Below are 144,179 nucleotides of genomic sequence, written 5' to 3' on the forward strand. Positions count from 1 at the left end.
CAGAATTATTTTTCCTATAAATAGCCAGTTTAAAGAGAGCTCGTCGGATTATAGTAAATATATAACACCAACTAGTAGCATTGAGCACCTTAACAATTTATTTAAAAGAAAATCAGAAGTAAGAAAAATGGCTAAAGTTGTGGCAAATCCAAGTGGTGTTTCTGAGTGCTGGAAATATTTTGGAGACGTGTTTCCTCAAGAATGGCATATTTTAGGAAAACATAAATTTTGTAAGCTATGCTTTGAGCAGGAGGATATGATTTTAAAAGGGTAAGTGAATTTTTGCTAATATAACAGTATTATCTGTAACTTAAACAGTCTTTTCTGATAAAGGAGAAGTTTTCAACCCGAGAGTTAGAATAGCTACTTACACAGATTTCGTTTAGAACTGACATTTTTATAAGTGGTGGTAAAATGTTTATGATCGGTGCGTTACATGTTTTCTATATTTAAGCCTTTATACATTATCAGGAAAAGTTCCTTCGGCTCAGAATATTTTAAACGAAATATCATTAAGATTTGGCAAGTCTACATCAACAGGCAACTATTTAAATCATTTACGTTCAGCACACAATATTGACGTAAAATCCTAACTACCAAAAAAATTATTATGACGGAAAATGCATTGGGCACTACAATCACAAAGACGGACAAGTTTCAAAATGCTTAGCGGAGATTTGCTGTATTGATCTACTCCCATTTACAGTAGTTGAACGCAGTGGATTTCAAAAATATGCCAAACATCTAAATCCAAAAATATGTTTCCAAGTGCAAGGAAATATTAAAGATATACTAAATAAATCTCCAAATTGTATATGTTTAGTATTAGATACGTGGTCCGACAAATACAAGCATTTGTCTTATATTAACATTAAAGTGAATTATTGCCAAAATTTTAAATTGGAGGTAATAACACTAAAAACAGAAATTTCCCCCGACCACACACAGCAAATGCCGTTGCAGATAAAATTGAGGAATCTATTCAGGAATTCAATTTGAATATAAACAAGTAAGAAAACTATATTCGGCTGTGCCGAATCTTTTATACCCTTCACCAAATTATACTTCAAAATAAAAATTTTAAATAAAGCATGTCTAACAGAATTATTGAAGATTTGGATCCCGAAGATATATGGGGTCTTCAGAAAATTGATTTCAGCACACAGATTGACAGACGGACATGGCTTAATCGACTCCGCTATCTATAAGGATCCAGAATATATATACTTTATAAGGTCGGAAATGAAAAATGTAGAAATTACAAACGGAATGACAAACTTATATATACCCTTCTCACGAAGGTGAAGGGTATTAAAATATATATACTGTAACTGATAGCGGAACAAATATTGTCGCAGCTTTAAAGTTATAAAAAATTCAACAGTTTGGTTGCTGAGCTCATGCTTTTTTTACACCGTTTTATCTCAAATGACGTATTAAATAATGATGCCTTTGATTATATTAATACTATATTAAGAAAGTTGACAAAATGTTTTCCGATGTTTAATGTACAGTTCGGAAGAACAGGAAAAAATTGAACAATATGAATGTGGCGACGACGAATTCTTCGAAAAATCCATCACAGTTCCAAAACTTTCAACGTTAAAAAACTCTGTGCCTACAAGATGGAATTCCCTTTTGGTAATGTTCAATAGTTTTGAACAAAAAATCGATGTGATAAATATTGCTATTTGTGATAAATATTGAAAGCTGGAAAATTTAATAATTCTAATTATTAAAGAAGTAGTGATATTTTTAAAAATATTTTAAAAAAGTCACTCAATACCTGCAAGGCCAACAATACCCCACTTTATCCACATGTATATACATATTTTTAAAAAAAATAATGATTTTACTTGAAAAGGCCCAAGAAGAATCCTTCTTCGAATTGACAATAAAATTGTGCCAATTTTCAATACAAAGTTTTGAAAAACGCTTTAAAATTTTGAAAATACACGTTGTAGCAGGTTTATTAGACCCTTGTCAGAAAATTTGGAACACACTTGAAAAATATTTAAAAAATTCCAAAAATGAAGAAGTTGATAATTCCTTCCCTTTGATCGATGACGTAGTGCACCATATACCAAAAGAAGAATTGTTATAGTAGTTAAAGTGGTAAAATGTATACATCTATTAATAAAAAAGTATTGTATTTAATAGAAAACTTCCGATATGAGACAAGAAATGTTATAATTTTTGTCCCAAGCTTCTATAAATAAAAACACAGATGTATTTTAAATAGAAATTAAAAAACATTTTTCTATGGAAGTGGAAGAATGTGAAAGCACTGATTGGTGGCAACAACACCAAATGGTAATTTATTTATAAAATATTGTAGATTTTTAAATGTTAAATAAATTTTTTTAATATACATATTTCAGATTTTCCCAAATGTGGCAAAGTTGGAAAAAGAAGTCGTTTAAAAAAGTATATAAATTAAACATTTATGACCAATAAAGTCGAATTTCGGGAGGACCTATAATGCACCGATTTCATCGACTCAGAAAATGATTTTGAGTCGATCGGTATACCCCACTATGGTGGTGTAGGGTATAAAAATATGTCACATTATTTTTAAAAGCTAACTTGATTAAAAAAAACAAGTAAGTAAGTATAGTCGGTATGATACCCTACACCGAGAATATGAGTATATTGGAGCTATGACTAATTACACTGTCCAACAAATTGAGACTTTTTGATTGGAACAGAATAGCGACCCTATAATTCTGAAAGGGCATGTTGAGTAGATCATTTTTGTAGAATAAAGTTATAGTCTACCTGTTCTGAATTTTTTTTTTAAAGTGGGTTAAAGTTTTCATTTTTTGATCGAAGGGAGCAGTATACTAACTGCAAAAATTATAAGTTAATGTCTAAGAGAATTCTTATTGTCAGAGTTATGTTGTGGAATTTTATGGAGATCATTTTTGTGGAAGATCTTAACCCTCTTTACATGTCCAAATTTTAAGAAAATTGTATAAAATAATTAACAAAAAAAAATGTTAGAGGATTTTGTATATTTATTTTAATAGAGAAATTAAAAAAATTACAATAAAATTTCCTTTTAAATTTATACCAAAAATGCTTGAATTTTAGACCTAAAAAAGTTGACAATTAAAAAGTCCCAATAAAATTTACACAAAAATATCTGAAAATAAACGTTAATTTATTTAAAATGCTCGTAACAATATTTTTACTTAAGTTAAGTATACATATGAGAACGACTATTAATGGTCATCAAAGAACATTTAAAACTGAAACTATTCTCCAAAGTAAACTCATTTATATTAATTTACTGTTGAAGATAAAAAGCTCTTTTGTTGTCTGAAATTCACCACTGGATGCTCATCGTTAAGTAAACAATTGAACATACGTACATATGTACTTCTAAAACTCCTGAATGCTACAAATGATAATGTACAAATTTCCGACGCGGATGTAGTGTCAATACAAATGTGAAAAAATAATAAAAACACTCACACAAAGAGTATTTAAATAATAAAATTCGATTTTGCGCAAAATGTTCGTTAGTTTGTTACAACTGAGAAAGAGGTTTTCCGAATTGTTTGTTACAACTGAGAAGGAGTTATACCGATGGCTGAGTCACTGCAGATTGAGAATGGAAGTTCTGACGAAAGATAATGCGCTTGTATTGTTTACATTTTATCAGCTGATAAGTATGCATTATTAATAATGATTATCCTTATGATATTTACAATAATATCTATATAAACATACATACATATACATATATTATGTTAAATATTCACACATGTGTCTTCATAAAATAAATAAACACACATATGATTACATTATTTGAGACATTTTATATAAACTTTTAATTGTAACTACATATATTCATATATATGTATTTATTTATTTATGTACATATGTACATATAGACAGATTTCTATATTGAATTTTGTTATTTGTAAAATAAATGATAAAATGTTGAACAAATTTGGTGTTTTGTTTTTTATTCATCGATAAATTTATTTAAAAGTGGAAAAATAGACTAAAAATAAATCTAGTTAGTATTGCACAGTGGCACAGTGTCAGATTTTTGCCAATTTAGAGGGGACTAAACTCAAAATTTTGTTTGTGTTTTTTGCTAACGTTTCAATTCAGTATGAGAGACAATTGTCCTAATAATAAATAAATGCATATCAGAGTGAAGAAATGTAAACCAAAACAAAGTAACGGTGCTCCGAATGTCGTTTTTATTACAGAAAATATAAATCCAATTTCTACCTGGTGCATGTTCACTAACTTTGAACAATTATAACTTTAAATAATTGTTTTTTCTCGAAAATCGCAAAATTTAAATCGCAGGTATGGAAAAACTATACGAGATATTGTCATACTTTTTTCATATTTTTATTCCTTATTATATTCTCAATAAATCCCAATGTGATGACCAAAAAACTCTGAAATTAGCTTAACAAAATTTTAAAAAAATTTAAAATGGAGTTTTGAAACTGCCGTTAATTAAATTTATTTTTTTTTGTCATACCTGGTTAACGGTATCCTACGAAGACAAAAGCTCATATACAAGTAAATATGGTTATATTTTAACTAAAAATGTGCTTTTATTTTAATATTTCATAAAGTATTTTAATTTTGCTTCTACATTTCTTGTTTTAGTGGCTTGAGACAAGTTAATGGCCTGGGGATTTTTTTAATAACTTTAACATTTTTTAACCAATTTTTTGTCTTTTATATCTCACACATTTCGATTCCTTTAAATTAAATTGCAAAAGTAATTACTTAATGGCTAAATTTTTACAAAAACTGAAAAAAAATATTTTTTTCCTCTGTAAATGCACCTCAAAACTTCAGCGTCGTTGCGCCACTAGTTAACGTTATCCTATCATCCTAATATTTTGCACAACGTGTTTCTACAATACAAAGAACAATTCTAGAGGGGGGGGGGGTCGTAAAATATTCGCAACGTAATTTTTTTGGAGCAATCTACTGGAACTGACGGTGTTCGTTCCAGTTGTCCGATTTCGCCCAATTTTTCAAAAAATATGCATATTTTCATAATAATAACTTGTGCAAAAATTCGTAGCTTTGCCTTTAATAGTTTTCAAAATACAGATTTTAGTCCCCCTAAAATGGCAAAATCTAACACTGTGAGTGGGGCAAAACAAAATAATTTTCAAATAAATCTGCCATTTATATTTGGATGATCCGATTGACATACAATATCAAATAGACAGACTAGAAGAGCATTGCAGAAGAGGCTTATAGATGAATTCAAGCGGCGTGATATTGACATCGGTGCTTTCGAATTTGAGTAAAAGAAGAAATGGAAGTTTCTACCCGTGCAACAACAAGCAGCATGGATTTAAGCACTATGTTTGCTGCAATGATGGAACAATTCAAAGAAACAAATGAGAAAAATGGACTATAATTATATTGAACAGGTTTTACTTAAAATTGATAAGAGTAAGGAAATTGGTCTTTTTCTCCAAAATATGGCCAAAAAAATTAGTTTTTCTCGAAAATCGCAAAATTTAAATCCCCATGTGATGATCCAAAAATTATGAAATTTGTTTAACAAAATTTTTAAAAATTTGAAAATGCAATGTCATACCTGCGAATAGCGGTTAACCTATCCTCATATACAAGAAAATATTAAATTAGTTTTTATTTAATAATTTCTCAAAATATGTTAATTTTGTTCCTCCATTTCTTGTTCTAGTTGCTTGTTATTAATGTTAATAGCCTAGCGAATTTTTAATAACTTTAACATTTTTAACCAATTTTTGTCGTTTATATCTCATTAGAACGAAAATTACATACACATTTCGATTCTTTTAAATTAAATTGCAAGGGTAATTATTTAGTGGCAAAATTATTAAAAAAAAAACTGAAAAATTGCATTTTTCCTCTTCTAAATAACGAAAAAAAACTCTTACATGAGTTATATTCAAGTCCAATAGAAAACTTTTATATTCAGTCCAATAGAAAAAAAATAGCGGATACCGTTTCAACATTTCCGACATTTTAATCTAAGGGGCACTCTAATATACATATATAAAAATGGATGTATTTATGTTTATTTGTTTTATGGTCGGGAAGGCCTACTATTGTTAATATTTTTAATATTTAACCCTCTGTCTATACTTGACAAATATTTATCATAACAATTAATGGCATTTGTTGTGAAGACAAAGTTGTTGATGTGTGATGGAATTCATGATTTATAAATCGGATCGAGAACAACAATTTGGCATCATTTTTATTTTTTCATATACCCGAGGTACCCTACATGTTTAAAACTTAAACTCAACTACACCATGGGTAATTTTATTAAAATCGGACTATCAATTTACAAGTTACTGATTTTGTTTCTTTTTCTTTGTTCCCAGACTGCACTATGGTCCCAAATCAATTCAAAATTTTTTTTTTAAAAATTATTAAAAATTAATTTATTTTCCTAAAAACAATACTCCAAGCAATCAAGAAAATATATTTAAAAAAACAGTTGACAACACTGCTGGTCTGCTAGGCTTTCAAAGTTGAAACTTTAAAGACGTATTCTTAAATAAGTGTTAAACAAGTGTTACAATTGTATAAAGAGCAAACCTTAAAAAATAAAGGTATAAACTTTATATTTATACTATAAAGTATTTGAAAAATGGCAAATGTAGCCCAAGTTAAGTAGTTTTATGGCATATTTTTGAATTTAATTTTTGTTGAGTCCTTGTCGTAATTCTTGATATTGTGATTGTGTAGTTTTATAGTCTTGCCATAACCTATAAGTTCCGTGGACCAAAATTTGTGTTTGGGCACGAACTTGCATGGAAATTTAAATGTGGAAGTGTTCGCCAAAGTGTGTATTTTGAGTGTATATTCATATCTCGCCAGCATTTTTCAGCAAATTGTCATTTTATTTTAGCACAATTTTTGATTACCCGTACCGGCCGGATTGGACAACTAACGGGCGCAAATATGATGTACTAATAGAGTGGTTTCTTTAAAAAAAATAAATAAAAATCTGAATATTAACAAAAAAAATCAAATAAAACAAATATATATGATTTTCTTTTACATATAAAAAAAGAGTTCAGTTTGGATACCTTCCCATCTAGTGGGCGTAGAGTGTGGGCGTGGTCCAATTGACTATTTTTTGTTTAAATTTATTTATATGCCATGGACATTAAATGTGCTGAAATTAAAAGCTCTGACATGATTATTTTAATTTATGCCGTAAAAACTGGATTTGTATGCGCTCCGGCAGTTTCACGAGTCCCTATCCCAAGGTTTGCTACCAATTCGAAAAAGTTAAAAAACGCTAATTTGGACTATTTCGGTAATGGTATTTTCTCGGTAACGGTATTTCCTGTTATTTCGGTAACGGCATTTTTATGATAATGACAATTTCATCCTGAATTAAACTATTAATACAATTTACAAAAATGTGTTGACAAAGTTGGTGGTATTTAATTATATTTAACACATTGACTGCCAAGTCGGACACATATGTGTGACACTGCACTATGCGGTTTACGCCACGTCGGACACATATCGATCCATAACCGCCAAAAAGACGTAAGCGCCATGATTATCAATTTTCGTTTTTTGATAAATATCGATAGTTCTCGATAATTCGCATCATCTCATAAAATACCATCGCTGTATAATGTACCGTTATGATTTTACAGCAAAAACAATTTAGACGTAAGTACAATTTATTGTTTTTTCTACATATTTTGTGAACAAGAAGTGGCGCTTACGTCTTTATTAGTTTTAACAAATTAATTAATATTAGTCTTTTAAGGTTAAAAACGTTAATTTGAATTTGTGTAAATAATATAATTTGAACAATATAAAACATTTAAACATTTTGGCCCATAATCATAGTCAAAAATAAAGTACATTTTAAGAGAATTAAACTCGACTTTACTTAAGTGTGGACTTTAGGTCTATCATAGACAAGTTAAAGTATACTTCTGACGCTGAAGTCGACTCTAAATTTAAAACTAGCTGAAGTTGTTTTTAACTCGTTTAACAACAGCATCAGCTGTTCTTCGCCGAATAATAAAGTTCGTCACAAAGTAAAAAATGTTTAAGTTACAAGATATTGGTAGAGATTTTGCAATTATTGAACAGTTATCAATAAAATTAGTACCAAAATACCGTAATTATGATATTAATCTTATCTTTTTCATTTTTTCACAACAAACAACTTTCTTTCTTTAGATGTCGCGGTTACTTTTATTGTTTACGTTTTTTGTTTTTTTTTTTTTAATTTTGTATGTCAGCTGTTCAGCGTTGCCACTTGTCTCTTTTTTGTTGTATATTGTATGAAAACATTTTCTACATTTGCGGTGGCACCCAGTTAAAGTCGGTTCAATTTAAAACATACTTTAATTTTGACTATGGTTGCAAATTAATAAAAAGCAAGTTTTTATTTTAAAGTTGTTTTTAAAAAGAACCGACTTTAGTGTTTGACTATGATTATGGGCCTTTGTTTTTAATAAAATTGGAAGGGTGTAACTGCCAGCGAAAATGAAGTAAGCGACATAAATACCCGTTATCTTGGAAATATATGAAATAAAATAAATGCAATATATAGTTAAGAAGTAACTGTGCATACTCAATTTCACGGTAATACTTAGACTTCAACCAAGGATATTAAAAAAAAACCTTCCCGTGTAAAATTTGGTTTTTGGCGCTTACGTCTTTTTTGCTGTTATGACTCGATATGTCCGACACGACTTTTATTCTCTCTAGCCATGTCAGACAATAGTGCTGGATTTTAAGAGTTTTTTCGATGTTGTCAGGAAGTTTCTCATCAAAACTGTAATCTTCACATTCTTCATCACTTTCTGAACTTGTACTGAGTATTTTTTTAACTCAGTATCCCATAAAAAATCCTTTTCGCTATTTCGTAAGACCCTCTTATTTATAAAAAAAATCAGTTTTTAAGCAGTAAATATTACTGACAGTAGTCTAATCTCCAATATTGACGTTTTCGAAGAGATTACGCAAAGAAAATGCTGTGGCCCCCAGCATCTTATTGTCTTGGCAGTCAATGTGTTAACATTTTGAAGATTTAAATAAACTCTATTCTTAAAATCACAAATTAGTATTTCTTTAATTCAAATTATATATTTACAGAATATCTGCAATGATATTTAGAGGTAATGGATTATACGATTATATCAGTAATTTTAGTTGAGCTGAATGAGTATTTTAGGGATAATGGTAGCTTTTCGATAACGGTAGCCAACCTTACACAAATTTGTTAAATGTCTGATGTAAGTATCTCGCTCTCCGTGTCCAGATAGATGTCAGATTGAACACATCACCTATAATAATTTTAGCGAATTTTTGTTTTTTTTTATTATATTCACTTTTGGAGATCTTTTATCTCTGTTGGAAATTTTCGGGTGGACCTATATCTATTGTAACATTTTATCAAAAATATAATACATGCTTTTTTAACAAACATGAAAGTGCACGTTATTGTTGTTCTTGTTAGAACAGAAGTGAATTCATTTTTGTTTTTTATTGGTTTATTGTTTTCATCAAAATCTATTGTTCTTTCCGAAATCTATATCCATCCAGCCATATATACATGCGAATACATACTCCTATATACATATATTAGGGATGCCAAATATGAATAAACTTTTAAAATACTGAGATTCCAAATTAAAAATAAAACATAATTTTAGGGATTATGATTTCATCTTTACATTGTGGGAATTCTATATCCGCCGTCGCATCTCAACGTGAATTGCGTTGAACCACCACAATGAGTCAAAATTTTCAAAAAAAAAGGAAGCCTTCAGAAAAATTATGATACCCGCAAATCAAATGAAGTGACCTGGTCACAAAAGAACTCTATTACATATGGGCAAGTCCCAGAAACAGTCTACCAACAAAAATTTAAATGAATAAAACTTGGAATTTTTAATTGTAATATTAGACTAGATATGTGTATTATATTTTATAGATAAACAAAATGTATTTCTATGGTCATTCACACAAAAATGATTACCAAATCAAACACTAGCTCAAATATCTTAACTTTATACAAAAAAAAATAATTTTTTAATGTGTTTTTATCATTGCTTAAGTGTTAACAAGATGGTTCGATGGATAGCTATATTTTTGACCATTCAATTTAAATACAAATTAATTTTGAGTAATTTCACTTTGAATGGAATTTTTTCACAAATTCTCACGGAAAAGGAGATAATTTTCAAGCATCTGGATAATTTGTAACGAGCGTCACGTAACGTGCGTCACACGTATGAAAACGGCAAATGTTTGTTTATGCAAATAAGTTATATTAGATTTCCCTTTCATTCATATTTCTTTAAGGAATAAGATTTTGTGTGCTTTATTATGAAAAATTCGCTAAAATTACGAAAAAAAAACGCGCGTCACAAAACTTTGCGATCAATTATTTCACAAGAAATGGCAATTAAAAAGTAAAAATTATGCCATTTGGAATTGCACTTAAATCTCACTATAGCGTATAGTATACGTTGGAGGTATCTTGTTTGAAAAACAAAAAAATTCATATGTATAATTGTTAATCGACCTTTTCTTTAATTTTTATAGATAGTTATATAGTTTCCTATATACAGGCTTTCAAGGTCAGTGATTTGATGTAAATATTTAAATATGAAAATGTGTACGAATGAAACGTTCAGCTAATTCGGATCATAAATGGATTTTTGGCGATTTTTAAAATAAATTTGAAACCCGAGGTAGCTTGTAGTAGAGCCGTTCATGTAAAAAAACATCAATGTTTATTGCCATTGGATGCAACATTAATTTACATCGATGTTTGCGATGCATAGTATTAATTCTAACTGGAACTAAACAAAATTAATTGAATAAATAAATAAAAGTTTAATTATTTTAACAAATAGAATATGGGAATTGTTTATTTCATGAGGCATTTTTTTAAGGCCCTAATTGTGTAAAACATCAAACATACAAAAATAACTAACATTACTGATTACTACCATAAAATACCAAGAGAATTTTGTTCACAATACAAATATATGATGACGCATTATGAAAATAAAGTATCTCTTTTACTGTGTTGTTACATTTTAAAACAAATTAAGGTTTTAAAAATAAGTTTTAGAAGTCGTTCTTGGAGGGTTTTTGTTTAAACACATCATCACTACATTAAATGAGTTGCAATCACCTACTTAAACAAAAGCTGCCGGATGCGTAAAATTTAAAATTCAGCTTTTCGATACATCGATACATCGAATAGAAACATCGTATGATACGATACATCGACATTTAAACGATGTATGGCAACCAAAACGTCGATGTTTACGATGTATCGATTAACATCGAGCAGGTCTAGCGTGTAGTTTTGCTAATTAAGCGTAAAGAGCTTTATTTTCAACTTTGGTGACCCCACTGAATTATTCCTGCAAAAATAGAATATTTTAATTTAAAACAACTGTAATGTTGTGTTTATTTGATAAAATGGATATCGATTTATTTTCAAAATATTGTTTAAGATTCATCGTGAGCATTTATAAAAACGAATGCAGCAAACGTTAAAGAGATCCAAAAATCGATAAGCCAGCTTCTTAAAATGATTTATAATAAAATAAATAAAAATTTCCTAAACTGGTTTCCAGGACATATTCCAAGTATGAAAATTTTGAATAAAAAATATCATATAGGAACTAGTTCAATAACCGTTCTTCAAAAGCTTTGTTAGTTATGTATCGATTACATAGAACTTGTTCCAAAGCTGACAACAATAAACTAGAATGTGTACTACCGATATGCACGCATTCTGAAACTAGTTGTGAAACTAATGCGTGGGTATTATTAATTTATAAACTACAAAATATGCACAATGTAATGATTTACAGAGGTGAGGCTTTTAATGTAATTCCTCTGAATAAAGCGTCGGACTTTTTCTCAAAGTTATTGTTGTTTTTGTTAAAACCCCCAACCATCAAAAAATAATGAAAGCAGAATTCAAAAATAATACTACTCGCTCTTTCCACCTTCTCATAACTTTATTTCTTAACATCAACACAATGCACTGCATATATAGGAGCATCCCCTGAGTGTTGGTTATACAAAAAAAATACTCGTTCTTGAATTGTCCAAAGTTTTGCATAATTTGTTTAATCTTTTTGAATTTTGACACTTTCCACTATTATCAAACATAAACACAAAACAGGGGTGAAAACATCTTATGATTAGCTTGGCTAACGAGTATACCTTGATAAAATTGTTCAGTATTTCTTTAATTTTTCACAATTCTAGATAACATGTTAACATGCTGTTTTGTATTGGTTTTGAAAATATTCTTATAGTTGTGAAATTTTGTCAGTGTTTACCCGGTTCAAATGTCTCAACTGTAATGGAATTTTCTTTTTTAAAAAATATTTGGACAAGCGAAAAAATTCAAATAAAGACAAAACCATTGCGTCAAATTTAACTACAAAATAAAATAATGAATAAAACTACAGAATTTAAAGAATATTTAAAACAAAATGAAAACTTTATAAAGCAATTTTATTCCTCTGAATAATATTATAACACAGTACAACATTTTTCAGTTCATTGCTTTGGGACTCAATTCTGATACTTGCATGTGAAAGTAGCCCCGAAAATAAAAACTTCTGCCTCATTAGTTTTGTCAAGTTGGCTGCCGTAATAATTTAATGGCCATACGATTTTTTTTTTTTCGCTCAAGGTGGATTTTTATCACTTTTTCTATATTTAACCCTTAATGATTGCGACTAACGCAATCATTTTCAATCGAGATTAGTCGCAATGTATCAAATTGATATCAATAAAAGAAAGGCGCGTTTGAAAATAATCTCATCACTTTTAATTTCGAAAATATAAAAATAATATTAAATTCAAAGTATTTAAAAGAATAATAAAAATAAAATTGCAGTAAAAATATATTTTTATCAAAAAATAGCTTAAAACTTAGGGTGTTTAAAAAAATTTACAATAAAAAAATAATGCATGTATCAACTAGAGCAGGAGCCAAATCACCGCATTCGAAATCGAGTACTTTTTCATTGAAATGTAGTTATCGAAACGTATTTACTCGAAGTTGTACTCGATTGGTTATCGAAAACAAACAAACACTGCCGTTTTGTGTTAAAAGTAAACAAATCAACCAACACAATGAAGTAAAATAATAAATAAACAAAAATATACGTATTTTTCTGCGAGTAACGAAGGGTTAATATTGTTATATCTCGGTATACGTACGGAATATCTCTGCAGGAAGCAATGACTAATTATGGACCGATCAAAATAAAATTTGTTATATATAACTTGTTCGGCCCAAAGACGAAGCTTATTAAAATTGGCTGAATTTTATTTTAATACACTTTTATTTTATTTTATACAAATTAATTTTAAGTTTAATTAATAATAAATTATTATATTTAGGGCCATTATTACAACTTGCCTTTATGTTCGTAATAGCAATAGAGCAATAGAAAAAGGGTAAAATTAACTTTTACTATTAAGAACATAAAGGCAAGTTGTAATAATGGCCCTTACAATAATTAATAGATACACTACCGGTTAAAATATTGTTTGCATGAAAACTATTACGATAAAAAACAAGTAAGAAAGTATAGTCGGCCAAGCCCGACGATATAATAACAACACATTAAGAAAATGCTTAATTAATTTGCTTAAAAATGTGGTCATAATAATATTTTATATAAAAATCTTGTGTTTAACAGTATTTAAAAAAATCAGTACTTACAACAGTTCTATTACAACCTTTCTGTAAAAAATATTGTGTATTTTTTTAATTTTGATATTTTTTAGAAAATAATATAATTTTATAGAAGATTTTAAAATTTTAAATTTTATCACTCTGAAGTTGAAAAAAGTACTATTGGAATATTATTTTGACTAGTATAACCCGTTGCACTTCGCTACCCCTACCCTAGTAAAATTAAAAAATGTGAATGATTTCTGATACAAACTAATTACGTACAATGGTACGAAAATAACACATGCAAAATATAACTAACTAATTTGGTATGGGAGATACCACTCCACTGTTCTGATCCCACCCATTTTTAAATCTTTTGTGTAAAAAATAACTCATATCAAGCTTTACTTTAACTTTCCTTTATAAGGGAGGGGTCATTCCTACTACGCCGATCACGCTTAGCTAAACTTCGTACAGGGATCAGGAATAAATTCCGTTTTAGCTAACATCTGTAGAATAATAATAAATTGATTGATACAGAGTTTAAATACTTTTAGAATTATAGTTCTCGAGATATTCAAAATTAATTTTTTACATTGTGCCACGACAACTACTGCAATCCCGACCATTTTCAGACAATCTCTGTAAAATGGTAAGAGAGCTATACGGACAAAGTTTGAATAACCTTGCAATTATTACTTTGTATGGAAGGTGACTCACCTCCTTTTCCGACACCTCCCATTTTGGTTCCCCAGATATTCGAAATCAATATTTACTCTGTATGGGAGGCGCTACGCCCTTTAATCTAATTCCGTCCATATTCAGCTAAACTCCACACAGTAATAAGAAATTAATTCGTAAAAACTTTAAACACTTTTACAATTATAGTTCTACAGATATTCGAAATTAATTATTTACTTTGTATAGGGCCACGCCCACTATTCCAATCCCGAACAATTTCAGCGAAACTATGCAAAATTATAAAAGAGCCATTCAGACTAAGTTTGGAGAATTTTGCAATTATAGTTCACAAAATATTTATAAATAGCTATTTAATTTGTATGGGAGGTGACTCACCATTTGTTCCAACCCCTCCCATATGCATAAACAGTTTTTAAATTTGTCAAAGGTTTATAAAACAAATTTTGAATGGAAATTTTGTTTTATAAACCTTTGATAAATTTAATAATTGTTTATGCATATGGGAGTTAGAAAAAAAAACACCTTCAAAATATAGTTTTTTAATTGACTTTGAATTACTAAAGTCTTCTTCTTTGTTTTCTATAACAACTCTTACTTAAAACAGAGCGAAATCAATACTGTTTATTTGTTCCTCTTATTTATTTACAACAACAAATTGGACAAACACACATTGCTTTGTTTACATTTTAGCTTAAGGTTCACATGTACACGTTTTTGCATATGTGTTAGTAACATCTTTAAACGCTTATAACTTCTAAAAAACTGAACCGATTTCAATAAAATATATATTCTGCACTTCTGTGAATAAATCCCTTTAAAATGGTTTATTTCTTGCCCAAATTGAATGTATAATGTGAGCGTAAAAGGGGTCTAAAGAAATCGACTTGCCTATTAATATTATGATGATACCGAACAAAATTTTCATTTTCTTTCCCTACATAGTTATATTAGCATAGGGTAACATAACAACAAAATACATGTTAGGCAATTTGTTTTTTTTTGGTTTTTTCGAAAATGAAAAGTACAATGGTACAGCAATGACACATTTCGTACAATTTTAAAATAATTTCTAAATTAAAAGAAAATTTTAAAAGTTATCTTTCGATTTATTAAATTAATTAAATGAAGAATATAATGTATTCTAAACTAAGAATTACGTATGAAACTATATATTATCTTGAGCAGAGTTCAATTAAACTGAGGATAATTCATTGTTCAATTAGATTATGTGTACTAAGTTTCATCAAATTACATTTTTAATTGCAACCTGTGATCTCATTACATAATTTACATTAGCGGACATTGCACTATGATTTACAAAATGATTTTGAGACGAAACTGATTATAAAACATATTCATTACTAAAGGTTGACCAAAAATTATGAAACATGCTTCATTAATACCCAACTTTAGAGATGAGCGATCCCGTGATTTTTGAAGAACTTGTTCTTAGGTAACGTGATTTATAAATAACTGTTCTTTTAAACAGTGACCGTGATCACGTTTTGTCTATGATAAGCAAAATAACAATTATGTTAAGAAGAATACATTATGTATTATTTTCATACTTAAATCTGTTCTTATGTTAACCAAAAACTAATGCCCAGTTTTTGACTTCGTATTTAAATACGTATTTAGTTAATTTTTACTTAAATTTAAGTGGTATTTAAATACGGTTTGTGTTTTTAGGTGCTGTATAATTTTTCTTATTTAAATAAGATAAAAGTATGGTAGCACTACTAAATATCAAAAATTTATAGATAGTTTTGCTTAAAACAGCTGTTCAACCAAAACAAAAATTGATACATTTTGCCCAATTAGAAAAAAAGTTTATTAAGCAATAAAATGATTGGTAAGAAAATGCACAAAAGAAGCTCCAATTGCCCCGCATCGGAATTGTAGGTTTTGCAAAACGCTGTAAAAAAAATACATCGCTACAATAGAGTGAACAAAACAAACAACAAAAGTCAGCTGTCAAAAACATATGGTAGTTTATGAAACTTAAATAGAATTTAAATGGACAACGTTGCCCATTTAAGTATCATTTAAAAAAGCACTGAGAAACTAATTTTCGTATTTAAATAGAACTTAAAAATAATTCATATTTTTAAATACGATCTCAAAAAATGGCCCTAATATTTGCTGATTTAAAAACGTCTGTTAAAAAAAAACAAGTAAGAAAGTATGGTCGGTCAAGCCCGACCATATAATACCCTACACTAAGTAAAAGAGCAAAAACATGTTTCTTTTAAAATTTCAATAATTTATATTTTTGAGTGATTTTCGGAAGTGGGCCTTATGTGGGAGCTATGATCAATTATGGACAGATCCCCATGAAATTAGGTCGTGTGATTTATGTCTATATTAAAGTTAACTAGGTTGAATTTTGTGTGTATACCAACTAGCGTTGCCAAATGTCCCGATTTCCGCGGGATTGTGCCGCTTTTAGTCACTTAATCCCGAGTCCCGCGCGTGATTCATAATTCCCGCTTTTTATGTTTTCCGATTTTAATACTTACTTGGCATCAAGTTATTAAAGAACAGAAATATAAAATAAGTGAAACATAAAAAGTATTCTCAAAAATACGGAAAGTAAACGAATGAAATCCAACTCCAACCAATAAGGCAATGAAGAAAATATGCAATTTCAGAAACGATAAAATCACTGTTACTTGTTGATGTTTTGTCTAAGATTTGATTTTTTATTAATAAAGTGTGTGTTTGTGTTTTGTATAATATCATTAGTTTACCTAAAATCTTTTTGGAAAAGTTTTATTGATGATCTGGCCTAAGCAACCAGTTAAATGCGCATTGCAATTAGCATATTCACCAACAAGAAATTTAAGTGAATTTATCAATTATTAAATGGGGAATTTGGCACATAAAAACTAAATCTTACTAAAAAAAACATTTTTAATTTCACTATTTTTTACTATGATAATCAGTAAAGTAGAAACATATTTTCTCTTGAAATTCCTGCTAGATTTTACTATATTTGTGAAAATGCGAATTTGAAAAAACTAGTAAAACAGTAAAATAAGTAAATAATATTGAGTAGACGAAACACACTTGATATGTACACAGAAAAAAGTTTCAACATAAATATTATGATTTGATTTCATTGATTTCAATTCATAACATTTATAAATAATTTCTTAAATATTAAGATTTTGTTCATATTTTATGTTTTCAAATTAAATCTAGAAGGCTTGAAAAATATAATTTCAATTTCATTTATATTTTTATGTTGTTGAAAAATGTTTGAAATTTTTCTTGGAAAATTTTTTATTTATTTTTATGATTTTCAGCTACAAAATGAGCCGATATGAGCGAAAATGATTAATTTTTTTTAAGGGAATGATATGCTTTATGTTTATTTATATTTTATTATGTTTAATGATATTTTTAATTTTCAGATATTGTTGATTCATCTTAAAATATTGGCTAGTATATGGCTATTATGCAAATAGTTTTGAATTAATTCATTAGATAATGCAATTATAATTCAATTTATTATAAAATATTATTAAATTTATGCAAAAAAAGCAAAAATTTCCATCATGTACAAATTAATAATATTTATGAACATGTTCTTATTCTGAATGAAAAAAGTTTGGGAAAAAAAATCAAGTTCTATTAATAATATTTATTACAAAATTCATTCCAATTATGAATTTCTTTTTTCTGTGTAGTATGTATTTTCTGTATAAATATTAAAAAAAGTTCTTGTCCCGCAGTTACTTTCCAACCGATGTTAAACACAGCATTCTGCTGATGTTTGTATCGCTCAAAAATATGGATCAATCGACTCAGAAAGTTATTAAAACTTTGATGTATTGGCTGTCCATATGCTGGCTGGTTTCCCATTATGTTATTATTTTGGAACAAGATAATGAAAAGTTCATTATTTCATCTAACGGATACGGTTTTTTACCCATAAGTCATGATTTTGGAAGTGTTTGGCAAATACCAGAAAAACAATATCACTTCGCAGGTATTTCTACTTCATTCTTAGCTGTATCACTGTGTAAACAATTTGGGAAAAATATAAATGCAACAAAATTCTAGGAGAACTAACTGATAAGTTACTTAACATATTATTTTATACACTGTCCCCCAGTAACACGAAGTCTGGTTATGTTTTAACAAATAGTTATACTGACAGTTTTCATACAAAAATAATTTTAACCGACAGTATAACTATTAGTTAAGGCATAATCAGACTTCGTGTTAATGGGGGTGTGTTGGAAATATAGCTATGGAGCGGATTTTCATGCATTTAAGTATAAATAAAATTATACGCCTAAAAATATGCAGTAACTGTCGTTACCAGTGAATGTTGAAAAATATAAAATAATTTAACAGTTTGCTGAAATCAGAGTATGAAAACAAACAAAACATTTCGCAAACGTTTGCAAAATGTACAAAACAAATCAAAAATTTTAAATAGTATTGTACATGAGCAAAAACAAAACAAAAACTTTTCAAGTGACAAAGAGAGAAAACGAAACGATTGGCTTTTCACTCATCTCATTATTTAATTTACCCTTATAATCGTACATTTGAGTACAAAACAGATAGAGAAACGTATTTTTTATTCGTTTTGTTTTTTTTTGTACTATAAAGAGTAAATCAATTACCAAACGTTTTTTATCAGAATGTTTCAATATTGTTCTTACTCTTTTCTATTCTAGCTGCGTACGTTTATATTAATGTACAGTTTGCGCTCACGAGCAAAAACAATACAAAACAAAATGGCACAATCATTCTCATTGTTTATGTTTGGTTTATGTTTTACTCACTGAAAAGAATAAAACAAAACGATAGCAGACGTTTCGATTTGTTTATTTCCGTACTCTGGCTGAAATACATACGACACACAGTGGGGGATCTGAGAAAAAAAAAGTGGAAATAAATCTATAACTTCTAAACAAATAGACCGATTTTAATAAAAATTCCCATGGCTATAGAGGACTTGTTGATAAGTTTAAGTTTTGAATTTGGACACCTAGGGGCCGCCGAGCCACAATGCCCAAAAGTGGGGCACCTCGGGTATATCAAAAATAAAATATGATGCCAAATTTTTGTTTGCGATCCGATTTAAAAGATTGATGACCCACTTTGGGGCATTGTGACTCGGCGCCCCCTAAGTATTATAAGCCCAAATTCATTTGTTACCAGTGAATTTTTAAATACGTTACCAGTGAATGTTGAAAAATATGTATGTATAAAAGAACGACATTTAACAGTATGTTGAAAAATGTGAAAGTAAAAATATTAAGGAACAACATTTAACAGTGTGTTGAAAAATATGAAAGAACGACTTAAATGTACCTGTTACTTGCTATATTCAGTAACTGTTGTTACCAGTGATTTTTCAATCACAGTGATTAAATCACAGGTATGGAAATAACGCTCATCTCTACCCAACATATTGAGGCAAAATAACTAAAATTGACTATAACTCGAAAATGATTGATGCTATGCAAAAATTATCTTTAACCAAATTGTGCAATAACTTACATATGCGTAATATGAAAAATAAGCCAGATTTATCAAATAAATCGATTTTTGAGACCTTTACCTACAATATTTCTCGTAATGTAAACTCGATTGTCCGTAGCCTTTATCATCATATTTAGAAAGTAAAATGAAATGTTAAGTAACATATCAGTTCGCTTACAATTTTTTGGTATTCACGTTCACTGAGATCGACGTTCTTTAAAAATCGCGGTTAGCTCATCTCTAGTATGCAGAGCTAGCAATAGGCTACCATGATCATCTCCAGAGATTGCGAGCACTCGTAGGGAGCAAAATTTTTAAATAACTATATATTTAGCTGTTGGGAAATTCAAGATTACAATACCTAAAAATTTCGAGATTTTAGCAATTGGCATCTCTAATGCATATGTTCATCCTATGCTTTTTGAAATTTATTAAACCTGAGTTTGATAAGATATACAGGCCCATACACAAACTCACTAAAACATACATACAGAGTACTATGTGCATTGATAGGTAGATGCTGCAGGAATATCACTCCTTTTTTATGTATTCACAAAATCATACACACACACATAGTTCAATTAAACACAATATGTATGGTTTTTTGAAACTCGTACACTTTTTTTCTCATACATTTTATGTCAAAGCATCCAATGGTCGACCTATATATTTAACCTTAATCCGATTATATACCTATACATATCTATATGCTGTATGCATATATAGTATATACAAAAATATATAGGTATATATGCATATGTATATGAAAATTGTGCATGAATGGAATCTACACACATATGTACATTAGGGTGCCCGTTTGTATGGAGGATATTCCGATGTTCCCAACTAAAATAAAAGTTTAGTTTGTCTAAACATTTGTCAAAATGTTTGTCCAGATGTCACTCAATGGGGAAACTGAAAAAAAATCCGCACAGTTGAGTTTAAGTTTTGAATTTGGAATTTAAGGATTAAGGGGGTCGGTCTCGGAACCTCTCTATCCCAAAGTGGGGTATCCGAAATTTATGTTCTCGATCCGATTTGAACGAATTTTGTACAGCTATGGACATCAAATTAGCACAAAACTTTGTCATAAAAACAGTCATATTTTTTATTATATTTTAGATCTATCTTATCATTAAGGCCTGAAACATATCATACCCCAGATTTTAGATGGACAATAAAATAGCACTTCTGGAATAAAAATAATTGGGGTATTCACAAGGTGTCCTATCAAGTCATATTATCATAAAGTACTAAAGTTTTACAATAGTTTTAAAAAATTGTTGTTGTGCTTCAAAGAAAAATGTCATAAAATAATGAGACCTTTTATACTGTGTTTATTGTTTTGTCATAACCAGGGAAACCAAAATATGCAAATGCATGTTTTTTCTGGTGAGTCTAATGAGCCAATGGATAAGATATTTACACGTTTCAGAACTATTTAAAAATTTTGGCATCGATTTGTTAGTGCATATTTTTGCATATTTTACCCTTAAATACATATTTTTGCATATATTTGTTTTAAGAGCATATTTATGTCATATTTTGCGTTTTTAGAGCACATTTTACTGTTTAATAGCATATTTTGAGTTTATCAAAAACAAATTTTGTCTTACTATTGTGTTACAGGTTTTTACTTCCTTTGTTTAAAATTCAAAATTGAAAAATAGATGGCTTTTCACCAAAAAAATTAAAAAAACAGAAATTTTTTTTTTAAAATTTAAAATAACAATTCGAAAAATTTTTTTATACAAAAAATGAAAAAACTGAAAAGAAATGTTCAACTAAAAAAGAAAAATTTTTTTTTCAAAAAAATTAAAAAACTGAAAAAAAAATTTTTGTTCACCTAAAAATATTTAAATTTTTTATTTTGAAGTATAATTAGGTGAAGGGTATATAAGATTCGGCACAGCCGAATATAGCTCTCTTACTTGTTTTAATATAAAATAAGCACTATTTTAATAATAGCTCCATCTAAATATCAAATTTTAGTTCTAATTCAAACTTAACCGTTCTAAGTGTTAAAGAAATATTGTCTTTTAAATTTGCTCCTGTAACATCAGTTGATGTCGAAAGAACATTTTCTATGTATAAAAATGTCTTCAGATCCAATAGACAACGATTTTTATTTGAAAATTTAAGTAAATTTTTTTTGGTTAAAAATTATGTAAAAGTTTGTTTTTTTAAGAGCATATTTGTTAAATTTTAAGAGCATATTTTAAAGTTTTTACTGCATATTTAAAGCGCCTAAAACGCTTTTTTTACAGCATCTTTCCGGTTTCCCTGGTCATAACTTAACAGTGTAAATCTAAGTCGAAAGGGAAAAACTCTTCATCGAGCCGGTGCACCGCGGTGATAATATTTAGAAGTAGCCGCATTGAGACATATAAAAAAATGTAAGAAAATGTTGTTTGTATACTTTAGCTGACTGTTAGTCACCGACAACAGCTGTTTATGTTTATGTACTTAAACAATTTATTTTGTGGCAAGAAATTTTTTAATATATTTTTTTAAAAATGGATGGTTTAGAAGATTCTCAGGTAAGATTTTATTTACTTTATTATTAAGTTTATTTAAATTAAATTGTTTTTGGTATTTTTTATTAAAAATATTTGTAATTGTTTATAATTGTTTTATTCTTTTATCAGCTGACTCAAATTTGAAATAGCACACTAACTTATGAGTGTTGCTCACAGCAGTCATATTTTTTCATGTTATTATTTTATGACATACGACTTTATGACTACCGTGTGAATACCCCAAATATAGGGTGAATTCCAAAATGTATGTATGCAATACAGTCATAACTTTATCAAGACAAAGCATGTAAACGCGTAGTTAAAATTTAAAAAAAACTTATCATACTGCCTGTTTTTACTTTTTCATACATTTTGCGATATGAAACATTATCAAAGTTTACACGGTTGCGACAAAAATCGCTCGACTTTCTAAGGTTGCATTGCATACATACATTTTGTAATTCACCCATATTTTAATAAATTGTAAAAATATTAATGTTTTTAGTTTACCTGATCAATATTTAGTAGAGTAGCCTTTAATTTCAAGCGCAGCCACTGTGGTTCCAAATCAAAATCTAGGTAGAAAAAATTATTTGGCGCTCTTTTTATATAGAATTGGTTTCTCCGATTCCAAAAAAAAATGTTTAAACGATCAATATAAACTTTTTTCAAGTTACAGTAGGGTCTAGATATATAAAAATCATTAATAAAAAAAAATTAAAAAAAAAAAATTAAAAAAATACGTTTTCATGTGTTTCTGAAACTAAATTTTTAAAAAGATCTGTATTTATATTTCAAGTTACTGTAGGGCAGTGATGTTATATACTTTTTTGAGAAGCCCGAAAAAATCCCTATTTTTCCCTACGCGCTCAAAAGATTGTCTCTACAAAAATCCCTACAACTTTTAAATGATAATTCGTATATCAATGCAAATAATACCCTTTGTGTTTGATGTATTTTATATATATGGGGGATTTCACGTCAAGTGAACCAACTTTTGAAACCAAGGTTAGTCCTATAGGATAGTAGTTTAGACACAATTTTTCAACAATATTGGTCAAGAACTCTCTGAAAATTTGACATTTTGGCCATACAGGTGTTATTTCTCATCCCTGTAACTTATTACCTATTGTTCATAGCAAAATTTAAAAAAAAAAATATTTTTGATTTTTTTTTTTTTTGCAAAATCGAAAACTTTTTTGACTTTTTTTCTCAAAAGAAAGCCTTGGTATTTTCCTCGAATAGCTTTTTGGTCGCTTAGTGGGATGCGAGTTGGATATCTATCAAAATAAATGTTTTGTAACTCAAAACATAGAAACGTACATACAGTGAGCCTCAAAAGTGATTAAACACCAAAAATTATTTGATTTTTTTTAAGATAATGAAAATCCTAAAATCTATCCATCGATTAAATTTTAAAAGTTTCGGTTTGATGGAGATTGAGTTGAATAATAGATTCAGTCCTGAAAAAAGAAGATTTAAGTCGGAATATAATGATTTTTATAATCTTAAAAAAATCAAAAAATTCACTGGTCTTTTTGTTTGTGGTACTTTTGGGTTTCCTCAAAGCGTGTCGAGGAGTCTGAAGAATACGAAGAGTTCATCCTGCTGAATATATGTATTATATAAATATAAATATAAAAAAACAATATTTTACAAATCTACTATAAAATCAAAGCTGAAATGGCGGCAAGCGATCATTCAAAGACATTTGATATTTTGTAATATTGTCGAATCAAGAATTTTATTAGTATGTAGTCACAGATAACAAAAGGGATGCGAAATTAATATATTTTTCCCACATTATTGAAAAGTCCCTACATTTTAATGATTTCAACAAATCTGTAATTATTTTCCCTACGGCCATTTTTTTAGCAGAAAATCCCGTATAACATCACTGCTGTAGGGTCTAGATATATAAAAATCAACAATAAAAAAAAATATTTCTAAAAATTCCATTCCATAAAAATTAAAAAAAAGTATTTCGGCGGGTGCTGGCGGCTACAATTTTTTTACAAAGACATTCCCTAGAAGTTTCTTTAAATGATGCATATAGTCATTGGACGGGCTTCGACGGTCTTTTTTTTTGGCAAGCTATATAATATTATTAGAAAAAAAAATATCAGTATATTTGAGACCCAAGTTTAAAGGACTATAACAGGAAAATGGAGAGGCCCATAAATATAAGATATACACTTAATAAAAGCCTATATCAATGTTTATCTATGTCTTGAAGAATGAATTTCTATATGGTAAAAAAATTGAGATACATATATGTAATTTAGTAAAGCAGTAAAATATTAAAAAAAAATTAACGAAAATATAATTCTGGCGCTTCTGTCGAGAAAACGAAATGTCCAATTGAAAAACCCATTTGTATTGGAGGAGAACAGATTGTAAGTATCCGAAAAAACTTCGTTTTTTCAAATTCTGAAGATACCGATTTTTATAATTTTGTCCACCTAAATTTTGATTTGGAACCACAGTGGCAGCGTGGCATCTACGGGACATGTTTCGAATGAAATTCTGGCAACGTTCATTGGGAATCGAGTCCAAGTGTCCCGTTTTCCAGTTCATCCAAGTTTTTGTACTTTTCTTGAGCAATTGCACATTTCATATCATTCCAGAGGTTTTCAATCCGGTTCAAGTCGGAAATTTTCGCCGGCCAGTCTAAAACGGAGATGTGTTCTTTAAAAAAAGAATCCTTTACTAGATTCGACGTTTGTTCGTCGTCATTGTCGTGAATGAATGTAAAATTTACATGTAAATGAAACTGGCATGTGTTCAAAAGTATGTGATTACATTTTATTATTTAGAATGTCCAAATACTGATAACGGTAAATTTTTCCATTAATTTTAACAATTGAATGTTAATTTCATTCGCAATATCGCGTGACGACATGAAAGGGTCCTTCGTCAACTTCCGGACAATAGCATGGTCTACGACTTCGGTTGTTTTCAGACAATAAAAAAATTTTCGCCAGCGATGCAAAATTTAGCCAATTTCAGCCAATTTTTCCCATCATTCCACGTATTGACGATAATGCACATGCGTGCAATCTTTTTCATGTCCCATTTTTTTGCAATAATTAAGTTAAATATTTTGCTAATTTGCTGTCCAACTCGAATTCAGATTTTTTGTTAATACAAAAAAATAGATGTTTTTGTGAAACAGTGCAGAACAAAACAATTGGTCTAATTAGGAAAAAAATTAGAAAAAATCAAAAATTTTAATTTTTCACTTACCATAATCTGGTTATTTGCTAATAGCGTATCCAAATCTGTCCCCATTTGTTTAAACATCGTCGTTAATTAAAAAATAGTTATTTATAAAATTATTTAAAAATGTGTATTACTGCGTGGTAGTCTTCAGAAGTAGACCAATATTAATAATTTGTGAGACAGTTCTTATTGTTAGAGTTATTTTATGGAATTTTATGAGGATAATTTTTGTGGAAGATCCTCTAGCTCCTCTCTTTAGGGGTCAATATGACCCTTTTTTCGAGAAAATCAAAAAAATCCTTTCAAAAAGGACATTTAAGGGCTTAATTAGCAAAACTACACGCCACCTTGAGTCTCACATTTTTTTAAAAAATCGCCAATGATCCATTTATGATCGGAATGATCGGAATCTAAAAAAAGTATTTCCCAGTTTTAGGAATTTTGGTTTTTGAAAATAAAAAATGCCAAAAATTATAATGCCATTTATCTAAGGGCCTATATTTAGTTGGAAACATCTACAATTTTTTTGGGGTCATTCTAATGTACATATGTATTTTGATGCATCGGGTATTTTTGGGTGAATTTGTGGTGATATGTAAAAGAAAAAGAAGAATGGTCGCTTAAAAATACTTTACTCTTTTGAATCCTTAGTAAACTACACCCTGCAGTTTTAATATTGTTTTGTTAAATAACAAGTACTTGCAATTCATTTCGCCGATGAATTATAATAATCACCTTTGTTCTGTATTTCGATTACGTTCCCGCATTCAGTCACGCATAAATCGTGAAAAAGGTATTCCAACCAAAAATTTAATCGAAAGAAAATGAAGACAAGAGTATGTTCAATCTCGCTGTTTTATTTTGAAACGCAGATATTTAAAATATCTATCATTAGATATCCATATTGTCTATATTAATGTCTTTGTAATCCAGATATAGGTCAAAAATCTAGGTTGTCCTGGTTGTTTCCTTATATCTCAGCCATTTGTGGACCGATTTGATCGATTTTAATAGGAATTCCGCAGATATTGATGTATGAATCGTGTATTTAAGTTATTTGGGGGCTTCGGAAAGTTAATTTCAACAGACAGACGGACATGGCTTAATCGACATCGCTATCTATAAGGATCCAGAATATATGTATATACTTTATAAGGTCGGAAAATTATATTGCGGAAATTGCAAAAGGAATGACAAACTTATATACCCTTCTAACGAATAATAAGACACATTTTTGTAAACATTTGGTAAATATATAATACTAAGTAATTAATAAAACAATTAAAACTATAATTCAATATCCTAATAAAGTACAAACTAGATAGTGCAATGTTTATAACTGCAGTTTTATAAACTGCTGGGTAGTTCAAAAAAATCATTTGATTTACACACAAACATTTTACTATGTATGTGAATAAAAATTTCATTTCATTAATTCTTCTGGCACCTGCATCACTAAACAAAAGCCTTCATTGTTTTAATGAAATAATGTATGTATGTTTTTATATACATATGGGTTAGAGTTGTAAAATGTGGGTACTTTTGACTATTCAATACTATATTCAATACATTTTTTTTTTGGTACTCGATACTACGCATTACTTTTTAAGGCTTTAGTTATTGTTTAAAAAATCTTAGTTCAAAAACTGAGTTGTGCTTTTTTGCTAAAAACAATTCAATTTTTTTTTCTCATTGTACTGGAAAATACATTAAGAAAGTAATGAGTAGAAAAATATATAGTACTGAGTACCCAAATACTTAATACATTTACAACTCTAATATTGGTTAACAATTTACAATTCAACGTATGAAACAGAATTGATACAGCTTTATGTAATGACCAAATTTTGTTCATTGTTCTTTTAACTTTTTTATTTTCCGAAATATTGTGTCATAAAAATCCAAAAAATTTAAACAAAAATGCGTTCATCTTCATAAATTTGATAGAACACATTTAAATGTCAATGAATTAACATTTAAATGTGTTCTTGTTTTTTTTTATTTCAAAGTTCAATGTATTTCAAAAAAAAACTGGGTCCTGGATCTAAGACGATATTTTTAAGGACCCAGTTTAGAAACACTAAATTGATTTATAACAAAACACCAAATATCTTGTTAACTTATAGATTACAAGATATTCGCACTTATAAATTAAAAAATATATTTTTGAGTTATTCAATAGTGCTTATAAAGTTTAAAGACTCCACAATTACAGTTCAGTCGATATTCGAAAATAACTATATACTTGGTATGGATGATACCATACCAATGTTGTGATCACACCCACTTTTATATCTTTTATTTACAATGGTAAGAAAATAACTCATTTAAAGCATTAGTTTAACTATAATATATCTATATATTCAATTATAACTATTCTATTTATAAGATCCCTTCCTATTCAGCCAAACATACTAAAATATAACAAAATTATTCAGACAAAGTAATGGAGGTCCTACACCAACTGCTCCGATCTCGTCCATTTTTATCTACACTTCTTACAGTGGTACTACTCTTAAAGACTTTCACAATTATTGTTCTCCAAATATTCGAAAATTACTAATAAATTTTCAGCCAACTACGTACCATGGTAACGATATAAATCCTTTAAAGTTTTACGGCTTTCTCTAATACAGTCCACCAGATATTTAATAATATCTATTTATTTTGTATATGAAGTTCGATGTCCACTCGCCCATTTTCAGACAAATAACGTAAAATTTCAATAAAATGTTTCAGACAAAGTTTGAAGAATCTCTCAAATTTAGATATTTAAAAATTACTATGTACTTTGTATGAGAGGGTCCACACCCATTGTTAGGATCCCGTCTATTTACTTTGCATGTGAAGTGCCACTCCCGCACATATTCAGCCAGACTATGTAAAATAATAAGTTATTCGGACAAAGTTTGAAAAATCTCGCAACTACAGTTCTCAAAAAATATTTAGAAATAATTATTTAAGTTGTATGGGATGTAACTCACCCCCTGTACTGATCCCTTGCATTTTTGGTTGAACTTCATGCAGTGATAAGAACTTGATTCATATGAAGATTGAAGACTTTCACAATTATAGTACTCCGGATATTAGAAAATAACAACTTACTTTGTATGAAAAGTACAACGTCCCACTAATAATATACCGCCAATTTTCAGCCATACTTCGTATTGTGATAAGAAATTAATGGCTACAAAGTTTAAATACTTTTGCAATTATAGTTCTTCAGATATTCGATATAAACAATTTACATTGTATGGGAGGTGCAACGCCCATGTTTACCCAAACTATGTTAAATGATAAGAGTGCTATTCGTACAAAGATTGAAGACTTCCACAATTATAGTTCTCCAGATATTCGAATATTACTTTGTATGAGTGGTGTCACGCCACTATATTCAGCGCACAATGGTACCGAAGTAAATTCCGTGAATTTTTGCTGCTTTCACAATCATAATTCACCAGATATTCCATAATAACTATTTACTTTGTATGGGAGGTGTCACGCCCACTTAAAATTTCAAAACAAAAAGTAACCTATTAGTTCTTTTAAATACAAAGGAATATACAGTAAAAATATCAAGAGGATCGGTCCAGTGGTTAAAACAAAAGTTCAATGCTTACCATTTTTTCCGTTTTCCTGCTTTATGGTCGAAGTTATAAAAAATATATATCCCATTGATGCTATCAAGTTAGGATCTATCTAAATTCCAAATTTCAATCAAATCGGTTTAGCCGATTTGTCTTGAACGTTTAAGAACTAAAGGTATGTGTTTGGATGTGTGTTTAGGGTCATTTTCATATTGAAATATGCATTGTTAAATGTCCAATCATCAACATGACACAGAAACAAGCAAATTTATTTTCCCTATAGAAATAATTTAGCAGGAATTTGTGTTCAATTTGTTTAGACCGACACTGTATATAAATATATTGATGACTAGAAACAGCAAAATTAATGTCTAAGCCGCAAATATGCAAGGTACGAGGTTATAGCTGAAAATGAGAGAAATATAGTCAGTGAAATAAAAGAGGCAGTTTTAGAAGCTTTAAATGAGAAGCAAGGTAAAGCTAAAATCAAATGCTATAACTTCGGAAAAACTGGTCATATTCAGCGAAACTGCAAAGCATCGAGAAAACGAACCAGAACTGTTTCACCATCAAGAAATAACCAGCTGGCGAATCATCAAGCATTACAGGAGCCACCTTTAAAAAGAGCTAGCACTGAGGCAGAGGATTTGGTTTAGGCCCGTGGGGAAGTGGAGGATTGTATAGACAATGGTTTTTTGGTGTTGGAGCCAGCGGATGTGAGAAGTGGCCATGTAACAATGGAGGACCTCGTTGAACAGTGCAACGACAGAATGGTTCCTGTTGGAATGCTTGGTCTGTCCCGCAGAGAAAATATCATCAGGCCGGGTTCCAAGATGTATGAAGGTGCTTCAGCAGAAAAAGAAATGCGTGAACTCGTTCGGAGACGAATTAAAATGACCAAATGAAAACCAGATATAGCTCACAACGTAATAAGGGTTTGTCATCCAAATTAAGGAATCACTGCAAAGGACCACATAGGGTAGTTAAGAAATTGGACGACATGGTTTATAGAATACGGAAATGTGGAAGATCGATATCGGGAATTGAGGTTGAACGTCTGGAACTACTAGCTACCTGTGGGAGAAGTGAATCTGTGCCTATTCGGGACGAACAGGCTTAAGCGGGGGGCCGCACTGTGGGAGAAATCAACAATTTAGTGGCGCAAAATAAATAAAAAAAACGTTCGCATATTTGATTTATTGTTATGTAGTTTCAATCTATAGTTGTTGCTGTACTTAAAAATATTTAACATTTATTAATAACTTGAGTGGTTTGGTATTGACAACTATTTAAATGTAAAAAATATTTCAGACATTTTTTTTATAAAGAATTGGTTTCAAAGTTGTTATTAAGCTGGATAGTACAAGGTTTTCTTTAAGTTGTATTTTTACTTTTTTTTTATGTAGATGGAATATGAGGCTTGGTAAATCAGAAAAATAAAAATATATTTTCCGCTATTTGTGATAACCAATGGCCATATTCTTATAGAATTTTATTTTTTTTACTTTTTGAATTTTCGGAAGGTTGCCAGTTACTAATGCTGTGAGATGCAGTCCTAATTTTTTACCAATATCAAGGCCATATTACAGACTACATATGGTAAAAAATTTAGCTGCGAATAAGTGCGAGGTGAATTTATATAATTTTTTTAAGAAATTATTTTCGTTGGGACGTTGTAAAATCTCGTACTAAATTTGTTCCTTATTTTTTTAAAGATTGTATATAAGAAGTGTTATTGGTAAATACATTATATAAAAATGAAATTTATGTAATTCTAACTACTTACAAGTTGCTAAAAACAAATGCCCATATACGAAATTTGCCTTGAAATTATGAGTCCTTTTAAATATGGTAGAGCTTTATTTAGATTAAAAATATACCATTTGCGTATTTCGCCTTTTATCCAATAAAAATCGTTATTGTTATTTGTTCTTATATAATGTACTCATGCAAGTATTTTAGCTTTTTGGTGTCTAATAAAAATTAATTGCTAAATAAAAAATTTTCTTTCAATTGTAAAGACATAATTATGTACGTTTTTTCTTATAATTTTCGGGATTTTAGATTTCCCGAAAATCCCGAAACCCCAGGTCGGGAAAATCCCGGGGTTCGGGATTTGGTAAAGAATCCCAGAACCCCGGGATTTTCAAAAATCAGTCCCGATTAGCATCTCTAGTTTCATCTGCAAGCTATAAAAAAGTGGAACCGTTATCGAAAGATGTTAGGCAACTTTTGTTGGATCCATTACTTCCTAGTGATTCATCAGACTCTGAAGTCGACTAATTTAAATAAATTTTAAAAATCTCATAATAAAAATTCACAAAATTGTAACAAGTGTTAGTTAGCTTAATTACTCTTTATTTCATTGTTTAATTATAACTAAATTATTTATAATAATAAAATAAAATCATTTCATGACTAATAATTGTTATTAGTTTTTAAAAATAAACTTATTAATAAAACTAAAAAAAGTTTAGTTTTATATGAATATTTCGACCTATGCCGGCAATAGGGTAAATGTCCAAAATCTATAGATTTAAATAGTTACTTGCTATAAATAAAATTACTTATATAATTTAAATTTTTTGAAAGATATATTAAAATAATTTCTTACAATTGAAAATAGTATAGAATTTCTTCCGAGGTAGTGTATTTTAGAAACCTCTCCCGCTCATTCTTAGGAGCTTACCTCCTTGCCTGCAATCTATATATATAAAAGAGTAACGTGACTGACTGACTGACTGACTGATTCATTCATCATCGCACAGCCCAAACCGCTAAAGCTAGAAACTTGAAATTCGGGTAATGGGTTCCTTTGTAGATCCACTAAGAAGGGATTTTTGGAAATTCGGTCGTTAAGGGGGACAAATGGGGCAAAAACGGGTAAAACCTGTACCTCTATATCTCCAAAACAAATAAACTTAGAAATAATATTTTAAATGCGTCCGCCTGTTATCAAAAAAAGAGCCGACAGGTGTTTGGTACTTTTTTGAAATTCAAAATTCAAGTGGCCATATGGGGTAAAAATAGTCCCCGTAGAACCCTCTGTTAACATGTATATCTCCTACATAAATAAACATAGAAATATTATATTGAATGTATCTGGCTCAGATCAATAAAAACTAGAAATCTTTTTGGTACTTTTTTGAAATTCGAATTCCTAAGGCCTCAAAATTGTTTTCTTTTTTGGTACTTTTTTATCAAAATGTATTTTCTCACTAACAATTCCATGAACTATTATTTTCAAATAGTACGTATTACTAGGTACTTTTTTGAAAATTATTTCTTCACGGGGGACAAAAAGGGGACAAAAAGGGGACAAAAAACGGGATAAAAACGGAGATTGGATATTATTTATTCAATTTAAAAATAAAAAAAAGATAAAATATTCTTCCAACCACACAAAAAAGAATCCACAACATGCTATTCGGAAGTCAAATACAAATGGGTAAAAAGGGCCAAATTTCAGTACACTTATATTGGTACTTTTTTGAAATTCATTTCTACTATTCTATTCAAGTAGTTTTATTTTTTTTTCAATAAAATTGTTTTGCCTCCACTGAGATTCGAACCGATGTAGTTCGGCTACAGTTCAGTAGTCTAAACCCTTAGCCTACACCAGAATGTTTATTTTCATGTTTAGAATACTAATTTTATTTTAAAATATATAGTTTTTCACCCTATTCACCATTAGTTGAATTCTAATGGTGTTGAATATTCCAATAGTACAGACACAAACCTTAACCATTTTTGTAAAAATTATTATTTTCACCTTATTCAATAAATTTAAAATTTATTCAACATACAGTTATATGAAATGTATATGGGAATTTATGAGGGAAAATATTAATAACAGTGTTGTAAATATAGTTGGTTTAATGCTATTTGAAATGTTATAGTTTTATTTGATAAAAAACTACAAAACAAATTATTTTGTTGAAATGTGAAACAAAACAAAAAATATTCATAAAATATATTCATTAAAGCATTTCTCAAAAAAAAATCACGTGTTTATTCCTATTCGCTAAAATAAGAATTTTGTTCTCGCAAAATTTAATAACAATTTCAGTAAATTAAGGTCCTCATTTTATAAAACAAAACGTTTGGAAGCGTAAGCAATTTGTATGAAGAATACTGGGAAAAAAGTTTAAAACTTATTTCCATAGAATTTTATTTTAACGTTTGTCGTTTCGTTTTATAAAATTAGACCCTAAAAAAATTAAAATGTAAAGCACTATGTGTATCTATGAGTAAATCATTATTTATACTCTATTTATCAAGTTTATAAAATCAACTTATATCTCACTCAAATGTAGTATTAGAAACTTTTTATAAATTTAAAAAACAGAATTTACGCATTATGTGTCTCTATGATTAAAACCTTATTCATATTCAATTTATCAAAAGATTATAAAACAAATTTAGGGCCTCATTTTATAAAACGCAACGACAAACGTTAAAATAAAATTCTATGGAAATAAGTTTTAAACTTTTTTCCCAGAATTCTTCATACAAATTGCTTACGCTTCCAAACGTTAAACAAATTGTGTATGAAAAAAATTCAAGTTTAAAACCTTATTACCAGTATTCTTCATACAAATTGCACGCTTTATAAAAAAAAACATTTTTTTAGATAATAACAAATAAATTTTCGCTTAAATAAAATCGTTTACACAAACATTTATTTAAATATTTTTATTTCGATGAATAGACAACACTATTTACATATAACCGTCAACTCATTTGAAAAAAAATAGTTGTGTAATAATAAGTGCTCAAATTTTATAAATTCAATTAAAAGAAAAAATTCTACGTTACTTAGAAATGTAAGTTTTTTAATTTCATATTCCATATATATATATTAATCTTCATTAAGTTTTATTACGTTTTTATCGTGTAAATAAAATGTATATGTACATACATTCACACCACAATTTTTAAAATTTTAAAAAATGATATGCTATTAGGTCATATTGTCATAATGTCCTTATTGTCATAATGTCCTAATATATTATGATAGTTTAAACAATTTTTGTTGTGTTTCAAACAATAATGTTCTAAACTAATAAGACTTTTTGAACTATGTTCATTGTTTTGTCATAAAATAACACTTTTTTTGAAGCACAACAACAATTTGTTTAAACTATCATAATATATTAGGACAATCAGACCGTTTGAATACCCCAAATATGTTGAAAGTGTGTTTAAAAAAATATTTTTACTGAAATTTGATTTCAACTATTGGGTATATGACTTAAAAATGTGGGATTTGCTATAGGTGGCGTATCTTTTGAACCCCTTTTTTAATTTTTAATAACTTTTATATCACTCTAAAGGGTATATATCTGTCATTCATCCTCGCTTAGTTATTGAACATTAAGTGTAAACAACAAAGTTTTTTTTGTCGAATTTTGTGCCAACAAAGCGTCATATGTGGAAAGTTTTGCTTTACTTCTTTCATTTGAAAAACGTGCCGCAGAAGTACACATAGATCACCAAAGCTTATGGTGAACGTGTTCCATCGGTTTCAACGTGCAAGAGATGGTGCATGTTCAGAAGTGATGATTTTGAAACGGAAGGCCCAGGACAACCAAACAATTTGAAGACCAAGATTTGGAGGCATTAATCCTGCTAAACTCCGTGATCTTTTTGCAATTATGTTGCTTAACTGTCAATTGTCTAATGCAGCTAATCTCTGGGAAAAACAATTTATCAGAGGATATAAAGCGAAGACTTGAGATTGAATTGCAAGTAGAATCAGTACTAATGATAGAAGAGGTCTATAGAAAATGCTTGATTGTGATTGAAGATACAGTTCTTTCTATAGGTGGCCAATCTTTAGAACAATATGGAATGCCCAAGTTTTCAAGATTGGATAATGTTGTGCCTAACAGAGAATATCTAGCTGAAACAAACTATAATGCAGACGACTTGGAACAAGAAGTAGTTTGTAGGCATGATACTCTAACAAATGAACAAAAATTAGTATATGATCAAGTCATTAACAGCGTTGAACGTGGTAATGGTCAAGTAATATTTCTTGACGCACCAGGCGGTACAGGGAAAACGTATCTTATTAACCTCCTTCTTACAAAAGTTAGAAGTCATGGAGATGTTGCGTTGGCTGTAGCATCTTCAGGTATAGCAGCTACATTGTTAAAAGGTGGTAAGACCGCACACTCTGCATTTAAAATTCCACTTGATGTACAATACCATGAGACCCCAATATGCAATATTTCAAAACAATGTAATTTAGCATATGTACTGAAAAAGTGTAAACTGATAGTCTGGGATGAAAGCACAATGGCACATAAAGGTGGCTTTGAAGCACTTAATAGATCACTAAAAGATATAAGGTCAAATAATGCTGTAATGGGAGGAATTACTGTACTATTAGCTGGAGATTTTCGACAAACACTTCCAGTTGTACCAAGAGGAACTAGAGCTGATGAGGTAAAAGCTTGCCTTAAGTCATCATATGGCAGCTTACGTTAAAACTTTCTCTTCAGATTAGTTCCCGTTTCAATCATTAGTGGTACATTAGGTTCAACCGTGTGGTTATTATTCCATTTTGAATACACTTTCCTTGATTTACAATGTTTAACGGTGTCATGTAAACTTTTAAACATAACTCGGTTTGTGTCTAGGGTTATAAATTTCGAAATTTAACTTCACACACATTATTAAATTAGTATATCTTTATCTATCTACTATTAATATTTGCAATTATTATTATGAATTTTCAATTACGCAAGCAGTTTTGAGATGCTTTAATACTTCAAAATATCATGGACTACAAACAATTGTAAGGTGTATTTACTTTACGCAATAATTAAAATTTCTATAATAAACATTTTAAAATAATTTACGTAGTTGTTTTGTTATTTCCACATTTTTTCGCTAACGAAGTAGCGGGTTGCATGCTAGTAATAACATATAAAAGAAAAAATTGGCTAAAAAATGTTAAAGTTATTAAAAAATCGCCAGGCCATTAACGTGACTCAGGCCACTAGAACAAGAAATGTAGGAACAAAATTAACATAGTTTGAGAAATATTAAAACAAAAGTTTATTCTTACTTAAAATATATCCATATTTACTTGTATATGAGTTTTTATCTTCATAGGATACAGTTAACCTTAAAATTAATAACAGTAAGGAAATTGGGCTCATTCGCCAAAATATGGTCAAAAAAATAGTTTTTCTCGAAAATCGCAAAATTTATATCGCAGGTACGGAAAAACTATAGGAGGTATTGACTAGGGTATTCAATTAATCGGCTTTCTGGTTTAATCGGTTAATCGAGCAAATAATTAATCGAGGTTTAGATTTATTCGGTTAATAATCGGTTAATTTAAAATTATTCGATTAACCGAATAATTTCTATTTTAATTTTAAATTGAAAATTCAACAACGAATTTTGTGTACAAAAACATAAAAAACAGCAAATAAGGCATTTGAGATCATTTTTGTAAACATATCGCTTATTTGCAACAACGTCATAACTCAAAATCCGTGTTTTTTGAAATTAGTAATACAAAATATAATCTTTCATATATTTTTATCAGTTTTCAAAAAAGTCAATTGTTTTTTTGTGTTAGAGTGTTTTTTAGTTGTAAACATCAAAATTAAAATTCATGTTTTCTCGTATAATTGATAAGTAAAAATTTGGGTTAAATACAGATTAGAAAGATATTAACATCTACTATTTATATTTCTGAAATCGCATGATTTGTTGAAAATTTATTTAAGAAATAATAAAATGTCATAAAAAATTCAAAGACGACTTTTTAGAATTATGACGTTGTTGCAGCAAATGGGCGATGTGTGAGTTTTTTAGGGTTTTAGTGAGATCTTCTGAAATAATGGTTTATAAAAATAATATAATTTAAACGATTTTTTTTCTTTTGATTTAATAAAACTTTTCTTGGAAAAAAACTCTCTCGCTGATTGTATATGTTTCAGAAATCAAAAGCATGATAAAGAATATTCCTTTTTGGATTGTTTTAGATTTTGATTAATTTAAGTTTCGTTTAGTTATGATAAAAGACTAATTTCAAAAAAAAATGTTGTCTATACATGTAAATACAAACAAAGTTTCAAAGACATGTAAATTAAATATGTCAGTTGTTATACATACTCACTAATCATGTTTATTGGATGTTCAAAAGTATCTAATTTTAATTTGAAATTTGTATTTGAATTGAAAGTGAAAAATAAATACAAAAAATAATTTTAAAGTGCAAAAAAAAAGGAATTTCGGTTAATCGGTTAATCGACACAAATTAATCGGTTTATTTGTTATTTGAAAATCGGCAATTTTAAATTATTCGAACAGTTAACCGTCCAAAATTAATCGGTTAACCGATTAACGGTTAATCGATTGAATACCCTAGTATTGACATACTTTTTTCACATTTTTATTCCCTATTATGTTGGCAATAAATCCCCATGTGATGATCAACAAATTCTGAAATTTGTTTGACAAAATTTTTAAAAATTTGAAATTGGTGTTTTGAAACTGCCATTAAAAAAAAATATTTTTTTTTGGTTATACCTGCGAATAGATTAATGAAGATAAAAACTCATATACATGTAAATATGGATATATTTTAAGTAAGAATAAACTTTTGTTTTAATATTTCTCAAAATATGTTATTTTTGTACCTAAAAAATTTTCCAAATTTTTAATAAAAATGTTTATAAAATACAGTATAAATTCGTTACAAATATTAAAATGACACGAAAAGAGATTCATGAGCATTAGAATGATTTTTGGACCTGAGGACCGATCCTCACAAAATTTGACAGGGGAATTTTATCTCAATACCAACATTTATAAGACATTTCAAAGATTATAACATTTATACATTATACTGATTTGCGAGAGTATCCGTTGTATGGGATCAATTGTATACAGATTTGAAACAAATTATGTAATATAATTCGTAGGGGTTTTGCCTGACTATTATTATTGAGCGATACAATCATCAGCAATAATGTATTTTTTAAAAATTTAGTTAGATCTAGAACTGTTCTATAAGTATAGATTTTTGAAAATCGAAAATAAACGGGAATATTGATTGCCCCCGTCCGGCGCTTTTTGACCAAAAGTGATTGAATGACTAAAAGCGAAAATCAGAACATTTGGCAACCAAAATGAAAAATGTTCAAGAAATATCCTACTTTATTAAATTAAATTTATTGGTTTATCCAAAAAATTGGAAAAGTATTAGTGTATTAATTGGACATACATATATAACTATAGTTGTTCAAGAGTTCATCTGGCTCACATTGGTCTATCCGATAGTATAATATGTAGCGCATGTGAAGGTGAGGATGAAACACATTACCGGTGCCAATGTTTAGAATTTATTCGTATCAAAATCAAACTTGGAAAATCTTAGGTAATCAAACTGTAAATTTACAATATATTGATGGAAATCTATATCGTATGTCTTTAGATGTATCTCATATGGGCAATTCCATATCATCGTACGTGACATTTGCACGCCTATAGAGTGGAATAGATTTTGCAAAAATAAGAATATCTGAAAAATAATTTGGTGTTTATATTTAAAAAAAATAAAAAGTTCTTTCGAAATATTGTTGTCCAAAATATTGAGCGAAATAAGGGTATATCATACGTGACATGAACCGGAAGTCATTTTGTGGTACATGTAGAAATATGCGAAAATATTTGAATCGTGAGAGGCGTTATGTTTTTTTTTAATTTCTTACACTAAACGAAATATTTTTACAATCCGTCATATTTAATTAAAAACAATAATAAATAAATTTTAATAATAAATAAAATTTAATATCGTACGTGACATACCATACGTGACAGATTTTTCTCTTATAATAAAACAATATACATATATTCTGTAAATATATGCACACAAAAACTAAAAACAATTTCATACTACAATCTAATTTGGAGCCTAGTTTTATCTAGTTTTTTAGCCTAAAACATACCTAAAACCATAGGGAAACATAGAGACGAGACGTAATTGTCAAGAACCTAAGTCTATTGTCAAAGACCTATCTCTTGCAACAACAAAATACATGTAATTCAATGTATTTTGTTGTTGTATCAAACATATGATTTGTTGTGTTTTTGTTTGACAAATCGGAGTGTCTCGTCTCTATGTATAATTCTCTATGCCTAAAACCATGATACAATAATTGTAGAAGGTAGAATCACTAAGTAGAGTTTTCAATATTTAGCCCTATAATGTCAAAATTTGATTTTGATTTTTTTTCATATTTTTTTATATTTTCTTTGACGTTACAAGAATTGTATAATTGAGAATTTGTTTTCTATTGGGTGTACCTTATATTATTGTATCATGCCTAAAACATTACAAAATTAAATATAATCAGTTTAAACTATTATTTTTGGGTTTAAAATGTTGTAATATGATCTAAACACTTTCACATAGTAACATTTTATTATATTCTTCTATTCAAATCATCTTGAAAAAAGTTTCAATTGTTTTTGTTTTTTCAGTCGTGGTAGCGATTCTCGTGGAATTGCCCATATACTTTATTTTGGATAAAATGAGGGAAAATTAAAAAGGTACGTTTTTTCGTTTTTAGCTTTTAGCTACATAGATCAGCGGATGGAGTTGAAACAAAAAATTTTCGAAACTATATTCAAAAATTAACTAAACTTTGTTTTGAGAGGCTGACTAATAAATAAAATTTAATTTCTATGAAAATCAAGCCGCTTTAATGTATGCATCTGATGCAGTAGTTCAAAAAAAAAAACAAATGTATAAATGTATACAAACATCCAAAACCCAAAAACTACATACATGAATTCATAGATAGATATTTCAGTAATTAAAAATATTTCTGTATATTTCTTGCTCCTTTATGCAACCGAAACACAAAACCCACACTCACACGCATAAAAACTATCGATTGATGATAGAAACAAAAAATGTTCACCAAAAAAAAAATGTTCAAATATTGAAATACATGGATGAAGAATGATTGTAAAAAATGCAATACATACATACATGCATAACACTCCAATTATGGATGACCCAGGGTAATACGAGCACATCCTGGCTGGTGCTCGTATAAGTTGCACAATATTCTAGTACTCATACAATAACTGAAAACTAAATGTCGAAACATGATGCAAAGGCAAAGAGACGAAGGGGCAAAATTGAGAAAGACTAGATGAAATGGTTCGTTAGAACAACATTCAGCCCAAAATTACTATTTTAAAGGGATTGAAAGATTGTATTAAATTTTTCAAGTTAATTTCTGTGGTTAATCAACATTTATGGAATCTTTAAAAATGCGGTGTCTATTTTGATAACTTGGTATACATTAGTGTTGCCCGATGTCCTGATATTTTCTTAACAGTTAACATTTGATTTTGAACCTCATTAAACAAATTTCCAACAGTTACTGCATATATCAAGTTACAGGTACAGGTAGGCCTCCATTTACGCGGTTTGTTGGGCCCAAAAAAGTAGCATGTAAATAAAATTCGCGTTAAACGAGGTTCTAATTTAGAACGAAATGCTTTTGTGGGGCCAATAATTTTTTATTTCGCGTAAAACAATACATCAGTCACATAACAAAAATGAAATTGGGACCTAAAAATCGCATACCTTCACCTTAAATGAAAGCGGACGTAACTACACAAAAATTCAAAATCGAGTTTTTTTTGATTGATTGAATAATTGCCAAGATATTCTATTATTTATTATTGACTTTATAACGTGTCCTGTAAAAACAATAAAAATGTAGTTACGTCAGCGACGATATATACTTTAAATAAACTTATTTTATTTGTACTTTTAAAAACTTACATAAAATAAAAGTAAAGTAAAAAAACTCAACTAAAGAAATTATTTCTTATCGAAAATTCATAAAAATTAACGAAGTTTTCAAAAAAGAAATCTGTTATTCGCTTCTGTTTTTTACGTTTCTTGGTGCTTGTTGCCGCGTTATATAAAAATCGTGTAAAAAAAGTCGCGTATTTGAAAAAATGGTTGCTAATTTGAGTTCGCGTTATATCGAATTCGCGTAAATAAATTTTGAACCTCATTAAACAAATTTCCAACAGTTACTGCATATATCAAGTTACAGGTACAGGTAGGCCTCCATTTACGCGGTTTGTTGGGCCCAAAAAAGTAGCATGTAAATAAAATTCGCGTTAAACGAGGTTCTAATTTAGAACGAAATGCTTTTGTGGGGCCAATAATTTTTTATTTCGCGTAAAACAATACATCAGTCACATAACAAAAATGAAATTGGGACCTAAAAATCGCATACCTTCACCTTAAATGAAAGCGGACGTAACTACACAAAAATTCAAAATCGAGTTTTTTTTGATTGATTGAATAATTGCCAAGATATTCTATTATTTATTATTGACTTTATAACGTGTCCTGTAAAAACAATAAAAATGTAGTTACGTCAGCGACGATATATACTTTAAATAAACTTATTTTATTTGTACTTTTAAAAACTTACATAAAATAAAAGTAAAGTAAAAAAACTCAACTAAAGAAATTATTTCTTATCGAAAATTCATAAAAATTAACGAAGTTTTCAAAAAAGAAATCTGTTATTCGCTTCTGTTTTTTACGTTTCTTGGTGCTTGTTGCCGCGTTATATAAAAATCGTGTAAAAAAAGTCGCGTATTTGAAAAAATGGTTGCTAATTTGAGTTCGCGTTATATCGAATTCGCGTAAATAAAGTACCGCGTAAATGGAGGCTTACCTGTACCTTTAAGTGAAAAACTATAAGAGTGAGCCAGAAAAAACATATATTTGTATTAAGTTAAATAAAACTTAAACAGTTCAATATAAAAATTCTCAAAAATACGGAAATTTATTGAAATATTGTACGAATTCATTAAACATTAAAATATTGGCATATTACTCGGTACTTATAAATTTATCTTTTTTTCCGGAAATCCTCCATTTAAAGAGTTTATAGTTGCTTTCGCTAACTTTTAGGAGGAGGTAGTTCACTTACGCTTAAAATCGGACATGTCCTGGGATACCTTTCCTGTGTTCTATAATTATTTTTTTACAAGAGCCCAATACCTATCGACAGGCTGAAGTTCTGAACAGTTGGGTGGACTTGCCTCCCGTGGTACAAGGACATTTTTTTCATAGTGACATGATGCAAAATCGGCCCAGAAATATGAATGTACTCTGTGATGTTTAACCCCTTGTGGACCAAGGCTATAAATCGTTGAAAAAGTACTTCAGGAAATTATTTACAAAATTTTAACTTTGTGGAAGACCTGCAAGGAACAGCCAACGGTTCCCAACAGCATCAGCCAAAAGATAAAAAACTCATAAATTATTGTTTAAATTTTATTAATATATTGATTAGTAGGAGCCGGATTTTCATGCATTTATTATTGGAAAATATGCGCCTAAAATATGCTTCAAAAAAATCAAAATATGACCTAAAAATTTAAAAAATATGCAATTATATTTTTGTGCAGAAACATAAAATAATTAAGTATGGATTTCGAAATGTTCAAAAAATACACAACATTTTTGCCAGCAGTTAGAACTCTTAAAATTATACCAGGAATTAAACAATTAACCTTATAGACGGAAATTGTTAATAATATCTGATCACTTGGCTGACTCCAATTTATATATGTTGGATCATTTGACATGCTATTTGTAATGCAGAGAGAAGACAATTGGTTTCTTTATACATCCCATGTAGCATGAAGACAATTGTCACTTAAGTGTCTCTATGTAATCTATAGTGTATGGACTTTAAACGGTAATTGTGTAGTTCATTTGTCTCTAAGTTATCCAAAATCACTAGTTTACGACAGTCTCGTAAAACTGCTTGGAAATTACTGTCAGGAGCGGTAACTGTGTATGTGAACTAGTATATCCCGGTGCACTTCGCTACCCCTATCCTAGTAAAATTAAACTACGTACAATGGTATGAAAATTACACATGCAAAATATTGAGAATCTATCAATTACTGTTTACTTGATATTCAAACATTAACTAATTTGGTATGGGAGATACTACCTCACTGTTCTGATCCCACCCATTTGTATGTATTTTATGTAAAAAAAATAACTCATATTAAGCTTCACTTTAACTTTCCTTTATATGGGAGGCGTCATTCCAACTAAGCCAATCATGTTTACCTAAACTTTGTAAAAGGATCAAAGTCTATTCCAATCCCGAAAATTTTCAGCGAAACTATGCAAAATATAAAAGAGCCATATAGACAAAGTTTGAAAAATCTTGAAATTATAGTTCAGAAAATATTTAAAAATAACTATTTACTTTGTTTGGGAGGTGACTCGCCACCTATTCCGATCCATCTCATTTTTGGTTAAACTTCATGCAGTGATAATAAATTGATTCGTATAAAGTTTAAAGCCCGTCACAATTATAGTTCTGCAGATATTATAAAATAACTATTTACTTACAATTACAATATTGAGAAAATAAAAAAAAAACATTCAAAATATTTCTTTCAAGCGACTTTAAATTATTAAAATATTCTTCTTCATTGTTTTCTATAACAACTCTCACTTAAAACAGAGCGAAATCAATACTGTTTAATTGTTTTTCTTATTTATTTACAACAACAACACTCATTGCTTTGTTTACTTTTTAGCTTAAGGTTCACATGTATACGTTTTTGCATATGTGTTAGTAACACCTTTAAACGCGTATAACTCCTAAAAACTAAACCGATTTCAATAGAATATTCAGCACTTCTGTGAATAAATCCCTTTAAAATGGTATATTTCTTTCCCAAATTGAATGTATAATGTGAGCGTAAAAGGGGTCTAAAGAAATCGACTTGCCTATTAATATTATGATTTGCAATGAAAACAAATATGAATGTTTTTCTATACATTTATTGAATTTTTGATACTTAAATAAACTAAACTTGTTTGAAGAAAAATGTTTTGAAATGACAATTTTCAATTACTGATAGAGCAATGAAGATCTTAACGCCAGTGTCGAAAGAAGTTAGTCGATAACATTTACTGCTATTTCTATAACAAATTGTTTTGTATTCTATGTATAACAATGTATTGCCCATTAACGACCAAAAATTATATTTTATTAAAAATTAGCATAATATGTATATAAACATGCATTTTGGAGTAAAATATAACAAAATATGCAAAAATATGCACTAACAAATCGATGCCATTTTGCAGCAAAATATGCGATTCGGATAGATAATTAGTCTACATTGTATTTGGACGTTCGAGAAAAAACATGCATTTGCATATAAATCCGCCCCCTATTGATTAGTATTGTAACTTTTATAACATTTTCAATTACAAGTCTATTTTATGGTATTTTACGAAACAATATTTTTTATCATTACAACATATGTAAATAAACACCACAATGAGAACATGAAATAATTCACCGTTATTCTGGGTTAGCGAGTTTGCCAATAGGCAAAAAAATATATTATTCCAAAGATGATAGTGTACTTCAAAGAACTTTTGGGCAAAAAGGGTCAAAATATGTTTTGTTTTCATTTTGTAAGCTTATTATTGTTAAGGTAAGACACTCCGTAATATATACATATTTCTGTGTGTATCGTCCTGATGTCACAAATGATTGGCTTCTTTTGACACAACTGCAAATGGTTTGCCACACAAGAAACTTCTTGGAGAATTTCTTTTTTTGCCCGATATTGTTCTTTAACATTACCTCGTCCATCAGCACATAAAAATCTTGAACCAGAACTTGTGAAAAGTCTGCCAGTACATAAGTTCCATCATCCATCACACAACAGGTGTTTTTTTTATAAAAGTTTACGTAATTTTTTCGCTTCTATGTTCATTACCGGAATTTTTTTAAATTTGATCCGAAATAAATTATTATTACTCGCAAACTATTATTGATAATTGGCTGCATTTTTTTGTTATGTTGGTAGGATAATAGTCTAAACGAATTTTAAAAAGTAACAGGTTCAGAACGAATTTCGCAAACATGGGTTGTTTATAGATTATCAAAAACAAAGATCAGGCAATACGACTGATGCGAACTCACCAAGAAGATTCTTTTCAGATCCCTAATATATTCAGGTATGTGATGAAAAACGATTTAGATGCAAAAATGATTTCAAAACGACAAAAGGTGTGATGTGTTTTTTTTTGAATCGTTTTGTCATATTAGTTTCAAATTCCAATTTGCTTCAAAAGGAATGTATAGAAATTAAATTTTCACATTAATTATGGTAAACAAATGGAGAGTTGCATATTTTGTTGTTTTTTGCTATAAAAATTATACGGAATCAACCAAAAATTCAATAAGAAATCAATCGAAATTCATCACACCTAAACCGTTTTTGAAATTGATTTCAGTTTTGAAAACGATCGTTTTTCATCACATGCCTGATTATGATAGTTTAAACATATTTTTGTTGTGCTTTAAACAAAAAACAAAACAATAAACATAGTTCAGAAACTCGTATTAGTTTAGTCTTAGTAGAAGTCGACATTTTAAATTTTTTTATTATGATTTTTCGTTACCCCCTGTCTATACTTGACAAATATTTATCATAACACATATTTATCATCTGAGCAAAAGCAGTAACAATTTTGTCATAACGAAGCAATAATACTAATAAATGGGGACTATACCAGATAATTTTTTATCTTGACAACCATTTTGAAGTTTATCATGATAAAAATTTATCAGGTATAGACTCATTTATTAAATTTGTTCAACAAAAAATCGAATACCAAATCGATTTTTTAGAAGAATCGAAAAATCGTTTTCCATAAAGTCACCATCTAAACAAAAATTATATTACATTTTCAAATAATACAAATGATTTTTAGACAATTCAAAAACTTTTTATTTGCTTATATTTTTTATTTATTATTTTTTCAACAACCTAGCTTATTGGCCATAATCGGTTATAAATTTCTACTTAATATATATACATAGACCAATAATATATTTATATAGATAATATAATATAAAATATATTTACATAGACCAATGAAACAAATAAAATGGTATTGAAATAAAATTTCAAATACATATCTTGAAATAATTTACATTGTCTCAAAAAGTAAATACGCATAATCTGAAGAGTGGAAATGCAAAATTCATTTGCTTCTTCTTGTTCTCAAAACAATTTATAAACAGATGAGTTTTAATGTTAGGCAACCTTTTCTTCATGCTGTGTATTAAGGTTCTTTTGCTGAAAATTATTTGAAAAGAATAAATTGTATGTTGAGTGTGAGTATTTTTGTATGTTGAAGTCCTTTTGAAAACAATTTTGTTGCATACGTATACAAACCAATAATAATAAGATAAAAAAAATGTTATTTCATAACCACAGTGTGCCTTTTTAGTACATTCAAGTTGAGAGGGTTGAAAATGCAATCTTAGGTTTGCATCTGCAATCAACACATTTATTGTTAATTTTTTTTTTTGTATTTAATCTTAAGAATTTTCAGGGATCTCTTCCCTTTATAAATATGTATTTATATTCATATGTTTTTATACCCTACACCACCATAGTGAGGAGGGTATTAAGCGTTTTTGTAGATGTTTGTAACGTTCAAAAATATTAGTCTAACACCCACCTTAAAGTATACCGCTCGATTCAGTTTTTGTCTTCAAAAAAACCGGTTAACCGGTTTATATTAAATTTTTATTTAGCATTTTTGAATTTTTAAAGCTCTATCTTTATGAAATTATTTTATATCATTTACGAAATATTGTCAAATGCTATAATAAATCAATATTTTTAAAAGTTATATCAAAGTTTTTCATAAATATGTTTATTGAGCTTTAGGAAATATATTTCATTAAAACCGGTTAACCGTCTTATAAAAACCGCTTCCGAAAAACACTTTAACGAGCATAAATCTCCTAAAAATGTTGGTATCCACATAAAATTCTACATAAATAACTTTCATATCAACATAAATCACACGACCGAATTTGATGACGATCGGTCCCTAATTGGTCATAGCCCCCATATAATTCCCATTTCGAAAATCACACACGAATATAAATTATTGAAATTTAAAAAAAAAACAAGTTAGAACGGTATATTCGGCTTTGCCGAATCTTAAATATCTTCCACCTGCATACACATTTTTTAGGTTGATATATATGGGAGCTATAACCAATTATAGGTCGATCATCATAGAATTAGGTAGAGCGATTTTGGTATATAAGGGGATTATTTATGACGAATTTCAACTTAATAGCGATATTTATAAGATATTTATGATAATTTAAGTGATTTTCGGAAGTGAACTTTATATGGGGGCTATGGTCAAATATGGGCCGATCCACAAAAAATTTAGTGTTGTGATTTCTTTTAGCACGAAACTTATTTTGCTGAATTTTGTATGGATACTGCAATTCTGAAGGCATTTATAGATCATAGAACCATATTTCGGGAAGAAATTTGTATGGGGGCTAGGAGAAATCATGAACCGATTTTTATAATTTTCACCAGAGTTAGTCCATTTATTATAAAAATAACGTGTGTAAAGTTTTATGGTATTATCTGCAATATATTTACATAAATAACCAAAAATATGTGAATATTGTAAATTTATATTAGGTTGTCTCACATTTTGGTTCATAGCTCTGGTTGTACTGAACCGATTTTACTGATTTTCAATAGCAAACTGCTTAGGACAACAATAAACATATTTTTTGCAAGTCTACCAATTTTGTTTGCGTATTTTGGACGTGAGCGTGTTTTACACAGACGGACATGGCACAATCGACTTAGAACTTCATAAGGACCAAGAAAATATATACTTTGTTGGGTCTCAGATGAATATTTCTCAATGTTACACACGGAATGGCAAACTTATATATACCCTCATTCACCACTTATGGCTGTTCGCATTCCTTTCGAATTTTCTCCTTAAGGGTTGCGATTGTCTGACACTTGTTGGCATTAACCCTCGACTTCAAGTAGCCCCAAAGAAAGAAGTCTGGGATGCTGGCCATGCCAAATCGCCAAAACGGGTGAATACGCGACCAGGAAATGCTTCCGTGCAGTTGCACCATCTTCTTGAAACCACATGTTCACCAAGACCCGCTCATTCAATTCTGACAATAAGAAGTTGTGGCCCAGTATCGTTCGCCAGTAAACATATTGCCGATGGCGTCCTAAGAAAAATACAGTCCACACAACATCCTTGAGTGAATATAGATTTTGAGTGACCCAGAAACGACATTTCTATTAACAAATAGAGGTTATGTCACATGAAAATCCATATGCATTGAATACATGTCCCAATACATATGGAATACATACCGTGTTACCCCAGTTTTAGTAAACAAGTATTTATGTAGATGCATGTATGTATGTGAGTAATATCCGTTGTTCACATAATGTATTATATAAACATATTAAAGGTGAACACTGCTGGGCAACATAAATATTCATTTATTTATTTAAAGACATATTCTATGTATGTACTACATTAGAATGTTACGCTTTTGGATGTACAAGAACATTTGTAATTATTATTGTAATAAAAGAAATATCATAAACCACAATAACGAAAAAGAGTAAAATAAATTTACACATAAAAGGAGTTGATGTTGCTCTGCATTAAATATTCCAAACCACAAATACATATTTATTAGTAGATTTGCCAAAAACATACGACGAACAGTAAAATGTCAGATTAATTAAGTTTAATTTTATGGATTAAATGAAAACAAATTTTAACAGAAAAGCATTATTTGCCATTTAAACTTTTACGAAAACTAATGCAACGTGGAAGATGAATTAATTTTATCTTCATATTTAATTTATATGAATATTGAAATTACAATTATAAAAACAAAGAATGTTTAGTCAGTAATAGAAAATATAAAACTGACCCAATGCGGGGAACCAGATAAATGTTTTATGTTTCAAAATGTTGTATTAATAATTTGTTTCACTACTTTATGGAGCCATTTGAAAATTTATATTTTTTATTAATATATAAAACTCTTAATTTTATTTAAGATAAACATTTTTGAACAAACCGAAAAATTATTATTTGAATGGGTTTTATTTTTTATTTAGTGACTAAAACTAACTTCTGTACAATTCGGGGACAATCGGCTAACACCATCCCGTGCCGGAAAACGATTGAAAGTTGTAAAATTGGGTAAATGTGTCTTTTTTTGTCTCCTCATCAAAATCATCAGTCCATATTCGACCATATATCTCATACTCAAAAATCTCTTATAAAAACCTCCATCAGGTTTAAATTCGCCACAACCGTATATATCAAAATTACAATTGGTCATATCTCCCATATAAGGACCTCTTCCGAAAAACACATTAACCTCTATAAATATTTGAAATGTCTCGATATCGAAATAAAATTGTATACAGGGGCCGAATTACCGCATTCGATATCGAGTAAAATCTATCGCAATTTTCTTATTTGAGATTACGGCATTTGATATCAAGCATGAAATTTAGTACATTTCGTTATAATTACGATATCGAAATTATTTTTCGATACGATAGTTTATTCGATCACGAATGCGGTATTTTTGTATTACTGAATTTTGTGAATATCGGTCCATATTTAACCATAGCGCATTCAGAGGGTGTGACATCATTTAAAAAAGAAAAAAAAGTTTTTTGTCGAATTGGTTATAGAAATAGCATTAAATGTTATCGACTGACATCAAGAAACTTCTTCTTCATTTCTCCTTCAGCAATTGAAAATTATCACATTTCAAAACATTTTGCTTCAAAAAAGTTTAGAGTTTTTTATGTATCAAAAATTCATTAAATGTATCGAATACATTCATAATTGTTTTTATTTCAATTTCGATTTATAAGAGATTTCGTTATCGAAAGATTTTGTAACTTCAGATACACAGTTATGGCTCCTGACAGTCAATTCCCAGTATTTCTAGGAGACTGTCCTGAGTTGAGCTATCATTTAGGATGACACTAGTTACATAACAAGTTTCGTGAGTAGGTATTTTAACATGTGCAAGTCCTAAGTAGAGGGTCAGTTGACCCTCTGCTTAGTTACAATTGTCTTTAAAGTAACCAATTGACTTCTCTCTGCATTACAAATATCAAATACGTGTCAAGTGGAGTCAGCCAAGTGATCAAATTATAGATATTTAATGTCTATAAGGGATACATTTACTCAATACTTGCTTATCTGCTGGGTAATTAGGAGATGATATACAGCACGATCAAAATATTGCCGATTTTAAAAGGCAAGTCGCAAGATACAGTAGCAAGATACAGAGCATAAAAAATGCAACGCCATGCAATGTGATTTTCAACAGCACTGATTTTGCTCAAAAAGATATCCAATTGATATCTTATTGATCATTGGAAATTATAGTATGACATTCTGTCCAATATTCTTTTACGTAAGGATAATTATAAAATTTTTAGTAAAAACAGTGGAGCAGAAAAAATGCAACTCTGCGGAAATTTACTTAATTTTTAAAATATATTTGATGCTACCCAAACGAACACATTTGAACATTTATGACTATTGCAACCTCCAAAAGAAAATTTAATGATGCAAATATAATAATGAGAAATCCATTCAATAAACATTATATTATTTACAAAAATAAATTAAACGCCTATGCTTTTCGAAGCAGGTCCTTTATGCTTAAAATGGTGCAGTCGTATGATATGGAAGTTCAATTAACGTAATTTTAATTTATTCGTGTTTTGATCTGTTACTCAAGACGTCTGGTCACAGATATTCCCTTAAATATTAAATTAAAATAGTAAAAAAATGCGATAGCTTAGTAATCACTTAAGCTAAATATATCATTCTATGAAATAGGAACAGTGTCAAATTTAATATTATTTACAGTTGTCTTCCGCTGTTTTGGAATTCGTTTACTTACCAAAATAAATGGATATTTGAATATGATTTCATTTTTTATAATTTTTAAAGACCACATGGTGACATATGATTGTGAAAATATTATTTTAGCATTAAATTTCAGCAACCTTCTAACATTAACTAGTCATATCCTTTTGATCTTGCGCTCTTATACACTCAGTTTTAGGCACACTACCACAATTATTTGATTTCCTTTTCATGGAGAATATCTGCAAGATTTTAAATTGGTAAAGAAATAAATAAAAATTCTTAAAATTTTCTTGGTTTTCGAAAAATTCAGCATATTGAACAGAAAATGCATCATTCGTTAATTCTGTTATCCTTTGTAGATTTCATATCCTTGAATTTATTAGTATTAACAGTAAATTACTGTATTGTAACAGTATTATAGTTTTTAGCAATTTTTTATAATTATTTTTTTCAAAATTTTAAAAATCCAGTCAATTTTCTTAGAGTTGCATTTTTTTTGCTCGCACAATTTTACCACTGTTTTTACTAAAAATTTTATAATTATCCTTACGTAAAAAAAAATCGGACAAAATGTCATAAAATAATTGCAATAAGAATATAAAAACAACAGATGTGCACAATTGGATAAATTTTTCAATAAAAATCAGTGCTGTTGAAAATCACATTGCATAGCGTTGCATTTTTTATGCTCGCTACTGTATCCATATATAATCAATATATCCATCGTTTTCTCAGAAGAACAATTATAATTTTAAAACTTTAACTATTTAATGCCTTGTTTAATTTAAAATGTCATAACTGCTGGGAACACTGTTGTGCATTTTTTGGACATTACGCTGTCCATAGTTAAATTATGTTATTTTATGTTTCTGCTCAAAAATATAATTGCATATTTTTTAAATTGTTAAGTCATATTTTGGATTCTTTGAAGCATATTTTAGGCGCATATTTTCCAATAATAAATGCATGAAAATCCGCCCTCTACTTATAAATCTCATATAACCATATACAAATATGAAAATATCTCATATAGTTTTTCCGTACCTGCGATTTAAATTTTGAAATTATCGAGAAAAACCAATTATAAGGCCTTTTTTGGCGAATGTGCTCTATTTCCTTACTGTTACGAATTTTAAGTAAAACCTATTCAGAATATTATAGCCCAAATAATTCTAAACAGACTGTGAAAGTTTTATTAAAATTGGAAAACGTTAAACCTTAAATCGTGAAGGTCAAAGGTCAAATCTTTAAATATTTGGAATTTCTAATTTAAAGATAGCGGAATGTTATTTATTTTTGGGCCGATTTTGATGAAACTTAAGAGAATTATGACATGAAGTCTGGGATTTATAATAACAGAACAAAAATGGAAATTAACCCTTAATGGCACTTGTGGTTAAATAACCCCACTATTGTAATTGACAAGGTTTTTTATGATTTTAAAAGTTTGGGGTCATTTTAACCCCAAGTGCCATTTAAGGATTAATTTCCATTCTTGTGCTGTTATTATAAACCCTAGAGTTTATGTTATATTTTTCTTAAGTTTCATCAAAATCAGCCCAAAAAAAGATAACATTTCTATATCTTTAAATTAGAAATTCCAAATATTGAAAAATTTGACATTTGACCTTCACGATTAAGGTTCAACGTTTTCCAATTTTAGTAAAACTTTCGGAGTATATTTAGAATTATCTGGACTATAATATTCTGAATAGGTTTTACTTAAAATACATAACAGTAAGGAAATAGAGCTCATTCGCCAAAAAATTGCCAAATAATTGGTTTTTCTCGAAAATTTCAAAATTTAAATCGCTGGTACGGAAAAACTATAAGAGATATTTTCATAATTTTTTCACATTTTTATTCCGTATTATATTCTTAATAAATCCCAATGAGATGATCAAAAACTTCTGAAATTTGTTTAAAAAAATTTTAAAAAATTGAAAATGGAGTTTTGAAACTGCCGTTAAATTTTTTTTATTTTTTTGGTGATACCTGCGAATAGGTTAACGCTATCCTACGAAGACAAAACCTCATATACAAGTAAATATGGACATATTTTAAGTAAAAATGAGCTTTTATTTTAATATTTATCAACATATTTTAATTTTGTTCCTACCTTTCTTGTTGTAGTTGTCTGAGAGACGTTAATGGCCTGGCGAATTTTTAATAACTTTAAAATTTTTCGACCAAATTCTGTTTTTTATGTCTTATTAGTACGATAATTGCGTACACATTTCTATTCTTTTAAATTAAATTGCAAAAGTAATTTTTTAATGGTAAAATTTTTACAAAAATTGAAAAAAATGCATTTTCCGCCTTGTAAATGCATCTCAAAACTTCAGAGGGCTTGCGGCACGTCTTAACCCCAACCGATTTACCTAAAATTTTTTCAGGATGATTTTTTTACTAATATTCACCAAACTGGGGGGTGAGAATGGCCAAAATCGAATTTTCGCTTATTAAGGGCCACCCTAATACTACATGTTAAATTAATCTGAACGAACAGTGAAATAGTTTAATTCAATTCTTGTATTTGGACAATAAATTATGACGTGTTTACTTAAAATTTCAAATAAAAAATTCCGTCTATTACTTTTAAAAATATTTTTATATGCTGTAAAACTTCTCTCTACATCAGCTGAATTTAGAGGTGCATATTAAACATTCTTGTAAGTTGTACTTTGCATTTGATTTAATTTTATATCCATATAGCTGACAACAAATATTTTGCATTGTTTCCAAACCTTTGTTTTTTTCAATAATTCGTTTAATTTTAGTTTAATCAATAAATTTGGTATCACAATTACGTACATTGCAATTAGGTATTTTAATTTTTTCATTGAGGGAAAGATCACAAGTTTGTAATTTTTTAATATTATTTGGAATAAATCCATAATTGGATCCTATAAAAACCAAATCTGTTTTTATTTCAGATTTTCATAGAGTTTCTTTCGCGATCTTAATCAATTGAGCTTCATCTTTTAAACTATCTAGTACTTCCACAATTTTTTTGTAATTATTGGCATTATAATTTACTGCCTCAATCCATGTTCCCCAATGAGTTATTATTGGTTCAGGATGGAGAGGATTAATTTCTCTAAATGTTTCTACTCTACATGGAGCTTTTAAAAACACTTTGTTTGTATTTCAAATTATTTTGTTCACATTTTCATATGAATCCCTAATAGTTTCACAAACTCGATGGAGAGCATGCGATAAACATATAACATGTGTTATTTTTGGATAAAAAGTGTCATTTGCTTTTGCTTCCAGCAGACCTAATCTAGAAGGAAGAATGCCAATTTAACCAAAACAACCATGAATAAAATTGTTACAAAAAGTAGTACTAATTCTTTATTAAAGTTGGGATCCAAAATTTTAATAGAATCGCCAAAAAGCCATTTTTTGCAGTTTCTTCATTTGGGGCTTAAAATACCAACCATGATATTTGCAATGTTTCTTCCTTTCTCATCGATATCCATATATATTGATGTTTGAATGATTTCTTCATATCTTCAATACAACTTCTTCTAAGTCTATCAACGTGCTCTGAACGCAGCGCGGATTCCGAAGGAACTTTGTAGTGTGAAAATTGTTCGAAAAATTGTTTAATGCATGCATTTCTGAGTTTGTATAAAAATTGTTATTTTTTGAGATGCCAAAGTTAACTACTAAGCTGTTCAATAGCGTACGTACTGACCCTAAGGTTGTAGCAGTTCAACAGCAACAATATAATAATACAAAAAAATATGCACTTTTGGATATAAAAAATTATATACATTTTTTCAAAATATTCTAATATAAAAATTATTGTAAAAAATTTCAGGAAAAATATGCAGTTATGAGTAAAATATCCTACAGAACACAAAATATGCAAAAATATGCACTAACAAATCGATTGCAAAAATCTTTAATTTACCTGAAACGGATAAATAACTAACTAGGGTTTGTGGTCCAGGAAATCCCGGGAATTCCGTAAAAATATAGTTAATTTTTTTCCCGGGGAAAACGGGAAATTTAAAATTAATTAAAAATACTTTAATATATATACACCTATGTTTGATGAATGGCTTGTTCCAAATATTAATGGAGGTTTTGAACCTCATTAAGGATAAAGTAGAAGCATTAAGCCGAAATTAAACAATTTTGCTGATAGGTGATGCTATAATGAACACTCTTTATGATCAGATGTTATCTAAAAATTCTACGATGTCTCAAAAAATGGTTCATACAATAAAATGTAAAGTTAATAAATAATATAACAGCAGACTTATGTAAATTACATATAAATTTCACAACATAATAAGCTACATTATAATTGGGGGATTCAAAGGGTAGTCATAAAGTCTTATTGCCTTAAAATAATAACACAAAAAAATATAACTGCTGTGAGCAACCATCATAAGTTAGTGTGCTATTTCAAAATTTTGACAACTGATAAGAAAATAAATTTATAAATATTTAATATCAAAATAGAAAATAAAATTTTTTTTTTTTTTTTCAAAATGCCAAAAAGCAGTGAAAAAACTAAATTAATAAACAGTTTGTGTGAAAACTATTGTTCAATTCACAACTGAAGTTGTACAGTCGTATGAGTTATAAGTCGTATGAATGTACAATAGTTGTACAAATGTTGTTGATAATTTCTATATAAATATTTTGTACAACATTTTTACATATGGTTTTCGAATGTTGTATGAAAATTTAAGTGTTACCAAAAGTTTATATTTATACATAAACAAAAAAATTTGTTAATTTTAGTGTAAAATAACAACCAAACGGTAACACTGATTTGTTTAAATATTTGTAAATTTTTTGCATTTTTACACAATTCAGACATTAGTTTGCTATTGTTCGCTGCACTATTAATTTTACATATTAATAGACTCTGGAATGTTTTGTTTTGATATGTTTCTTTTGGTATTTTCAAGGCTTGACAAGGTAAACATACGACTTTGCTAAATCTGTGTTCACAACCACAAAAGTTGTATCATACAACGTACAACATACAACTACGTTGTGAATTGGACATATATGTTGGACATCATAATGGCTGGCTCAATTAAGTATGAAAAAAATATGTATCCATTCAAATTTAAATTCATATGTTTATAGGTGACGAAGACGAGGAAGAACAAACTGATGAAAAGTTTTTAATAAACGTTGCTTGTTTGCTCGCTAACCGCAGAAGTGTCCAAATTTGGGGCCGATTTAATCAAATGGTTCGGGTTAAACCAGAGGAATTTGTATATACAGTGGCTCACAGCTTATTTCGTGCATATGATTTTTTATAAAAGATTTCGTTATATTTTTATAATTATCTGACATATTAAAAAAAGAACACAGACAAATATTTGAATATATGGTATTATTTATTGTATTAACAAAAAAAAAAATTAAAAACAATTCATTTATTAAAAATATTTAACATAAAAACGAAATTTCAAGAAAAATAACCTCATAGCTTATTTCGTGCACATATTAAATTACTAAATTAATTTATTACAAACAATAAATTAAAACAATTTTATTCATATTTTAAAGAAAACTAATATTTTGAGGGATATCCCTTTTGTTTTAAAACTGATTTAAGTCTAGATTGCATAGATTTAACCAGTTTTTGTGTATATTCCGTCATTATCTTCTGCCATTCATGTTGGAGTGCATTTTTTAAGTCCTGCTTATTATTTATCTAATGTTTTCCAATATTTATCTCAAGAAAACTCCACAAATTCTCAATAACATTGATATTTGGTGGTTAACCTGGAGTTTTAAAGATGTTGCGACAGTTAAAAATAAGCCATGTTCATAGAAGTTGCGACGTATGCTTTGAGTCATTGTCCTGTTAAATCCTAAAATCGTCTCATATACCCAATTTCTCAGTACTTTGCAATAAATTATTTTTCAATAAGTTAAAATATACATTTGTCATATACATAGTGTCAAAGATAAATACTAAATTCTTGACCCCGGTTGACGACATGCATCTCCATACTATAACATGGCCTCCATTGTGTTTACAGTGCAACGTAGGTATTCCAAGAATTTTTTAATTGTGAAAAGTTATATATATTTTAGAAAAATCCCCTTTCCGTTGATATATAACATGTCTACCTTATGGTTTTTACGTAGCAAATTTATTAGGAAAACTTAATATCTCGCAGAGAATTTACATAACATAGAAATTCATAAAAAAGTATGTTCGCCTACCTAACAACATTTTTATGAATAAAAGTAACAGTTAGACCCCTTTCACACTAGGCAATTTAGTTGCGCAAGTCTCTTGACCAACAACAAACAGCATGCAAAATTTTCTTCTCTCAACCCGACATTACCTCTGGCACCAACAAACACAAGAGACTTGCAACTAAATTGCCTAATGTGAAAGGGATCTTATTAAAAATTAATGTTTTCAAATGCATAAGTTATTAATAACTATTTAGATATATAAACAACAACACTTAATAAACAAAACTAACAGCAATTCATATATGGGGCATTTCATGTCAAGTGAACCAACTTTTGAAATCGATGTCTTCCGATCGGGATGAAATTTGCAGTGCAACTTATTACCTATTGTTCTTAGCAAAATGTGTCCCATAGTTTAGATAGCTCTTTCTTCAATCTTTCGAAAAAAAATATTTTATTTAACTCAAAACATACAATTTTTGACTTTTTTTTTAGTTCAAACAAAAGCTTAGATATTATCCTTGAAGACCCTTTTGGTCGCTTAGTGGGATGCGAGTGGGATATCTATCCAAATAAATATTTTTTAACTCAAGACTTACAATTTTTGACTTTATTTTTTGCAAATACGATTTTTTTTTTTCAAAATGGGCCATTTTTTAAAAATTTTTTTTTAGTCAAAAGAAAGCTTAGGGGCATTCCTTTAAGATTTTTAGTCCCTTAGTGGGATGCGAGTGGGATATCTATCAAAATAAATATTTTATAACTCAAGATATACAATTTTTGATTTTTTTTGGCAAAATCAAAAACTTTTTTGACTTTTTTTTAAAATGGGCCCTTTTTGTAATTTTTTTTTTGCTATAAAGAAAGCTCAAGCGAGTGGGATATATATCAAAATAAATGTTTTGTAACTCAAGACATAAAATTTTTGTGTTAAAACATTTATTTTGATAGATATCCCACTCGTATCCCACTATGCGACCAAATAAGTCTTAAAGGTAAAGAACTAAGCTTTGTTTTGAGCAAAAAAAAAATTTAAAAAAAGGGCCCATATTGGAGAAAAAATCGAGAGTTATAAAATATTTATTTTGATAGATATCCCACTCGCATCCCACTAAGCGACCAAAAGAGTCTTCAAGGATAATATCTAAGCTTTTGTTTGAGCTAAAAAAAAATTAAAAAAGGGTCCATTTTTAAAAAAAAAAGTAAACAAAGTTTTTGATTTTGCAAAAAAAGTCAAAAATTTTATGTTTTGAGTTACAAAATATTTATTTTGTTAGATATCCCATTCGCATCCCACTAAGCGACCAAAGAGGTGTTCAAGGAAAATATCTAAGCTTTATTTTAAGAAAAAAAATCAAAAAAGTTTTTGATTTCGGAAAAAAAATATTAAAATTTTTTTATTTTTTTTTTAAATATTTTTTTTCGAAAGATTGAAGAAAGAGCTATCTAAACTATTTGGGACACATTTTGCTAAGAACAATAGGTAATAAGTTACATGGATAAGAAAAAACCCCTGTTTGACCAAAATGTCAAAATTTGACCCCCTATAACTCAGATTGTTCTCGACCGATCTTGTTGAAAAATTGTGTCTGAGTTACTGTCCAATAGAACTAACCTTGGTGCAAATTTCATCATCGGAAGACATCGATTTCAAAAGTTGGTTCACTTGACATGAAATGCCCCATATATATAAACAATACAAAAACTAATATCTAATGAGTTTTTTATGTATTTAATTGTGTTTACAAATTTTTAATCATTAATAACTTATTTGTACTTCAGTTTTAGTTCATCCATTGCCAACCTATCTTTCATTTCTAGCTCCATAACTTTTAACTTTTCTGTACTAAGTATCTCCTTTTCGCGCAGCTCCAATTTTCTTTCCTTTAAGGCAAATTCTTTTTCTTTTAAGCTCAATTCTTTGTCAGCCTTTTCCTTTCTAAAGCTGAGCATTTCTGACTGTATTGCCATTATATCAGTAAGAGCGGTTCTCGAATATATACCTTTTCGGATGGTAGAAGGTATATTTTCACTTTCCTTATCTTAGTGTATGCGTTCTACTATGTATGCGTTTTCAACAAGCCGGCCACCAAATATGTCATCAAACTCGTAAAAAAATGTGCACATTTTTAATAAAGTCGAGCCCTTAGCGCCAAATTATCGTAAGCGACAAAACACAAATTTTACAGGAGAAGGTTTTTTCGATTATTTTGAAATTTATCCATAGAATTAAAAATTTTATGATGCAATATATTATAATTTCGTTCAAGCTATTTTTCAAAAATATTTATAACTTTTGACAATTAAAAATTCATGGAATACTTATTGAAAAATATGACAAAAAATATTTTTTATTGAATTTTTGGATAGATAAAAATTTTTCGAATTGAAATAAAATATTTACTTATGAATAGTTTTTAATGAAATTTCACAGTTATGTAAAATTTTCTATTTAAAATTGAAAAATAAAAAAGAATTTTGAAATTTATTATCAGCAATCCCGCAATTAATAAAAAAATATTGAAAAATCCCAAAAATGGAAATTTTTAGTTTTTTGGCTATAATATCCATACCAGGGTCGGACTTATCGGAATCCTTTACAAAATAATTAAAAGCATATTGGGCCATCTAAAATCGGTTATATTATTTTTATATCGAATATGCGATTTGAGAATTTTTGCCCTAAAGTTTAATTTTACATAAAAAATAGGTGTTTTTTGATTGGACCTGGTCCCCTCGGTAACAAACATTTTTAATTTTTTTTCATTTAAAATATTTTATGAAAACTTAGCTTTCAGAAAGTATAAATTCCTTATACATCCTCTTAGAAATTTTTTGCGATAACTTAGGAAGAAAAAAAGTTATTTTTTCCCAAAAAATTAGCGAAAAATAGGCTTTTCAAAATTTTTTAAATTCAAATGAATATAACTTTGGACTTAGTCATTATTTTTAAACAGTTATTTTCTTATTTGACACATACGTATGTTGTTAGTCCAATGAAGGAAAACTGGAGAAAATCGGAAAATATTTGGATACGCTGTTATCAAAAAACTGGAGTAGGTTGGGTAAAAATGTTGAAAATTTAATTTTCAAATGCGAATACCTAAGCTATAAGATACAATTGATTGCTACGACAAGGTCTTTTGTAGCACTTGATGAAAAGATTTTATGTGTGTAATTTTTTGGAAATCGGAACTCAAACGAAGAAATAGGATCATTTTAAAAATGTAATATAACCGAGGTGTCCTACTTTGAGGACCCTTGGTCGTGGCCCTAGTGGGCCCATGAGGTCCACGTTCAGAACTTAAACTCGAGAATACTTCTTCTTTGCGCATGTGAAATTTCATTCAAACCAATCTAACCATTTAGAAGTTACAGATTTATTTCCCTCTTTTTTTTCAATACCACTATGTGTCGCTTACGATAAAATTCGTTTACTGTAAAATGTAAACATTGACTTACGATAAAATCTTACCCCCTATAATTTTGAAGTTATTAACAATTTTGATATTCTGAGAATGCTAAAACATCAGTCAGTCCATAATATTTGAGCTAAGGGCTCGATTTGTTAAGGATTTGCGATCTAAGTATTTGTTAAATTATCTCCCGGTGGTGCCAGCTGTCCTAGTTCAATAAATATTTTCAATTCCTGTGGAATGTTCAAATAACTTGAACACACCCGTACTTACACGAAAAATCTGTACTAAAGATTTTTGTGTTAGTTTGTCGGCAAATAACGGTACATACGAACGTACAGTAACGGACATTTTAATTCAACGAGATAGAGAGTTGTGTTTGGCAAATGACAAGTGGATAACAGGAAGCTGGATGGTGAGGCTGATGATGGCATTGTATTGTATTGTAATCATTAATTATGCGTAACATGTGACAAAATTACGTTACTGCATACACGCATTTACGCATTCAAATACACACAGTGACCGCGTTATGTCACAAACATTAACCATTCATGAAAAAACAGCGGTGGTGTTGACTTGCCATGCATCACTTTTTAACAGGAAACATAATGATACTTTAGCTTATAACACCGTACGACACTCAATATTTCCAATATTTTTTTTAAAAATAGTGAGTTACAGATCCAAGTATTGCCCAAATTTCATCCTTCTATCTTAACTACTGTAAAAAAATATTTTAAATTCGAATTATTTGATTTTTTATATTTTATTTTAATATTTCATTAGAAAAAAATATAACAAAATCCGTTGTGAAAAGCAACGAAGAAGACTTTTTAATAAACAAGTAAAATGGTATAGTCGGACAAGCCCTACCTTATGATACCCTACACCGGGTATATGACTATAAAGAGTTTTCTTTTGATATGAAACTTATTTGTGTTGAATCTTATTTGAATACACACATTTTCGGTAGTGGGCCTTATATGGGAGCAATGACTAATTATGGACTAATAGGACACAAAATTTGGTGGGATAAATTGCGAATATATGAAACATATTTGTGTTGAAGTTTGTTTGGTTACTGACATATTTCAGAGATTTATGTATATTAATGATATTTTCGAGAATGTTGCTTATATGGGAGCTATGGAATATTGTTGACCGATCGTCACGAAATTTGGTCGTGAGAGTTCGGCTTACATAAAACTAAATTGTGCTGAATTTGGTTTGAATATGTTCATAATTAAGATATTTATGAGAGCTTAACTATTTTCAAATAGGCCAATTGTATGGGGGATAGGATAAATAATGGGCTGATTCTAACCAAATTCAATAGCCTTTGTCCTTGGGGCAATATAAAGGTTTGTGTCAAATTTTGTCGAATTATCTTTAAACCTGCGACCTGTAGTTTACAAGGTTTATTACAAGGTTTACATGGATGGACGGACAGACGGACGGACATCGCTTAGTCGACTCAGAAAGTGATCCTAAGCAGATTGGCATACTTTAAGGTGGGTGTTGGGACAATATTTTTGTATGTTGCAAACAACAGCCCTAAACCATTATACCTCCCCCACTATGGTGGTGTAGTTTATAAACATGCACTTTTCTTAATAAAACTTTTTTGTATACTAATAAATTTTTTTTTTATATTTTAATTTGACCTTTATATATATAAAGGATGAAATTTTGACATTTAGTATAGAATATTTGGGTCTTTAACGCACTAGTTTTTTAAAGGGAATTTATTGACAATCTTAAAGTATATTAAAGGATAAACATTTTAAAAGACATTTTGACATCTTTTGATCCTTACAGGATAAAATAAAGATAATACAAAATATTTTACAACTCTTCTTGTTCTTTTGACATACAATCTGTCATTTTTGGAATAGCAGGAGTATTTTTAAATATTTTTTTGAAAAATGTACTTCTTTGAAACTTTGTAGTCCTTAAAAAAGGACACAGGATCACGAAATGAAAAACTGAAAACACAGTTTTTCTCCATTAAATTTATAGTTTCAGACGTTTCCGGTTCGTGTCTAACGAATTTTTTCCCTATTTGTTGGACGGTGTAATCGCTATGTGAGGGGAATGCTCGTTAATATTTATTCATATTAAAACAAAATGCATTTATTTATTTTTATTCGTTTTAAAATCGTTTTAAATGACAAACAATCAAAAAACTTTAATTTCATTGCAAAAATGCCCTGACTAGTTTTCAAAAGATTAGGATATCCGTAGCGGATTGCAGATTTATCACATTTGATGCTGTTTAAATTTACTAACCCCCAGTAACACCAAGTCTGGTTATGTTTTTACTAATAGTTATTCTGACAGTTTTCATACAAAAATAATTTTAACCGACAGTATAACTATTAGTTGAGGCATAACCAGACTTTGTGTTAATGGGGATAAGTGATAAATAATAATTGACAAATTTGCAGCACTCTTAAAAAACACTCTCATGTGTCAATAAATTTAATACCTCTTGTGAATATATCAAGAGGAATACTGCAGAATTGTGAAAAATCATTTCATTTAGTCTTAGAAAATATATAAACTTTTCAAAGTTGTTAAATTTGAAAAAGCTAAATTCACATTAAAAATATTTTACACAAACCATACATTTATTAAAATTCAAATGACTGACATGTCAACAGTTACAATTTTGTTCATCGTAGAATTTTCTAACATTTTTTAAATTTTAGAGTGAAGGAATGTGAAAAAGGCGGAGGTTGGTGGTTGGTGGACAATTTATGTGTTTTAATTTTCTCGTGGAAATGATATTTTTGTTTTGTGAAGCATGTTAAGAACCGTTCGTAATGATGAAGCTCCGATGACTGACAACATAATAATGGTCATGTTTACAACATGGCTGAGAATCAAACTTAAAGCTTTTTTCGTCACTACCACTTGGTTTAAAACAAACTTTGCAGGCATCTGATGTGGTGAATTCTTTGCGGTGTATGTTGAGTTTGTGCACAATTTTTGTCTGCATGTTTATTTTTTCTCAATGAAAATATGCTTTTTTGTGTTTGCTTGTAATAAAATATACCAGAAAATAGCAAGCGTCGTCATCATCATAATTTTCTATAGAAAATATACGTTTTTTTCTCTACATTGTTTATAAAGTGTTAATGTTGTCAGCAGCGGTGATAAGATCACGTTAAACAAGAAGTCATTGAATTTTAAATTGAATCTTTTTAACTTTAACTTTTTTTCATTGCTTTTATTTTTTTGGCGTTCTCTTTTAAAATGTTTTTTTTTCGTTACCTTTGCTATTTTTATTTGCAAATCAAATTATGAAAAGTTTTATTTTTCATATGGAAATTATTGTACATACATACATACATATGTATTTACAGTATGTCAAGAATGAGTTTTCACATTGAAAAAAAATTATATTTTCGACTTTGATAGCAAGAAATATACAACTTATTATTACGATATTTAAACTTTTTTGGAATATTATGAATATACACAGTATATATAAATCGTATATATGGAAAAAGTTCAAGTCCAATGTAAAAGAAACGAACAGGAAGTGCAAATAAAATACTATTTAATTTTCTTAGTGTCAATTAATTCTTTTCACAAATTACAAGAAATGAGTTTTAAGTAATTAAATAACTAATCTATTTACTTATTTGGCATTTTTAATATTTGGTATGACAACGCTTAGGATATACCACGCAATGCAGATGATAAATATCTGTAAAGTACCATTGATCATTAAGTGTGTACCAAAAAACACAAATAAAATTGGTTGTGAAAAGAGTTAATTGACACTACCAAAATTAAATAATGTTTGTTATGTATATTCATAACAAACCAAAAAAATATATGTAATGAAAGAATAAGTGGTATTTTTATGTAATCAAATTCGAAAATATAAATTTATTTTCAATGTGTAAACTCATTTTTGACATACTGTATGTAATTGCAACATAAAAATCATCCAATGAATTAAATCTCAATTTTTTTTTCAAATAAATCTTGAATTCCAAACAGACTTGTCAAATTTAGGACTCATAACATTTATTAGTTTACTTTGTCTTGTATTACCGCTTTTGTAAAGATCTCTTAATAAACATGAATGGGACTTTTTTAGTTTTGTTTTAAAATTTTACATTATTTTTGTAATTTTTTCAATATTTATTCCCATTAAGTGCACATGCAGAGAAAGAATTTAGTTGAGCATGGTTACTGTAACCATTTCAATATTGTTACAAGTTTTTTAGCAATATTATAGTCACAGTAACTATTTACATGATTGTGATAACCATAATATGGTTAATTTATGATTCACATGATTGTATCAACCATATATATGGTTACAGTAAACAAATAAAAAAAAGGATAAAAAAGACCCATGCCTTGAGGATTTAGAAGGTTAACATATTCTACAAAAATATTCTCCGTAACATTTTACATAACTTTGCTGAACACATTTTATACCTAAAATGTAAGGATCATATGGTTTCTTATGAAGATTAACAATAAGAATGTGCCAGAGTTGGGAAACTTTAACCCGCCCTCAAATGATATTCAGAGGTAAACTTTCAAAACGCCGATACACATGTCTTTTTTTGTCTCCTCTACACAGAAAAAATTATGGGCCAATTTTTTTCAATTAAGTGGGTGATTGACAAAAAAAAATATTTAAATAATTTTTTAATTAATTCAACGTATTTTTTAATTGATTGTTCAGTTTTTTGTTGACAGTGCTATCAACATGTTTAAAACTAAAAAATCGTTAAATAGTAAACAATTACTCCGTATTCTACATATGTAAATAAAGAAGTTTTTTAGTATGTGCGTTTAATTTTTTACAGTAGGCAACATTTGATTCAAGAAAAATATTTCCAATTAAAATATTTAATTAATTCAAAAATTTTTTTGATTGACTTTGCTGATTTTTTATATACAAAAAAAGTTGGTGTTGCCGTGGTAGTTATTTATGCCCAAAGAATTGTTCGATGCAGACATTCGAATGTTTCCCTTTTTTGGGTTTAATTTTTTAAACCTCTTTTTGAATTTAATTATAAGTGATTTATATGTAAATACAGTAACTGAATTTTATGCTGCCTAATTGTATGGACTTAATTTATTTACAAAGCACAATAAAGTACCTTGCCTTCAGATTTTTTGTTTGATTTGACTATGGTTCTTATGATAAATATACTATTTTACAAATTAAATTTTTTTAATTTGTTGTTTTTGAGAAGTAGCATGTTGAAGTCGGAAAAAATATTTAAAGTGATAAAAATAATATAAAAAAGTTTAAAAAAGCCTTTTTGGAATACCTTATAAAGAACTATAAGGTTAATGAAAATAAGTGTTGTCGTCAAAAATTATTTTTGGACTCTATGTTGTAAACTGTGGAATTTTAGAATTTATTTTATTTAAACCAATTAAATATAAATAACTTAAACGGCAACACTGATTAATTTCAGCTGCATAGAAAATAAAAGAACAAAACAAGATCATCAGTTGTTCTTGTGAGTTTGTGGTGTCAACATCAGCAGTAAAGTGTGTGTGTATAAAAAAAAACTTAAGCATAAAAAAAACAAAAACTATTTTAACGGTAAATAAACAGGTTTTGTCTTGTAGAAATAATTTTGTGTACATAAAATAAAGAAGAACAAATTAAGGAAAATAAGTGTTTTATGTAGAAAATACTAAATATACTAAAACTCAACAATGGATACCTCTACCACCGAAATGGACTTAAGTGACCTCTTAAAAAAATGGAACTTACATCACCTGTATGCTAAATTAAAACGTAAGTATAAGTTTTTATTGTATTTTAATTTAAATACTTTTTACTAAAACTCTTTTTTTCATTACAGAACAAGATATTACTATTGATGTACTGAAAATATTAAAACCAGCCCATATCTCCAAATTATTCATCGATAATACCGTTGGTGATCAAGCACTGTTTGAAGACTGTTTGGAAAAGTGGAAAATAACATCTACCCCATTTAGAGGAAAAATAAATGCAATGAATATTTCTTCAGATAGTTCTCAGAAGTTAAAATTTGTTTCTGTAAATGAAATTTTAGCGAACACGTTTAATGGCAAGGAAATCCTTAAATTTTATGCGAAAAATGACATTTTACATGAGGAACAACGAAATATACTAATTACAACTATTGCTAAATATATGGAAGCTAATGGGATAGCTTGTTCCATTTCAGACTGTGCTGATATTGAAAGGCAGATATGCGTAATTTTTCCGTCCGAACAAATTGTTAGTTTTGCTATTTATTTCAATATACAAAATAATTTTGTAATATCTAAAATATTTCCAGGAATTTTACTCGAATCTATAACAAGCTAGCAAATTTGAAAAGGCTTTCCAAAGACATATTCAAAGAAAAATCATCACCAGAAGACGATGAAGTGATAGGTGAGAATAAAACCAAATTAACTCAGATTAAAAACTTAAGAAATTATAATAATTTTTTTCTCTTTCAGAAGAAAATATGGCCGTCGCATTGCAATATTTAAGGTTGCCTTCAATTACAGCAGACGAGTTTGACCTATACTGGCGAAAATGTGCTAATTATCGTTTTCAGCAAATTACGGAATCAAAAAATACTGCCGACATTTTTCAACTCTGGCCTGAATACAAAAAGCCGTCTGGTTCACTTCTGGTTAGTTATGTTTTATTTAAAAAAAAAATAACTTTTTCACAATTTAAAATCTTTCATTTCATTTAAAAGATCAATATAGATTTTGAACTTAAATTTCCTATTGCAAAAAAATTTAACGAAAGATGGTCAAACTATGGAGAAAAGGTTATCTATTTGCTTCAGACTAAAATTACCTGTTCAGCTATTTCAAAAAAAATGCAGCAAATAAATTCGTTAAATGAAGGTAGGTAAAAGTTTTATTTTTATTAAAAATATTTAAAATTTCTAATTCATTTTTTTAAATATCTTTTCAGAATCTAAAATTTTAACAACACTTTGGAATATTCATCATTTATTCCCCCCAACACAAAAAGTCACCTCAGACGAAAGTGGGGCCAAAGTACGAAAAAAGTTCTCTGTACCAGATTCGCAGCAAAGTTTTGCAATTTTGGCGGAAACTGAAGAAGAAATCAACATTAAATTGAAACTTCTCGTACTTCAAGGGCGTAGTATCCAGCCAAAGTTATTAATTTCAGGTTCTTTAGAAAATATTAAATCCATCTTTGTTTATTTCGATGGTATTAAGTCAACTTGTCAACTTTAAAACACGAAATTTTTAAACTACAGTATTAATTATTATATTTGACCTTAAATTAAAATTAAATTAAAATAGTTTTGTGAAATGTATTGTATTTGTTTTTGTTAATTAGAACTGTATTAATTTTGTGCCATATTATTAAATATTGTAACTATGTACATATATATTATCTAATAATATTAATTATCTATAAATTATACAATTGTATCATTATAATTATTTAAATTGAATTAAAATTTATTTTTTTTTAATTAAAAACATTTTATAAAATTCAAAGAAATTTTTTATGGGGGTATAAATAACCAAGTAAAATATTAATTAAATCCATTAAAATTTTAATTAATTGTTTACCTGCACCAATTAACTTATTAATTAAAACAATTAAATTAATAATTGGTTCCAAGAAGTATTTTTAATTAACGTTGATACTCAAATTAAACAAAAAATTAATTGGTAATTTTCAAACAAAATGTTAATTGACTCAATTAATTGTTTGTTTGAATTTTTTGTAGTACTTCAATTAAATATATTAATTAATATAATATTTTTTTAATTGGCAATGTTGCCTAATATTTCCAATTAAATTTGGTTACTTGAATTTGCGAATTTCTTAATAGGTTGTAATCTAAATATTTTTTTACTCAATTCAATGAATTTTGTAATTAAAGCGCATTTTCATTTTTATCTGTGTATCAAAATTTATTGGTCCACCTTGTAATTTTGGAAAAAATTTGATTTTGTTGTATAGTGTTATAAAGCCATTGATTTAAGAACTTTTGGATCTAAATTATTTCCAAATTTTGTTATAATATCTTTAACCATTAAAATGTTACATTAATTCAAATTTTATATTTTTGTTCATGGAAAATCCATATATTATAATTATTAGTTTCTACACAGAAAAAAAATAAAAATGAGTTTCAATTACAAAATTGATTATAATAATTAAAAAAATATTTTATTTTGCTCCAATCATCAAAATGATACTATTAATTAAATTGAAATTAAAAATTTTAATTGAAAAAAAAATCCAATTTAAATATTATTATATATAGTAATTGAATTCCAGGACAAAATTCAATTAAATTATTAATTGAATCAATTATGGTGAAGGGTATAAAAATAAATTTTCTTTATTGGAAGAGGAACAAATAATAGATTTTGTCAAAAATAATGAAATTCTATTTAATGTGAGACATTCAAAATTAAAAAATAATTTCGTTTCTGTTTTATGCCGCAACGCACCCAACTGAAACGAAAACAATTCAGAAACGAGATGGTGACGAACACCAACGTTTTTCAGTTTCAGTTTTCGTTATCGGCACCGATTACCGATGCGGAAACATAGCTTAAGTAGTGAAAAGTAAATATATTTGCATATGAATGAATTTGATATTTAAATTTATTCTACTTTCCACAACCACTTACAAATATGTCATTACTTTAATATCAGTGAAACTGGTTAAAAGTAATGACTTCAATAACACAGTGATATTTAGGGTTATTTGGAACCGTTATCAGTTAAAACAGGTTATGTTAGTTTACGCATGGTTTACCAGCATTTCTGTGTAGAAAGTAATACTTTACACTACTTTTACATTCTCGATATTATATCTCGTTGGAAAGATAATTTTTTATGGAAGATAAGATTAATTTCAAACGCTTAAAAAATAATGTTATCGGATTAGCCTGAAATTTTGAATTATTAGTTTTGCTACCAAAGAATTGAATAATTATAATTTTAAGCATAAAATTATAATTTCAATGAGTCTCAAATAACATCATAAAAAAGTGAAAAAATATCACAGCATAAAAAGAACAAAAAATAAAAAAAGAAGTAGATTGTAAAAATTGTCTAAAAACATATGTATATTTTATAAAACGTTATCGGCACTCGTAATATGAACCCTCAATGCCATAAAACATTCAAAAATACTATTTACTCAAATCATTAACCCAATATTGCAAACCACAATTAGGGTAGGCCCGTTTGTATGGAGGAAACATAAGGTGTCGGTGTTCCCAACTAAAATAAAAGTTTAGTTTGTCTAAGGATATCATTTCTCAAAATGTTTGTACTGACGTTTATAAGGTTTTTGTACTTGTTTTTTCCTTTTATTTCGTAAAGGAAACATGAAATATTTTGTATCATGTGAAACGTCTCCGAATATTTAATTTTTGACATTGAATTATTTAAAGTAATTGAATAAATTATAAAGCTTATATAAATTCGCCAAAACGGAGTTTTCAGTTTTACGAAATTCATTTAATTAGAATTTTAATTTCTAATTTTTGTGTTTTAAAAACCTCATGAAATATCGAAAACGGCAGAAATTGTTCAGGTTATGTAAATCTAAACTTTTCTAAGTTTATTTTAATAATATCGGACTAACGCTTTTTGAGTTATCATAAATTATTTTTTAAATTTAAAAAAATATTTTCCTTAGAATTTAAAATTTGGACCATATTTGTACTACTGGAACCACAATACATCAAAATTGTGTAGTGGTTTAGGTTTGCAAAAAATGAAATAAAACTCGAACTAGATTGAATTTCGAAATTATTGGAATTATTATTGGAACATTATTTGGAATAATTATATGAAAAACTCTAAAAAAAATTAAGATTTTGTAAAATAACACTGTCCAACTGCAGAACAGCGACCATATAATTCTGAAAGGGCATGTTGAGTATATAATTTTTGCAGAATAAACTTATAGTCCAGCTGGTCTGAGTTATTTTTTTACAGTGGGTTATTAATATTTTAGTGAAATGATATAATTTGAATTTTTCAGACGTCATTTACTACCCTTGAAACAAAAAATTATAATATGTGGTTTTCCATGAAAAAAATATAAACTAATATAGCTCTAAATGTGCTTAAATAAATGGCATTATAATTTTTGCCATTTTTTTGTTTCCAAATACTGAAATTCCTAAAACTGGGAAATCCAATAACTGATTTTTTTATAAAAGTGTGACGCTATTTACCGCAAGATAGTAAAATAACTTTGTACGTATTTAAGTAACATGGTTCTCTAGGATATGTGCTTTGCGTTTGTAAAATTTGTTACTCCAAACTAAAATTTTTTGAGATTATGTGAAGTGAGCCAATTTTACTTTGCACGCTTTTGCATTAAGTTCTCCTTCCGGGTCATATAAACATTTTATATAGTTCCGAAGAAAATTTGATTCTATAAAAACAAAAATATATGGACTATTTTACATGTTCCAACTTTGGATTAGTGTAACTTTTTATAGGGATATGTTATATGTTAGCAAGTCGCCTTTATTTTATTCAGAATTTTATCACAAATATATCTGGTATTTAAAAAAAAAAATCGCCAAAATAAAAAAAATAAATAAACCTAAATATCTTTCGAACTAAAATAGATAACTTACATATCGCACTCGTTCAACAATACTGTATTAACTCAAAATTTTTAAAATTTCACTTTTTGCAAGTAATCAACTAACAACATCAATATCTATCTACTGTAATTTCAACGTATTCCGATTACTCTTTCAACTCGTAAACCACATTTGAGACCATTTTCGTGATAATTAGTGACTACCTCGTATCAACAAAGAGGTAGAGTAACTTCGGGTAATGTGGACTACCGTTTTGTTTTTTCTAAATTTTGGCCACAATATATATGGATATTAAAAAAGTTGTGAAGCAATAAATTAGCTAATGTATTCTCTAATTGTTTTTGGAGTTGATAATTTTTTACGTCAAAGGATAAAAAATTTATATGAAAATATTGAAAGGAACCCAAAAACCAGCATTAAAAAAATTGGAGGGTAATATGGACCACTATATGAGGGTAATGTGGACTAGTATTTGATACATAAAATTCATGAATCAGCTGATCATGAATGATTAAAAAATTTAATTTTAATATATTATTATTAATACAAACTAAAAAGTCGCGTTCTTGGCTTAGATAGATGGCATACAAAGTACATAGTTATTGTCGGGTAATGTGGACCAGTAGTACATAATCAAGTAATTTAAGTGGTCCACATTACACGACCTTGGGCTACAGTGGTAAACAATTATTTTTACCTAATAATCTAAATGTGCTTAAATTCTTACCAAATATATGCAAAACTACGTGTCCACTTTAACTATATAAAACAACCAAACATTAAATTCTGCCAAGTAACTGTACCAAATTTTGTTTCTTACTTGAAAAAAAATGTTGAGCACGCGCATTAATTTCAATACAAGAATAAAAAGCCAATATATCAATTACTCATGAAAGCAGATGTGCAATTGTCGTTTCAAACAAATTGTAAAATGTACGACAAATCAGTTTTATCATACCTTCAATAGTTTCTGAAAAAAGACACTGGTCCACATTAGACGCATAGTCCACAATACCCGAAGTTACTCTATTATTTTGAGTTAATACAAAAATTTAAATAGAAATACATCGTATATTTTCATAAAAAAATGTATTATTTTGAATTTAGCCTTTATTCAAGTTAAAAATAATCAAATTGTTTTATTTAAATTTGGTTGTATTTTGAGTTGATACTGTTTTGTTGATAAAATAATACAAAAAAATATCGAGAAGTTTCAGAAAAATGGTATTAACTCAAAAACTAGATTTATTAATACAGTATTGTTGAACGAGTGCGATATGTATGCATATTTTTTGTAGATCTTCTCAAGGACTAATTATATTTTAAATTTCAGCTCATTCGGTTCATACATGAATTTTTGGCGATTTTTAAAAAAATGTGAGACCCGTTGGTGGTGTTTAATTTTGAAAATTAAGCAGAAAGAACTCTATGTACAACTTTGGTGTCTTTGCTGACCCCCACTGAAAATTTTCGAAAAAGTGTTCGTGGAATATTTTAATCCTTAAATGCCCTTTTTGAAAGGACTTTTTGGATTTTCTCGAAAAAAGGGTCAAATTGACCCCTAAAGAGAAGAGCAAGATCTTTTACATAAATTATCCCCATAAAATTCCACAATATTACTCTGACTATAAAAATTCTTTCAGACATTAACTTACAAATTTTTTTTCATATAGTATAATGTTCCCTTCGATCAAAAAATTAAAACTTTGACCTACTGCAAAAAAAACTCAGACCAGCTGAACTATAAGTTTATTCAACAAAAATAATCTACTCAAGATGCCCTTTCAGAATTATAGACTCGCTATTCTGTTTCAATCAAAAAGTATTAATTTGTTGGACAGTCAGTGTAATTACAAAATTTCGAATATTTTTGCACTTATACGATATGGCATAGAAAGCGTATTTCAAGGACGTTTTACTTGATACCATTTTTGCTTTTCGAGAAATATGAAAAAAATCACACAAGAATTAAAAAACTACTGAACCCAGGACACAACTATTTATTTGGGGCTACCCTAATATACATATGTATGTTACGAATATATGTAGTAGTGAAAACCACCATAAAACGAGTACCACATTGAGGAATGTGTTAACTACAAAAATTTCACTTTTAAATTTTTAAATCAGCAAGTATGTACTTGCAATCGCTCTAAGTACTTAACTAATATAGTTGGTGTTTTTTTATTCTATCACACACATAATCTACATTATGTGTATGATAGAATCGAACTAGCGATTTTGTTGATGAAAGGTAATACATAGGGAATCAATTATATAAGTTAGTGAAAATTTGATTATTGCTACGTTTAAAACTGCAGGGCATAGACTCTCCCACATATGTAGGTACTTAATGTAACCAAACCTACACACAATATTATTAACCATAAAAACTTTATGCGAAAATATATTTTTGTTGATTGTGTTCATCTTATTTTTGCTGTTGCTACTATTCACGTTGTTCTTTTTTTTAATAATTTCGGCAACATCACATGTGGGTACTTGCTCCCATGGAGAGCGGAAAGCATCAGCATACAACAAGGTTTCATACTGTGATGGGTTGGTTGACTGGGAAACAATTTGACTTCAAACCTTTATGACAGTAACATATACACACAAAACAGCTGACTGACTGGCTGGCAGAACACATAAGTGGATGAAAGACTCGTTGACTGACTGGTCGACTGACTCACTATCTTCGTAATAGTGAATATAAAATTTACTACTGAAACGGCAACGACACCGGTGACAATAAATATGCAGAGATAAGCAAACAGAGCAAGTATTTATACATCTACAGGATGACTATCATTAATTCTTACAGAGTTCAGATTCATAGGAAAAATCGTCTCTTTATTTTAAAGAGATTCTTGGTTCTTTTTTGAAATCAGAAGTAAAGCGCTGACATCGCGATGTCAGAAAATTTTATCTTATGTGTACTATATAAAATAATAGTTGCGTATACTTGTTGTAATTGATCCATATTTACCATACGCGCACATGGTCAATTCAATAAGATATGACTATATATAATTAAGATAACTAATGGAGTATCCAAAACCGGTTTTTTTTATTGTTGTATACTGGACCGGTTTCAGTATTTTTCAACTTTTCGGTTTTTTCACAAACCGAGTTTTTTAATAATGTTAATCGGTTTCAGCGAAATATATTTTCTAATGCTTATTTGAACATATTTTTGAGAAGCTTTGATAACATTTAAACTAATATTGAATTACATACATATTTATAGAAATTTTTAGCATTTTAAAATATTTCTTAAAAGATTAAAATAATTATACAATATACTCCATAAATATTCAAAAATATCAAATTTTCGAGGAAAAGTAAACACATTTAGTCAATTTGCAAGGTCTCCTATCATGTCATATTTTCAAAATGTCCTAAAAAAGCTAAAAAAAAGTCGAATAATTTTGTTTAGGGTAATTGTGATCCAATAACCTCAGAACAGCTATCAGAAACTAATTTGCAAATTTAATTATAGGAACCAGGTGCAAAAAGGTGAAGAGTGCCGCAGGGCATTGTTGCCGGTTTAGGTGTAAAAAACAATAATTATGATACGATTTTATTGAAAAACTAATGAAAAAGAACTAATAAAAAATATTTCGAATAGATCGGGCGACTAAAAATTAGTAAAACTTAGATTTAAAAAAAAAATCACACACAAAATTTCATGTGCTAAAAATATGACATTACTCCCAAAACAGCTGACATAACAACAACTAAAAGCCAGAATGCATTTCACAGTTAAATTTAAAAAAATATATATAATTACTTTTTGAGATAATTGGTGTTTAGTAATGCATGCCTTGAGGCACTCTTGCGGGTTAGAGGATTAACGATGGTTTGAAAATTTTGTTATTGCCTTTCAAGCAAAAACTGTCCTAAAATAATACTACTCTGTATACTATGTTTATTGTGTTATCGTAACCAACCAACAGAGACCTGTGCCGAATTCAAATATGTGATTTTGTAAGTAACCATAGCTACGTTTCCGCATACACGGTAATCGGCACCGAAAACGAAATTCCATACATTTGCACCGAAAAAAAGTTCGTTTCAGAAATCGGCAACGAAAATTGGGAACGAAACGGCACCGATCAGTAACGAAAACCCTGTCATTCTGGGCCAGAACGAAAACAACTTCAAGTAGGTTGTTTTCGGTGCGTAAGAACGAAATTATTTTAATTATTTTTTTATTTCAAATTTAAAGAAAATCAATATGAATAAAAAAATAAATTTTCTTTATTGGAAGAGGAAAAAATAATAGATTTTGTCAAAAATAAATGAAATTCTATTTAATGTGCGACATCCAAAATTAAAAAATAATTTCGTTTCTGTTTTATGCCACAACGCCCCCAACTGAAACGAAAACAATTCGGAAACGAAACGTTGACGAACACCAACGTTTTCAATTTCAATTTTCGTTATCAGTGCCGATTACGGTGTATGCGGAAACCGAGCTTTAGAGTAGCAGTATCATCAGAAAATGTTCATACATTAACGACTGTTAGTTGACATATCAGACGAATATAAAAACGGTCCCATGATACTGCCTTGGGGACTTCAGCTTCAATGGGTTGAAGAGTACTTAAAAACTCTCCTTCTGTTGACCAGTTAAGTAGCTTTCCAATAGCTTACGTGTGTTTGCGGGTAAATTTTTACTCCATTGGTATATTAAACCATCATGCCATACTTTATCAAACGCTTGAGAAATGTCGATAAAGAGAGCGGAACAATATTTCTTTTCCTCAAACGCCTTTCTTACAATATTTACAAGTCTATGGGTTTGTTCTATAGTACTGTGTTTCTTCTAAATCCAAATTGATGATTCGGAATACAATTATTTTTAATTAATATCAGGTACAATTTGTTCATGGGTATCTTCTCAAATATCTTTGATATATTAGACAATAGCCTTATTGGTCTGTATGGTATCATGGTAACCAGTGAAACTTTCCATACTGGATGATAATATTCAGGGCGTAATATAGCATTAATAATAAAAATAATTATTTTTATTGCTAACCGGGTTAGCTTCATAAGTATCTTGTTACTGATTTTGTCAATACCAGCCGCTTTCTTGGAGTTTAAATCAACAATAGCTTTTTCGATCTCTCGAATCTCAAAACGTAGTGGTACGGCTGCTCCATCGAACTCTTCTTTTTTATTTGATTTATATCTGCAGAATAAATTCTATAATATCTGATTTGTTGGGGGAGTTTGGGTAGCATGCTGAGCAGCCAGTTTGAGATTTTTATCGAAATTGATAAGAGTGTGATCGATGCTTCAGATATTCGAAATTAACTATTTACTTTGTATGGGAGGTGCCACGAATCTAAAATGATAAGAGAGCTATTCGGACAAAGTTTAAAGAACCTTGCAATTATGGTTCTCAACTTTTTTACAAATAACTATTTACTTTATATGGGAGATGCCACGCCACCTTTTCCGATCCTTCCCATTTTTGGTTAAACTTCATACAGTGATAAGAAATAAATTCGTATAAAGTTTGAATACAGTAACAATTATAGTTCTGCAGATATTCTAAAATAACTATTTACTTTGTATGTAGGTGCCACGCCCACTAATCCAATCCCTGCCATTACCAGCCAAAGTATGTAGAATTATAAAGATGCTATTCGGGTAAAATTTAAAGACTTCCTCAATTATAGTTCTCCAGATATTTGAAATTACTGTTTACTTTGTATGGAAGGTGCCACGTCCATTTATCCAATTCCACATATTTTCACCCAAGATGCGGACAATGGTACCGAAGTAAAGCCACAATTGCGGTTCACCATATATCCCATAATAATTATTAACTTCGTAGGACAGTTGCCACGACCACTTGAAATTTAGCCTAAATTACGGCTATATTTAAACTAAAAATATACTTTTATTGGAGTATTTCTTAAAATATGTTAATTTTTTCTAAAATTTCTTATAAAAGTTTTTGCAGTAAAAGCAAAATTCTGTGCGGCGGTCAATCTTTATAAATACATATTGGGCATGTCAAGTGAACCAACTTTTGAAATCGATGTCTTCCGATCGGGATGAAATTTGCACCAAGGTTATTAGTTCTATTGGATAGTTGAAAGTTTGACATTTTGGTCAAGCAGGTGTTTTTTCTTATCCATGTAACTTATTACCTATTGTTCTTAGCTAAATGTATCCCATCCCAAATAGTTGAGATACATAGCACTTTACTCAATCTATCAAAATAAATATTTTGTAACTCAAAACATATAATTTTTGACTTTTTTTGCAAAATCAAAAACTTTGTTGACTTTTTTTCAAAATGGACCATTTTTTAATATTTTTTTTAGCTCAAACAAAAGCTTAGATATTTTCCTTGAAGACCCTTTTGGTCGCTTAGTGTGATGCAAGTGGGATAACTATCAATATCTTAGGTCCATTCCTTTAGAATATGTTAGGTCGCTTAGTGGGTTGCGAGTGGGATATGTATCAAAATAAATATTTTGTAACTCAAGACATACAATTTTTGACTTTTTTGCAAAATCGATTTTTTCCAATATGGGCCCTTTTTTAAAATTTTTGCTCAAAAGAAAGCTTAGGTCTTTACCTTTAAGACCTATTTGGTCGCATAGTGGGATGCGAGTGGGATATCTATCAAAATAAATGTTTTAACACAAAAATGGTATGTCTTGAGTTATAAAGCATTTATTTTGGTACAAATATATATATTTGTAGCATTATAATACCAAATATACATAGCTGTACCTAGTTTGTAATCGTATGTAATATATATTTCAATGAAGTATGACAACTTATGTGTTACCCTGTTTATAAATGAAGCATGCAGAAGCATTCTTCAGTAGCACATCAAAAATTTCATCGCATATTAACCGCAGCGCTTCTCGTTTTATGTAAAAAGGATACATATTTTCACATGGTAGTCTTCCTCTCTCTCTCTCTCTGTACAAATACCATCAAACGTTATGCAAAATAGCAAAACAATCCAGCGAACGTACCAGCGAATAAATAAATTAATGTTCTACTCTTACATATTTACCCTACAGCCAATAGTTAGAACCAGTCTGAAGTTGACAAGTGTGTTTGCCACTGAGAATTGTATAAGTTACCCACAATATAATTTCCCACATTACCATCCATATGAATACGGAAAAGTAATAACACAAGTTTAAAAAAAAAAATAGTTTTTAACAACTAAGTTGTAGTATTTATTTTCTTTCTGCTCTACTATAGAGTATCAAAATAAAAACAAGCAATAAAGTATAATACTCTACACTAAGTAAAAGAGCAAAAACATATTTCTCTTAAAATTTCAACAATTTATTTTCGTGAATGATTTCCGGAAGAGGGCCTAATAGGGGAGCTATCACCAATTATGGACCGATCGCCATGAAATTAGGACTTTGATTTATGCAACTTATTTGTGTGAATTAATCATTTATGACCGATAAAGTTCTATGTCGGGAGGACATTTGTCTGGGGGTTAGTCGAAATAATGGACCGATTTCACCCAGTTTCAATAGGCTATATACTAGGGCGAAAAAATGCAAATTTTGATCAAAGTATCCTCAAAACGACTCGCAAGCGATCGGTATACTTTAGGGTGGGTGTTAGACTAATATTTTGGGGTGTTACAAACATCAGCATAAACGCATAATACCCTCCCCACTATGGTGGCCTAGGGTATAAACAGCTATACGAAAAAACGGGTTCCTTGCAGAAACAAACAACCAAATTATTACCGCCATCATCAGCAGAAACAACTACTACAGTAACAACAAAAACAGAAACTGTCAGTTTAACCGTAGTGTCGCAGCAAAAGCGTCACTGTTTATGGTTTGTACAGGATATTACATTAGTCACATCATTCTATACGTATGTACGTAAATGAGATATGTGTCTACATAGATACATTATACACATACTACGTACGTTCTTATATATACATATCGCACACCCAGTTCAAAAGTGACTTAACTCAAAAATAATTTTTCGGGTTTATATGCTTCAACTATGAACAATACACTTGTTTATCTATAAAAAAACATCTGCGTATTTTGTTGTTGTCAACAGTTGCTAAAAAAACAGTAATATCTTCCATTATGTTTCAATTGGTATATATTTATCGATTTCTGAAAAATTTAAATTTTTAGTTGTGTCACTTTTGAATTAGGTGAGCGATATATTTTTAACGACTGTATGTCGAACGTAGAAACGATTCACATTGAATACACCACAAAGACATAATGTTTCTATGTCCTGGTACCTTCATCATCCTTGCTTTAGGGCTGATGCCACCATTTACTACCATCATGCCACCATCTCAAACGACCGACCGTCATAGTGAACATCATATATGGTAAATGAAAACAACAAACAGGAAATACATTCCAAACAAGTATGTATGTATGTTTTTTTTTTTTGCTTTGGATGGGTTGTGTATTCCAGTATAGGATAGACGCCTTACTCGGCGGAGAAGAAGAATATCACAAACAAGGAAGAAGTTCGAAATTAATCCGTCTTAAAAATAATCTCTCCTAGCCGAAAAATTATACTGATTCTGTATATCAACTTCCATCACAGTAAAACGGCAACACAATCTCTGATGGAACAGATAACAAAAATTAAGATTAGGAACAATGCGCCTGGACTGGATAAAATTACCAACTTTCTGTGCCATAAATATGCTTCGGCCCAGAACATGCATAATTTGTCATAAGATAATAAATTTTCTTTTCTCCCCAGAGGTATAGTTTAAAAGGGTTACCTCGCTTGGGGTAGTTATAAATGCCAAAAAGAGGTATGTACACTCAGGGAATAACGGCAACTTAAAAACAAGTAAGAAAATATGGTCGGTCAAGCCCGACTAAATAATAGCCTACACTGATTAAATGAGCAAAAATATTTTTCCTTTAAAATATCAATAATTTATATAATAATAATTTATAAACATTTATGACCCATAATTTCGGGAGGAGATTGTATGGGGACTAGGTGAAATAATGGACCGATTTTAGGCAATTTCAATAGGCTTGGTCCTTGGATTATATGCACCAAATTTGATCGAAATAACTTCAAAATTGCGACCTGTTCTTTGCACACAAGGCTTACATGAACACACAGACAACCAGCCGTTTAATCAGCTCAGAAAGTGATTTTAAGTCGATCGGTATATTTTAAGGTGGGTGTTAGACTAATATTTTTGGGCGTTACAAACATCTGCACAAACGCATTATACCTTCTCCACTATGGTGGTGTAGGGTATAATATAGGGTTGCCGAATGTCCCGATTATCGCGGGATTGTCCCGCTTTTAGTCATAAAATCCCGCATCCCGCTCGGGATTCATAATTCCCGGTTTTTTGGGTTTTCTAAATCTAAAAATTTAAACAATTAAGTGGAACTGATATGTATTTCCCTTGAGCAAATATTTATTCAGAAAAGAGTTGGTATACTTAACCAGTTATTTCTTAATGATAAATCGACTCTGAATAATTAAAAATCATTATGTCCATATTCTGGCTGGTTGTCTGTGACTGAAATACCCAAGAATTGGAGGCGTTACTCAATAAAGATAGTTGTCAAACTCAACAAGAGCTTACTATGGTGGTGTAGGGTATAAAAATGAACATATTTCGAGAAAATTAAAATACAAGCTAATTATACCCTACACCACCATAGTGGGGAGGGTATTATGCGTTTGTGCAGATGTTTGTAACGCCCAAAAATATTAGTCTAACACCCACCTTAAAGTATACCGATTAAACGATGTCCGTCCGTCCGTCCGTCTGGTTGGCTGGCTGGCTGTCCATGTAAACCTTGTGCGCAGAGTACAGGTCGCAGTTTTGAAGATATTTCGATCAAATTTGGTACATATTACTTTTTCGGCCCAAGGACCAAGCCTATTGAAACTGGCTGAAATCGGTCCATTATTTCACCTAGCCCCCATACAAATGTCCCCTGGAAATTGGACTTTATCGGTCATAAATGTTTAATTTATCTATGTATCTACACAAATTTCGCTCCAAATAAGTTTTATATATACAAAATTCATGTCACCAAATTTTGTTACGATCGGTCCATAATTAGTCATAGCTCCCATATAGACCCGCTTCCGAAAATCACTTTAAAGTGCATAAATCGCTTAAAAATTTTGGTATACACACAAAATTCAACATAGTTAACTTTAATATAGACATAAATCACACGACCTAATTTTGTGGTGATCGGTCCATAATTGGTCATAGCTCCCATATAAGGCCCACTTCCAAAAATCACTCAAAAATATAAATTATTGATATTTTAAAAGAAAAATATTTTTACTCATTTACTTGGTGTAGGGTATTATATGGTCGGGCTTGACCGACCATACTTTCTTACTTGTTTTTATTTAAAATATATCCGTATTTACTTGTGTATAAGTTTTTGTCTTTGTTTACGCCAAAAAACAACACTTAGCGATTTTCCTCAGTTCCCTGCAATTCCTATTTTTCCACAATATATATAAATGCAGAATGTTATATGTTGCAGTATACTTCCACTTGTCATTAAGTACTAAATTAATCGTAGAGTCGTAAATACTTCTTTTTGAGAGAGATACAAATCAAACTTTGAACTGTTCACTTCGCTAATCCTATTGTTCCTTATGGTAAGAATCCACCTTTCAAATAATTGAATAAATAATTAGAAAAAATCCTAATTATTTTGTTTTATTTCTTTCTTTCCTTTTTTCATATTTATTTGTCCAATTATTCTGAGTACAAAATCTAAACGATTTTGTTTCGGCTCAGAGAGTTTGAACATCTCTTCCAATTCATCCAGCCCTTTCCCCCTTCACCCAGCTTTTCAGCTCAACATTTGGTCCTTCGAACCGGATTTATATTGGAAGATTCATCTAATTCTCCGAGATTTCACTCAGTTGTTGTGGATTTCCAACCAACAAATAGTTTTTCATCAAATCTCTTCAACAGGTTAGTTTGTTTTCATTCAATTTTGCATTGTTTTTATTTATTACAAAGTGCATAAAAAGAGTGTTTGTGAAGTAAAGTGAGTTATCCAAAATATAAATAAATCAAAAAGCCGACGGCAATTGAATTTCTTACACAAGGAATAAAATTTACATGTAAACATCGACATTGGTTTACACTACATGAATACGCTGTAAGAGTTTAACGAGAGTTTTTCCTTCATTTGTAGTACGGACAAAATATACCGACAGTTTTTCTATTTCTAGTGACCCTTCGTAGGGTATTTCATTCGTTTTGTCGTGTATATTTGCTCCATTTCATTTCTTCTCCAATATATTTATTTGATAAATATTCCATTTCAACTCCGAGTAATCTCTTACAGCTCAATTCTCTTTTAAATTGTTCGTGGTTCAATTGCATTTCAATTCCTGTATGCTAGTATGCTTTTTGGTTAATTTATTTCTTCCCATCGAAAAATATTCTTCACACTTCAATTTTCCTTAATACTTTCTCTTAACAATTTGTTTAGTTTCTTTAAAAACAATATTAATTCTCATTATTAATATTGTATAGTTATTAATCCTATAATTTACATACGTTTGTCCGTTTGTATATCACACTAACAAGCATTGCACTTGTTTATGCGTGGCTACAGGCATTCCCATAAATACACTTGTTTGTGCGTATGTACATCAACACAACACAATTTCTTCATATTTTCTTTTTCTCCTACATTCTTACAATACGCAACTGATCATCATTAACCCTTGTGTGACCGGTGGGTGCATACAATTTTTGTAAATTATTTTCAAAATTTTTTACTGATTTTATTTATGTTTAAAATTAATTTATTAAATTAATTGATATAATTCATGAAAATATTTACGGTTGTTGTTCAATAAATTAATTAATTTAATACATTTGTACATATAATATTTATTTCCATAAATAATTTTTTCCACAAATTTATTTGTATACAACAAATAAATTTTTAAATTTAATTGTCGTTCCTTGTTCCATGTTCCTATAATGAAACAATATTTTTGCATATAATTAATATCAAATTAAATAGTTAAATTTATTTCATTACTCCAAAGGGTTAATCGACTTACAATTGTAAACAAATTCTAGTTGCATTGTTGTTGTTTTCCAAAAAAAGTTGTGATCAGTTGATTTTAACAATCCAGTTCTGTAAAACAATTAATTCTTCAAACAAATATTTTCCGAAATATTTATTTTTTCCACTTGCATTAAACAATTAATTGAGTTTTCTTACAATTCTCGGAATATTTCTGTAATTTTTTCCCCAAATTCGAGAAAATCCTATTTCGATAGATTCCATTATTTTATCCAAATTCCAAACTTAAATTTGTTTTCTGCTGGTTATATTTTTCCGTTTTCCAATATGTCTCTCAATCTTTTCCATTGTCTTGCCGATAGCATTGTTGAATTTGATGCTGATTATAATGATAATCGATATAATATAAATTCTATTCATGCGATTGAGGTCCACAAATCCGATCTGAAGTCCACATGGAGTCGCATAAAATCAGTATATGATGCATTTTCATTCGACAATGCCAATGAAGAGAAGACATTTAAAAAAAAATATAAAAATACATATATTACTTATTGTAATATTATTACAAAGTTGTCCGAATTGTCTGATACCTTTCGTGTCCAGTCTCCAGTCGAATGTGATACAATTTCTACAGCTTTCATCAGACAGACCTCCGATTCCGAAATTCGTGAAACTTTATTCAAACTTTCAGATTCCAATTCTAAAAGGTTAAATAATTCGTCCAAATGTCAATGGTGTCCGAACGACAATCATCCAATACGCAAATGTCCAATGTTTTTGCAAATGACTTATTCTGAGCGCATCAATGAGATAAAACGTCAAAGTTTGTGCCTCAATTGTTTCTCAAAAACGCATTCAGTCCGAAACTGTTATAGTCAAAATAGTTGCATCTATTGTAGCAAAAGGCATAACACATTACTCCATAAAGATTCTGACACATCCATGCAACAATCTGCCTCCAGTTCTATTCCCAATTCAAATCTTGATATTGATTCAGCTCCCCTTCAACCTAATTCAAACACGAAACAGTCCACTAGTAGTTCAGGAGCTGAAATGGTTCAATCTAGCTTTTCCTTGAATTCCAAAGGTGTTTTACTGGATACAGCAATGGTCGAAATTCGTCACTTTATCATAACTGAATCTTTTTCCAATGTCGCTACTCCTCCAAGCTCTTTTTACAAAGAGATTTCACGTAATTGGGAATTAGCGGATTTTCTGAATAATAAATTAAGTGACGATCTTTATACTGCTGTATGTAATCTAAATAACCGAAATGTATCTCAACCCATTAAGGATGTTACTCCCAAGCAATCTCCAAACATATTATCAAAACTTTCAGAAAAGACAATTTTTCTATTCCTTATTCCTGACTTAAAATCCATTTACAAAAGCTTAGTTGAGGAATATATTGATTTGGTTTATATGTTCAAAATGTTTCCGCAGTACATTTTAGATATATATTCCCAACTACGCGCTACTGGTACTGAGTCATTTCTAACTCCTAATGGTTTAAGTGCTCATGATATCCTTCATGCTATTCCAAACGTAGAAAATGGCTTAAACCTACTAAATCCAAATGGACGTTTCTCCAAGTATGCAGATGTCCACAAATTGGATCGACAAATCCTAGTCGATCTGAAGCATACTAATATCCAAATAATCCAATTCCATAGTAGTCCATACGTAATTGTCGGAAATTACGAACCAACAGTGACTCTCGGCGTTAATTCCTCGCTTTAAATAGCTATTCAGACTTTACTCCAAGTTAGTCATATTCTCCATAAATGTATATATGCCGATGCTGTCTCTATCCAAGAAGAAAAAAGGTTCATTCCTGATGGATTTAGTATTAGAAATTGGATGGAAAACGATAAACAACCTCTTCCAAAAATTCATCCCGAAGTTTATCGGAAGAAATCTTCATCAATAAATCTACCAAAAATCCTGCTGCAAACGATCTGGAATGAAGGTACAAAGAGAGGCAAGCCGCTTTCACCGAACTCCTTACAGAAATGGTATAATTTCCAATCCAGCAACTACATTCCTATTGAGATTCGAATTCCAATCCTGAAAAATATTATTCCGAACGCTAAAATCCGAATTCATGGGTTTTGTCATGCGTTACATATCCGAATAGCTAATGGTATTAAGATATCCAGTCACTTAATGTCATCCAAGACGAAGACTACTCCGTTAAAATATTTGACTATTCCTTATGTAAAAATCCATTTTGCATATTTTCCAAAATTTAATATTTCCGAATTAAATTTTAATTTTCTCCTTAAAATTCGTACTATATCCTATGTTTTCCGATTCCTTTCTCCTATCCATTTAATATTGCGTTTTAATTTTCTATTTAACGAAACTCATAATATTTGCCGAAAATCACGACACAAAGCACTCTGATTTAGTTTTTCCATTCCAACGCACTTTAAAATAACAATAAGCAAAATGAAAACAAACAAACTTGAATTTATCCTTGATTTTATATTCAATTTAGAATACTGAATTCTATAATTGTACTATTCTATAATATTGTAAATTTCTTGAATTACTAATATTAATTTCTAAGTTTTCCTCATAGCAAAAACAAGTATTTACGACTATGTATTCCATTTTCTTCCTACCTGAATACTGCAAGGCGGGCGGAATGTTTACGCCAAAAAAACAACACTTAGCGATTTTCCTCAGTTCCCTGCAATTCCTATTTTTCCACAATATATATAAATGCAGAATGTTATATGTTGCAGTATACTTCCACTTGTCATTAAGTACTAAATTAATCGTAGAGTCGTAAATACTTCTTTTTGAGAGAGATACAAATCAAACTTTGAACTGTTCACTTCGCTAATCCTATTGTTCCTTATGGTAAGAATCCACCTTTCAAATAATTGAATAAATAATTAGAAAAAATCCTAATTATTTTGTTTTATTTCTTTCTTTCCTTTTTTCATATTTATTTGTCCAATTATTCTGAGTACAAAATCTAAACGATTTTGTTTCGGCTCAGAGAGTTTGAACATCTCTTCCAATTCATCCAGCCCTTTCCCCCTTCACCCAGCTTTTCAGCTCAACAGTCTTCGTAGGATACCGTTAACCTATTCTCAGGTATGGCCAAAAAAAATATTTTTTTAACGGATGTTTCGAATCTCCATTTTAAATTTTTTAAAAATTTTGTTAAACAAATTTCAGAATTTTTTGATCATCACATTGGGATTTATTGAGATCATAATAGGGAATAAAAATATGAAAAAATTATGATAATATTACAGTTTTTCCGTACCTGTGATTTAAATTTTGCGATTTTCAAGAAAAACTAATTTTTTGTCCATATTTTGGCCCAATTTCCTTACTGTTATAAATTTTAAGTAAAACTTATCCACAATATTATAGTCCTGGTAATTTTGAATATGGTCTGAAAGCTTTACTAAAATCGGAAAACTTTAACCTTTAAATCGTGAAGGTCGAAGGTCAAATTTTTCAATATTTGGAATTTCTAATGAAAATATAGCGAAATGTTATATATTTTTGGGCCGATTTTAATGAAACTTTAGGAAAATATACATTGGGGTCTAACAATTACAACAATAGTGCAAAAATGGATTTTAACCTTTAAGAGCAGTTGGGGTCAAAATGGCTGTGTTTTTCGTGATTTTAAAAGTTGAGGGTCATTTGGACCCCAAGTGCTGCTAAGGGTTAATTTCCATTTTTGTGCTGTTGTTTTAAATTCTGGACTTTATGCTATATTTTCCTCAAGTTTCATTAAAATCGGCCCAAAAATATATAACATTTCGCTATCTTTTCATTAGAAATTCCAAATATTGAAAAATTTTACCTTTGACCTTCACGTTTTAAAGGTTACCGTTTTCCGATTTTAGTAAAACTTTCAAACCATATTTAGAATTACCAGGACTATAATATTATGAATAGGTTTTACTTAAAATTTATAACAGTAAGGAAATTGGGCTCAATCGCCAAAATATTTTTTTGGCCATACCTGCGAATAGGTTAACGGTATCCTACGAAGACAAAAACTCATACACAAGTAAATACGGATATATTTTAAATAAAAATTAGCTTTTATTTTAATTTTTCTCGAAATATGTTAATTTTTTTTCCTAAATTTTATGTTCAAGTGACCTGAGACACGTTAATGGTCTAGCGAATTTGTAATAACCAGGGAAACCGGAAATATGCTCTAAAAAAGCGTTTTAAGCGCTTTAAATATGCAGTAAAAACTTTAAAATATGCTCTTAAAATTTAAAAAATATGCTCTTAAAACAAACTTTTATATAATTTTTAACCAAAAAATATACTTTTATTTAAAAAAATCAATAGAATTCATTTCTAAAAAGGTAAAGTAACATAAAATAAACAAAAATAACATGAACTAAAACAAGTATAACAAAAAATAAATACAACGTAAAAACAATAGGAACTTAAGCTATGAAAAGGCCTCGAGAAGTATTTTTTGATGATAAATATAAAGTCACTTTTTTTCCAATTTAGGTTATTATTGCAATAAATTACAAAATATTGACTTAAATTTTCAAATAAAAATCGTTGTCTATTGGATCTGAAAACATTTTTATACATAGAAAATGTTCTTTCGACATTAGAGCAAATTTAAAAGACAATATTTCTTTAACACTTAAGGTACGGTCAGACACAGCTAATATTTGACGTTTATCGTCAAATATTTCATTGCCTGAATCTGACCACAAATAAAATTTAGAGCAAACAACAAAACTGATGATTTTAGTCAAACAAAATTATTTGTCGGCACACAAAATATTTTCTTAATGTGAACAAAGTGTGACCACTAGCTATATAAATACCTAAAAAATATATAATTTGATCTTGCAAATATTTTTAAGGTTAAAGCACTTATTTGGAATTCGAAAGCAATTATTTTATTAAAGTTTTAATGAATTTTGTTATCATATAGTGAATTTAATTTTTCACTTTTTGTTTGACCAAACTGCTACGAAAAAGAATCAGTAAATTTATTTGCCGTGTGGTCACACTATATCAAATACTTTCATGAAATAATTCTTTGATCAAATAGAGAAAAACAGAATATTATTTGCTCAGTATGGCGGAAAAATAAGAGGAGTTTATTCAAATATTTTTGGTACTAAATTAAAGACACAAATTCACTATTTTTTTTTAACATATATACAGTGAGTGTCACTCAAAATCGTACAACATATTTTTTTTAAATATTATGAAATTATACAGGCAATTATAATATATTATATAAAAAATTAAAAGTCATTTTATTAATTGGAACAAAAAATATGTATTTCAACAAAAAAGTTAACAAAACCTCAATTCGTTAAAAAAAATATTGATGAAAATTAAAGAACATCACAAAATTCATATTTCACTTAAATTCGTACAATTATATTAAATTATAATTAAAACTTTAAAAATTAAAAAAAATGTTAATATTAAATAATCCTAATACTTTGTAGGGTATCATTTGCTATTTTTTAGTGCATTTACGATTTTAAATGAAGCGTTGATATTCTGGGCACTGACAGTCTTACCCAATTTTTTTATTTGTGGATAAGGGCAATTAAAATTATACCCAATTTTCTGATAGGTAATAGCACACACAATATAAAAATAGCATTTTAAAATATTTCCAAAACATCAACTTTCTAAAACTAATGAATAAAATTTGATTACGATGGTGTACGATTTTAAGTGACATTCACTGTATATACTCAAAATTTCTTTAATATTTGTTATTTAAATTATTTTCACTAAATAATTGCATCAATAAATGAAGTCTTCTTCTTCACATAAAAGTCATTCAGCATAGGATGACATACTGGGAGAAAAACTAATTGAAGATATGAAGTCTATGTTGCGATGTCTGATGTTTGATTATTTTTTATTTATACATGGAGGTTGTCTATTTTCAAAATTTAAAATTGCTCATATGTACATATGAGAGGCTTAGAGCACAAGGGATTCAAGTGACTAATGTTTAATAATGAGTAAAAAGAGGTTAAAGTTAATTTACAATAAAAAATTTTAGATGCTATCTGGAATATTACTTTTTAATTAATAGATATCCTGAGATATATTTTAATCTAACACGATAAAAAAATACCATATTTTATATATAGAAATAACCAAAAATTACCTTTGAAGTAAGGAAAGTCGCACTTATACCCCTCGTGCTTTATTTTTTTTTTAAATTTATAAATTACCTAATAAGAAAACCAAATAGACTAAATTTTATTAAATAACATTTTATTAAGAAACGCTTTTATGGTTCTTTGTTACATTTTTTAGTCGTCATAATCAGGTTCCATGACATCATCAGGCTCATCTTCATCCTCACTTTGACTTTCGATTCTTTCCGGGATATCTTCCATTCTATCGTGAGGAAGTGCTTTAAACCATTCATGGTAAATTGGTGGCATATAGCAAATAATATCCTGTAGGTTCTTGAATTTCTGGAACTTTATGGCTTTGACGCTGTTTTTTGGAGGAAGTTGGGATAGTAACTGCACGGCTCGGCCAACATTTCGAGCTTTCATGTTTATTGGGTGAAGTTTTCTTGCACATTCATAAGATTATCTTTGTATGAGATGATCAGATTCAGAATTTTCAGATTCACTAATTTTTATGGTTTTACGTACCAAAAATAATAGACAATCTACAATTATTAATATACTCGATTCCATTATTTTATGTTACTTTTTTTTGGCAAATAATCCACAAAGTGCACTAAGGTATTTGAACTTGTGCTTTGATAACAAGTGATGGAATTACTCGATAGATTTTAGCTGATCACTTATCTGAATTCACTCATTCAGGCCATGTGAAAAATGAATTTTAATATTTGCTTAGAGCGCAAGGGGTTTAAGTGCACATGTACCCCTTGTGCTCCAAGCGAAACAGGTATTTTAATCACAAGTGCTAGCTTTGGTCGCCATATCTCGCTAACGGATGAGAATCCGAAATTCAACTCTTGTGCTATGAACTTCATCTACTAACTCCATATGTTAACTCAATTTTAGAAAAAAAGGCACTTGAACCCCTTGTGCTCTAAGCCCCTCATATGGAATATTAACTGAAATTTTATACAGATTGAATTTAAAATCAAAGAACATTTTTTATACATACATAAATAGTGTGAATTGATTGTAATTAAAAAATTCTTAAACAGTATGATCTGTTTAATTTTTTTTTTACTGCAGAAGAAAAATATGTCTAATAGCATTTTTCACTTTTCTGATTTTCGGTATCATACAAAAATTTTTATTATAAATTTTTAGATAATGCGATTGAATTGGAATTAATTAAAAATTTATGTAAAACATTTCCGTAAAATTTAACAATATTTGTGAACATGTTCTTATTCTGAATGAAAAAAGTTTGGAAAAAGTCGTTTTCGATTAATAATATGTATTAAAAAACCAATAAGCATTTTTACTGGAATTCAAGTTGATAGAAAGTGTAATTCAAGCCTTGAATTATAGTCAAGCAATTGAATTACAGTTGTATTACACTTTATTTCAATAGCATTCTCCAGTAAAAAGGAAACATAAATTCAAGCCATATGTTTTTTGTTTGAAAAATATTTAATATTTCAAATATTTCTCAAGTATAAAACATGATTACCAGGGAAACCGGAAATATGCTCTAAAAAAAGCGTTTTAGGCGCTTTAAATATGCAGTAAAAACTTTAAAATATGCTCTTAAAATTTAAAAAATATGCTCTTAAGAAACATAATTTTTAACCAAAAAAAATTTACTTAAATTTTCAAATAAAAATCGTTGTCTATTGGATCTGAAAACATTTTTATACATAGAAAATGTTCTTTCGACATCAACTGATGTTACAGGAGAAAATTTAAAAGACAATATTTCTTTAACACTTAGAACGGTTAAGTTTGAATTAGAACTAAAATTTGATATTTAGATGGAGCTATTATTAAAATAGTGCTTATTTTATATTAAAACAAGTAAGAGAGCTGTGCCGAATCTTATATACACTTCACCTAATTATACTTCAAAATAAAAAATTTAAATATTTTTAGGTGAACAAAAATTTTTTTTCAGTTTTTTAATTTTTTGGATAAAAAATTTTTTCGAATTGTTATTTTAAATTTTAAAAAAAATTTCTGTTTTTTAAATTTTTTTTTGGTGAAAAGCCATATATTTTTCAATTTTGAATTTTAAACAAAGGAAGTAAAAACCTGTAACACAACAGCGAAAAATATGTAAGACAAAATTTGTTTTTGATAATCTCAAAATATGCTATTAAACAGTAAAATATGCTCTAAAAACGCAAAATATGACATAAATATGCTCTTAAAACAAATATATGCAAAAATATGTATTTAAGGGTAAAATATGCAAAAATATGCACTAACAAATCGATGCCAAAATTCTTAAATAGTTCTGAAACATGTAAATATCTTATCCATGTGCTCATTAGACTCACCAGAAAAAACATGCATTTGCATATTTTGGTTTCCCTGATGATTACATTTCCATTCAATTTCAATTATGAATTGTGATAGTAATATAATTTAATAAATAAACATTTAATAATTATATTATTAAGTTGTTCAAGCTTGTGTTCTTTTCGCGATATGTTTTCATTATTTAACGATTTTTAATTTAAGATATAGCAACACTACTTTTGCGATAACACATGATGCAACAGCTGTTATTTGACGCTGTTTGATCTTGCAAATGAATTGCAAGATCAAATAAAAAAAATACTTAAAATGCTGGAAAATATTAGCTGTTTAGTGGTCACACACTGGTCACATTACAAGAATATTTTCATATTGGCAAATAAATTTGTTTGACCAAATTCAGCTGTTTTCTTTTTTGTAGTGCAAAAATATTTTGTGTTCAAACTAGAAACATAAAATATTTGACGCTTAAATAAAAGTACTGAAATTTCATAATTCTTTCAAATGTAAAGCAAAATCTGGTAATATTTTACTTTCTAGAAATGTCTTTTTTATTGATGAAAGAAATTAAAGTTGTTTTGCAGCTTTATTTAATAATTATTTAGAACAAATATTACCATAAATGTGACCACATGTCAAATATATTTTCCCCTTCGTGTGTTTGATAGTATTTCAGTGTAGTTTGATTAAACAAATATGGCAAATAAATGTGTACAGTGTGAACACACAATCAACCCATGAATTATTTGATGTAGTTTTGATCAAACACATGAAACATCTTGTGTCAAATAATTTGCGTAGTCTGACCCTACCTTTAGAACGGTTATGTTTGAATTAGAACTAAAATTTGATATTTAGATGGCGCTATTATTAAAATAGTGCTAATTTTATATTAAAACAAGTAAGAGAGCTATATTCGGCTGCGCCGAATCTTATATATTCTTCACCAAATTATACTTCAAAATAAAAAATTTAAATATTTTTAGCTGAACAAAATTTTTTTTTTCAGTTTTTTAATTTTTTGGAAAAAAAAATTTCGAATTTTTTTTTTAATTTAAAAAAAAAAAAATTTTTTTGGTGCAGAGCCATCTATTTTTCAATTTTGAATTTTAAACAAAGGAAGTAAAAACCTTCAACACAGCAGCGAAAAATAAGTAAGACAAAATTTGTTTTTGATAAAATCAAAATATGCTATTAAACAGTAAAATATGCTCTATAAACGCAAAAATATGACATAAATATGCTCTTAAAACAAAGATATGCAAAAATATGCATTTAATGGTAAAATATGCAAAAATATGCACTAACAAATCGATGCCAAAATTCTTAAATAGTTCTGAAACGTGTAAATATCTTATCCATGAGCTCATTAGACTCACCAGAAAAAACATGCATTTGCATATTTTGGTTTCCCTGGTAATAACTTTAACATTCTTTAACCAAATTTTGTCATTTATATCTCATTACAGCGATAATTACGTACACATTTCGATTCTTTTGCATTCAATTGCAAAAGTATTTATTTAGTAGCAAAATTTTTACAAAAACTGAAAAATTTGCATTTTTTCCGAATTTTGGCGATAATACAGTTTTTGGGTCATTTTGACCCAAAGGAGATACAGGGTTAATTTCCAAAAAATTGTTTTAATTTAAAATTCATTAATATAAATAAATCTACATACATATTTCTAGAAAACAATGCAGAAAGTTAACGAGTGTCACCTAATTATTCCATATAAATAGTAAAATTTTGCATATATCTGGACTTTGACCTCGATGCGCGTTTAGAAATCGTTGTCTGATATGGCTCAAATTTTCAGCATTTAACTTTTAGGCCTAAGCGCACCCGGCACTCTTGAAAATTTTAACAAAAATTTTTCTCCATACAACTGATTGTCACTCTAATGTATGTTAAGGAATGCTGAATACCACAAAAAGTAGCTTACAATTTTAGAAATTCAAAATTTTACGTTAAAAGCGGACACATGGAATTTTAAATGCACTCCTTTCAGTAAAATAAATATTACGTTTTAACCTTTTCAAAACGTTGGTTTATTTCCTTTAAATAAACCGGATACTTTTGATTGCAAATAAAAGCCGTTTAGTAGTTTGAAAATTGTAACAACTCTTTATTTATTTAAAATGTACAACAACATAATTACACGTTTATAAATTCGCACAAATACAGACACATTTTATAATGTTCACGAATTCACTTGAAAAATACGGCACACTTTAAGGCACTCAGTTGATGTTTATTTGAATAGCGTCTTTGATAAACTCACTAACGACTGCAACCTCTGCCACTATTTATAACACTGCCATCTGCACTCTAGATTGCTCTTTAACTGTTTAGAGCTTTCTAATACATATGCCATCTGTGGTGTACTTTCTACAATGTTCTTTAACTGAATATTCGAATTCAAATATACGGTCACAGCAAACAGCGTTGCCCTACTTACAATCAATGGTCAACTGAAAGCTTTTATTCAATGTTAATAATGCCCACAGATATGTTACAGTTTGCTATTACAGCACTGCTATTTGAAAGCACTATGCTACTTTTAAATCAGCCGTTAAAATCGTTATATTTGATTTCAAGTACAATTTCGTAACAATATATTGAATATAATAATACAACCATTTATCAAGTCGGCTATAGACTGATGCCTGTAAGGATGATTTGATTTATAAAACTGTTAAAAAAAGAAAATTTGCGATGCATAGTAGGAGAGAGAGAGAGATACCGGATAACTTCTTTCAAATAAAATTAGCAATATTAAAACCCAAAAAACTTGATGTCAACAAATTAAATGATTTAAAAAGCATGATGTGCTATTTTTCCGCAGAGAATGATCGGAATTTTTTTGATTCAATTCACTCCTATCATGTCATATTGTCGTATGTCCTAATATTTTTTAGTTCCTAGCTAGTTCCTACGCGCATTTCACTGGTTGCTTAGGCCAGATCATCAGGAAACCTTTTCCCAAAGGGCTTTAGAAAACCAAATTGTTTTTTTTTTTTTTTTTTGTCAGAAATATTTGTCAGACTTTGATTTTTATTTTTTTGTCAGGAATATTTGTTATTTTTTGTTAAACTACGATTTTTATAATTTTTCAAATTATTCGAGAATACAAAGATCGCATGGGTGGAGTAGATCTTATGGATGGTCTCCAGGTTCGAACCATATTTGATACCATATATAAGACTCGCAATATTAACTATGATTAGGTTGTTTTACCATTTTGTGGTCATGGTCTCAACAAATACATTAATTTTATACAAATGTCTGCACGCCGATGAGGCTAATGCTTCCAACAATGTGGCCGGTAGAGAACTGCTTTTACAGCTTCCAGATTTCCGTGAGGAAATAGCTTCTGGAATTGTTTCCTTCAAAAATATAAAGTCTGTAGCACGACCATCTGTTCCAAATCTCGATGAGACTTTATCACTACAGCCTGACATATCAGGTGTTGGGAAAACAGCTGCTCATCAAGTTGCTGATGGTCGATTCAATGCTGATGATCATTTTCTTGTTTGGGTGGAGAAAAAATGGAAAAAAGGAGCAAACATTGCAAGAAATATGAAACCCATGTGCGAGTTCTTAGCAGGGCCAAGGATAACAAATTGACTGGCCCGAAGTAGTCAACAAATTGGATTCACATTAGTCAGTTAACTTACTAGCTCGTTACTTGACTCGCTACATAACTAGTTATTTTAACATGTACGGATGCTAAGCGGGAAATAATTGACCTCAAATAGTCTGTTAAAAAACATCTCTAATACAAAATAAAGTGCATTACAAGATAAAGTACGTTTAAAGTGTAATCACTTCAAACTTTTATTTTGTACTGTACTTTTAATGATTAATTCGTACAAACTGGTTTTACACAAATTCTGTTGATATAATTCTCATACAGTTTATTTTCTTTTTGCATAAGTGTACTGACATTCCATGTAAACTAGCGTGAAGTCAATTGTCACTTTAGTGTCTCTAAGTAACCTAGAGTGTAGTCACCATAGGGTAACATAGAGACGAGACGTAATTGTCAAAAACCTAAGTCTGTTGTCAAAAACCTAACTCTTGCAACAACAAAATACATGCTGTCAATGTATTTTGTTTTTGTATCAAACATATGATTTGTTGTATTTTTATTTGACAAATCGGAGTGTCTCGTCTCTATGTATAAAAATAAAAATGAAGAAGTATTGGTGAGAGAGCTACCCAGCAAACATAACGTCAAACACTTAAAATAAGAACAAAATAAAGAATGTTTAGATTTAGAATTTTTGCCAGATATAACCAATTTATTAAATGAATGTAATATAAATTTTAAGGAAATGAAAGAATATACATTATACGGCCTAAATTCTCTCAAATTGTTTATTTATTTTTGACTTTGTCTTTTTTGTGTTCAATCGTAATTGAAACGCGTGTGTTTGCTATACTTCATCCAAAAACCAACCAACAACAATGCTTAATGAATTTCTTTAAAAAAGAGGCATTTGTTACGCTCTTTAAAAGAGCACAACAAATGTGTGTACAGTTTTTAAACAATTGTTGTATGGGGTGAACATCACTGCTTTAAACGGATATTTTGTACTGCACTTTAGAAAGTAGTTATTTTATGCTATGTTCACACTTGGGCTTTTAAACGCGATTAAGCAAAATTTTGATTAAGTTAATCAAAGCCGTTCACATTGCATTTGAGATGATTAAGTTGACACTAAAATGATTAAGTTCACAAATAAAAAACAACAAACAAATTTATATTTCTTTAAGGCATTAAATACGGAAATAAATACTTTATTAAATATATCAGCAGATTATTTTAAACTTTTTAATTATGAAATTGTGAACATTGATGAATTATTTAAGGTTTTTTAAGAAAAAAAAAACTTTCGTACAAGTTTATTTATCGGTACTACACTGAAAGGTGGCCGATGCTACATCATAGCCGGTTTGAGGTATGTTCAGGTAATTCTATGTGATTAATGAAGTGATTAAGTTTTAATCATGTCAATTTGAATTGATTAACAAATCATTTAAATGTATGGATAATCATCTCGATTTTGAAGTGATTAGAGCTTAATCACGTTTGAGATGGTTAACTCTGCAAATGTGAGCATAGTATTACCCAACATAAGTTATCTATTGGAGAGTTGTCGGAGGAAGGTTTGTTTACAAGTAATCGGTCAATTATCACCAGTACATGTTAAAATAACTGGTTATATCAAGTAACCAGTTAGGTATATGGTAACTGACTCTGACAGCTCTCACAGTGCGTGTTAAAATAACTAGTCACGTAGCTAGTTGTGTAACTAGTTGTCACCCTAAATGATAGGTAAAATCATTAGTTCGGGACAGTGTCCTAGAACTGCTGGGTACAGTCTTATATAAACACACAAATACACCCAGACACAATCATTTAATAGGAGACAACGCGATGAAACAAACTCCAGAGGCTATATCTGCTTCCTTGAGACGTTATTACATTTCCCGCGATAACTTGGTGGAAACTCATAACGCGATAATTGTCATTTCATGCTGTCATCCCAACAAATATTGAACGACAAACGAACAAATGTTGTGAACAGTGTTGCTAGTTAAACAATTTTCAGCGAGAGGTTTATGTTTTAACTTTGAGACTTTTAATACACTTGTATAATGCAATATTTTGATAGTTCTTCATACTCAGAGACAGATGTAGACTACTGTAACAGTTAAGAGATTGGCAAGGAAAACTTTTTCATGTAATAATATTTTAATTTACATATGTATATTATGAATCTCAGAACCAATTAACAAAAAATTAATACCAAAAAAATGGGTCTCCAAGACCCATTTTTTTGTCCAAAACTCAAAACTTTTTTTTCCTATATTTGTTGTTGGAATATTGTAGCAAACACTTCAGATAAACAAAAAAAATAATTTGTTTTTGCAAACTTCAATTAACCATTATTCTATGAAGTGAGAAAGTTCAATGTTTTAATTGCAGTGGTAAACTGAAACACGTGGTGTAATTTTTTGTTTTCTTTGAGTCACATGTTAAGCTAGGTACTCTGTTCAAAATTTCGTGCGAAATGTTGTCAAACTACATATAAAATATTTGGAATGAAATATATGCGAAAAGTTGTACTCTGTTTTTATTGTGGAAAACATGTGAAATACATCTGGCAACCTTATTTTTCCACACGAAATAACATACGCAGCACTTCTTTCGCACGAAATTAAAAGCAACAGCGAGCTGTCAAGCTGCATATAAAGTTTTTCCCATGAAAAAACCATGATTTTTCGCAAATATGAACAGAGTACTAGGCTTTACACGAAAATAAAAAACTTTTTAAATCAGTTAGTTATGGATATTAATGACGATGGTAAGTATTTAAATTTTTAATAGTGAAATATTCAATAAAAATTATGGTAATAAGAAATTACATAAAAAACTTTCATAACCTAAAAATTAGTGATTTTAACATTTTATAAAAAAAATAGTATATAACTTACATAATTTCAACCGATTACAACGAACCAAAAACGCACAAAATACATAATAACTTTCTGCTAGTTTTTGCTTATTTTGAAGAAATCAATTTTTGTTTCAGGAAACTTTTGCTTCAAAAATTATGATTTACTCAGAGTTTAGCAGAAGTCAAAAACAAGAAAAAAATTAAATTATTAAAAATTTAATAAAATTTATGTTTTTTATACCCTCCACCACCATAAGTTGTGAATGAGGGTATATATAAGTTTGTCATTCCGTGTGTAACATTGAGAAATATTCATCTGAGACCCAACAAAGTATATAAATTATTGCTCCTTATGAAATTCTAAGTCGATTGAGCTATATCCGTCTGTCTGTCTGTGTAAAACACGCTCACGCCCAAAATAGACAAACAAAATTGGTAAACTTTATTGTTATCCTAAGCAGTTTGGTATTGAAAATCAGCAATATCGGTTTACTGGAACTGGAGTTATGAACCAAAATGTGAGACAACCTATAAAAAAACATGATAATTTTAAAATTGTTTTTCATATTGTTGCAAATATATTGCAGATAACACCATAAAATTTTACATATGTTATTTTTATGTTAAAAGGACTAACTGTGGTAAAAATTATAGGAATCGGTCCATGATTTCACCTAGCCCTCATACAAATTTCTACCCGATATATGGTTCTATGGTCTGTAAATGCCTACCAAATTGCAGTATCCACACAAAATTCAGGAAAAATAATTTTTGTGCTTGAAAAAATCACAACACCAATAACATGTTCATAAATATTATAAAATTGTTCATGACGGAAATTTTAGCTTTTTTTTCATAAATTTAATAATATTTTATAATAAATTGCATTATAATTGGATTATCTAATGAATTAATGTAAAAATATTTGTTTAGTAGCCATATATTGGCCAATATTTTAAGATGAATCAACAATATCTGAAACTTAAAAAATATCATTGAACATAATAAAATATCCATAAACATTAAGCATATCATCCCCTTAGAAAAATTTAATCAATTTCGCGCATATTTGCTCATTTTGTGGCTGAAAATCATAAAAATAAATAAAATTTCAAACATTTTTCAAAAACAAAAAAATATAAATGAAAATGAAATTATATTTTTCAAGCCTTCTAGATTTATTTTGAAAACATAAAATATGAAAAAAATCTTAATATTTAAGAAATTATTTATAAATGTTATGAATTGAAATCAATGAAATCAAATCATACTATTTATGTTGAAACTTTTTTCTGTGTACATAAATATCTGAAAAATATAAATATCAAAACAAAATTTTATACAAATCTCTAATTTATATTTAGAAATCATACTACAGGATTTTGTGAATATCGGTCCATATTTGACCATAGCTCCCATATAAGGTCCACTTCTGAAAATCAGTTAAGTACACATAAATTTCTTATTAATAGCTTTATCATGCTAAAATTCTACAAAAATAATAAGTATATAAATAGAAATTACTGTACCAAATTTTACGCAGATTGGCCGATAATTGGTCATAGCTCCCCTATAATCCCCATTTCCGAAAAAGATATTCACCTTAAAAAATATTTAAAACATATCGATATCAAAATGAAATTACGCACAGATCAGTAATTTGTATCCAGTAATCATACTTCTGGATTTTGTGAATATCGGTCCATATTTAACCATAGCTTCCATATAAGGTCCACTCCCGAAAATCACTAAAATCACTAAATTTTTTACAAATATAGATAGTTATCAGGTTGAAATTCGAAACAAATTTATTCAATATATACAAAACTCGATGTACCAAATCAATTATGATGATAGGCCCATAATTGGTCATAGCCTCCATATAAGAACCACTTCAGGAAAACACATTAACCTGCAGAAATATCCAAAAATATCTATACTGAACCAAAATTTTACACCGATCAGTAATTGTATCCAATAATCGTACTACAAGATTTTTTAAATATTGGTCCATAATTCATCGTAGCTCCCATATAAGGTCCACTCTTGTTAATAGCGTTGTTTATATGAAATTCTACTAAATTAGCCCTCAAATACTTAGGACCATAATAGGTCATAGCATCCATATATTAAACCAAAATAGTACACAGATCAGTAATTTGTATTCGAAAATCATAATACTGAATTTTGTGAATATTGGTCCATAATTGGCCACAGCTCTCATATAAATATATAAAAATCACGTTAAAATATTTTATGACAATCGAATCATAATAGGTCATAGCTTCCACATAAGTCCCACAACCAAATATTTTAAAATTTGTCTAAATATATTAGTCTACCCTTTTTTATACTGTGTTTCTTCACTTGAGGTTAAAAGGGAAAAATGTTGATCCAAACGTATTAACTAATTATTAAGTATATAAATTGTTAAATTTCATACGTTCTAATAGGAATTTCAGTTATAAATTGCTGAATTAGATACAATTTTTTGTACATTTGAAATAAAATATCTTCTGCGTAAACTAGTCGTTCTATAATCCATAATTCGTCATAGTTCCCATATAAGGTCCACTCTTGTTAAAGGCCCATAATACATAGGTCGTAGCTTCAATATATTGAACCAAAATATTACACAGATCAGTAATTTTTAAAATCATACTACTGAATTTTGTGAATATCGGTTCATATTTGGCAACAGCTTCCATATAAATACATAAAATCACGTTAAAATATTTTATGACAATCGACACATAATAGGTCATAGCTCCCATATAAGTCCCACAACCCAATATCTTGAAATTTGTCTAAATATATTTGTATACCCTTTTTTATACTCTGTTTCTTAACTTGACGTATTAACTAATTATTAAGTATATAAATTGTTAAATTTCATACGTTCTAATAGGAATTTCAATTATAAATTGCACACCCATTTTTATACTCTGTTTCTTCACTTGAGGTTAAAAAGGAAAAATGTTAATCCAAACGTATTAACTAATTATTAAGTATATAAATTGTTAAATTTCATACGTTCTAAAAGGAATTTCAATTATAAATTGCTGAATTAGATACAATTTTTTTTGTACATTTGAAATAAAATATCTTCTGCGTAAACTAGTCTTACTAACAATTGTTATATTATTTCAGTTGTTATACCATCATTTTAGGTGGAGGGTATTTAAGATTCGGCACGGGTCTCTGATTAAGAATCCTGATTAAGTGGACCTTATATGGGAGCTATGACGAATTATGGACCGATATTTAAAAAATCTTGTAGTACGATTCTTGGATACAAATTACTGATCGGTGTAAAATTTTGGTTCAGTACAGATTATTTTGAGTATTTCTGCAGGTTAATGTGTTTTCCGGAAGTGGTTCTTATATGGAGGCTATGACCAATTATGGGCATATCATCGTAACATTTGGTACATCGATTTATGTATACATATATTGAACAAATTAGTTTAGTGATTTTCGGGAGTGGACCTTATATGGGAGCTATGGTTAAATATGGACCGATATTCACAGTAGTATGATTGCTGGATACAAATTACTGATCTGTGCGTAATATCATTTTGATATCGATTTGTTTTAAATGGGCCTTATAGGGGAGCTATGACCAATTATAGTTAAGTACGAAACTTATTTTTCCTGAATTTTGCGTATTTCGGGAAGAAATTTGTATGGGGGCTAGTAGAAACCATGGACCGATTCCTTTAATTTTAGTCCTTTTAACAAAAAATAAAGTGCGTAAAATTTTATGGTATTATCTGCAATATATTTGTACAAATAACAAAAACTATTTTAAAATTATCATGTTTTTTTAGGTTGTCTCACATTTTGGTTCAAAACTCTGGTTCCAGTAAACCGATATTGCTGATTTTCAATACCAAACTGCTTAGGATAACAATAAAGTTTACCAATTTTGTTTGTCTAGTTTGGGCGTGAGCGTGTTTTACACAGACAGACGGATATAGCTCAATCGACTTAGAATTTCACAAGGATCAATAATTTATATACTATGTTGGGTCTCAGATGAATATTTCTCAATGTTACACACGCCCTCCACCACTTATGGTGCTGGAGGGCATAGAATAAACGCATAGAACGGAAGGAGAGAGTAAAATATTTCTCCCTTTTCACACATACGGGTGATACAAAAACAAAATACATTCTCATGAATTGAGTTTCTGACAACAGACTTAGATTTTTGGCTCTCAGTTACCTATCTAGTTGTTGTCTATGGTGGAGGGTATAAAAAACGTTCTCTTTGATTGAAGTAAAAATGAAACGAAATATACATATGTATAAAATTAAATAAAATCATCAAAATACAAATCAAAACAGAATCTGTTGCCTCTAAAATATAAAAAATATATAAAAATAAACAACATTTTCAACAGGACACATTATTCATCGATACACAGCGCAGACATACATATGTTGAATGGCCGTACAATTTTGTGTAATTTACGTTATTTTTTCTAAAAGTATGTATTTCCTTTTTTAGGCAATAAATTGAAATGTGAACAATAAGGCAATAGAGTAAGTTCGGGTAATGTGGTATACCTATTTATACCCTACCTAACACCCACCTTAAAGTATACCGATCGACTTAGAATCACTTTCTGAGTCGATTAAACGATGTCCGTCCGTCCGTCCGTCTGGTTGGCTGGCTGTCCATGTAAACCTTGTGCGCAGAGTACAGGTCGCAATTTTCAATCAAATTTGGTACAAATTTATATACAAAATTCATGTCACCAAATTTTGTTACGATCGGTCCATAATTACTCATAGCTCCCATATAGACCCGCTTCCGAAAATCACTTTAACGTGCATAAATCGCTTAAAAATGTTGGTATACACACAAAATTTAACATAGTTAACTTTAATATAGACATAAATCACACGACCTAATTTTATGGTGATCGGTCCATAATTGGTCATAGCTCCCAAAAAAAGCCCACTTCCGAAAATCACTCAAAAATATAAATTATTGAAATTTTAAAAGAAAAATATTTTTACTAATTTACTTGGTGTAGGGTATTATATGGTCGGGCTTGACCGACCATACTTTCTTACTTGTTTTTATTTGATTATAATTTTTAGAATCTTAATTTGATTGGAACAGTTTTCAGCTGGTGTTTTACTACAAGTGTTAGATTTACATCCATGAAAGTAAAAAAGTATTTTAAGTTCAAGTTTCAGAGAAATTTGGGAAAAAGAGAAAACACCCATAAACAAGCCATTGAAAAAATTGGCGGGTAATGTCGTACACCATGTTCTTTTAATATTGTATACCAAACCGCATAACCGATACATAGTATTTTAATTTGTAAATGAGTTGCGTTTTATTTAAATCATCTTTAATGGATGCGGTTTAAGTTGGCGGCTGACCAAGCTTACCAGAAGCTCCTCAATACATTCTTCGCTTCGTAGGAGACATTGAATGATTGATGCGAAACAAATTTTCATTTGTTGTTTCTAATAGCTCAGATAGCTTTCTTAAAATCTTCCGCTGCCCATTTTCATACTTCACATTTCTTTGGCATAGTATTTGCTTGAAATTCTTTAGCTATACCACATTAGACGACCACGTGGTTTATACACTAAATATACTATATTGTTACATATCGTTAGCTAAAATGCAAAAAGGCGTAAGTAACAAAAACATAATTTTACAGGAGAAGCAAAAAACTTTGTAAAATGAAAACTATAAACATTTTTAAAGAAGTTTTTTCTAATTTCACTTTAAATACATCGCCAAATTTATTTTTTAACAAAAAAAATGTTTTGTTTTAATTATTTGAAGACTTATGTTAGATACGCCTTTTTGACTTCTGTTTTTCTGAAACACAAAAAGACGTATCTACAACAAATAAGTATAAACATATAGTTGAAGTATTTTATAAAATATAAAATATCTACTTTCGGCTTAAAGAAGGTATACGAATTAATAATTGATTATAAAAAATTATGTTTATTGATTAAAATAAAGTTTAACATAAGGATTTTAAATTAAAGGTTTTACATTTTTAATTTCAGTTTGTTATATAATATTAGACGTAAGTTTATATTTTTATTAAAATTTTTTTAATATTAATTAAAATTAATTTTGAAATGGAATATTGTCATAAAAATAATGACAGTCTGCAGGTAGTAACTTTTTGAGATCCTGTAGATGTTGCCATTTTTTGAATGAAATTTTACGTCTTCCAACCATTTTTTAGTATATAATTGCCCGCGGTTTGTTTCTTTCTTTGCTTGAGTTTTCACAGCCTGTTGCTTTCCAGGATTCTTTTGAGTGCAATGTAAACCGATAGCATTTATCCATAATCTGACCATTTTTTCAGATATTCCTAATGTTGATAAAAACATTTTGGCACACACTTGAATACGATTTGTATTGTGCTTCAGAAAATAGTATTGTGTATTTGAACGTCTTGAGTTTTCCACTAAAGTACGCTGTTTTTTTGAGCACTTAATCAGATTTATTACATACATTTTTTTTGGTACCACGTCATCTTCTAGAACATTTCAAAAATTTCCTTACGTATGTCTTCTGAAAAATGGGAGAAATTTTGAGTTGCACGCATTTTTCAATTCTCTCGGTTTTTTACCACTCATAAATTTTCCTTTGGACATACCTTTATATATTTTACCTTCCATATGATTACTTTTATTTTCGCGTCTCTGATTTTTGACAATTTTATTGTAACTCTTAAACTCCTCACTATCTAAGTTTGTTTGAGACATATTTTCACAATTTGAATTCATTTTAGTAATTATATTATTAAAATTTCACAGTTAGTAATTGTTTATAATTTACTACTTATTTCCACTTTTATTTTAACTTTTATTATTGTAAATGTTTCACAAACTTTTATTTTATATAAAAGTAGTCCATATATTATAAAATCACATTTCCGAATGAAAATTGAAGCTAAATTTGGAAATATATACTAAAAGTTAAAATTTCAAAGAACAACTGATGACATTTTTGAATTTTCGAGCGAGTATTATTATACAATTTTCAAAGAAAACCATTTCATTATATTTTGTTAGAAAAAAATATGTATTTACGTCATTTTGCTTTTATCAAATAAACACACTTGTAGTTACGCCCCTTTGGTTTTTGTTAATAAAAGCGTAATTTTTGATCGCAGAAGTGTAAAATTTTGTCAAGACATGTAGTTTAATGGCACTCATAATAATCAATCAAAAATTCGATTTTGAATTTTTTGTTAGTTACGCCCTTTTGCATTTTAGCTAACGATATGTTCTTCAATAGCAAAATATTTCCATTTGACTTTAAAATTAAATTAATAATGTTTAAAACACGTGATTGTAGAAAAAATTAATTTTTAACAGATCACAAAAAAAGTCTACCATAAGATAATGCATATTTCCATGACCTGCAAAAATGAAGTACACTCACCCAATGTGAATTTTCTGAGATCATAAAACTCTTAAGCTTGGTACCGCTACTCCTATGCTCTTAGTTTTAGAGAAAAGCAGCTATACCACATTACCCGCCTATACCACGTTACCCGAACTTACTCTAATGATATCTACAGTGAGTGTCACTCAAAATCGTACAACATATTTTTTTTTTAAATATTACGAAATTATACAGGCAATAATAGGTGATTATATAAAAAATTAAAAGTCATTTTATTAATTGGAACAAAAAATATGTATTTCAACAAAAAAGTTAACAAAACCTCAATTCGTTAAAAAAAATATTGATGTAAATTAAAGAACATCACAAAATTCACATTTCACTTAAATTCGTACAATTATATTAAATTATAATTAAAACATTAAAAATTCAAAAAAATTTTAATATTAAATAATCCTAATACTTTGTAGGGTATCATTTGCTATTTTTTAGTGCCTTTACGATTTTAAATGAAGCATTGATATTCTAGGCACTGACAGTCTTAACCAATTTTTTTATTTGTGGATAAGGGCAATTAAAATTATACCCAATTTTCTGATAGGTAATAGCACACACAATATAAAAATAGCATTTTAAAATATTTCCAAAACATCAACTTTCTAAAACTAATTAATAAAATTTGACTACGATGGTGTACGATTTTAAGTGACATTCATTGTATATACTATTTAGTATACTTTCATTCTACTCGATGTGTCCGTCTATGAATCAACTTAATCTGAATTGGCTGCTTATTTTAATATTTTACAGGACCCTGACCATAGCTCCATGGCGAATTTTACCTTTTTAGTTTTGCCAAAATTCAGAAACAATGTTTTGGCAAAGTACAAATTTTTTTGTTTTACAAATTAAATTTGAAGTTATAAAAAGGACCGCATTTTTTTACGTTTTTTCCCAAAAAAGCCCATATATTTTTTCTTTTGAAAATTTTTTCTTAAAAAACATTTTCTTCTGGACTATATACAATTTATATATGACCCCCAGACCTATCCAAACTTGGTCAATTTAAAAAACAATTCGGTTTCAGAAAAAATTAATATTTTAAAAATAAATTTCGACTCTCCGTAGGCCCGCCATATCTAAAAATCCATAAAAGCAAAATTAAAAAAAAAATCAATAAACCTAAATATCTCTTCAACTAAAAGAGATAACCTACACATGTAAGCGTAATTTTGTAGATTATATTTAAATTTTCAGCTTATTCAGATTATAAATGGATTTTTGGCGATTTTTTTAAAAAATTTGTGACCCGAGGTAACCAACTTTGAAGGGCTATGCTCTGGCCCCATTAGCGCTAGAAAGCTGAACAAACGTAAACACCTCAGCTCGAACCATGTGAAATTTCGTAACAATATCTCCAATAGTTCCCGAGTTACCAAATTATTTCCAAAAAAAACGTTTCTAAACCACAGTAGAGATGAGCGATCCCGTGATTTTTGAATCACTGTTCTTTTAAACAGTGACCGTGATCACGTTTTGTCTTTGTTAAGCAAAATAACAATTATGTTAAGAAGAATACATTGGCCCATAATCATAGTCAGAAATAAAGAATACTTTAAGAGAATTAAACTCGACTTTACTCTAGAGTGGACTTTCGGTCTATCATAGACAAGTTAAAGTATACTTCTGACGTTGAAGTCGACTTTAAATATAAAACTAGCTGAAGCTGTTATTAACTCGTTTAACAAAAGCATCAGCTGTTCTTCACCAAGTAAAAAAGTTCGGCAGAAAGTAAAAAATGTTTAAGTTACAAGATATTGGTACAGATTTTGCAATTATTGAACAGTTATCAATAAAATTAGTACCAAAATATTCTAATTATGATATTCATCTTATATATTTTATTTTTCCACAACAAACAACTTTTTTTCTTTAGTTGTCCCGGTTACTTTTATTGTTTACCTTTTGTTTTTTTTTTTAATTTTGTATGTCAGCTGTTCAGCGTTGCCACTTGTCTGTATTTTGTTGTATATTGTATGAAAACATTTTCTACATTTGCGGTGGCACCCAGTCAATTTAAAACATACTTTAATTTTGACTATAGTTACAAAATAATTAAAAGTTGTTTTTTATTTTAAAGTTGTTTCTAAAAAGAACCGACTTTAGTGTTTGACTATGATTATGGGCCATTATGTATTATTTTCATTCTTAAATCTGTTCTTATGTTAACCAAAAACTAATATATTCTGATTTAAAAACTTCTGTTAAAAAACATATTTTCCTATGCAAATGCAACAAAATTTTAACTGATATGTTACTTAACATTTTATTTTATACACTGTTATGGAGATATACATATGTAACTATCTCAAAAGTCGAAAATATTCAATAGAAGTCGAATAGTCGATAAAAGTTGACATTTTAGATTGTTAAACAAAATATTTAATTGCAATATTATACTAAAACTATTGCAATTTGGTACACTTGCATTTTTTGTACACAAAATTCTTACAACATTCTTCTAACTACATCGCCTTGATTTTAAATTGAACCGACTTTAACTGGGTGCCACCGAAAATGTTTTCATACAATATACAACAAAAAACAGACAAGTGGCAACGCTGAACAGCAGACATACAATATTAAAAAAAAAAATTCAAAAAACGTAAACAATAAAAGTAACCGGGACATCTAAAGAAAGAAAGTTGTTTGTTGTGGAAAAATGGAAAATATATCATAATTACGATATTTTGGTACTAATTTTATTGATAACTGTTCAATAATTGCAAAATATCTACCAATATCTTGTAACTTAAACATTTTTTACTTTGTGACGAACTTTTTTACTCGGCGAAGAACAGCTGATGCTGTTGTTAAACGAGTTAAAAACAACTTCAGCTAGTTTTATATTCAGACTCTAAATTTTAGAGTCGACTTCAGCGTCAGAAGTATACTTTAACTTGTCTATGATAGACCTAAAGTCCACTCTTAAGTAAAGTCGAGTTTAATTCTCTTAAAATGTACTTTATTTTTGACTATGATTATGGGCCATTGCATTTAATATTGTTTTTATGTTTTCGAAATAAAAAGTGAAGAGATTATTTTCAAACGCGCCTATTTTATTGATAGCAATTTGATACATTGCGACTAGTCTCGATTGAGAATGATTGTGACTAACGGAGGGTTAACAGTATGTTGAAAAATATGAAAGAACAACTTAAATGTACCTGTTACTTGCTATATTCAGTAACTGTTGTTACCAGTGATTTTTCAATCACAGTGATTAAATCACAGGTATGAAAATATCGCTCATCTCTAGTATGTATGCAGGTTTGTATAAATATTTTGCATGTATTTAAATCTGAAAGTTTTTTAAACATTTACTTGCACAGATTTTTTATTTTGTTTTTATACAGAATTAAATGTTTGCTGTTGTTTTTGTATGCAGAAAATATACGTAATTACAAAGTCAGAACCAAACGTTTCATTTAATAAAGAATAAAAGATGTCTCGTGCATATTGTTCCCTTGACGGTGTTGTTGTACTTAAAGGATGGGTACTTCGCAAAAACAATCCATACTGCTCCCAGAGGTCATGAAATCATGCAATTTATTCCAGTTGTTGGTTTTTGCTTGGCTTTCATTCTTTTGTTTCTTTTTGTGTTGGTAATTGATTCCGTAATGTAACCAAGTCAACCACTTAATATCAATATTTAAGTTTTTGTAAGAAAGAAAAATATTACCATATAATACCAGGTCAAGTTTTCAATACACAGGCACACTGTGTATTAAAAATATCCAACAAGAACTTGCATTAGAATGTAACGGTTTTTAATGCTAATACAATGACTTACATAGAAGATAACGACTGATTTATGGTAAAGATAAACATATTGTAACGTTTTTACCTTTTTACTTCCTTTAAATAAATCGAATTATTTTTAATTGTAAATAAATCATTAATTTAAAGTAGACTTGCCCAGCAGTTAAGCAAGTAGTCCCCTTATAGACAGTAATTGTCACTAATGTCTCATCACTTGGCTGACTCCAATTTATATATTTTGGGTCATTTGACACGTATTTACTCTTTTTCGTGCAGATGTACTTTATACATCCCAAGTAATCTAGGTTATCTGTGCCACTTAAGTCTCTCTAAGTCATATAGAGTGTAGTCACTTTAAACGTGTTTATACAATTTGTGTGAATATAATTCTCATACAGTTTATTTTTATTTTTGCTTAAGTATACTGATATCCCGTATCACTTTAGTGTCTCCTTGTAACCTATAGTGAAGTCACTTTAAACCTTTATTTTGTATTCCACTTTAAAAAGTATTTATTTTACCCACCGAACCAATATATTGAAGTGTTGTCAGAGGAAGGTTTGTTTACAAGCAATCGTTTATTGCACTGTCTATGATATGTATTTTTAGTTGAGTATTTGAGGTCTATTAGCACCCCTACATGTTAAAATAACTAGTTATGTAGCTGATCAAATAACCAGTTACATAGGTAGCTAGTAAGGTAACTGACGCTATGTAACTAGTATGTGAATTCAAATCACTAGTTCGGGACTGTATCCTAGAACTGCTGATACACACCTATATTACACACACACTGAACCAAATATCCGTAGGTAAAAATAACAAAAAAGCATCGGTAAATTTTAACTAAAAAAATATTCAAATCAACTGGGTTTTTATTCAAATACACGAAAACATTCTTTAAATAAACTATTTTTTATTCAAATCAACAAAATCTTTTAGTGAAAAGATTATTTTAGTCACATTTGTTAATTTGAATAAAATTTTCTTAAAAATAACACACAAATTCTGTCAAATCAACAAAAATTTATTTAAAAGGGTGGTAACTCATCGCAAAAATATTTATTTAAAATAACTCATGCATTTATTCAAATTAACATACATAAATTTACTCAAATTGACTAAAGGCACGTAGAAATGAAGAAATTTTGTTAAAATTACATAAATCATTTTTGTTAAATTGAATAAAATTCAGCAATTTAAATAAATTTCTTCATATTGAATAAAGGCATGTAGAATTGAAGAAATTTCTTCAATATTTAACAACATGCAGTGGACAAGCAAACGATGCTTATTAGTTGTCATTTCGTAGTTAAAGTGAGTGTTTCAAATTAAAATAATTATAAATATTAGTTATAATGATATGAATTATCATTACATCTTTTAATGTTGATTTATAAGATTCAGTGATCACAATTTTTGTGGTGATTATGTTTGTTTTTATTAATATAAAGTCAAGAACATAGTTTATAAATAATATATGGTTATGAAGTGTTTTAAATGTAAAAAAGCATGGACGGAAAATTTCTCATCTATAACACATGCGAAAAAGTATCACATATCCAATTGAATAATCACGAAAGAACTGTTGATTACTATTATAAAATTCTCAATAATATCCCGAAACGCAGTGAGACCAATTTGGCAACATTAGCTACAATACCCAGTGACAACACAAATATTAATTCATGATCAAACTCTTGGATGACACCAAATGCCAAAGAAGAAGTTTAAAAACTACTAAACGAATGAAGTTTTGGAAGTATTTTCCTTGTATTTTCTGGTAATATATACAATGGACTTTATAAATGAACATTTTGTTAATCAATTTTTAATTTGTATTTTGCAGGTGAATGTGTAGATGTAAATGCAATAAGTCTTCTCCAGCTGTTTAAAAGGGAGTTGTTAATCTCCAAGCAAACAAGCTCCTACTTCAAAATATTCATGAAATGGAAAATATAACTCAAAGTAGGTTTTATTATATTGATCATTCAATACATTATTAGTATTAATAATTTTGAATCTCTTCAGATGGTCGATTCCTTGGTATATTTTGTTCAATATGAAAAATAGAAAAAAGATATGTACAAGGTTCTCCATAAGATACTCACAAAAGAGTTTCATATTTGATGGAAGCACAGTTGCGGTCTGAGAAATTCAAACCATCAATATTAATTTCAGGAAGGAATACAATATCGAATGCATTTCGTGGTAAAAGCTATAGACACATGTTTCAAGATATTTTTTTATATTTAATTTAGAATATTCTAATGAATCGATACTAGTTTGGTTCTTCATTCAGAAATATTTTTATAAAATTTAAACTAATTGTGATTATGACAGTCCCCAAATAAATTCCTTAATTTCAAACTTAAATTAGTATATTGAAATGTTTAAATGTAAGTTTTCTCCTAAATTGTATTATTTGTTTTTATTATATAAGAGAGAGTTTTACATTCTTCTATACTTTGTATGATAGAAAGTATTTTGAAATTTTGGTCCATTATATGTATTTAATATTAATACTGTATATATTAATACTGTCCACATCATTAACATTTTGAATGTTTCCTTTTTAATTTTTTTTCGACATTTATATATTTATCGCATAAAGTAAGAAATGTTGTTTTTATGAAAATTGTAATATTTCGTAAGAAAACTATGATTTAACTATAGGTCCATATAGTAACTACTAATATGTATAACAATTGTCGATATTTTATGAACACGTAATTATATATTACCGTTAAAACATTTAATTTATGTTTATATATTTTTTATATAATAAACAATGTTCATTTGTTGCAATGAAATAGTTTTTGTTTGGTTTTTTTTATATCATTATTTAAAATTAATGCAATTTTATCTTATTTATATAACATTATGTTATATATCTCTATTGGTTAACAATATAAAGACGCTTTTAAAAAATTCCAACTGGGGTATTAACACCCTTTCAAAAATTAACGAATATTCGTAGAATTGAATAAAAGGCAATAATTAAAATGAAGAATTAATCTTCATTTTTAATTTAACTATGTTTTTTATTTAATTTAACAAAATTTTATTCAAATTAACACAATGAAAAATAACAAACGCATTTATTCAAATTGACGATGTTTCTTCAATTTGACTATTTTAATAAAATTTGCAATTTTACTAAAAAATGTGTGTTAAATAGACGAACATTTTTGTTAGTCTTTTCTTCAATTCCACACCCCATTTTGCGTTATTTACCTACCACTTTTGGTTCTGTGCACTGCTATTACTTTTTGATATTCACTCAATCACTGCTTACGATAAACTGACCGCTTGTTGTCACTGCCTCCGTTTTATTTAAAAATTTACAAGGACAGATATACTAATTTTGAAGCGCATTTATTTAAGACAGATTGAAAAATATTACGTGAATTAAATATTGTTATTTGATACAAAATGAATACCATAAACTATAATATAATAAGATTTTGTTTAAGAAGCAATAAAATATGACTTACACAAAGCTCGTTTTGTTAACCAATAGCGATATTCGAACACGGTTTTGTGTCTAAATGACCGATATTCAGATTGTGGAATAAAAAAATTAAAAAACTATTTTTATTCCACGATATATTGAAAATGCAACATTGGTCACATTAATCATTTTCTTATTCCTGTAGAAAACAATTAATTGTGGATAAAAAGTAACACAATCGCAAAAAACACAATTTTACAATAAAACAGTTTAAGAAGTGTACACATTAGTGTAGTCCCTTTTGGCACTTTTGTGTTTTTCGATGCTCCTTCATCTGAAAATTTTAAAATCGGATAACGTTGCGGAGATTGCACATTTCATTTGATGTTTATTGTTTTAGTTTAATTACCAACAAATTTTTCAAATCAGAGTGAAAGCACACAGAAAGTATTAATTTTTTAATCCAGTAATACAGAATCAGATAAAATATTGTCCGAATTGGGACCTATCACAAAATTTGTAAATTCAAATAATAAATTTTTCCAAAATTTAATTAAAAAATATAAAATTGTTGTACCGGCTTTACCATCATGTCAAATAGCCATTTCGAGTTAATTCCACAGGTTTTCCCAATGGCCCTTTTACAGGCATAAATAGAAAAAGCTGTCTTAAACGTTCTCGTATCATGTCATATTTTCATAATGTTCTAATATTTCACGACTCGGCGGCTGTTATGATCTTTTAAAAACTTTTGTTCATTCATCGTTGAACAAGCGATGAAAACACATGTGGCGCACAGTGGCTCATTATCGTTTTTCATCGGCCAAAACTCTAACTTTTACACCGATAGAGATATTTAAATTTTTTTTTATGGACAGATAACTTCTTGAATTTTTCTCCAGTTTTAATTTCATTAAAATCGGTTCAGCAGTAGTTGAGCAATTTAAGGTTAAAGTTGAACTCTTAATTTTTTATAGCATTTAGTACGAAAAAGCGGATTTTTTTAAGGAGATAAAAACAAGTAAGGAAGTATGTTCGGTCAAGCTCGACCATATAATACTCTACACTATAATTTATTTTCGTGAATGATTTTCGGAAGAGGGCATTATATGGGAGCTATGACTAATTGTGCACTGATCGCTATGAGATTACTTCGTGTGATTTATGTCTATATGGAATATATTTTTAAGAGATTTATGCTCGTTAAAGTGATTTTTGGAAGCGGGCATTATATGTACCGATCATCATAAAATTAGGTGACATTAATACAGTTTATATAAAACTTATTTAGAGCAAAATTTGTGTAGATACATATATAAATTAACCATTTACGATCGATAAAGTATAATTTCGGGAGAACATTTGTATGGGTGCTAGGTGAAATAATGGACCGATTTCAGTCACTTTCAACAGGCTTTGTCCTCGGACCAAAAGAAATATATGTACCAAATTTTATCGGAATATCTTCAAAATTGTGACTTGTACTTTGCGCCAGTCATATGAACAGGTAAAATGAAAATAGAAAAAAAATTTGGCTGTAATTTCAATCAAATGAAAAAAGTGTTCCACAAACAGGTCAACAAGTATGTATATATGGGCTTAAAGAGGACACTTTGGCCTTTCTCCTGGTAGTAATTTTTCAAATTTGACTAAATTATAGTACCTGTGAAATGAATGGCATTAAAAATCGGAGTTGGAGTTTTGGCCGATGAAATTGAGATATGAGCCACAGTGCGGCGGTCTATCGTCATTTTTATCAGACATTTATTAAGCATTGTTGTTGGTTGTTTTTGGGCGAAGCATAGCAAACACATGGGATTCAATTGCAATTGAACAAAGTCAAAAATAATAACAAAATTGAAGATAATTTCGGCCGTATAATGCAAAATTTTGATATTTTTAAATTTATATAACCTCCAATCCAACAAAAATATATCGCGATATTTCTCAATTGAATTTTTCTATCTTCTATCTTAATTTAAGGCTACGAAATGACAGCTACATTAATTACATACGATATTTTCCCAAGACTTCTTTAAGTGTCTTAAAACAGAGTTATGTGATCCAGCCATGACAAAATCTTCCAAATGCACAAATTTGGATATTATCCAGCATTTGAGTGCATTATTAGAATCTTCCGCATTTCCGGAGTCTGTCTCAAAATGATACCTAGACCTACATAGGTGGTAATAAATTACAAAAAAGTCACACTATTGTTTAACAGAAACATCATCCAGACATGACATGCATTGAAAGTACTAAAAATGTGTACTACTTTTTCATATTGTACTTTATATAATGTAACCAAACGGCATCACTGGCATGAACATCACTGGTCTAAAAGTAATATGTAATGAGAAATTAAAAATCGTTTCTCTATTATTTGGAAATTTTCAGAAAACAAGCAGGTCGTATTAGATCAGGGTTGCATTTGTATTTAAACAAAGCAACAAAAAACACTAACAGCTGTTATCATCTTATGCTATGTTCACACTTGGAGTTTTAAACGAGTTTAAGCAAAATGTTGACAAAGCCGTTCACATTACACTTGAGATGTTTAAGCTGACAGAAAAGTGATTAAGTTGACAAATAATTTTACGTGATTAATGAAATGATTAAGATTTAATCATGTCAATTTGAAGTGATTAACAAATCATTTAAATGTATGGATAATCATCTCGATTTCGATGTGATTAGAGCTTAATCGCGTTTGAGATGATTAATTCTGCAAATGTGAACATAGTATTACTTCGGCGGCATGAAATAACCCCCCACGAAATAACACCCCAATAATAAAATGAAATAACCCCCCAAAATTTGGGGCCTTATTTCATATGCAATAAAACCCCAATTTTGAAAATGAAATAAGACCCCAACAAAATGAAATAATGCCCCAAACTAAAATGAAATAACACCCCATTATTGCACGGAATAAAAACAATGCTTGTAGCTTTCTCATTTTGTGTTGAAATCCCTTTTAAGAGTTTTGGATGAAATAAAAACTGTATTTGAATACGAAATATATTTGGGTTTAATGAGATTTGTTAAAATATTGAATTGTAAATATATTTTATAAGATATAATAAAATATAAAAAATCGCGCGATTTTTTATTTTTTACACAATTTGTCGCCTGAGGCGCTTGGTTACAAAACATTACAGTAATTTACAAAACAATATTTCAACTAAACTGATTTGAAATTAAGCCTTATAGATCTTTTTAAAAAAAGTCAAAGCAGACTAAATATACAAATTTCCTATGAAAAAGTAGAGCTTTTTTTAATATTAAAATCTTTTTAATATTTTATCTTTTTAATTGCTTTCTCGGAAAGTATTTTCAAACACCATTAGAAATTTAGAGAAAAATAGAACAATATTTTTTAACTTACTAACATACACCTTAAGTTTCACAAATATTACGGAAAGAAGATTTTATTAAGCTCATTGCAGAGGTATCGCCTCATAATATTCCTGCAAAGATCTTCGCATTAGTCCTTAATTATATTCAGAGCCTTAACTCCTTATACAATTCTTTTCCGTTCTTGTGGTTGTGCTCAACATAATTCTTAGCAAGTAAGCAGTTACCAGCTGTTAGCACACTTACTCTTGCCTTGCAAGTTTTATTCCTGTACTCTTATTTACTTGTACTATTGTATATCGACTTTTTGACATTCTGAACCAAAAAAGTCATCCTGAACCCAGTTTCAAAAATAATTTTTATTCTTTATAACTTTCTTAACACTGACATCACATTTTTTTTGTGAATGGTAAATACAAGTTGTTGATATATCGGAACATAATTTACAGATTAATTTACGTTTTCTTTATAAATTAAAAAATGAAATTATCCCCCAAAATTTATATTGGGAACTTATTTCATAATGATTTTTTGGGGTATTATTTCATATGAAATAACGCCCCAATTAAAAAAATTTAATAATACCCCAAAAAATGAAAAATCGTTGTTGTTGCTCTCTGTACTAATTTTTGGGGGGTTATTTCATTTTATTTTTGGGGGATTATTTCGTGGGGGGTTATTTCATGCCGCCTATTACTGCATACGGTGTAGTAGCAAAATGCAAAAGCTAAATGAATTTCATCAGAATTTTTGACATACGGATGAATTTTCATTTTTTTTTTCTCTTCGTAAAACCGTGCTAAATAAGAGCCACCCTTATGCGTATATATACAATAAAAAAACACCTACTACTCACAATAACTGTGTAAAAAAGAAGGAGAATGAAGAAAGACACCGAACAGGAAATATTTGTCGGTGAAAAAAATACAAATTACAATAGAGCCATTCTGTATTTGAATTATTAAAAATAAAAAATAATACCAAACAAAACATAAAAATTCCGAAAAAACACAAGAGGAGACGTCGAATCGTAAAAAATATATAAAATGAAGGTGCATTAACAATAAAAACTATTTCCAAATAATGAAGACAAATAAAACACCTACAAAAATATCAAAGAAAAATTGAACAAGGATAAAAGTATACACTAATACCGCAAGTTTTGTTATACTGGTAGTGTTTACAATTGCTAAATCTCCTTCAGTAAAACGCATAAGGATACTTGCAATAAAGAAAGTAATTTCTTAATCAAACTCATTAATCATCTTGTTATGCTGACATTATTATAGTTATCCGTTATTTGTCACAAGACTTTAGTGCGGTTATAGAACAATTAAACACTTTTCAATATTAATTTGACTTAAAAACCAAGACTGCACAGTGGGGCAGAATCGAAATTTTTTGAAAATAAATCTGGCATTTCTAAACTTTTTTATAATAATTTTTTTTATAAATTTTTTTAATATTTTATTCAACACAAATCATTGGTCTGACTCAGTCACATTAAGAAAATTTATACAAATTCTTTAGAATGAAAAAGTGCAATATTTTTGAAGAACGGCATATTTTTGAATCTAATTGAGATATTGACTTGAAATTTTGTTTGTAAGACCAAAAATTAACTTATCTAAACAAAAAAGTATAGCTCGGAATAAATGTGGATGAAATTGTTCCTAATATTTGCAATCCTATTAAAATTTTGATATAAATTTTAGTTTTAGAAACTCAATGAATATGTAAAAAAATCTTTATTTATTAACGAAACTCAATGAAATTTTCAGCGTTTTTTAAGTTTCTCATTCTAAATAACAAGGTGTAAAAAAACTTGTCAAAAGGTCAAAGGGAATCCCGCAATTCCTAAAAATTGGAGCGAAAATCCCAAAAATGCTATTTTTAACAATTTTGCATATAGGGTCCACATTTCCTTCGGGGCTGGGAAAATACTTTAGGGATAAATAGGGAACACATCAGGGTTTCCAAATCTGCTTTCCGTTTTCTGATCCCAGCTTTGGGATTTTAGAACATGTGGCCCAAAGTTGAAATTTTGATAAAAAAATAGGTCAATTTCCAAAGGGCGCACTGTGGGAGAAATGATCAGTTCGAAATGATATCGCCAATCTAGCTTATAAAAAATATTTATTTTTTTTTTAAATTTATAAAAAGTGCATTCAACATTTTTCGATTGATATGTTAATTATGAAAATACAGGGCCGTAAATGTATGCAATGAATAAGTAGTACGTTCATGAGGGATTCTGGTTTCATATTTCACCCAATTTATTATCAAAAGTTTTATTGCGCTATTGAACCTACACTTTATTTTTGAATAAAACAAGTCCTAAAGATTACGAGGACATGATTTGTTGTAGTGAAAATGATTTTAGTAATACCTTTTGCAATTAAATATTTAAAAGTATATTTTTCTTAATGTGAACAGGGATTAGAAAATTGCCGCCAAACTAATTTTTGAATTTAAAACTAGACCTAATAAAGTAAGTCTGGACAAAAAATTGGCTGCCACAAAGTATAATTTGAAGCAATTGTTTAACCCTCTGGCTCTGGCACCAATATTTTTGTAAGAACCCTGGCACTATTTACATTTGTAAATACGTTTAATTTCTTGTATAATACATTTAATTTCCTATATAATCATATTGTTGGGATACTGGTCCTTAATTTCATCACAATAGTTCCAGGCTTCAAATAACTAGTACCAAAACAGTGTTTAAAATTGAGATATTTACATAAATAATAAAAAATAGTAGTCCGGGTAGAATTGTATGGACGATAAAAAAGTAAAAAATCGTATAGCAGAAACGCAATCTACGGAAAATTCTAAGAAAGTTTCCTCAAGAAACCATAGGTCTAAAATGAAATCCTACATTCCATTTTCCACCATTTTATGGTCTTTTACTGTCTAATAATTCTGTTTGTTTCTTACAGATAACAAAACGCGAGAAACCCCATCATAAACAAGAGGTTTTTTTAAAAATGTTTCAATGAAAATAAATTTTTTAAATAATTTTTATTGCAAAAATCTATTGCGAAAAAACACAAGAGGAGACGTCGAATCGTAAAAAATATATAAAATGAAGGTGCATTAACAATAAAAACTATTTCCAAATAATGAAGACAAATAAAACACCTACAAAAATATCAAAGAAAAATTGAACAAGGATAAAAGTATACACTAATACCGCAAGTTTTGTTATACTGGTAGTGTTTACAATTGCTAAATCTCCTTCAGTAAAACGCATAAGGATACTTGCAATAAAGAAAGTAATTTCTTAATCAAACTCATTAATCATCTTGTTATGCTGACATTATTATAGTTATCCGTTATTTGTCACAAGACTTTAGTGCGGTTATAGAACAATTAAACACTTTTCAATATTAATTTGACTTAAAAACCAAGACTGCACAGTGGGGCAGAATCGAAATTTTTTGAAAATAAATCTGGCATTTCTAAACTTTTTTATAATAATTTTTTTTATAAATTTTTTTAATATTTTATTCAACACAAATCATTGGTCTGACTCAGTCACATTAAGAAAATTTATACAAATTCTTTAGAATGAAAAAGTGCAATATTTTTGAAGAACGGCATATTTTTGAATCTAATTGAGATATTGACTTGAAATTTTGTTTGTAAGACCAAAAATTAACTTATCTAAACAAAAAAGTATAGCTCGGAATAAATGTGGATGAAATTGTTCCTAATATTTGCAATCCTATTAAAATTTTGATATAAATTTTAGTTTTAGAAACTCAATGAATATGTAAAAAAATCTTTATTTATTAACGAAACTCAATGAAATTTTCAGCGTTTTTTAAGTTTCTCATTCTAAATAACAAGGTGTAAAAAAACTTGTCAAAAGGTCAAAGGGAATCCCGCAATTCCTAAAAATTGGAGCGAAAATCCCAAAAATGCTATTTTTAACAATTTTGCATATAGGGTCCACATTTCCTTCGGGGCTGGGAAAATACTTTAGGGATAAATAGGGAACACATCAGGGTTTCCAAATCTGCTTTCCGTTTTCTGATCCCAGCTTTGGGATTTTAGAACATGTGGCCCAAAGTTGAAATTTTGATAAAAAAATAGGTCAATTTCCAAAGGGCGCACTGTGGGAGAAATGATCAGTTCGAAATGATATCGCCAATCTAGCTTATAAAAAATATTTATTTTTTTTTTAAATTTATAAAAAGTGCATTCAACATTTTTCGATTGATATGTTAATTATGAAAATACAGGGCCGTAAATGTATGCAATGAATAAGTAGTACGTTCATGAGGGATTCTGGTTTCATATTTCACCCAATTTATTATCAAAAGTTTTATTGCGCTATTGAACCTACACTTTATTTTTGAATAAAACAAGTCCTAAAGATTACGAGGACATGATTTGTTGTAGTGAAAATGATTTTAGTAATACCTTTTGCAATTAAATATTTAAAAGTATATTTTTCTTAATGTGAACAGGGATTAGAAAATTGCCGCCAAACTAATTTTTGAATTTAAAACTAGACCTAATAAAGTAAGTCTGGACAAAAAATTGGCTGCCACAAAGTATAATTTGAAGCAATTGTTTAACCCTCTGGCTCTGGCACCAATATTTTTGTAAGAACCCTGGCACTATTTACATTTGTAAATACGTTTAATTTCTTGTATAATACATTTAATTTCCTATATAATCATATTGTTGGGATACTGGTCCTTAATTTCATCACAATAGTTCCAGGCTTCAAATAACTAGTACCAAAACAGTGTTTAAAATTGAGATATTTACATAAATAATAAAAAATAGTAGTCCGGGTAGAATTGTATGGACGATAAAAAAGTAAAAAATCGTATAGCAGAAACGCAATCTACGGAAAATTCTAAGAAAGTTTCCTCAAGAAACCATAGGTCTAAAATGAAATCCTACATTCCATTTTCCACCATTTTATGGTCTTTTACTGTCTAATAATTCTGTTTGTTTCTTACAGATAACAAAACGCGAGAAACCCCATCATAAACAAGAGGTTTTTTTAAAAATGTTTCAATGAAAATAAATTTTTTAAATAATTTTTATTGCAAAAATCTATTGCTATGATTTAATTAACATATAAAAAGATTTTTTGGTGACTTTTATTTAACAAAAAATTCTGATTTATTTTGTTGAAATTTAATATCAAGAAAAATTGTAATATCCACTAAAACCTTCCTTTTGGTGCACCCTATAATAAAACAGGGTGTCTACAAATACAATATATTTAAAGATCACTGTATTAGCTACAATCGCTTCATACATTTCTTACTCCTCAGATCAATAGTTTAAAAGATACGCCCACTGTGGGGCGTAGGCATGTTCGAAAAATAGGACATTTTTTTATACCTGTCGTGTGCACCCTGTAGATTGCTGACAATCTATTTTGCCTGGAACAAATAAAATGACACCGAGGTGATGAGCGGAGGTTTGACCGGTGGATCTATCTCTTTTGCTGTGGAATGTGAATTGGATGGGTAAGTGGTTTAAGTGGTGCATCGTAAAAAAAATCAAACAAATTGTGAAAGTTTTTGTGAAAACTTTTATTTAAAAAAAAAAAGGAAATAGAAAATTTTATTTAAAGACAAAAAGAAAATCTAAAAAAATTAAATAAAATTTAAATAAAAGATCTAAAACTAAATAAAATTTAAATAATAAAATAAAAATAAAATGAAATGAAATTTAAAAATAAAACTAAATAATAAATCAAAAAACTAAATAAAAGTGGTAATACAAACATAAATAAATTTAAAAACTGAATTGAAAATAGAACTAAAACTTAATATAAAAATAAAGCTAAAATAAAGTATAGAACTATCTAAATAAAATTAAAGAACTTAAAAATTAAAGAAAAGAACTTAAAAAAATAAAGAAAAGAAATTAAAATTAAAGAAAATAACTTAAAAATTAAAGAAAATAACTTAAAAATAAAGAAAAGAACCTAAAATTAAAGAAAAGAAATTAAAAGAACTAAAAAAATAAAGAAAAGAACTTAAAAATAAAGAAATTAAAATTAAAGAAAAGAACTTAAAAATTAAAGAAAAGAACTTAAAAATAAAGAAAAGAACCTAAAACTAAATTAAAATAAAACAAAAAACTGAAATAAAAGCTAAATAAATAAAACCTGAATATAAAACTAAATCTAAACAAAATTCAAATGTAAGACTAAATAATCCGGAAGGAAAACCTAAAATAAATAAATAAATAAAAAAATAAATAAATAAAAAACTACATTAAAAATCAAGCTAAAATAAAAAAAAACAAAAGCTAAAATATAAAATTAAAGATAAAAATAAAAAAAAACCTGAAAAAGAAACATTAAACTTTATAAAAGTAAAAAAACTGCCATTTTCGCCAGCCACTTCCGTCAAATCCACATATCCTCCATCCACCAACTTTACCCGATACATTAACTGTATCCACCAGACCGCCATCACCATTGCTTCTCCTTCTAGTCTGGTCATCCTACATGGTCATCTCTACTCCATCCGCCATCATCATCCGCTTGTAGTCATCCTCATCACCATCATCCGTTTGCCATCCTCTTCATCTATATCGTCCACCACATTCAGCATAAGCTTCAACAGCAAGACAATAGCACCAGGTATCTTAAGAAAAAAAATATACATACAGTGAATGTCACTTAAAATCGTACACCATCGTAGTCAAATTTTATTCATTAGTTTTAGAAAGATGATGTTTTGGAAATATTTTAAAATGCTATTATTATATTGTGTGCGCTATTACCTATCAGAAAATTGGGTATTATTTTAATTGCCCTTATCCACAAATAAAAAAATTGGGTAAGACTGTCAGTGCCCAGAATATCAACGCTTCATTTAAAATCGTAAAGGCACTAAAAAATAGCAAATGATACCCTACAAAGTATTAGGATTATTTAATATTAACATTTTTTTTAATTTTTAAAGTTTTAATTATAATTTAATATAATTTTACGAATTTAAGTGAAATATGAATTTTCTGATGTTCTTTAATTTTCATCAATATTTTTTTTAACGAAATGAGGTTTTGTTAACTTTTTTGTTGAAATACATATTTTTTGTTCCAATTAATAAAATGACTTTTAATTTTTTATATAATCACCTATTATTGCCTGTATAATTTCATAATATTTAAAAAAAAAATATGTTGTACGATTTTGAGTGACACTCACTGTATGTATACATACATATTATTTATTATAATATATGTATATAAATTTCCCTTTTTGTTAAAACAAACGTTTCGAGTTAGATTTAACTTTTGAAATTACCTAGATAGTTAATTCCTGAAGGAATGATAAAGGAAAAACGATAAAAATCACCTGTGTGTGTGTGTGCTGTTAAAAAGAAAAAAAAAACTTGTATGCAAAATAATTTATAATGTTTTATTAATGATTTTTTATTTTGTTTGTTTTAAACTTACCAGAATAAGGTTATAATACAACTCTAAATTAAATTTTAAATAAAATGAATTTTTATAACGTTAATGAAAAGAAATGAAGGTTTTTGAAATTATTTGAAATGGAAAAATAAATAATGAAAGGTAAGTGATTGGGGTAAAATAAACTAGTGGTGTGTGTGTAGGGTTAGTTAGGGGCAACTACTGAACCAATTAAGTTGCCATGGAAAGGACAGTATGGTCCTGTGGGTGGGAACAATATTTCGGCGGTCCATCAGCCGACATGATGATTAGTTTTGACAGAAATCGTTATATTGAGTTTGTGTTTCTGTGTTGTTTTGCGTTCATCACTCACTTCGGGTTCCTTCAATTTGTTTATATTCCTCCATAAATGCTGGTATGTATTTTTTTGTACGCCAGAATAATGGTACCAGTGTTGGCAAGAACCACCCCATCCGGCGAGCCTCAGCCTGGCATACGCCATCATACCAGCGCCGCCAACATCTGGTAACACCGACATCACAACAGATGATTCTGTTGGTTTATTTTCATTTTCGATTCCTGGTCAGTACATATCAAAATGTTCTCCGTAAAGAAACTTTATAGAAAAATATAAAATTGTTATATGTTCTTAAAGAAAGTGGTTTTTTAATAAAAAAAGTGTTAAGTCACCTTTTTGTCCAAAAAACAGCAAAAATATACTATTTTTTGAATTTTTAAATTGAAAATCGGCTATTTGTGGATTCGTAATTTATATTGCTCTGAAATCTTTTGTATGTTGTTGGTAATTTAGTTGTCTAACTAACAAAAAAAAAATTCGAGTCCATTCGGTCCAAAAGTGCGGTCCAAGGTATGGCAAAATTTTAAAATTTCAATTTTCAAATGCCTATACTAGGAAATTATAAGAGATAAATATAAAATTCTTTGAAATCGGATGGGAAACAAAAAATGGCACGTGTTTAAAAATTGTACATGTCGAAGGTACCCTACTTTGAGCCCCCATAGCGCCGCCCCTGGAGCATTTGTAGGGTTCATTTTAATAACTTACACTCGAATACTCCTTGGCTACGCCCAATTCAAATTTTATCCCGATTAGACCAGCCGTTTAGAAATGCCAGATTTATTTCCAAAAAATTTCGATTCTGCCCCCCTGTGGGCTGGAGGAGACATTCTTACTGAGACAAAGATTTCAGAACATGCATCTACTGAATGATCTATGTGAGACATCGGGTTCCAGACTATGTGATCTAATTTGATACCTGAATGTGACCGATTAGTTCTAGTACTCCTTTCACTAGCCATCTGGCCTTTTTCGAGTTTTTCACCAATCGCATGAGCGGTGTGGGTTTACCATTTGAGCCAATTTAAGAAAAACAAAATCAAATATGACATGTAAATAGAGATGCCAAACGGGGAATCCCGTTCCCGAAAATCCCGGGGTTTTTGGGATTTCTTAAATCCCGAAGCCCGGGATTTTTTAATTTTAAATCCCGGGATTTTCCAAATCCCATTTTTCATAAATAAATAGGGGAAATTGTAATTTTTGTGTGCCTTTTTCATGCATTTTGACATTCTACATGCCCAAATATCACAAAGTGATGTTCAGAAAAGTTGTTAAGCTACAATATAGTTAATAAAGGAAAACGGTATTTTTGGTTTCCTTGAGTGGGGCTCTAGAAAATCAATTCTTCACCTTTTTTTTGTAAGTTGTCTAACAAAACTCAATTTAAATCCTCTTCAAATGAAATAGATTTTATCTCAGATAAAAATATTTCGATTGCTAAAAGATAAGGTACTATTTTTACCAGTATGTACATTAGGCTGGGTCGAATTGTATGGACGATCAAAAACTAAAAAACGTATAGCAGAAACGAAATCTACGGAAAATTCTAAGAAAGTTTCCTCAAGAAACCATAGGTCTAAAATCAAATCCAGGCAAATCTCGGTATAACGAATCTCACTTTAACGAAAATCCGATTTAACGCACGGTCAAATTCGTAACATTGACCACCTTATATAACGAACGTTTCAAAAATTGTATGCTCGATATAACGAATGATGAGAAAAAAACAAAAAAAAAATCAAACAAACCACCAAATTTTTAACATTGACAACTTTATATAGCTCAATATAACGAACAGAAAGTATAAAAAACAAAAGTAGTAATGAATGTAAAAATAAGAAAATAAGTCGTTACAGTACCGTTTTCAATGGTTACTTTCTTTAATTTTCTACAGGTTGAATCATTTTCAGAATCGAAATCCCTTACAATGAAGGCTTTATTAATCGTGGAAAATACACCAAGCCATCCTCCAGAAGAACAATTAGTAAAAACTACTAAAGATATACAAATTTGAACGATATTCTTGCCTCCTATTGTCACACCGCTCATCCAACCTAGGGATCAAAACGACATAGGTTTAGTTAAAATCCAAAATAGAAAAAGTTGTCCAAAATATTAAAAAAAAAAATTCTCGATATAACGAATTTTTCAATTTAACGAATGGGCCTGACAACATATCGTTCGTTATACCGGGATTTGCATGTACTATTAAAATAGCTTGCTAACAGTTATGTCGTCCCTATAAAAAGTTACACGCATCCAAATTTGGAACATGTAAAAATGGCCGTATTTTTTACGTTACAGATTTTTTTTAATTTTCCCAAAAAAAGGGTCAAATTGACCCCTAAAGAGAGGAGCTAGAAGGTTAAGATCTTCAACAAAAATTATCCCCATAAAATTCCATAATATAACTCTGACCATAAGAATTCTCTCGGATATTAACTTACATTTTTTTTCAGTTAGTATAATGCTCCCTTCGATCAAAAAATTAAAACTTCGACCCACTGTAAAAAATAATTCAGACCAGCTGGACCATAAGTTTATTCTACAAAAATGACCTATTCAACATGCCCTTGCAGAATTATAGGGTCTGTTCCAAAAATGCTGTTAATTAGAAAAATATGAGATCAGTAAGATTTTCTTAACGCATTAACATAAAATTAGGTATTTTAAAAGATAAAATTCATTAATTCATTTTTAGAATGGGCTCAACCACATTATTGTTGTCGTGGACGAATAATTGCCTTTTAACTGTGAATGGATTAAGGCGGCTTCGATTGGAAGTAAGCTAGCTCCAGCCACAGAGAGTTAAATAATAGTTCTACGAGACTTACCTATTATTTTTTCACCATTCCAAACATTCAATGTCCTCATGTGGTGCATCAAAATACATTTTTATTTCCATTGAGATATCTGAATCCCTTGGTCCTTGCAAACTAGTAGATGTTACAAAGTCGATCATTTCTTTCCTAATTGCTGATAGTTTCTGGAATTATAAATGTTAAGATAATGAATGAAATGTACTCACAGTTTTTTTTTTGATGGTTCAGGTTGTTAGGAAATATTTGATATGGGAACTAGTAGGGCCTAATATTTTAATGACTTCTTTATAAATAAGTTCCTCTTTCGTTATATATTGTCCTTCGCCATATTCATAACTTAAAAGTTCATTAAGATCCATCTCATATTTAGATTTTTTTAGCCAATTACACAAAATTGGCCAATTACATTGGCACGGATCCATAAATGCTGCAAAACATGGATTTTTTGATACGGAATCGTTTGTTGAAATTGTTTTTTTTTGTTATAATGAAATTGTTATACCAAATTCAGACATAATTTTATTTTTTTCAAAGCTTCTGAACATTACAAGTAATGTGTTCCAACGGGTATCATTGGAGTTTTTTATAATTGTTGGATCTTGTGAATTTATTTCGTTAATGAAAATTTCAAATTCCTCGTCTAATTGCAAAGTCTCAGCAATTTCATTTGTTTGCAAAAGAGCTGCAATTACAGCATCATCTTGATACGCCTTTTGAATTGTCGCTAATTCCTCTGTCGCATAAGATAACTTTTTGTATACGTCTTTTAGTTTCCTAACGACATCCTTCACAGATTGAAATTGTGAGTTATCTAGAATATCGTGAACTAAAAAGCGATGTAAAGAGTGAGCCATGCACTCGTATCTTTATACATTGGCAATTCTTAGTCCAGCTATTATATTAGTGCCGCCATCGCTTACAGCATGGATGGTTATGTCGTTTAATTTAAAATTCGTTAGGGTACTTAGTACGGTATCGACAATGCGTGAACCAGTATGGGAATGTGAAAAGCACTCTGTTGTTAATGACGTAGAAATCATCTCAAATTGCTTACAGTAGTGAATTTTATATTAACATATGAATTTTTTTTGTAATTGTCAGTCCGTAAGTCCAGGGCTAAGGCAATATTTTTAGGTGCACTACTTAAAACATCTTTAACAATTTTTAAATATAAGTCATACACATACTGTAAAGCAGTTGTGGCAATCGTCCGACTTTTTGGAAATTCCAATCCAGGTTTAATATGTGAAACATGTTTCAAAAATCCTTTTCTTTCAACTATGTCGGTGCAGTTCGGTGCAGCACATTTCAGCAATTCTTCTGCCATTCTCAAACTTTTCAGCTTCCTTTTTTTGAAGGTATTTGAAGATGATCCGGAAAGAGCTTAATTTATCTTCATTATGCTCAACATGGAATTTTTAACTCAATTCGTGTACGCTCCTTAAATGAGTTATGTGGTTAGATGTGGATGTTTTTACGCTAAATCTGCAGAAAATCGAAATAATTATAAATATATATAGTAACATGTATTCAATGCATATACTTATCTATATATATAAAATAGTAACGATTCTGGGTAATTCTGGGAATATTTTCATATATATATATATGTAACTACACACCAAAGGTATTTTTTGATTGATATTTAAGGCAATGTGTTCTAAATTTACTTACCCCTTCAATGTTGTATATTCCAAAGCTTGCAAAACTTAAACTTTTCGAATTTTGATTTGCCGCGCAGAGTCAGTGTTCCAAAATAGTTCCAGACTATTGAACCACTTCCTCTGCGTTCGTTCAAAACTATTTTGGCGACATCTTTTGCGGCTTTGTTACGTCGAAGAATCCATTCATATTCACTGACCTGGTGATCAGAATAATTATTTATAATATCATCATTGAAATCATTCGATTTGTCGGAATCGCCATCCAAGATATTTTCAAATATTGGTAGCCTCAGTAGAAGTAGGTTTCGTACTGGGTCTTGTAGAATTATGGCTGCTTGACATAAAATAGCTTTCTATTTTTCGACTCATTATTAAATTTTTTTAAAAACTTGCTTTTATATAAACATTTGTAATATGAAATACTTTTTAAACACTACAAAAAAACCATTGACGTGTAACCAATCTTTTTAAATAATCAGTATTCGAAATTACATTAAAATATAACCAGTAACACCGTGTTGCCACATGTTATTTTGAACATCATACAATTTGATTGGTTTACGTCAGTAATGTTCACGCCATACAACAATTGTTTGAAAAATTTACACACATTTGTTATGCTCTTTTAAATACTTTTGTTCATTCATCGCTGAGCATGCGAAGAAAACACATATGGCGGACTATCGTCATTTTTTTCCAGAAATTTATTAAGCATTGTTGTTGGTTGTTCTCGTTCGAAGCATAGCAAACACACGCGTTTCAATTACAATTGAACACAATAAAACAAAGTCAAAAATAAATACAAAATTTAAGTGAATTTCGGACTTACAATGTATATTTTTTCATTTCCTTAAAATTTAAATTACATTCATTTAATAAATTGGTTTTATTTGACAAAAATCCTAAATCTAAACTTTCTTCATTTTGTTATTATTTTAAGTGTTTGACATTATGTTTGCTGGGTAGCTCTCTCACCAATACATCTTCATTTTTATTTTTGAACATCACTGGTTTACGTGGTAGTTCACTATAGTGAACTACCACGTAAACGTGAAAATATCTCTTTCTATAAAAAATATGGTGAAAAAGTGGGAATATTGTCGCGTATACTGTCGTCAATGACAATATGGAAGATACAGTCGATAACTCTCATCAACGACGACATGAGAGAAAAGTCGTGTATATAGTCGTCGATGACAACTTTAACCACATTCTCACTCATATGACCGTCAATGACAATGTGCATGATAATGTCGCTCACATTGTCGTGTACGATTTGAGTGCCCTTTGTTCGAAAAAGTCGTCAACGATTTGTATGGGCTGTCGCCTACGTGTCGTTTAGGATTTAACATTGTCGTGTACGCATCGTCGACGTTGTCTTGAAGACATGGCCAACTGGGTACGTGCGAACAATCATGTAGAGTCGAAGAGACCCCGTTTTGATGAGAAACTTAATGCTCCATTAGTCTTTGCGTTCTGTAACGTTTCTGTTCTGTGCCGTTCTGAATGCTGTTTTATTGCAGTTAGTTTTTCCGTAAGATCGTATCAGCTGTTTTTAAAATAATAACCAAAAAACCATCTTGGTGATTTTGTTACTATTTTTAGTGTTTTTTTGTATTTAGACCTTCAACATATTATTGTTAACATTTTTATAAATACATACATATATTTTTTGTTAATAATTTAATTTAAACTAATTTTTTTACATACATAGTACATACATTAAAAGAAATTTATTTTTTTTTTATTAAATTTCAATGTTTTTTTGAAAATATTATATTTTTTATTCTTTTGTTAATAAAAAATATTTCCCTTTCAATAATGTTGGCATCACTGCTTTCATATTGTTGACATTTTTGTGTATATATGATATAAGCTGTTTTAGCTGTCACTTAACGTTGCGGACAAAATTCTGTTTTCAACAGATTCATCCGCAACAGAACGGCAACGTTACAGAAAAACTAACGACATACACAACTTTCCCTATGCTAAAAACAAAACAGCTGATTCGGAACGGAACGTACAAACTAACTAGGCCTTTAATCATACAATTACTTTTCAAAATACATATATTATTCCGAGTAGAAAAATATTTTTAAAATTTGTTTTAAATGATGACAATAAAATATAAATCTAATATGGTATTCGAATTATTCGATTTTTCTGTTGTTCGAATAAAACGAATAATTCGAATAAGAGGTTTTAACTTGTTCGAATAATTCGATCACACGTTTAAACAATTATTCGAATAATTTAATTTTTTTAAAATAAGTAAAGAATGAATTTTGATTTCGATGCCGAATCTTTGCTCTTGGGGAATTACATAATAAAGGAAATCTGTCCAAAGTTTGATATCAATGGCCGTGAACGTGGTTAATTTGAAGTCAGGCAGTGCATGATTGACGCATTTACAAATACGCAACAAGTTTATTACCATGTTAGACAAAGATGTTCAACGATGTTCAAAATCATGTATAAGACGAACTCCATGCTTTTCTTACAACAAAACGTTAGTTTGCAATATTTGTTTTATCATTCGATTTATTAAATATTTTGCAACACATACGTACGCGGTTAATAACATCACTTATATGCAGTGTTGTCAGTTTAGCCTTTTTGAGGCTGAATTTAGTCTTTTTATTTACTCTTTAGCCTCGAAATTTTTTCAAAATAGCCTTTTTTGAAATTAAAAAATTTATTGTATTTTATTTATATTTACGCAAATTCTAGTTCTGATATTTATATTTATTATAAACAGTGTACCGTTTTAATTTTATTTACAATTTTATGAATATAATTTGTAATTTTTTATTTAAAAATAGTAAATAAATTCTAAATTCTTAATTTATATAATATTTTAGCTTTTTTTTAAAGCGGTTTAGCTTTTTCTGGCCTTTTTTGAAGTCAATTTACCTTCTTTTTTTGCCAGCTCCTGGCAACACTGCTTATATGCATATATTTTAAGATCATGGCCTTCATATATTTCATTATAAATGTCCTCCTTAATATCACTTTCGATGACCATTTCAAAATCACATTTCCATCACATTCAACTCCACTTTAATCTAAGTTAATATTTTGATTATTAATTGCGATTCTTCTAATATTTCGCCAGGTAAATAACAAATATTTTATTCCGTACCTTTTATTTTCATTGGTTCAAGTCCTAAGTTAAAAATTTTTAAAGATTTGTTTTTAGAATTGTAACTTCTTGCAGTAATATTTATATATTTATAGAAGGAGCTATCGGAACACTCATCTACAGTGATCGAAAGTCCCTTTGTCTTTAGTTATTTGTCGAATTTCAGAAACAATACAATTTTTGTAAGTTATTATTACTTATTTAAATGTGAAATTATGAAAAATTTTAAGCAATTTAATAAATTTAAATATATATAAACATTTATTCGTTTTATTCGATTATTCTACATAAAATTGATCGAATTATTCGTTATTCGAAAATGGCCATTTCTAAATTGTTCGAATAATTATTCGTAAGAAATTATGCGATTAATCGAACGATCATTAGTCGAATGAATACCCTAAAACCTAAGCTACAAATTAAAAAAAAAAATACATATGTGCATTGGGGATATAACAATAAACATAGAAATACTATATTAAATGCATCTAGCTCAGATCAATAAAGACTAGAAATATTTTTGGTACTTTTTTGAAATTCCAATTCCTAAGGCCTAAAAATTGTATTCTTTTTTGGTACTTTTTTATCAAAATGTATTTTCTCAATAAAAATTCCATGAACTATTATTTTCAAATAGTACGTATTAATGATAATTAATATGTACTTTTTTGAAAATTATTTCTTCACGGGGGCAAAAAAGGGCCCAAAAAATAGGTAAAACGGGAGATTTATTATCTAACATTAACGAAATTATAAAATAAAACAGACAATCCAAAAATCCTTCAAGAACTAACTCTCTATTTGAAATTCGATTACAAACGTGTAAAAAGGGGGGAAAACTTCAGTACACATAATTTGGTATTTTTTCCCTATTTTATATTGCGTACTTTTATTTATTTTTTTAATAAAAATTGTTGCGCCATTGAGTTTCGAACCCATGTTGTTCGATTACATAGCAGGAATCTAAACCCTTTGACAACATCACGTCGTTTATTTTCATATTTAAAAACTGATTTTATTTTCAAAATTGTTTGTTTACCAATGGTGAATTATATTAGTTGAATTCTATTGGTGTTGAAAATAGAAACAGTACAGACAAAAACCTTAACCCTAAACAGGCCTAAACAAAAGCGTAAGGTGGAACGTTTTTTCCGCTTAGCTTTAACGCTGAAATGTCATACATAAATAAAAGCGTCAATGCTACGTCAAACAACAAAAACAAAGTTATTAAAAAAATAAATATAACAACCCGGATTATTTAAACAATAAAGTACATTACAATAGGTGTTCCTGATTTTTGTTTTGTGATTTGTAAACAAAAATTTTATAAAAAAAACTAAATATTAAAGTTTAAAAAATGAGTTTCTTGCTTATTTGTTTTTCCTTTTGTATGTATGTGTTTACATTTATTGTGTTTTGCAACTACAGCAACGCGCTGTCAAAATCGTAGATTCCAATTGCAAAGCGTTGCCGCCGCGTTATTACAGTATGCTGCATACAAATTCTATGGGCATGAGAAATTTTGACAACTAGAAAACGCTTGCCGCTTTTGTTTAGGTATGTGTGAAAGGGAAAAGTCGGGTACACAGTTTTTTCAAATTTCTTTTTCCAAACCAATATCACTTTTTAAAGTTTTCTTTTAAAATTTAGAAAATTTTAATTGGTAATTTTTGTAAACTTTTTAAATTAATGAATTTAGAAATATTATCCTAATTGTATTGAGGATCTCTAAGATGGATAAAGCTTCTTATAGTTAATGAATGTGCTTCTGGAAAAGCTATGTGAACCAGATTAGCTAAACAAATAAATATTAAAGCATATCAGTATTATTTTGTAGGTCCTTTTTATTCTAAATCATTAAACACAAACAAATAAAAAGTGGATTTGAGGAATGGGACATCATGTTAATTTTCATTATAATTATTGAACCTAACTAACAACATAGAGTTTGTGCATAGTATATGGGTGAGTCAAGGATCGAATAAATAAAGACAAACAACAAAACTATGATTAAAACCGAATAAAATAAATACAAGTGGAATTCATCATACCGCAATTTTTTATTGCTTACCACTTGGAAGCAGGTTTGTGAGTGTTTTCATTAAGTTTTTCTTTTCTCGCTTAAATTTGATAATTCAGGTAATAAGTACAGGGTGTCCGCCGGGAAGGTATACTACATTGTTTTGCCGCCATTTTGGTAATCATCCACGGTCGCCTGATTTGACTTCATTTGTTTGCATAAACCTTGCTTTTCAGATATCACCACAAAAAGAAGTCCGGAGCAGTCAAATCAGGCGACCGTGGAGGCCAATCAACATCACCATTTCAAAATTTCACGTAACTTTCTCATCGTCATAGTAATCGATGATTGATTTTGATAAAATGTTTTAACGATTAAAACACGTTGGTTTATCGAATATTTTTCAACAATAAATTTGTCACGTCTACTTCACGACTGCCAAATATGAAATGTCAAGACTAATGTTTACCAAAACAAAGTAGTATTCCTTCCCGGCGAACACCCTGTACATTCTCATTGGGTACATTTTCTTTCTTTTGGCTGTACTTTGTCAGCCTAACCACTAAAGCCGAAAAGTCAATATTAAATCTATAAATTTTGCTATTATCTTAAATTTCGTACCATAAAACTAATTTCAAACAGTATTTGTTTTAAAATTTATTATTATTATTATTTAATTTTATTCAAAATTTGCTTCAGTTATTTAAATTTAAAGTTTTTTTTACAATAAGGGTCCTCATGTAAACGCTTATATGTCTCGTAAACTGTGCAATCTGTTCATTTTTATACTCTCGCAAATGAACTGTCAAAAAATGTATGGAAATTCGTTTGCACAACTCGGATAAGTTTGCGCGACAATTTAGACTCGCAAACTTGAATTTATTGTGCATTTGATGAATCAGCTGCTTTTGTTTACTTTTATTAATAAGAAATAAAAATCAAATAAAATATAAAAATTTTGAGCATGTGAAAATTGTGTAACTTTAGAACAGAATGATTGTATTAAAGGACATTGTATATGAAAGCATTAACCAACAGCTAGAACATAAATAAAATCTTACAAACTATGTATATCACCGTTTGTTCCAAAGATTTAACTTTCATTCAACATTTTTAAAATTAAAATTTATACAATTTGAAAATTTATTTTTTAAGGCTTTTGTTGAATTTATTTTTATTTGACATTTGTATCAAATAGAGAGAAATTTAATGTATAAACTTGCACAAAATTGAAAAGGTGCGTTCATGAAACACGTCGCGCAAATTTGCACAATTGAACAAATGGGAAACTTAAGCGTTTAAATGAGTACCCTTAATATTTCTTATGAGAGCCTAAAACCTAGGTCTGTTGTCAAAAATCTTATGTGAATAGCCTTTAAACTCAACTGCGGGAGTTTAGAATCTAAGTATGTTCATTAGAGTGCCACTAATTACGGTTTATTTTTGATTTTCGGAGCTTAAAAGGTATATATTTAAATAAGGCTTAGATGTTGGAAATTTAATTTTGGCAATTATTATATAAAAAAAAAATTACATCACTTCGTAAATATTACCATAAAAATTCATGAAAAATAATTTATACAAAAAAATGTATCAAAGTGAGATTTTATTTTAAGAATTTTACGTGTCTCCTCTTAGTATCGAACACGGTCTGTTTGGATACCATACAGACTAAACCCTTCGACTATAGCTGAATGTTTGTTTTGCTGTTTAAAAAATTATTTTTATTTTCAAAATGAGTTTTTCAACAATTCACCACTAGTTGAATTCCATTGGTGGTGAAAATAGTTTGCTATAGTATAGACAAAAACATTAACACTTATTTGATATATTTTACGACAAATAGTACATTTCTTTAATACGTGAATCGTAACTTATTGAAATTTTTACTAGATTCTATATGATTTATTGTCAGTAAATAATCCTAGAAACATTAAAGTTATAATCTAAACATGCTCATATATCAGAAAGCTGTTTCTTAATTATAATGATATGTAATTTTTGATTTTTCGAAATTAACGATCATATCGACGTAAATGTGATTACATACATTTCTATATGTACAAACAAATGGGTACATAATTGTATTTTACTTATGGATATACCTGATTTATGAACTTAGTAACATACAAATTTCTAGGGGTTTCAAAAATGTGGCTGATTAGGGATCTACTTATGGTACCTTTTGTTTTTTCTTAATTAACCAACCTGAAAACATTAAATATATTTGAAAGATATTAAAATTTACAAGAAACTACTTATAGGAATGAATTAGAAAAAGGGTTTACATTGCCTAAACCCATAAAAATGTACATTTTTTAAAATATGTCCACTAACGGAAGTGGAACAAGAATGGCTATATTTCTAAATTTTCAAAATTTATTGGTCTAGAAACATTTGAGGAGCCGCAGAACAAAAGGTAGTTTTTTGAAAATTTAGGGAAATTTATTTTTTTTCTAGAAGATTTCAACCCAAATATTATAAGATTTATTGTAATTTTAATTATAATAAATATCTAAATAAAATATTATAAAAACACCAAAAAATAAATTTGTAAAAAAATTCAAAAAGTAACTTTTGTTCTGCGGCTCCTCATTTGTACTAATAGTACTTTTTGTAATAACAAGCTAGTTCCCAAATCCGTGCATTAACAAATTAAACAATAATTTTCTCACTTGCGTTATACTTTGGTTGATTAGCTTCGCTAACGAAGTATCGGGTTAATAGCTATTCTATCATAAAATCCCCAATAATGAGATATATCGATTTGAAGTTAGCGAAACGCCGGGACAGTTCTAACTTTTTAGTTAACGATATAACTTTTCCCGGTGGCAGAACCGCCGCCGATCACTGATCTTTACCATTTGTCGCATAGTGTAATTACCGGTAGTTTAAAATAATCAAATCGCTTTCGATGAACTTAAACAAAGTATATTACACTTAAAATCTTAAAACCTTGATACAAGTCTTCTTTCATTTACATTTTTGCGTACATAGGTTTACATGTATTTACCTACGATGCAAATGCTTTTAATAAATGTTATGTATTGTACTGGTATGTAGTTGTTTTTGAACGTACTATATGAACTCAAAAAATAAAACGCATGACGGCAAAAAGTAACACAATATGACTGAATATCATCATCGTCAGCATCAATCGATAGCAAAACTGGGCTCGTATATACAGTTAGAATAATAAAAGGATTGTATGTATGTATATAAAGGTGGTACATTGAGTTAGGTGTTCCAATTACAAATAAAACTTAAATTCCTTCCAATGTTACAGTTGGTTATGTAAGAATGTATGTCAGTTTAAACCTCTTGTTTATAACGTTTATAAAATTGTATGTATATGAAAATATTAATTTAAGTATCTTTAATTTTTGCTGAAATGGGAGTCCCTATATTTTAAATTTGTTTGTTTAAGCTTTTGTTTTTCATTTTTGACTGATGTGTCTAATCCAACATCCGACACATGCGTCTATCTTTGTTTTTGTACAATACATACATACATATGTACATTGTACATACCCAGCAGTTTTACAAGTAGTTAGTACCCCTTATAGACAGTAATTTTCACTACTGTTTGATCACTTGTCTGACTCCATTGTCACTTTAGTGACTCTAAGTAATCTAGTTAAGTCATTTTAGCCACCAGAATTAATCTATTTGAGGGTCAATTGTCACTTTGTAATCTGAAGTGTATTTTGTTTAATCTTTTTTATTTTCCTTCCACTTTGGGGAATTTTTCCGTCCTCTGTTAGTCACTTCAAAAGTCTAATTATATTCTTATTTAAATACTACCTACTTTACTCACCACTAATAATATGTGACAAAATCAATTTAAAATCAGTGTCTTACTTTAAAGGCTAGATATTTTACTCAAGTCATGTAATCTAGAGCCGGTCAATCGTATTTGATTAATGTGCTGTTTTTCTATAGCGAACGAGTACTTTGAGTGGAAATTTAACATGTGTTTTGTTATTGTAACAAAAACAAAATACATGTAAAACGTCCACTCAAAACGTCTACTCGCTATAGAAAAACAGCACATAAGCCTTAGCAAACAAAACTGAAATCGATTTTAAATGTTTATAGGAGTGTATTTGATATTTTACTGTCTCTTTGTAGCTGGTATCTGGTTGGATAGATTACCAGCAGATTAATTTTAGACTGACTATTTTGGGCTCAATTTGCTCACGGCTAGGACACGTACATGTTAAAATAACTAGTTATGTAGATATGCATGTAGCCAGTCAGGTAAATGACTGGCGTTGCCTACTTTGGACCAGCTATCAGACTATATCTTTGTAATCTATGTTACACGTAGGACACGCATATGTTAAAAGAACTAGTCACGTAGCTAATTATGTAACCAATAGTGTCCCTAAATGATAGGTAAAATCACTATTTCGGGACAGTTACCCAGAACTGCTGGGTAACATGTATAGTATATACAAGATTGTATATACTACACATCTAAAGGGTGTTCCAATTGGGACTTCTGAACTTTGACATTTGATTGCGGCCATATTGTTGAAGCTACATCCTTCCAATTGGCTGTCATTTATATTGTTTTGACAAATCACCATGGCCGGATATAGCGTTGATCAACACGTACAAATAATGAAATTGTTTTATCAAAATGGGTGTTCTGTTCGGGCAACGTTTTCACCTAAAACTCATCTTCAGCGATGACAAACAAAATTATCGAATTTGGGACGATACCAATCCACATGAAATCCAAGAGCATTCAATGCTTCCCGAAAATGTCACAGTGTGACCGTCAACGGCGACCACTATAGGTCGATGATTACCAACTTCATTAGGCCTGAATTTGAGGATATGGACACTAGCGATGTGTGGTTTTAACAGGACAGCGCTACGTGCCATACACGGACATTCTTCACGAGCGATTTGAGGGCATGGTCATCTCACGTGGAGGAGATGTGAACTGGTCACCTAGATGCGATTTGACTTTTTCTTGTGGTGTTTTCTTATGTTGCAGGTCTATGCGAATAAGCCACAAACCAAAATTCAACCTGATTTATGCGCTAGAGTCATGGAAAATTTGACTTTTCAGATTCCCGCAATCTATCGAAGCCGCTTTGCAAGATGTTATAATGCATACATAATGGCATCGGTAGGCTTTCAAATGAATGAAAAAGGTTGATGATATCTTAGTAAAAGACCCTTTATTTGTATTTATGTGCATCTGTGCACTATATACATATACATAGACTATTTATGGAGTGATATTTCTTCTTGGATGCCACATAAATTCATTTATTTTTACTTCCCCAGTGAGCTGTGCGATAGTGTTCGTGAGTATCTGTGTGTATTTCGGTTATCATATGCATATGTAGTTGGAATGTTGTCAGGTCGTTGTTTTTTATTTTTTCTTTTTTTTTTTACTTTTTGAGCTTGTTGGTATTTTTGGTATTAAATTCTTACAACTTCAAGTACAGTTTAGTTTTTCTACAATATAATAAAATTAACACAGTATAATTAAAGGTATTAAAAACCCAATATAAAGTTCAGTAAGCAAATGTATTCAATATCCTGAAATTAGACAAATAATTTTTGCAAATTGTTGATTTAAGTTTCAGTAGAATGTTTTAGCCGTACCCGACTGTGTTTGCAAACAACAAACACATCTGTTGCTGCATGTGATAATAATTACACACATATTCATTCCTATTAATATACAAGTTTGTAGGAACATTTCGGAATCGCAAAATGTGGGAGTATGTGCCTGGCCAGACCATATCGTCAAGCCATATAATATATTTTATATTCTTTGCAGCAAATGCACAATATTTGCATCAGTGGTGATAGTTGAAAGTAAATCTCCCAAAGTTCATTAGCAGAAAGAAGAACGACATCTGCATGAATGTAGATTTTTTAAAAATCTTAAATTAACAATATTTTAAAACATTTAATTTTTTTCAAGTCTTGTTTTTGACTCATTCATTGTTTTTTGAATGAATATAATAATTTATTCAGAACAAAAATGTATTTGACAAAAAAACTCAAATTAAGTAAAATACATGAATGTGAAGAGTATAGCATTATATGAGTATTGAGAGTGTTTCTGTGTTTCAAATCGAGTGAATCGAATCATAGAGTGATTTATTATGTGATTTAATTAGAATGCAATTCTTTAAATTACCATTCTTATGAATTTTTATAGCGTTGTTATACGTTTTCCCAATCTTTTGTGGCGATGTAGCATTTATGTCTTACCAAGTTTTTAGTAGATCTACTATTATGTTTACACACGCTAAAGCAAAATCTTTCCAATTTACAATAAAATATAATATAAATTAATAATTTATCATGAGGTTTTGTATTTTTTTAATTAGAAATACCTCACTGTTTTCCACTTTTAAATTATATTGAGATTTCATGATTTTTTATTATTATTTTTTTAAATTATTTTTCTTTTGGCATTTAAAACTCGATTCACTCGAATCACTCGATTCAAAATATTTATACCCCAATTCTGTTCGACGATTGTTTCGTCTTGTCTGAGGAAGAAAAGTAGTCGAAGTTATGATTCAGTAAGACAATATATTTTTTTCGACTGGGTTACGTGGTTTGTGTCTATGATTTACGTTATTATCATTTTATTACTGCCAAGATATAATTTTTTTTTTTAATTTATAAATTTTTCATCTACTTTTTTCATTAAATTTATATTTTTTATTCGTTTGACAATTATTACTTAAAAATGACGGCTTAAACATTTTAGAAGAAAAAAATTAATATTGTTGAAACTATTTGATCATGTATGCTACCTGCATCCATATTATCAGATTATAAATGATTAATTTTATTAACTATTGAGTTAATAAATATCAACAAAAATAGTTCAAGAAAAACAAATAATTTGTTAAAAAATCGCCAAATAAATCGTCAACTAGTCTGTAAATCGCCATGTCGCCAATTGGAAATTTTGGTCGCCAAAGACAATGATAAATCGCCACGTTTTGCGAGAAATCGCCACATCTGACAGCCCTGCCTGTACTCTGCGCACAAGGTTTACTTGGACAGCCAGCCAGCCGACCAGCCAGCCAGACGGACGGACCGACATCGTTTAATCGACTCAGAAAGAGATTCTAAGTCAATCGGTATACTTTAAGGTGGGTTTTAGACCAATATTTTTGGGCGTTACAAACATCTGCACAAACGCATTATACCCTCCCCACTATGGTGGTGTAGGATATAATAATAATAATGTAAAACAATGATGTTCATTTCATTGTGCTTTCGCGCTAAGTAGCAACACACATATTCTCATTCTCTTTAAAAGAGCATAACAAATGTCTAATTTTTTCAGAAATTCATTAAGCATTGTTGTTGGTTGCTTTTTGGACGAAGCATAGCAAACGCGTTTCAATTACAATTGAACACAAAACAACAAAGTCAGAAACAAATAAAAAATTTTAGAGAATTTCGGCCGTATAATGTACACATATTCTTTTATTTCCTTAAAATTTAAATTACATTCATTTAATAAATTGGTTATATCTGGCAAAATTTCTAAATCTAAACATTCTTTATTGTGTTCTTATTTTAAGTGTTTGACATTATGTTTGCTGGGTAGCTCTCTCACCAATACATCTTCATTTTTATTTTTGAACATCACTGATGTAAAAGAACCCTGCCAACAATTACTATCCAAAAAGTGCCCCAAGCGTATCATCTTGAAGTTGAAACTCATCAAATATGATATCGCTTTCTTATCGTAATAGTGTCACAATTCTATCCATTTAGTGTATTATTATATCTAAATTTATGTCTAAAAAGTGTCCAGAGAGAAGATAAAGTTTCCAATTCTGCTTCTTTCATTAAAATGGAAATATTTTATTGCATTCCAGTTATGAAAACACTCTGCATATACACGTACGTACATTATGTATTTACATTAAAAATAAATAAAACAATGATATAACTTAACTTATCAAGATGAGCATAATTCGATAGTAATGTAATTTGTTTTTGTAAAATGTTTTTTATATGCTGGGTAACATTTTTGCGACACAAAAGAGACACATTTTAGTATACATATTGAAAATATAACTTCCAATTGCTGGCAAGGAACAAACAAACCAAATACGTATGGATAGCATAAACTTTATGCCATAAAGAAATAAAAACACATGACGACATGGCTCTCTTAAACAAATTCTCTTAAGCTCAGTGACGTCAACAGTGACCGAAACTGATTGTATTATATGAAAATTGTATGTGATTTATAATGGAAAAGTCAATAATTATGTTTAAAAGTTATTTATCTATCTATATATATAAAAATGGATGTTTGTATGTATGTATGTATGTTCCGAATGAACTCAAAAACGGCTGGACCGATTTTGATGAAATTTTCAGGGAATCTTCAGAATAGTCTAGCGGGTAACACTGTATGGTCAGATTTTTGATTTTCGGTCTGTGAGCGGAGAGGCGTGGCAAAATCAAATTTTTACATTTTACCGCTAATGCCATCTGTATATATAAAGAACGGCTGGACCGATTTTGATGCAATTTTCAGGGAATCTTCAGAAGAGCCCAGCGGTTATCACTGTATAGACAGATTTTTGATATTAGTTGTGTGGGCGGAGGGGTGTGTAAAAATCCAATTTTTACATTATACCGCTAATGCCCTATATTTCATAAAAATGGATGTGTGTATATTGGAGTGACAGCCGATTTTTTTTTTAGTTTTCAAAGAGTGCCGGGTGGAATATTGTGACACTAGGCCTAAATGTTAAGTGCTGAAAATTTGAGCCAAATCGGGCAACGATTTCTGGACGCGCATCGAGGTCAAAGTTCAGATATATGCAAAATTTTACTGTTAATATGGAATAAATAGGTGAAAGTCGTTAAGTTTCTGCATTGTTTTCTAGAAATGTGTAGATTTATTTATATTAATGAATATTACATTAAAACAAATTTTTTGGAAGTTAACCCTGTATCTCCTTTGATTCAAAATGACCCAAAAACTGTATTATCGCCAAAATTAGAGAAAAATGCAAATTTTTCAGTTTTTGAAAAAATTTTGCTATTAAATAAATACTTTTGCAATTGAATGCAAAAGAATCGAAATATGTACGTAATTATATGACAAGTTTAAATTAAAATCAAAATCAAGTTTCATTAAAATCTGCCCAAAAATATATAACATTTTGCTATCTTTTCTTTAGAAATTCCAAATAGGGAAAATTTTTACTTTTGACCTTCACGATTTAAGGTTATCGTTTTCCGATGTTAGTAAAACTTTCAGACCATATTTAAAATTACAAGGACTATAATATTATGAATAGGTTTTACTTAAAATTTATAACATTAAGGAAATTGGGCTCATTCGCCTAAATATGGACAAAAAATTAGTTTTTCTTGAAAATCGCAAAATTTAAATCGCAGGTACGGAAAAACTGTAAAAGGTATTGACATAATTTTTTCATATTTTTATTCCCTATTCTGATCTCAATAAATCCCAATGTGATGATCAAAAATTTCTGAAATTTGTTTAACAAAATTTTTAAAAATTTGAAAATGGAGTTTTGAAACAGCCGTTAAAAAAAATATTTTTTTTGGCCATACCTGCGTATAGGTTAACGGTATCCTACGAAGACAAAAACTCATACACAAGTAAATATGGATATATTTTAAATAAAAATTAGATTTTATTTTAATTTTTCTCGAAATATGTTAATTTGTTTTAATAAATTTTTTGTTCAAGTGGCCTGAAACACGTTAATGGTCTGGCGAATTTGTAATAACTTTAACATTTTTTAACCAATTCTTGTCATTTATATCTCATTACAACGATAATTACGTACAAATTTTGATTCTTTTGCATTCAATTGCAAAAGTATTTATTTAGTAGCAAAATTTTTAAAATATCTGAAAAATTTGGATTTTTTCAGAATTTTGGCGATAATACAGTTTTTGGGTCATTTTGACCCAAAGGAGATGCAGGGTTAACTTCGAAAAAAAATGTTTAATGTAATATTCATTAATATAAATAAATCTATACATTTCTAGAAAACAATGCAGAAAGTTAACGAGTTTCACCTATTTATTCCATATTAACAGTAAAATTATGCATATATCTGAACTTTGACCTCGATGCGCGTCCAGATATAGTTGACCAATTTGGCTCAAATTTTCAGCACTTAACTTTTAGGCCTAGTGTCACAATATTCCACCCGGCACTCTTCAAAATTTTAACAAAATTTTTTTTCCATACAACTGATTGTCACTCTAGTGTATATATGTTCCGTATGGACTCAAAAATGGCTGGACCTATTTTTATGATATTTTCACGGTAACAGTAAGGTAACAGTGTAAAGTCAGATTTTAATTTTCTGTCTGTAATAAACAATTTGGTTTGCTTATACATAGGGTCATGAATA

General features: G+C 29.1%; 1 protein-coding gene across 1 annotated transcript; it reads left to right on the plus strand.

The window, feature by feature from the left end:
* The first annotated feature begins 67,045 nt into the window (after positions 1–67,045).
* Positions 67,046–67,955, plus strand: LOC135950732 (uncharacterized). Its single transcript, XM_065500266.1, has 4 exons — positions 67,046–67,125; positions 67,194–67,372; positions 67,442–67,595; positions 67,666–67,955. The coding sequence occupies exons 2-4, from the start codon at positions 67,202–67,204 to the stop codon at positions 67,953–67,955; spliced, it is 615 nt and encodes a 204-aa protein (XP_065356338.1). The 5' UTR covers positions 67,046–67,125; positions 67,194–67,201.
* Positions 67,956–144,179: the final 76,224 nt, after the last annotated feature.

This window comes from Calliphora vicina, chromosome 2 (genome assembly GCF_958450345.1).
Source record: "Calliphora vicina chromosome 2, idCalVici1.1, whole genome shotgun sequence".
Classification (NCBI taxonomy): Eukaryota; Metazoa; Arthropoda; class Insecta; order Diptera; family Calliphoridae; genus Calliphora; species Calliphora vicina.

Excerpts from the sequence above, each read along its gene's own strand:
- LOC135950732 (XM_065500266.1), top strand. The coding sequence starts at position 67,202 with ATGGCCGTCGCATTGCAATATTTAAGGTTGCCTTCAATTACAGCAGAC. Across the intron at positions 67,373-67,441 it reads AGCCGTCTGGTTCACTTCTG|ATCAATATAGATTTTGAACT; the intron begins GTTAGTTATGTT and ends TTCATTTAAAAG. Across the intron at positions 67,596-67,665 it reads AATAAATTCGTTAAATGAAG|AATCTAAAATTTTAACAACA; the intron begins GTAGGTAAAAGT and ends ATATCTTTTCAG.